The 144179-nt window shown below is 45.4% G+C and overlaps 2 protein-coding genes across 4 annotated transcripts; one reads left to right on the top strand and one right to left on the bottom strand.

The window, feature by feature from the left end:
- Nucleotides 1-25615: 25615 nt before the first annotated feature.
- Nucleotides 25616-29433, bottom strand: LIPT2 (lipoyl(octanoyl) transferase 2). Its single transcript, XM_050923155.1, has 2 exons — nucleotides 28869-29433; nucleotides 25616-26057 (listed from the first exon to the last, which is right to left on the bottom strand). The coding sequence occupies exons 1-2, from the start codon at nucleotides 29338-29340 to the stop codon at nucleotides 25825-25827; spliced, it is 705 nt and encodes a 234-aa protein (XP_050779112.1). The 5' UTR covers nucleotides 29341-29433; the 3' UTR covers nucleotides 25616-25824.
- A 30031-nt stretch (nucleotides 29434-59464) lies between these two features.
- On the top strand, nucleotides 59465-118281 carry POLD3 (DNA polymerase delta 3, accessory subunit). Of its 3 annotated transcripts, none has more exons than XM_050937642.1 (12): nucleotides 59465-59472; nucleotides 76542-76597; nucleotides 80033-80135; nucleotides 84113-84152; nucleotides 85816-85948; nucleotides 88665-88929; nucleotides 93725-93797; nucleotides 96598-96760; nucleotides 98095-98204; nucleotides 107233-107327; nucleotides 107561-107639; nucleotides 116579-118281. In XM_050937642.1, exons 3-12 carry the CDS (start codon nucleotides 80034-80036, stop codon nucleotides 116782-116784), a joined length of 1266 nt encoding a protein of 421 aa, XP_050793599.1. In that variant the 5' UTR covers nucleotides 59465-59472; nucleotides 76542-76597; nucleotide 80033; the 3' UTR covers nucleotides 116785-118281. The 3 variants fall into 3 exon arrangements, with proteins under 3 accessions (XP_050793599.1, XP_050793458.1, XP_050793541.1); XM_050937501.1 differs by lacking the exon at nucleotides 59465-59472 and adding an exon at nucleotides 73490-73671; XM_050937584.1 differs by lacking the exon at nucleotides 59465-59472 and adding an exon at nucleotides 73491-73671 and having other exon boundaries at nucleotides 98098-98204.
- Nucleotides 118282-144179: the final 25898 nt, after the last annotated feature.

Here is a 144179-nt window from a genome sequence, read left to right as displayed (position 1 = left end):
TGCGTGGGGCTGTCTATCCCTGCCCCTTGCTCTCAGGAGTAGCAGGGGTTGCAAAGGGGTCCCCTTCCCCCATTCCCAGAGAGGCAAGGACACCCCCCCCCAGTACCTAGCTTAGCAGATGGGGTGTATCCAGGGGCGGCTCTAGGCATTTTGCTGCCCCAAGCATGGCAGGCAGGCTGGACTCTCCGCAGGCATGCCGCCGAAGGCAGCCTGCCTGCCGCCCTCACGGCAACCGACAGAACACCCCTGCGGCTTGCCGCCCCAAGCACACACTTGGGATGCTGGTGCCTGGAGCCGCTCCTGGGTGTATCAGCTTTGGTGGGTGGGCTGGGCCTGCCACCCTGTTCAGCTACGCACAGGGTATGTCCACCAGCAAACAAACCTCTGTGGGTGCGAGTCTCAGAGCCCAGTTCAAGGGACTCACGCTTACGCTGCGGGGACACAAATAGCAGTGTAGACACTTGACAGGGGCGGCTCTAGACATTTTGCTGCCCCAAGCTCTGCCGGTCGCTGGTCCCATGGCTCCGGTAGACCTCCCGCAGGCATGCCTGCGGAGGGTCCGCTGGTCCTGCGGCTCCGGTGGACCTCCCGCAGGCGTGCCTGCAAAGGGTCCGCTGGTCCCACGGCTCCACCGAAGCCACAGGACCAGCGGACCCTCCGCAGGCACGCCTGCAGGAGGTCCACCAGAGCTGCGGGACCAACAGACCCTCTGCAGGCATGTCACTGAAGGCTGGCTGCCTGCTGCCCTCCTGGCAACTGGCAGAGTGCCCCCCGTGGCATGCCACCCCAAGCATGCGCTTGGCGTGCTGGGGCCTAGAGCCTCCCCTGACCCTCAAGCCTGGGCTGGAGCCCAGGCTGGGGAACCTGGCAAGGGAGGAGGGGCTCAGAGCACGATTCTGAACATCTACACGGCTGCCTTTAGCCCCATAGCGTGAGCCGTCAGAGTCAGTTGACCTGGGCTCTGAGACTCACTGTTGCGGGTCTTTTTCGGCAATGTGAACATACCCTGGAGTCCTCTGTTGGAGGTTGAGGGGAGTGGCAGAACCTTCACCCCTCCCTTCTGGATGTCGTTAACAGCGATTCCAAAGGCTGGAAGCTGACAGGAGACAAATGCAGACTGGAAATAGTGTGCACACTTTTTAACAGAGAGGGTCATTAATTAATCCCTGGAGGAGCAGACCTAGGGAGGTGGGGGTTCCCCATCACTTGGAATCTTTACATAGGGAGCGGATGTGTTTTGAATAGACATGCTGGCCTGTGTTAGGCAGGAGATCAAACTAGATGGTCCCTTCTGGCTTTATCCGCTTTGAATCTCTGAACACCCCACTGTAATATGTTGGGCAATTCATTTCTCCGAGCTGTTGGTTCAGGCTGGCTGGAGGCTCAGGCAGACGTCACTGCACTGGCTACAGTCAGGTCATGTTTTCAAGTTTGCATTTGAAACCATGCACTAGACTTGAACGCAATCGTCCTTAGCGCCTTGTCTGCACACAGATCTGGCACAGGTTTAACTAAAATCGGTTTTAAAATTAAACTGCAGCAAACCCCTATGTGGACACACTTAAATCGGCTTACAACTGATGTATCTCAATCTAACTTAAGTCAATTCCTTACCAAATTAAGGTAAATTGATATAAATCATTTATAAACTGATTGGAATGTACCACACAGGGATTTGCGCAAGTTAAAATAAATCCATTACAAAACAATGACACGGCTCCCCACGGGTTAAATGTGCTCATTTGCCTTTCTTTTCCTTACCTTAGACTGTGTGTCCTGGCTCTGCTAGTGCAAGGACTATCTCAAGCCTATCAAGATGCAAGAGGCAATTGCAGCAACTCTGAACCAAATGCACGACTGGCAAAGAGGCCATAGGCTGCAGGATGTAGAGGAGCCTGGTGTGCTTGTCAGAAAGTGTGATTTAGCTGCCTCTCAGCTGATATGGAGAGAATCAAAATAGGAGGAATTGGTTTGCTAGCTGAAATGCTGGCACTTCCAAAGGTTACTTAGTCCTTTGTGATTTACCCATTTAACCACTGAGTCTTAGTTGCAGGCTGGATGATTTAATGATCATTTAAAAGGGGTGACCCTTCTCTAGAATTATTAATAGACTGTTTCTAAATTGCACCTAATACAGGAAGGGAGGGAGGCGTTTCATGGCTCACCGTGAGATACTTGTTTCTTCTAAGACGTCCAGAGTTTTCCATGGTGTTGCTCACAACTCACCAATTGTTCTTTTGGTGGAATGGGAAGAACATCAGGAGATGTGAGTTCCAGTCCCGGCTCTGCCGTCATTTTACCGTGTGCCCTATGGCATGACTTCTCAGTGCCTGCATTTACACATGTGTAAAATGGGTGTAAGGACCAATGAGGGATTATTTCCATTGCTTTATCCTGTAGATTTGTGACTCAAGCAATATGGCTTCCACCACTTCCTTTGAGAGACTCAGTCTACAGTCAAGAGAAGTATGGGCTAGCGGTCTGAGCATAGGACCGAGAGCCAGAAACACCTGCCACTAGGTGATGCTTTCAGAAGAGCCCAAGGTTAAGGCTGTGTTGTTTGACATTAAAGAAGCCATGGCACTTCCGGTATGAGAAGTAGTTTGTCCTCGTATAACTGGCCGAAACTACATCCTTGTTTCACTTCCCCACCCTATAGTACTGTTGTACAATATGCTGCATGCCCGTTATTCAGTGAAGAATTGCACACATCCTGTTGTTTTTGTCACTCTGTTTTTCCCAGCATACCACTGAACCCCATTTTTGCCTCGTGCACCTGACAGTACTGTACCTTGTTTGTTAGACTGTGAGCTCTTTGGGGCAGGGACTCTCCTTTTCTCTGTATAGTGCCTATACTATAGGACCCAGCCTGCATCGTGGCCTCTAAGCACTAAATAACACCTGTTGATCCTGCACCTCAGAGATGGCTGCATTCAGCGCTGCCAGCTGCATAGCAACGCCTTTGGGATCGATCAGGGTGAAAAACTTCCTGTAAACTTCAGTTGTTGATTGTTACCTGGGGTTCTTTCAACCCAAAGCTCTTGGTAACTTTCACTCTGTGCGAGGTGGTGGTAGGAAATAAATCAGGGGAGACACAGCTGTCCGACCGATAGATGGCTGGCACAAACAGGACAACACAAGAGTGCTTTCACTTAAAGCTAAACTTTACTTAGTGTCAAGCACTTACACACATCCGCAACAGGACAGTAAAATACCTCCAACTCTCAATAGTTACTGAAACTGAGTGTGGCTCTCAAGTGGCACAACAGCAGCCCGTTTGCTGGTAGGGACTGTAAGATGTATCCAGAGGGAGAGTCCAGAAGAGTCCAACTGCCTCAAACTTTCCCCCTTATTTATACATTAGTAATAGAATGACATGTCCCTTAAAGAAAACTTGTTAAGCAAGTAGTTCCAACAGTCAAGCAAGAGGCTTCCTTGATTATTGATTAACCAGGTGTGGGTTTTTCCCAGAGTTTGCAGCCCCGAGGGCACATCCTGCTCTTCTCACATGCATGTATCAGCAACTTCAACACAGTTCTTATCAGGAAGGACATGGGATCAAGCTGCCCTTTCTGTGGCCCCCCAAAACCCCCTCCCCTCCTGCCTTGGTCAAGCTGAGACTGCTGAATGGCCAATTTACTGCCAATTTACTGCCTGCTGACTTGGCTGCTTTTAGCACTAAGCCATAGTGGTTTTGGGCACTTTACTGGTTTGTTGACATCTCCCCGTACAATTGTGTCTTTCTGCAAGTCATGCAAAAAAAAATTTTTTTTTTAATTCCAAGCAAAATATAGAATAAAACCTGGATTTTAAATTTGATTGCTCAGTGCAACTCTGTCTCTCTGTGATAGAAAATACCCCTGTGTCTACACCCTATACACTATCATCATAATCTTTGTTCAAAATATGCCCTGTAACGTATCATTTGAAAACTAAAAATTTGCTGGTCAGTATTGTCCTGGTACAATATGTGTGGTGACTTTGTATGTGAAGTTATAAGATTCCCCTGTGTGATGTTATTAACACATGTTCCAAACCCCACATCTACTTCCTGAGCAAATGCATTAAACAAAACATCATCCCCTGAAGTCTCACCATCTGTAATGCACTGACCAGCTAACCAGTCTGTTACACCTCGCATTTTGCTGTGATGCTGGGAGTTCTTTTCCCAGACCTGAAGAAGAGCTCTGTGTAGAGTGAACAGATGTCCCGATTTTATAGGGACAGTCACGATATTTGGAGCTTTGTCTTATATAGGCACCTATTACCCGCCCACCCACGCCCTGATTTTTCACACTTGCTTTCCAGTCACCCTAGCTCTCTGTGGCTCAAAAGCTTGTCTCCCTCACAAACATAAGTTAGTCAAATAAAAAATATTACTCATCCACTGTGTCTCTCTAAACAAAGGAAGGAATGTGTGTGCCTTAATTTGCATTTTAGCAGTAAATAGAGTTTTCAAGCAGAGAGAGAAAACAAAGGAAGCTCAAACAGGTGAAAAAACAGCAGGGAACATCCTTCCACATAGACTCTTTTTCTCCTGGGGCTCAGCTGGAAATGTGTTTCAAGAGGGGGATTGAAACTACAAAAAGGAGGGACAAAACCAACCACCTCCAATCTCTCCCTGCTCATCTCATTCTCTGCACCTGAGAAGACAAGAGGAAACAGCCTTTGGGCTCTGGGGGAGGGGTCCTGGTCTATAGTAACCTTGCTGGAAACATGGTGAGAAAGTTTCCTTTGAAACTGTTAGTTTCTTAAATAGATACTGGTAAGCATTTTATCTTTATTTTTCTTGTAACCATCTCTGACTTGTCTGCCTTATTACTTGTACTCAAAATCCTCTCTCTTTGTAGGTAATAAACCTCTTTTACCTAATCCAGTGTGTTTAATTTGGAGTGTCTGGATACTCTATTTAAAATAATAAAGTGGCATATTATTCCCTTACAGGAATAAGGGACTTAATATATTTTTACAGTCCAGGAGAGAGCTGGGCAGTACAGGACATACATTTCTGGAGGGCGATCCAGGACTGGGGGCATGGGGGGGGTGTAGTATAACCGAGGGTGGTGAGAGAGGGTGTAGCTGGCAGGCTGCAGTTACACACAGACACTCAGGGTGTGACATGCATGCTGGAAGGCTGTTTGTGAGCAGCCCAGGTGGGAGCTACCATAGCAAGGCATTGTAAGGCAGCCAAGGTTGCAGGGCAGCAGTGACACAGCCCTCCACTAGTCTGGATTGTACCCCTGGAATGTCACACCCTCACTCTGTTATCTACAGTACTGACCTGGATGAGAGGCACGGCACTGACCTCGGAGCCAGGAGACTTTCATTCTGTTGTGGCTCTGGCACTGATCCCCTGGGTTACTTTGGGCAAGTCAGTTCAGCTCTGCATGCCTCAGTTTCTCCTCCTGTCCTTTACCTATTTGCATTGTAAGGTCTTTGGGGCAGAGACTGGCTCTCACTGTGCACAGTACCCAGTACAACAGGGTCTCAGTCACGGTTGGGACCCAGGGGTGGGAAAGCAGAGCAGCTGTTGGGATTGCTGTGCCACTTGGGGATTTATCCCCCTCTCTACTGAGTGACCAGCAGGGTGCCAAAAATGTTTGCTGCCCTGGCCAGCAGAACAGCTAGGACTGCCCTTGTTGGGACTGGTAGATGCTATTATAATATCTGTAATAATAAAGTTGAACAGGGGCATGTTCTCATGCTGCCTTTCCAAACAAACCACGAGAAGCAATGCAGCAGAGGTGCATATTTTATATGGAGACTCCGGATTGTTCACCCTGGGCTAGATCCTTAGTTAGTGCAAATCCAGCATGGCTCTGCTGAAGTCAGTGGAACTGTGGGATTTACACCTGTTGAGAAGCTGCTGAAATCTGAATATGAACACACAGCTGATGTTGAAGGGCCAAGGTTTTCCTTCCCTGTAACAACAAGGTGGCCACTAGAAAGTGGATTGTCCTGGGTAAGGAAGATACAGTGGGTTGTCAAACAATCAATTCCAGATCTCAAAATCTTGGGGTTTGGGTCTCAGGGTTTGGTTTGATTTTATGGGGAGAGTGTGGGGTGGGGTTTGCTAGCTAGGAACAATATGCTCTTGTGTTTTAAAAGAAAGAGGACACCCTCCAGCCACTGGTTATGGAGCGACGCTACAGTATTTGAGTGCATTTTCTGAACAACCAAGTTCAGAAATCATGGCTGTTGCTATGAAGGAGATTGAATGCCCCAGCTCTTTGTTAATCGGAGATCAGGTTGCCCTGTGGTATCTCATGTCCTTCCAAAATGTGGAGTGGCTAAACGTAAACTTCTGAAAGCCAGGAAGTACGAAGGAAAGGTGCATTCCACCTCCACAATGCAGCCTTAACTCAGACTTCTTTGAGCAATGCCCCAGCACTCCAATAACACACACACTGGAGTCTCTACTTCCAGACGCTATAGAATACTTGGGCATTCAGCACCATGAGCACTGTAGGACAAAGTCTAACACCTTCTCTTTGCTAAGGCGAGCTCGGGCTTAGGTCAGGTGTCACACACAGGAGCTCCCTACACTCAACCCCAAGCCTACTCCACACAAACACCCCAGCCTTGCTAAATGCCACCACCTTGTGATGTGGTCATACAAAACCTGCAGTAGCATGGAAGGGGTTAAGGAGCTGATTTGGGCTGGAGTGCCCCGACATACCGGCAAATCATGCCAGGACTGGAGGAGTTAAAAGGAGGGAACTCTGCTGGGATGGGGGTAACATTGTGGAGCTTCTCCAGTGCTAGAGAGAATACCGACAGCCTGCAGCCCCCCTGCCCTGGCAGAAGGTGGGTGCAGAACCCCTGAGCTGAAAGGAGAAAAGGACTGAGATGTGCACGGGAACTCCAGTGGACTTTGAAGTGGGCAGTGGCACTCAAATGGCCCCCTCTGAAGTAAGAGAGGCCCATAGCCTGGAGGGAGCTGTTTGCAGATTTTTCCTTACCTTTCTTTTGCTTAACCCCGCTTGCTGACTGTGGGCTGTTCTGTGATTTCAGCTGAGACCCTGAGAGGGGATGAGAAAATTGAGAGGCCTCAGCTGGAGAATTAAGCACCAACCTGATAGAAAGACACCCTGCGACACCTGCAAGATGAGAGACTCATTGGACTTATGTGCACGCTTCCCATGTGGCCCAAAGGGGGCTCTCTACCACAAATGATTCATGACACACCTCTTCACCCTTGCCCTGGGGATTCCTTCTGAAGCATTGCCTTCACCTGCCCCTCATTGAGTCCCGGAGACCACAGTCATGTCTGCCACCAGGCTGCTGACAATCCCCATGGCAAGAAGACACCCTGGTAGATCGCTACATACACAACCTACAGAACGAGGCATACTTAATCTCTCAAGGTACACGTGCACCTCTCAGTCGCAGTCACCTCTGTGCCAGCTGCTCCAAGCAATCCCTCCACCATTCAGCAGAGCTACTCTTCACACAGCCTACATAGCCGGAGTGCATGCAAACAAATGCTAGAATTCAAATCTGTAGAACACCACAAACCACGGCATGTTCTCTTAGGCCTTCCTCATATCTACATGTAGTAGAATCATAGATTTTATGTCAGGGATCTTCTGTATATCAAAGGCCAAAAAATTTCACCCAGGTGCTCCCATATTGAGCCTAATAACTTATTATGATTAAAACATCTTCCAGAAAGGCATCTGGTCTTGATTTGATGACATCAAGAGAAAAGAATCCATCACTTCCCTTGGTAGTTTAAGTTTTGAATCTCTCTTACTGAACCAGTGGTTATTACCAGCTCCCGGGTGGGCGGGGGCAGAGTTAAGGTGGGGGCGAGGGTGGCCTATACCTTAATTTTGTATTTCCTTGTTTTCAAACATTTTTAAGTTTAGTCACCCTCCACTTTTTGGAAGGGCACAAGGCACCACCATGCAACCTGAGCTCTGCACAAACAAAGTTTGAGGGCATTTTCCATGGGTGCAGCTGGGGTTGAATGGCTACAGAATGTCCCCTTGAGTTGCCCAGTTACTATAACAACAGAGTGCCTGGAAACTCTCTTGCTGCACATGTACATTTGACTCCATTTGGTTCACACCGATCGGGAGTGACAAACTTTTCCCTTAATAGCTTTTTCACTATAGCTTCTCCAAGGGAACGGTGGGGGGCCGTGCAGTAGTAGAAGTATACCCTGAATGATTGAGATCAATGTGGGAAGGATCAAAGCCATAGCTAGAGCCTCGGGTGTGTGCAAAACACAAAACTAAATTTTTAAGAATGAGATGATTTTGTAAAAGGCTGTTTTCTTGTGAGGGCTGCACCTCAAGAACCACTTGCTCAAATGACCCTAAATTTGGATCACTAACCCGAGCCAGTGCCCCCATGAGACGTGGCAAATTTCACGACAGTCCACTTCAACATGTGGCTTAGAGAGTACTTAGAAGAGTCCACCTTTAAAGAGACAGCAACACTCAACCTTAACTGCAACAGAGCTGGTACTCTGCTATAATATGGCTAGGGATGGGGAGGATTGGAATGAAGGTGTGAATCATAGAATATCAGGGTTGGAAGAGACCTGCTCAAAATAGGACCAACACCAACTAAATCATCCCAGCCAGGACTTTGTCAAGCTGGGCCTTAAAAACCTCTAAGGATGGTGTCATAGTATAATTCCCAACTCTGGACCTTAGCGTCCAGGATATGGGTACTAGCCTAAAGTCCTCTAAGCTTAATTACCAGCTTAGATTCTGTAGCGCTGCCACCAATCAGGAATTCCAGGGCTTGATACCCTCTGGTCCCCCCAAACCCTTCCCTGGGGACCCCCAAGACCCAGATTCCTTGAGTCTCACAACAAAGGGGAATAAACCATTTCCCTTCCCCCTCCTTTCTTCCTCCCAGCTCTTTCCCACCCTGGGTACACTAGGAGACCACCGTGATTCAACTCCTTGAATCACCCCTTCCCCCCTCCCTTCTTCCCCGGAGAGAGATACAGAGATAAACGCAGAGAGCAGGTTTTTCTTCCCTCCTTCCTTTCCTTTCTCCCACCAATTCCCTGGTGAGTGCAGTCTCCCTTCCCTGGAGTCTTACAAAAGATAACCAAAAAAATCAATTAGATATTAAAAAAAAAGAGGAAAACTTTAATAAAGAAGGAAAAACATAAAAATTGTCTCTGTAATCAAGATGGTAAATATACAGGATTTTTATAGCTTATAGGCAATAGAAAGAAGCTTTCTCCAGCAGAAACACAATTTAAGCTACTTCCAGCAAGTACACATCTGCAAATAAAGAAAAACAGTTAAAAGACTATAGCCGCCTTTTTACTTACTCACTATTCTGAATAGATAAGAGACTGTAGCAGGGAGATTGGCAGAAACCTGGTTGCACCTCTAGTCCCGTCCAGGACCCAGAGAGAACAACACACTAACCCAAAACCCACAAACAAAGGCTTCCCTCCACCTAGATTTGAAAGTATCTTGTTTCCTGATTGGTCCTCTGGTCAGGTGTTTGGGTCCCTGTTTGTTAACCCTTTACAGGTAAAAGAGACATTAACCCTTAACTATCTGTTTATGACAGATGGAGATTCCACCACCTCCCTAGGTAACCCATCCAGTGCTTCACCCCCCTCCTAGTGAAATAGTGTTTCCTAATATCCAAACTAATCCTCCCTCATTGCAACTTGAGACCACTGCTCCTTGTTTTGTCATCTGCAACCACCGAGAACAGCCTTGCTCCTCCTCTTTGGAACCCCATTTCAGGTAGTTGAAGGCTGCTATCAAATCCCCCCCTCACTCTTCTCATCTGCAGACTAAATAAGCTCAGTTCCCTCAGCCTCTCCTCGTAAGTCATGTGCCCCAGCCTCCTCATCATTTTCGTTGCCCTCCGCTGGAATCTCTCCAATTTGTACAAATCCTTTCTGTAGCAGGGGCCCAAAACTGGGCACAATACTCCAGATGTGGCATCACCAGTGCCAAATAGAGGGAATAATCACTTCCCTTGATCTGCTGGCAAGGCTCCTACAAATGCAGCCCAATATGCCATTAGCCTTCTTGGCAACAAGGGCACACTATTGATTCATATCCAGCTTCTCATCCACTGTAATCCCCAGGTCCTTTTCTGCAGAACTGCCACTTAGCTAGTCGATCTGCAGCCTATAGCAGTGCATGGGATTCTTCTGTTCTAAGTGCAGGACTCTGCACTTGTCCTTGTTGAACCTCATCAGATGTCTTATGACCCAATCCTCCAACTTGTCTAAGTCACTCTGGACTCTATCCCGACCCTTCAGTGTATCTACCTCCCCCAGATTAGTGTCATTCACAAACTTGTTGAGGGTGCAATCCATCCCATCATCCAGATCAGTAATGAAGATGTTCAACAAAACCAGCCCCAGAACTGACCCATGGGGCACTCTGCTTGATACCAGCTGCCAGCTAGACATCGAGCCATTGATCACCACCCATTGAGCCTGACAATCTAGCCAGCTTTCTATCCACTTTATAGTCCATTCATCCAATACATACTTCTTTAACTTGCTGTCAAGAACACTGTGAGAAACCGTATCAAAAGCTTTGCTAAAGTCAAGAGATCATGTCCACTGGGCTGGTTAGTTTTATTCTGTCCTCTCGACAATAAGTCAGGAGTACTGGTGGAAAATAACCCACACTTGTGTAGTTTGTGGTCCTCCACCTCACAGAGGGGAATTCACCTCATGCCAGCTATATAGTCTTGAAAGTCTCAAAATCCTTTAAGCCTCCCAATGTCCCATGATCCAGAAGCAGAGGGCCAAAGTGTAACTGACATAGCCAAGGTCATGGAGCAAATCGCTCCTCCCTTTGCACTGAAGAGTAGGTTAAAACACCATGAAAACCCAGAGAAAACAAAGGCCAAGAGAATCAGAGCCACCTGAGATGCCCAAATTCCATTGAAGTCAATGGGAGCTGAGCATCCCCCAGGCAGTTTTGAAAATCTCAGTCCCCTCCCCCTCAAAGTTACACACATTAAGTGATTATCGCCTGGAATGGGATCAAAGCTTGAAGAGGGTTTTAATGCTGGGGCTCCACTCGCTTCAGAAATGAATTCAGCCTCCACTTAGAGGGTATGTCTACATCTACAATTTTGCAGCGCTGGTTGTTACAGCTGTATTAGTGCAGCTGTATAGGGCCAGCGCTGCAGAGTGGCCACACTTACAGCAACCAGCGCTGCAAGTGGTGTTAGATGTGGCCACACTGCAGCGCTGTTGGGCGGCTTCAAGGGGGGTTCGGGGAACGCGAGAGCAAACCACAGGGAAGGAGACCTGCTTGCACGGGGGTTCGGGGAACGCGAGAGCAAACCGGGGAAGGAGACCTGCTTGCACGGGGGTTCGGAGAACGCGAGAGCAAACCGGGGAAGGAGACCTGCTTCCCCGCGGTTTGCTCTCGCGTTCCCCGAACCCCCCTGCAAACCGCAGGGAAGGAGACCTGCTTGCACGGGGGTTCGGGGAACGCGAGAGCAAACCGGGGAAGGAGACCTGCTTCCCCGCGGTTTGCTCTCGCGTTCCCCGAACCCCCCTGCAAACCGCAGGGAAGGAGACCTGCTTGCACGGGGGTTCGGGGAACGCGAGAGCAAACCGGGGAAGGAGACCTGCTTGATTACCAGAGAGGCTTCCTCAGGTATGCTGCGATACCTGCTTATTCCACGGAGGTCAAGAAAAGCGCTGGTAAGTGTCTACACTTGATTACCAGCGCTGGATCACCAGCGCTGGATCCTCTACACCCGAGACAAAACGGGAGTACGGCCAGCGCTGCAAACAGGGAGTTGCAGCGCTGGTGATGCCCTGTAGATGTGTACACCTCCTAAGTTGCAGCGCTGTAACCCCCTCACCAGCGCTGCAACTTTGTGATGTAGACAAGCCCAGAGAGAGAATTTTCTCCCCTGAATTCATTCCAGTGGTAACGTCCTCTTTGTTTAAATCTCTCCCTTCCAATAAATCAAAATGTTGGTAGTTGGTTACCGAAGGCATGAACCCTGAGAGACTGAATTCCTCAACTGAATCACACCTAACAATGGGAGAGGAAAACAGATTAACAATAAAGCTTTTAACTTGTTTTCAAACCAAATATTGACCTTGGACCGTGTCAGTTGAAACCATTTTCTGCTCACTATGCTTTTCTGCCACTCTGCCATTTTTCCTTTTACTTAACTTTCCCATCATTTAGCCCTGCTAGTGGAATTTTTTAAATCACCTTTTCCAGATTTTTATCTGCCTTTGGCACCATTTTTCAGCCCATTCTGACAACATAATATGGATCCTTTGCTTTTCAAAGAAACCATAGGAGTTTCTCTGGATGTACAATAAAAACAAGCTATTATTCATTGAACACATTCTCAAGGGCTTGGCTGATGGCCTAAAGGTAAATACACAACGTATTACGCAAACCTGCAATTCTAGACTTTGTGTCACTAGACAAGCCAAATAGCACCAACTTGTTTACTTGTTTTATTATATTTAATCTTATTTTATTACTGTTTTATCTATTTTTACAAGCAGGTGAAGTGAAGAGGCTTTAAAAATACGTGGCATTTTTCTTCTAAAGTTCCCCACGTGCTGAATGGATGCATGCTGTCCCCTGCATTTCTGAATAAGACCTTCAACATTATTATTATAATTAATTACTTGTATTACTATAGGAACCCTCGTAATAAACCAGGACAGCATTATGCTGGGTGCTATACAAACACAGAACTAGAAGATGGCCCCTGCCCCTAGGAGCTTACAGTCTAGGGATATAGCTACACTTAAAACACTGTTGCAGCTGCACTGCTTCCGTGTAGACACTATCTACACTGACAGGAGGGGTTCTCCATCAGCATAATCCACCTCCACCTAGCACAGTCTACACCAGGGGTTAGGTTGGCATAGCTATGTCTCTTGGGGTGTGGATGTAGCTGTACCGATGAAAGTTTCTTGTGTAGATCAGGCCTATGTGTAGGCTAAGAGACAAAGATGGATAGGGATGGGGGAGTACAGGGTAACAATGAGACACCACTGGTCAGCATGACAGGCAGTGGTCTCAGCATACCAGCAGCCTAACTGTTGACAAGTGTTTAATAGACATTATGGAAAAGGAGAATTTGAAGACAAGCTGTATGGTAGGACAGTAAGTTAGTTTTGCAGATGTTTAGAGGGAGATCCTCCCAAGTTTAAGCGCACCATGGGAGAAAGCACAAAGGTGCTTGTTTAAAAACTTAACAAGTAGGCAATTGTGACAGTCTGTACCCTTACGTTTTACCAGCCTATGATCAACTTTGTACAAAGTATGCCTTGTAAGGCATCACTTGAAACCTCATAATCTGCTGAACATTATTGTCCCGATAAATATGTGTGGAAGGTACTGGGTAGGCAGTACAAGAAGCACATTTCTGGGGACAAATTTGGGACTGGAAATTGTCTGGTGTCACTCTGAAATATAATTCAGGAGTGGCTGGCTAAGAGCAATCATATAACTCAGCTAGAATAATTTACATGCTAGAGGCTGGCTGTGAGAAGGCCAGGAGTGGTTGTTCTCACAGCAAAGCAGTGTAAAAGGCACCTCAGGTTGTAGAATTGAGGGGACACAGCTGTCCATCAGTCCAGATTGTACCCTGGGGAACGTCACCGCCATGAACATCATAAGCTGAATGAAGGTAGGAGTTGACATCTCTGGTGAATGAGAGATGTTAGGTAGGGTGAAGATAGGCCTTGAAAGTGAAGACAAGTAGATTATGTTTGATAGACAAGGGGGAGCTAGTTGAGGGTCACCGGCCACTTCATTAAGAGTCTTCTACAGACAATCCCAAAGAAAACTATAGCAGCTTTAACCTGCATGCACTAGATTCAAGCTAAAAATACATATGCTGATGTTAAAGATGACTGCAAAGGAGGCGGGAGGGGGGCCATGCTTTTTTTTTTAATGCAGTTGGCAGGGGATGGAACTGCTTTTTTCTTGTTACTTTAGGAATATCAGATCATGTCCTGCACATGCCCTTGCAGGGCCATAAGAACTGGGATGTCAGCTCTTGCAGTCACTAATCGATTTACATGGGTGTTGAAAAGACCTTTCCTTCCAGCTGTGTGTCAGGTTGAGTTAAACAGTCTGAATAACAATCACTCCCCCTCTTTGTTAACCAGGTTTTATTTGTATGGCAGCCAATATCTATCTAGCCACTTAGGTGTCACTTATCACTGTAGTACATGAGTGTAGAGTCCTGCAAATTTGCCATGGATTGGATGCGGATACAAATTTTGTATCCGTGCAGAGCTTTACCTGAGCGCCTCACAGTCATCAATAGATTTTATCCTCACAACATCCCTGTGAGGTAGGAAAGTATTATCCTCAGATAATAATGCACAAATGGGAAATGGAGACACCAAGGGGGGATATTTTCAAAGGCCTGAATCAGAGTTATGTACCCAACTCCCAGTGACTTTCGATGGGCACTGGGTGCCTAACTATGCTCTGTGCCTTTAGAAATCTCTCCCAAGTAAGCACAAGGAAAGTCTGTGGCTGAGCCAAACCCACACGTCCTGAGTCACAGTCCTGTGCCCTGTTCACTAGACAACCCTCCCTCTCGTTTTATGACTTTGATAATCTTGTCATCTTCCCAGTTGCCCTGGTCCTGCAAGGGTGAATTACATGGGCAGAGCGCTGTGACTGTATGGAGACCCAGTAAAGTCATGGGAGCTCTGCACTGGGATAAATCATTGTAAGATGAGGACCCAGGTACTGTAAATGCCAGCAGATCATTCACTAAAAGAAATAATTTAATCAGATTGTTAATAAATATCTGGTTCAATTCCATTATACACTCCTGGTATCATTCTTCTTGGGGAACAAGATGACCCAGGGAACTATAGACCAGTCAGCCTAACTTCAATACCTGGAAAGATACTCCAACCATCAATATTAAATGGCCAATTTGTAAGCGCCTAATGATCATAGGGTTCTAAAGAATAGCCAGCATGGATTTTTTAAGAACCATGCCAACCAACCTAATTTCCTTCTTTTGACAGGGTTACAAGCCTGAAAGGATGGGGGTGGCTTTACCAAGTGTGAGGTCAGTCTAATGAGATAAATCAATTAACAGCAGGATACCAAGGGAGGAAAAATAACTTTTGAAGTGGTAAGAGATCCCCATCCTTTCATGTATTTATATCTGCTCCTGTATTTTTCACTTCACGCATCTGATGAAGTGGGCTCTAGCCCACGAAAGTTTATGCCCAAATAAATGTGTTAGTCTCTAAGGTGCCACAAGGACTCCTCGTTGTTTTTGCTGATACAGACTAACATGGCTACCACTCTGACACCTGAACTCAGACAGGGCCGTCCTCAGCCATAGGCAGAACAGGTAGCCACCTAGGGCACCACTAGGTCTGGGGGCACCACTCTGCCGGGAGCCAGGACAGACAGGAAGCAGTGGAGAATGTAAGAGCAGGGCTGCTGGGTCCTAGAGAGAGCCAAATGCAGCACAGTTTGAGGGAGGGGATTGGCTGCTGAGAAGTCTCTGGGAAGGGGTGGGGGAAGGAACTCACCTGTGAGTGTGACTCTTTCCACCGGCGTGAGGGCTGTCAGGGCTGTGTTGGGTGAGGTGCTGGGGAGGAGGTGAGGCTGGCTGCCTACCTGCTGAGGAATGACAGTGAAAGTAACTCACTTCCTCGCAGGCAGCCAGGATTGGAATGGTCACACAGGGCTGGGCTGGGGATAGCCAGATAGCATGTGTGAAAAATCAGGACAGAGGGTTGGAGTAGGGTGAGCAGATGTCCCACTTTTACAGGGACAGTCCCAATTTTTGGGTCTTTTTCTTATACAGGCTCCTATTGCCCCCCACCTCCCATCCTGATTTTTCACACTTGCTGTCTGGTCACCCTAGGTGGAGGTAATTGGTTCCTATATAAGACAAAGCCCCAAATATCGGGACTGGCCCTATAAAATGAGGACATCTGGATCTGGTCACTCTAGCTGCGGAGTGCGTCCCTCCCCCAGACTGGTAGTGATCCATCTCATCCAGGGGGAGCTGCACAGGGCAGGATGAGCTGCTGTGGCTCCATGAGTGCCCTGTCCCTGAGATCAGATGCTGTGCTAACTTCACCATGGTCCATTGGGCTGGCGGCGGTGCCCATTGGCGTGTGATCGGACCTGAGGGTTTGCTGCTGCTGTTGCCACTCTGCACCCCAAGAGGTGGATTTTGGGGTCCTGCAGTTTTCCACCTATCTCCTCTTCTACTGCAGCTGTTGAACCAGCAGGCTGGGGGGGTGAGCCAAGCATGAAAGCAGTACTATGTTGCCATTTTGATTGTCACTGAGAAAATTTGTTTGCCAAAAATGCTTGCTAACAATCCTGAATTCAATTTCAATATTTTTTTTTTAAAAAATCAATATCTTAGCCAAAAACAGAAAATTAAGTTGTTGACAATTATTTGTGACAAGTTTGGTATGGGGAAGGGGTGGGCCAGTTTTCATCAGAGAAACAAAAAATGTTGACTGACTTTCCTATAGCCCTGTTACTGCTAAATAGAGCCCTCCAACAACTGTAATATGCTCATCTCCTTACTAGTGTATAAAGCAGGGGTCAGCAACCTGTGGCACATGTGCAAACGGTGGCACGCGAGATGATTTTTGATGACAAGCAGCGGCGGGCTGAGCGGCTCAGCCCACCGCTGCTCTGGGGTTCCGGCTGCTGCCCCTTTGCCACTCGGGGTCCAGGCAACTAATGACAAAGTGCAAGAACCTAGAACAGTGGTCCCCTACCTTTTTCGTCTGTCGGGTACCAGAGGAAGGACTGTGGTGGCAGATGAGCATCCGCCGAAATGCTGTCGATATTCAGCGGCAAGCAGTGTCATCCAGAGGCGTCGGCGCCAAAATGCCGCAGAATTTCGGCGACATTTCAGCAGATGCTCGTCCTCCGATCAGTACGCAGGTGCACTGAGAGGCCCCTGTGGGCACCATGGCGCCCGCGGGCACCACGTTGGGGACCCCTGACCTAGAGAGCCTCCTGAAGCACGGTGATCATTTTGATTTAAATGGACTTGAACTATACAAAGAATTGAGTTGTTACCACATGCAAAATCGATGATGGACATTGTACAGTTTATTCATACCAGCAAACTTGCCACTCATAGTCTACTGACAATTCCTGTAACAGTAGCATCAAGAGAATGGAGTTTCTCAAAACTAAAGCTCATTAAAAACGATCTCTGCTCTACAATGAGTCAGGAACACTTGACTGGTCTTGCTATTCTTGCAATCGAACAAGACATCACTTTGTCTTTGTCATACGATGACATTATTACTGATTTTGCAGCCAAAAAAGCCAGAAAGATTGCTTTTAATTAAAAACTAATCCTTGTTTCAATACCTCTTCATATAAATTTCCAATAAAATGTTAACAAATTTAAAAAATTATATTATTTGCATCATTCTGTCAAATCAGAATTTTTTCTATAGTGCTACTTTTTAGTGCTCGTTCATCAGCATTACAATGTGCTTAATTAAGTTAAACTGGTTTTAGTAACATGCATGTGGCAAGTTTTCCAATACTGTAAGCTTATGTTCATGTTGCTAAGAGCAAGACAGGCACAGGGGCACCAGTTTAATAATCCCGCCTAGGGCACCATAAATCCTAAGGACGGCCCTGAACTCTGAGAGCAGTTCTCAAGGGTTCACTGTGAAACCAGGAGACCATATCTAGTGGGATCTCACAGAGATCACTCCTGGGTCCAGTATTAGTCAATATTTTCATTACTGACTTGAATAATGCAGTGGAAAGCATGCTTATAAAATCTGAGAATGACACCAAGCTGAAAGAGACGGAAGCACTTTGGAAGACAGGATTAGAATTCAAAGTGACCCTGACAAATTAAAGAATTAGTCTCACCAGTCAGACCAATCATCTTAATTTTGTTACCTGGAAAGATAATGGAGCAAATAATCAAAAAATCAATTTGTAAGCAGCTAGAAGATAAGGTGATAAGTAACAGTCAACATAGATTAGTCAAAGACCAAATCATGTTAAACCAACTTAATATCCTTCTTTGACAGGGTAACAAGCCGTGTAATATATCTTGACTTTAGCCTGAGGCTTTTGATACCATCTCACATGACCTGTTCATATACAAACTAGGGAAATATAGCTTAGATTAACCTAGTATAAGGTGGGTGCATAAATGGCTGGAAAAGCATACTCAAAGAGCCATTATCAATGGTTCACAGTCAAGCTGGAAGGGGATATTAAGTGGAGTCCCACAGGAATCTGTCCACGGTCCAATTCAACTCAATATCTCCATAAATGATCTGTATAATGGCATGAACAATACATTTAAAAGTCTGCAGATGATACCAAGCTGGGAGGGGTTGCAAGCACTTTAGAAGACAGGATTAGAATTCAAAATGATTTTGACAAACTGGTAAAATGGTCTGAAATAAATGCGATGATGTTCAGTAAGGATAAATGCAAAATACTACACTTAGGAAGGAATAATCAATTGCACAAATACATAGTGGAAAATAACTGCCTAGGCAGGAGTACTGCAGAAAAGGATCTGGCTGTTAGCATGAGTCACACAGCCCTTCCTGTTTTAATTTCAAATTTACCTTTCCGGGGAAGCTCAGCTCAAACACAGCATCTAGTTCATCAGTTAAATTCCTGGGCTTTATCCCATTTATGCTATGACTCCTTTACACTGCTGTTATAAACAGATAGTTAAGGGTTAATGTCTCTTTTACCTGTAAAGGGTTAAGAAGCTCAGTGAACCTGGCTGACACCTGACCAGAGGACCAAAGGGGGGACAAGATACTTTCAAATCTTGGTGGAGGGAAGTCTTTGTTTGTTTTGTTCGTTGTTCACTCTTGGGACAAAGAAGGACCAGACGTATAACCAGACTCTCCAAATCTTTCTGAATCAGTCTTTCATATTTCAAAATTGTAAGTATAGCCAGGCAAGGTGGATTAGTCTTATGTTTGTTTTCTTTCAACTTCTGAATGCTTTTCCTTTTGCTGGAAGGATTTTTACCTCTGTTTGCTGTAACTTTGAATCTAAGGCTGGGGGACAGAGGGAGGTCCCTCTAGTCTATATGAACCTGAACACCCTGTAAAGCATTTTCCATCCTGATTTTACAGAGATAATTTTTACTTTTTTTCTTTCTTTAATTAAAAGCTTTCTTTTTTAAGAACGTGATTGATTTTTTCCTTGTTTTAAAATCCAAAGGCTTGAGTCTAAACTCACCAGGGATTGGTGGGGGGAAAGGAAGGGAGAGAGTTAATTCCTCTCTGTTTTAAGATCCAAGGAGTTTGGATCAGTATAGCCTCTCAGGGTAACCCAGGGAGGGGAGAGTCTGGGGGGGAAAGAGGGGGATGGTTAATTTCTCCTTGTTTTAAGACCCAAGGGGTTTGGGTCTTGGGTTCCCCAGGGAAGGTTTTGGGGGAACAGAAGTGTGCCAAACACTATATTTTTGGCTGGTGGCAGCATTACCAGATCTAAGCTAGGAATTAAGCTTAGAAGGGTCCATGCAGGTTCCCCACATTTGTACTCTAAAGTTCAAAGTGGAGAAAAAAACCTTGACATGGTGAGCAGCGTTGGGATTACGTTTAAGAGCCAAAAGCCAGTGAGTTTTTTTTCTCTCTCCTTTCTAGCTGCTTGGAAAGCAGCCTGAGGGCGGAGGTGTTAAGTTTTTTAACAAGGGTCTTTGTAAGAGGAGGCTTCAAGCTGTGAGCCAGCAGACAGCCAGCAAAAGGCATTTACAAGCTGAATTGTTTTTTTTTTCTTTCTACCACTCAGGTACAGCTAATTAGAAAATCTCTGTTAACCAAGCAGCCTGAGCTGAAACAGCCCAGTCAGTAAGCTGCAGAGGTAGTGTGGCCAGCATAAGAAAGCAGAAAAAATGAGCACCAAGGAAGCAATTAAACAGGAACTGGCTAGACTGGACACAGAAGAAAAAGCCAAAGAAGCTGACCACAGGAGACAGCTAGAGATAAGAGAAAAAAAGATGGAGATAAAAGAGAGAAAGAGGCTGACCACCGGAGGGCTTTGGAGCTCCAGAGGGAGGCCCACCAGCAGGCCCTGGAATTAGCAAAGGTTAAGCTGGATGTACCAGCCAACCCTAACAACCCTTCTCCAGGTACTGTTTCCCATCCCAGAAAATTCCCCACCTACAAGGCAGGTGATGACACTGAGGTCTTCTTAGAAAATTTTGAAAGGACCTGCCATGTGTACAGCATCTCTACAGACCAGTACATGATAGAGCTGAGGCCACAGCTCAGTGGACCCTTAGCAGAGGTGGTGGCTGAAATGCCTAAGGAAACCATGAACGATTATAAACTTTTTCAAACCAAGGCCAGAATCAGAATGGGGTTAACACCTGACCATGCCCGTCGGTGGTTCAGAGCCCTAAGGTGGAAACCAGATGTGTCACTTACCTGACAGGCCTACCACATTGGAAAGAATTGGAATGCCTGGATATCAGGAGCAAATGTTAACTCTTTGGAAGAGCTGTCCCTCCTAATGCAGCTGGAGCAGTTCTTAGAGGGTGTTCCTGAGGAAATAGAAAGATACATCCTAGATGGGAAACCCAAAACTGAAACCGAGACAGGGGAGATTGGAGCCAGATGGGTGGAAGTGGCAGAAAAGAAAAAAGCTACTAACAAGGGGAGCGAATATCACAGGGGGCAAACAGAAAATAAACCCTATCACCGAGGGCAACCCAAGACCCCACCTACAACCCAAGGAAAGCTCCAGACACCCTATTGTCCCACTTCACCAGTCTCCAGGAACCCACCTCGGCCCAGTGACCAGTCAGCTGGGCCATGTTTTAAATGTAATGAACTGGGACATACAAAGGCCAACTGCCCAAAGACCCCCAACCGAGTGCAGTTCATTACACCACCATCACACCAAAGATCCCCAGGCCCAGATGCCTCTCAAATACCCTCGGAGCGAAGGGAAAGTTTGAGAGTGGGAGGAAAAAAGGTTATTGTGTGAAGAGACACGGGGGCACAAGTGTCAGCTATCCATCAATCCTTAGTGGACCCCAAATTCATCAACCCAGAAGCCCAAGTGACAATTTACCCATTCATGTCAAAATCTGTAAACTTGCCTACAGCTGAACTGCCTGTCCAGTACAAGGGCTGGTCAGGAATGTGGACTTTTGCAGTCTATGACAATTATCCCATCCCCATGCTACTGGGGGAAGACTTGGCTAACCAGGTGAAGCGGGCCAAGAGGGTGGGAATGGTTACACGCAGCCAAGCCAGGCAAGCTTCCAAACCCATCCCTGTTCCTGAGCCATCCACAAGGGCCCCGTCTGTGTTACCAGAGACCCAGACAGAGGTGGTGGACCCGGATCCCCTGCCAACGACTGCAACAGCCACAGTGCATCCAGTCCCAGAACCGGAACTGAAAAAGCAACCAGCACCAGAACCGTTGCCAGCACTGACGCCCGCGCTTGCAAACCCATCTCCAACCTCAACGCCAGAGGGCGCCAGTGGGCCTGAACTGGCAGAAGCAGCAGACAACCATACCCAAGAGGCTCAGCCAGAGCCTGAAATATCCCATAGTGCACCAGCGGAGAGCGGTTCACAATCAGTGAAAACAACCCCATCACCTACATCGCTTCCAGAGGGACCAAGCCCAAGTCCACAGTCTAAGGAGGAACTGGTGTCTCCAGCCTCAAGGGAACAGTTCCAGACTGAGCAGAAAGCAGATGACAGCCTTCAGAAAGCTTGGGCGGCGGCACGGAGCACCCCACCGCCTCTCAGCTCTTCTAACTGATCCCGGTTTATTGTAGAACATGGACTTTCATACAAGGAGACTCTTTCTGGTGGACACCGGGAAGACTGGCATCCACAAAAACAGTTGGTGGTTCCAACTAAGTACCGGGAAAAGCTCTTAAGCTTAGCCCATGATCATCCCAGTGACCATTCTGGGGTGAACAAAACCAAAGACAGGTTGGGGAAGTCCTTCCACTGGGAGGGAATGGGCAAGGACATTGCTAATTATGTCCGGTCTTGTGAGGTGTGCCAAAGAGTAGGAAAGCCCCAAGAACAGGTCAAGGCCCCTCTCCAGCCACTCCCCATAATTGAAGTCCCATTTCAGCGAGTAGCTGTGGATATTCTGGGTCCTTTCCCAAAAAAGACGCCCAGAGGAAAGCAGTACGTACTGACTTTCGTGGACTTTGCTACCCGATGGCCAGAAACAGTAGCTCTAAGCAACACCAGGGCTAAAACTGTGTGCCAGGCCCTAACAGACATTTTTGCCAGGGTAGGTTGGCCCTCCGACATCCTTACAGATTCAGGATCTAATTTCCTGGCAGGGACCATGAAAGATCTGTGAGAAGCTCATGGGGTGAATCAGTTGGTTGCCACCCCTTACCTCCATCAAACCAATGGCCTGGTGGAGATGTTTAATGGAACTTTGGGGGCCATGATACGTAAATTTGTAAATGAACACTCCAATGATTGGGACCTAGTGTTGCAGACATTGCTTTTTGCCTACAGGGCTGTACCACATCCCAGTTTAGGGTTTTCACCATTTGAACTTGTGTATGGCCACGAGGTTAAGGGGCCATTACAGTTGGTGAAGCAGCAATGGGAGGGATTTACACCTTCTCCAGGAACTCATATTCTAGACTTTGTAAGCAACCTACAAAGCACCCTCCGACACTCTTTAGCCCTTACTAAAGAAAACGTAAAGGATGCTTAGGAAGAGCAAAAGGCCTGGTATGATAAACATACCAGAGAGCGTTCCTTCAAAGTAGGAAACCAGGTTATGGCCTTGAAGGCGCAACAGGCCCATAAGATGGAAGCCTCATGGGAAGGCCATTCACGGTCCAAGAGCACCTGGGAGCTGTTAACTATCTCATAGCATTCCCCACCTTCACCCTAAAGCCTAAAGTGTACCATGTTAATTCTCTCAAGCCCTTTTATTCCAGAGACTTAAAGTTTTGTCAGTTTAAAGCCCAGGGAGAAGATGACACTAAGTGGCCTGAAGGTGTCTACTACGAAGGAAAAAGTGATGGTGGCATGGAAGAGGTGACCCTCTCCACAACCTTGGAATGTCTGCAGCAGCAACAGATCAAGAAGCTTCGCCCCATTGTTCTCAGCCACCCCAGGACGGACTGAACGGGCATACCACTCCATTGACACAGGTTATGCTCACCCAATTAGAACCCCACCCTACCAGGTGTCTCCTCATGCCCAAGCTGCTATAGAACGGGAGAACCAAAACATGCTACAGATGGGTATAATCCACCCCTCTACCAGTGCATAGGCATCTTCAGTTGTTCTAGTACCCAAACCAGATGGGGAAATACCCTTTTGCGTGGACTACCGTAAGCTAAATGCTGTAACTCGTCCCGACAATTATCCAATGCCACACACCGATGAGCTATTGGAGAAATTGGGACATGCCCAGTTCATTTTTACAATAGACTTAACCAAGGGGTACTGGCAAGTACCGCTAGATGAACCCGCCAAGGAAAGGTCAGCCTTCATCACCCATGCAGGGGTGTATGAATTTAATGTGCTTCCTTTCGGGCTGCGAAATGCACCCGCCACCTTCCAAAGACTTGTAGATGGTCTCCTAGCAGGACTGGGAGAATATGCAGTTGCCTACCTCGATGATGTGGCCATTTTTTCTGATTCATGGGCAGAACACCTAGAACACCTGGAAAAAATCTTTGAGCGCATCAGGCAGGCAGGACTAACTGTTAAGGCTAAAAAGTGTCAAATAGGCCAAAACAGAGTGACTTACCTTGGACACCATGTGGGTCAAGGAACAATAAATCCCCTACAGGCCAAGGTGGATGCTATCCAAAAGTGGCCTGTCTCAAAGTCAAAGAAACAGGTCCAATCCTTCTTAGGCTTGGCCGGGTATTACAGGCGATTTGTACCACACTACAGCCAAATCGCTGTCCTACTAACAGAACTAACCAAAAAGACCCAGCCAAATGCAGTTAAGTGGACTGATGAGTGTCAAAAGGCCTTTACCCGGCTTAAGGAAACACACGTCTGACCCTGTGCTAAGGGCCCCAGACTTTGATAGACCATTCCTAGTAACCACAGATGCATCTGAGCGTGGTGTAGGAGCAGTTTTAATGCAGGAAGGACCGGATCAAAACTTCCATCCTGTCGTGTTTCTCAGCAAGAAACTGTCTGAGAGGGAAAGCCACTGGTCAACCAGTGAAAAAGAATGCTACGCCATTGTGTATGCCCTGGAAAAGCTACACCCATACGTTTGGGGACGGCGTTTCCAGCTACAAACTGACTATGCTGCACTGAAGTGGCTTCATACTGCCAAGGGAAACAACAAAAAACTGCTTCGATGGAGTTTAGCTCTCCAAGATTTTGATTTTGAAATTCAACACATTTCAGGAGCTTCTAACAAAGTAGCTAATGCGCTCTCCCATGAAAGTTTCCCAGAATCAACTGGTTAAAAATTGTCCTTGAAATGGGGAAAATCTTGTAGTTTTACATAATTAGTAGTATATGTAAAGGTGCATGTGTTTTATTAATCTGTTTATTCTAAAGTTCTAGAAAGAAATCACAGCCAGTGTGGTTCCACATTGTCTGAGATTTGGGGGGCATGTCATAAACAGATAGTTAAGGGTTAATGTCTCTTTTACCTGTAAGGGGTTAAGAAGCTCAGTGAACCTGACTGACACCTGACCAGAGGACCAATGGGGGGACAAGATACTTTCAAATCTAGGTGGAAGGAAGTCTTTGTTTGTTTTGTTCGTTGTTCACTCTTGGGACAAAGAGGGACCAGACGTATAACCAGACTCTCCAAATCTTTCTGAATCAGTCTTTCATATTTCAAAATTGTAAGTATAGCCAGGCAAGGCGGATTAGTCTTATGTTTGTTTTCTTTCAACTTCTGAATGCTTTTCCTTTTGCTGGAAGGATTTTTACCTCTGTTTGCTGTAACTTTGAATCTAAGGCTGGGGGGCGGAGGGAGGTCCCTCTAGTCTATATGAATCTGAATACCCTGTAAAGCATTTTCCATCCTGATTTTACAGAGATAATTTTTACTTTTTTCTTTCTTTAATTAAAAGCTTTCTTTTTAAGAACGTGATTGATTTTTTCCTTGTTTTAAAATCCAAGGGCTTGAGTCTAAACTCACCAGGGATTGGTGAGGGGGAAAGGTGGGAGAAGGTTAATTCCTCTTTGTTTTAAGATCCAAGGAGTTTGGATCAGTATAGCCTCTCAGGGTAACCCAGGGAGGGGAGAGTCTGGGGGGAAAAAGAGGGGGATGGTTAATTTCTCCTTGTTTTAAGACCCAAGGGGTTTGGGTCTTGGGTTCCCCAGGGAAGGTTTTGGGGGAACAGAAGTGTGCCAAACACTATATTTTTGGCTGGTGGCAGCATTACCAGATCTAAGCTAGGAATTAAGCTTAGAAGGGTCCATGCAGGTTCCCCACATTTGTACTCTAATGTTCAAAGTGGAGAAAAACTGCTCTAGCAGTATACTGGGGACTTTAAGTGGGAATAAATTACACCTGCACCCATTTTAAAGCATTGTAACACCACCAGAATGGTGTAAAGGGGGTTAGTGTAAAGGAAAACTAAATCCCTTTTGGTTTTTTTGCCCTGTTTTGTATGTCATTTGATCATTAAGACAAAGAAATCAAGAAGGCCAAGATCAGTGTCAGAATGCAATGTATACTTAAAGACACAGCAGCTCATTTTTAGAAAAGCATGAAATATATTTCAAATGCCAGGAGTACAGTTTGTTACACGTATTTAATTGCTGAAAGGAAGATGGAACAAACAAGTTGGATTTCTAATAACACCATGAAAGCACTGAAGAATATTCACATTTCCACAGGTAAGTGAGGCACTGGGAGCCCTTTATCCCATAGATTCCTCATAGGAAGTTAGGATGCACTGAAACACTTCTTCAAAAGCGTCCAGAAAAGGCTCAGTGATTTCATCAACTGTGACATGTCTCTGGAGTTCTTCACTCAGGGACGTGACACCCATCCCTTCGAGTCCACAAGGAACAATGTGATCAAACCACGTGAGGTCTGTGCAGCAGTTCAGCGCCAGACCATGAGAGGTTATATGCCTTCCACAATGGACACCTGAAAAGCAAAACATACATGTTGCCTAGTTCAGTGCTATGTACCACCCACCACCCCTCCCCCAAAGTCATCTTAAATGTCAGATTCCAAGGTCAGAAAGGACTATCGTGACCATCTAGCCTGACCTGTATAACAGGAGTTATAGAACTTCCCCCAAATAACCTCCAGATCAGATCTTTCAGAAAAACATCCAATCCTGATTTAAAAATTACCAGCGATGGACAATCCACTACAGCCCTTGGCAAGTTGTTCCAATGGTTAAATGTCCCTTCATACTAAGAATCCTATCCACCTTACCACATGGTGATGAAGCAACAGTGCTCTGGTGCTTATCAGCAGCAAGGATGCTGAGACCACACCAATCACGTTCACCAATACGGTCTCAATGTTTCCTTGTACTCCCCCACCATCTGTTATCTCGTCTTATCACCTGCCTGTCTGTACTGTATTTGTGACTGGGGTTCCCAGACCCTATAATAATACAAATAGTAAAGAACTATAAGTAAGCTAGCCCAGGGTTCACTGTTATTGCAGAGACATGCATGCATGATGTGCAGTCCCTCATGAGGAAGCGAAATTCTTGTAAATATCTGCTTGTTAAAGGAGCAAATCCTGCCTATTAGCAGGATTGGCTCTGGTAGCGAATGAAGACAAAGGACAGCATGATGTACATGTTCACAGTCATACATAGTAGATCCCTGATTTTCCTGCTTTGCACTGCACAACAGGAGAGCTGGGACTCTACACTACTGTGACCATTGTTTTTAGAGAATCACAGACTTTTCAGTAGCAAAAAATGTCCAGGAATTAAAGCCCACATCCTTAAAAGACTTACACATGTGCACAATTTTAGTCAGAGAAGTAATCCAATGAGATTATACATGAGTGGTACATACGAGCACAAATCTTTCCAGGACTGAGGCACAGAAATGTAGTTCCTAGTGATTTACAAGTAACCCCTAAAATTATCAGAATTGAGATTAGCGTGCTGGGGGGAGCAGTGGAGGAATCACTATTATTTCAGTATGTGGACTGCCTTTAGCCACACTTCCTGTATAATCAGTTCACTCTACCTGCTATATTCCATGAATCTCTCACACAGCAGCATATGAAAGGAGAAGCAGTTTAATAAAGGCTACACTACGGCCTTGTCTCTGCTAGAGAAGGATCTGCCGATGTAACTATACCAGCAAACCATCTTAGAGGAGGTGTCGTTTATACAAAGAAGAGTGCACTTGCTGGTATAACTTATACCAGTTCCCTAAATTAAATAAACTATATCAGCAAAAGCATAGTTTTGCTTCTATAAATGCAACTTCACTTGTGCTTTTGCCACCACCACAAGGTCAGTTACGGGGTGTGATTTTTTCCATGCTTGATGACATAGCTAGATTGACAAACACTGAGTAGACCAGGCCTATGCTAGGAACTATACTGTCAAAAACCTCTAGTGTGGACATATTTATATTGGTATAAAAGTGCTTATTGGATTTCCCTGACTGGGATCAACCATACCAGTACAAACACAGTTATAACTGTGTCTACACTACCGCATATCTACGTTAGTAAAAATCACACTCCAAACCAACACAGCAATGCCAGTATGACTCATTAGAGCAGACCAGGGGAGGAAGAAAAGCATGGCCCTGATCCTGCTCTGAAAACCACACAGGTGGATCCCTGCATCCATGCTGAACCCCACTAGAGTCTGTGGGGTTACTGCAGCATCAGGGCTTGTGATCATAAAATCACAAACACTGGTGGGGCATTTGGGCAGGTGCAAAACCTAAAACTACTCTTACCTCACTCAAGGCCGCTCAGCCCCATCTCCTGCCAACTTCCCAGGAGCTCCCCAAGTCTCCACTTGTCCCCTGATCCTCTACCTCTCTGCTGCCCCCAATGACCTCCTCACCCCTCCTGCCTTCTCCTCAGGGACCCCCTGAGCCCCCACATCCCCCAACTGCTACCCTCATTTCCCCTGCACCCCTCTTCCTGCCTCATCCCCAGGGACCCTGAGTCCCCCACATACCCCAACCCCCACCTCACCCCATTCCTCTTCCTGCCTCCTCCCCAGGGACCCTGAGTCCCCCACATACCCCAACCCCCACCTCACCCCCATTCCTCTTCCTGCCTCCTCCCCAGGGACCCTGAGTCCCCCACATACCCCAACCCCCACCTCACCCCATTCCTCTTCCTGCCTCCTCCCCAGGGACCCCAAGCCCCCCACATCCCCCAACCCCCACCTCTCTCCTGCCCCCTATTTCACCCCACCCCTCTTCCTACCTCCTCCCCAGGGACTCTGAGCCCCCTACATCCCCACCTCTCTCCTGTCCCCCTTTTTGCCCCCACTCCTCTTCCTGCCTCCTCGCCAGGGAACCCCAAGCCCCCCAAACTCTGTCCTGCCCCCCATTTCGCCCCCACCCCTCTTCCTGTCTCCTCCCCAGGGACCCCGAGCCCCCCATTTCGCCCCCACCCCTCTTCCTGTCTCCTCCCCAGGGACCCCGAGCCCCCCTTCACCCCAATTCTCTCCTGCCCCCCATTTCGCCCCCACCCCTCTTCCTGTCTCCTCCCCAGGGACCCCGAGCCCCCCATTTCGCCCCCACCCCTCTTCCTGTCTCCTCCCCAGGGACCCAGAGCCCCCCTCACCCCAACTCTCCTGCCCCCCAATTTCGCCCCCACCCCTCTTCCTGTCTCCTCCCCAGGGACCCCGAGCCCCCCTTCACCCCAACTCTCCTGCCCCCCATTTCGCCCTCACCCCCTTCCCGCCCGGAGGCCCCTCACTCCCCACCGCGCTGTGCCCCCCGCACTCACCCACGGCGCAGAGCTTGCGGCCCCGCAGCCACACGCCGGTGTAGGGCGGCGGCAGGGCGCGCGCGGCGGGCAGGCCCAGGCGGCGGCAGAGGCCCAGCGCCGCGGCCTCCAGCGCCCCCACGTAGGCGCGCAGCGAGAGGCCGAGGCGCCGCAGGTCCAGCACCGGGTAGGCCAGCAGCTGGCCCGGGCCGTGGAAGGTGAGCAGCCCGCCGCGCGCCGCCCGCCGGAACTCGGCGCCCAGCGCCCGCAGCCGCCGCTCCTCGGCCGCCGGGTCGGGGCCGGCCCGCAGCCCGCGCGTGTACACGGGCCCCGCCGGCTCGGAGAGCAGCAGCCAGCCCGCCGCGCCCGGCCCCGGCCCCGGCCCCGGCCCAGCCGCCCGCTGCCGCCCCACGCAGCGCTCCTGCGCCGCCAGCGACTCCGCGTAGGGCAGCCGGCCCAGCCGCAGCAGCTGCACCGCCGGCCGGGCCCGCATCGCCCCGCCGCTGCCCGCCGGCTGGGGGAGCGCGGGGAGGGGTCCCGGCGGGGGCGACTCGAGGCGGGGCAGGGGGCAGAGGTGGCACTGGGGTGAAGGCAGGGTGGGGTAGGGGAGGCAGGGTGGGGTAGGGCTCTGAGGCAAGGGGGTCAGAGGCAGGGTGGGGTGGGGTGGGGTGGGGGTCAGAGGCAGGGTGGGGTAGGGCCCTGAGGCGAGGGGGTCAGAGGCAGGGTGGGGTGGGGGTCAGAAGCAGGGTGGGGTAGGGCTCTGAGGCGAGGGGGGAAAGGCAGGATGGGGTAGGGGAAGGCAGGGTCAGGTAGGGCTCAGTGTGGGGTAGGGCTCTGAGGCGAGGGGGTCAGAGGCAGGGTGGGGTGGGGGTCAGAAGCAGGGTGGGGTAGGGGAGGCAATGTGGGGTAGGGCTCTGAGGCGAGGGGGGAAAGGCAGGGTGGGGTAGGGCTCAGTGTGGGGTAGGGGTCAGGGGAATGTAGGGTGAGATAGACTAGATATAACTTTGGCAAGTGACCCTCATTCCATGCTGCAGAGGAAGGTAAAAAAACACCCCAAGTTCATTGCGAGACTGATCTGTGGAAAAATTCCTTCCCTATCCTATGTATGGCAATCAGTCCCTGAGCATGTGAGCAAGAATAGCACCTGAGAGAGCCTGCTTGGTGCTGCCCTCCTTATCGAGTGCCCATTTCTAGCCCAGGCCATCTCCCATGCTTCAGAGTGTCAGGGACTTTAACCCCGATGGCAAAGTTTGTTGTTTGACCGGGAGAGAAACAGGCAACACCAGCAAGGTTTGATTAAAAGCTTTTTATTGACAAGTGCACGCATCAATAGAGAGCCGCTTGTTTTCAGAGAGAACCAGCCTGCCCTTTACATTTTAGTATAAGCCTATATAGACAGTTTTGTTGCGTCATAAATTATTTACTAGATCAACCCACCCCTTTCTTCTAACAACTAGAAACTAGACACCTTTAGTATACATGCATGCCTAAAGTTAGAAATGTAGAGGAGTTAAAAACAAACAAAGAACAAAACCAGGGAGTGAAGACAAGGAGGCTGGGAAACTAGGGCTTTTATCAGTTCTTCAAACGAGCTACCCTAACACAGCACATCTGGTACTATGCCAGGAATGCAGCTTCTCTCTTATTTCACTTTTTCCCAGCGCTTGTGAGACATGCTGCTGCTTCTTAATGTCTTTTACTTAGGGATTACCCACCAACCTCTGTTAGCCTGACTTTGGTCAGGTTGGCATACCTGGTTTTGTCTGCTATATCTTTATTCAGGCCTAACAAGAGGAAGGAGACAAAAACAAATAAACAAAACAATAAAAAAAAAACCCATACAGAATACATTGGGTGGGTTGAAAAATAATCCCTTTTTGATCCCTGCAGGTGGCTGACTGAAACCCTGATGAAGGAAACATAAACTGGAAGTGAGCCCCAGGGCTGCTGGGCCCTGCCCCTTACCATCAGAAGCAACTCTGTCATACAAATGCATTCATAAATTTGTCCAGCCCTCTCTTAAAACTCACGAAGTTCTTTGCCTCCACAACTCCTACTGGGAGCGAACTGCCCTGGAAATTCTTATACAGTGCACAGCCCCTGTTCTGTGCTCCATTGCACATTAGAACAGTACAGAGAATGGCCAGCAAATCCTAAGAGCAACCCCAACAGGCAAAACTTGTGGGTGCATGGCACATGTGTCAAGTTATCACCATGCTAGCAGCACAGACTGCTGTTGGCACAGTGCAGGGCCTGTGACTTGTGCAATTGTATGCCCTGTGAAATGTAGGTTTCATTTCAGGCAGAAGTAAGGAAAGGAGCTTCCCACCCTGAGAAGGGGATATTCCCCACATGGCATTTCATATAATTAGTTAATCTGTTTTTTTAGAAGGCAGCAAAATATATTGTTTGAGTTTTTTCTGAAACAAAAACAAAACTGCAAGCAGCTCCTCTCACAGCAACAACTGTACAGCAACACTCCAATGTTCCCCTTACCCAGCATTCACAAGCATGGTCCGGGAACGTACCAACCTGTGATGAGTAGCCCTACCATAATAAAACCAGAGCAAAACTCCCCAGCTCTCATGAGCAGCCGTATAATAACAAACCCATTTGTACAAAATGGACCTAAAGAATTTGAGTAACAAAACCAAGTCTAGAATTATGTTGTAGTTAAACTTACATGATTATTGTGAATCATAGAATGTTAGGGTTGGAAGGGACCTCAGGAGGCCATTTAGTCCTCAAAGCAGGACCAACACCAACTAAATCATTCCAGCCTCCTTTGTCAAGCCGGGCCTTAGAAACCTTTAAGGATGGAGATTCTACCACCCCCCTAGGTAACCCATTCCAGTGCTTCACCACCCTCCTAGTGAAATAGTGTTTCCTAATATCCAAACTAATCCTCCCCAATGCAACTTGAGACCATTGCTTCTTGTTCTGTCATCTGCCACCACTGAGAACAATCGAGCTCCATCCTCTTTGTAATCCCCCTTCAGGTAGTTGAAGCTTATCATATCCCTCCTCACTCTTCTCCTCTGCCCACTATCAAGCCCAGTTCCCTCAGCCTCTCCTCATAAGTCATGTGCCCCATCCCCCTGATCATTTTCATTGCCCTCCACTGGACTCTCTCCAATTTGTCCACATCCTTTCTGTAGTAGGGGCCCCAAAACTGGACACAATACTCCAGATGTGGCCTCACCAGTGCCAAATAGAGGAGAATATTCACTTCCCTTGATCTTTTGGCAATGCTACTATTAATGTAGCCCAATAGGCTGTTAGCCTTCTTGGCACCAAGGGCACACTGCTGACTCATATCCAGCTTCTCATCCACTGTAATCCCTAGGTCCTTTTCTGCAGACTTGCTGCTTAGACAGTCAGTCCCCAGCCTGTAGCAGTGCATGAGATTCTTCCATACTAAGTGCAGGACTCTACACTTGTCCTTGTTGAACCTCATCAGATTTCTTTTGTCCCAGCCTCCAATTTGTCTAGGTCACTCTGGACCCTATCCCTATCCTCCAGCATATCTACGTCTCCCCCCAGTTTAGTGTCATCTACGAACTTCCTGAGGGTGCAATCCATCCCATCATCCAGATCATTAATAAAGATGTTGAACAAAACCAGCCTGGGGCACTCTGCTTGAGACTGGCTGCCAACTAGACATGGAGCCGTAGATCACTACCTATTGAGCCCGACAATCTAGCTAGCTTTCTATCCTTCTTATAGTCCATTCATCCAATTCATACTTTTTTAACTTGCTGGCAAGAACACTATGGGAGACAGTATCAGAAGCTTTGCTAAAGTCGTGATATATCACGTCCAACATTTTCCCCATATCCACAGAGCCAGTTATCTTATCATAGAAGGTAATCAGGTTGGTCAGGCATGACTTCCCTTTGGTGTATCCATGTTGTCTGTTCCTGATCACCTTCCTCTCCTCCAAGTGCTTCAAAATGGTTTCCTTGAGGACCTGCTTCATGATTTTTCCAGTGACTGAGGTGAGGCTGATCGGTCTGTAGTTCCCTGGGTTCTCCTTCTTCCCTTTTAAAAGATGGATACTATATTTGCTTTTTTCCAGTAAGAGTAAATAAGAGTTTTAATTATAGTTTGTTGTAAAAATCAGGACTAAGACCCTGAGTGGGTTGAAATTAACCATGTTGGGCCTTTAGAGAATAATCAGATGATCCAGTCTTAGCTTTTAAGTACTATTCTATAAAATATTCAAACTTCACCGAACTGCTAAATGAGTCAATCATTAAAAACAAAATAAAAAGGACCCAATGAGCTCTTGTAAAGCTATTGTTTCAAGTTATCAATTAGATTAATCATATAAAAGTTACAATTCATGCATTTAGTGTTTATAGAGCTATCAACTGCATTAGTAAACTCTTTATCACAAATCTTATTTTCTGGATATCTACTCTTTGTCATTCTAAACAAATTAGCTCTCACCTCAGCCAACAGCCTTTTTGCAAGTACTACAGAGTGGTTACTGTTGTCCTGGAGAAATAGCAAGAAAGGCAGAAGTGAATGATAAGAGGCACTTTCTTCTGTTTACCTTTGTTGAAAAGGAGTAAAGGTAACAAAGGTCTATAAGATTAGTGTAGCCTGGGAAAAAGCACCATCAAATAAACACAGTTGTAGTGTGCCAGGTCACGCTCCACAGTTAGCCAGTTTCCTTAAACAAATGCACTGGCTTGCCTCCATTCAGTTCAGGATCCAGTTTAGTTCAGCGCTGCTCTCTTTATCGCCAGTTCCTGATCTCACTAATTGACTTCAGTGGAGTTACTCTGGATTTACGCTACTGCTATTGAGGTTATAGCGCTTCAGTGTAGATGCTATCTCCGTAAATGGGAAAAACTCTTCCCATCAGTGTAGGTAATTCACCTCCCTCAGAGGCGGTAGATAGATCAACAGAAGAATTCTTCCATCGACGTAGCACTGTCTACACGGTGACTTAGGTCAGCTTAACAGTGCTGCTCAGGGTTGTGGATTTTTCACACTCCAAACCCATGTAGTTAAACTAAATTAATGTTTTAGTTTGGACCAGGCCTGAGATCAGAATCTGGCTTGCTGTGTCTGCCCTTAGCAGAAGAGATTTGCATATTGTGCCAAGATTGTGTGTGTGTCCGTATGTGTATCAAGTTATTTCCTTTTTTGTGATTAATCATCACATTTTTGCTGGACATCAAAGCCAAATGCTCTTCCTTTTTGGCTTGCTGTGGTGGTGCATGCGTAAGATCAGGAAAATGATATGTAATAGGTCTGGTATCCTTTGTAAATAAGAAGCCAAGAATTAGCTTGGTCGTATACTTACAATATTTACTGTCAATATCCGGCTTTTGAAGCCGAGAGGATATGGAGTATTTGCTTGGAACACAGCAATAGATGGCTTAATGTTTCTCCAGATAGAAGGGCATACTAATTTTTGTAAAGAGTGCATACAATGTTACATTTTTCCAGAACATGACTCACCACTTAGGGTAGCTGCACCTGTATTTCTCCCCCTCCCCTGAGGTCCAGCAAGGGCACTCACTCTTGGCTTCCCCAGCTGTTGTCTGTGTCTCACTCCCATCTGAGAAGGGTATGGCTCTGCTGCACAGTCCTCTGCCTTCACTGCAGAGACTAAATCCACTTGCCTGTTTCTCTTCAGATATAGACAACAGAGAGTTGTTGCAGATATAAGGTAAAAAGCACAACAGTGAAAACATTAAAAATGAGAACAGAATCTATACACATGCTAACATGCATTCTGGCAGGCCCTATCCTTCCAACCCTACACTGAGGATTGAGGCCTTCTGTGGAACAAAGGTCATATCTGATTGCTGGATCAGGAAGAACGCTCTGAGTCCATTTAAACCCAGGTTATTTATCCAAAAGATTTCTCCTTGTCTTTTGGTCCCCGGAGAATTTATCTCTGCAGGGGGGTGGCTTCAAAGGGTTGGTAAGGAGGAGGTTCATTAGTATCCTCCTCCCACTAGAGAAGATACATACAATGCCACAATAACACATGCACAATTGCATTTTGAATACAATGTACAAAGGTATTGACCCAAATCATGTAACGTTTATCTTAATTCCATAAAGTTTGTTCAGGATATTACAGGATCTTGTCAGTCTGCCACAACAGAAGCACACAATGTTGTTACCGTAGTGCCTTCATCTGAGTGGCAAAAAGCATTTTACAAACAACCGTGCCTCTTGAAACCGCTATAATTGTTTTTTTATTAAAGTAGCGGAGTCCCATTGTGCTAGGCACTTTACAGGAAGTAGAAGTCCTTGCCCTGAGGAGTTTGCAATCAAATTCAAGACATGGATCCACACAGTATATAACGAAGTAGGAAGGTATAACAAGTAGGAAGGAGCAGGAGAGGGAGGACAAGGCTCACAGCAATGAGAAAAAACATTAATATAGGCCAGCTTTGTAAAGCAGGTATTATCATTTTATGTAGCTACTAAATGAGATATAAAGGGTGAAATCTTGGCTCCACTGGGGTCAATGACAGAACTCTCACTGACTTAAATGGGGCCAGAATTTCTCCCAAAAGAAGCTGAGAGACTTATTCCTAAATCACAAGTTATCGGCTGAGCCACAAATCAGATCCAGCAGCCATGTTCTCAGCTGCACAGATTTACACCAGCTGAGGGTGTGGCCCCAGGGGTCCTCATCCCCAGTCCCATGCTCTAACCACTAGGCTACACTCTCTGTTTTGCAGTGTAGCTTTGATCTCTGTTTTGTGGATTATAATCCAGACCTAAACTGAGCTTCTTAAGAAGAATCAAAATCTCCTTTTAAGAACATCACATCTGAGAAGGGTTGTGACTTCTTGACTCCCTGCACTCAAAGGGCCCCTTTTGTGCCACATTCCAAGTCTGGCAGAGATTCCAATTGCTACATCCGTCTCTTTGTTGCTGTTTTTATTGTTTGTATTGTGGTAGCCCCAGACCTGGACTGTGCCCCATTGTGCTAGTTGTACAAACACAGAACAGGAAAAGGATCCCTGTCTGAACGAGTTATAGTTGACGTTTATTTCCCCAACCAGAGCATCTTCATCTTTTTTCCCTAGCATGTTGGTAGCATGAAAGGTTTTGTATTAATAACCTTGGACTGTGAGATTCCTTTAACACACCTTACAACTCTGACCGTGTCCAGCTTCTCTCATGATTTCATACACTGTGGTGCACTTGCTGTCTCCAAACACAGGAACTGGTTACAGTGTGATGGCCTGTAAAGTCTCAGCTGAATGGCGCTTCTCTGTGAAGGACCCCATCTCCATTCATGGAGATACTGAAGATGCTGACAGCTAGTTCCAAACGTTGCTTTGAAAATTCATATTTTTCTCTATAGATTTATGCCCAGCTCCACAAAGGTAATTTAACCTTTGTGGATTAGTGCTAAGCAAATATTTAACTACCTACGGCAATTAGAAATAACCATCCGGACTGAAAGCATAAACCACCTTAAGGATCCTGGTGAGTTGTGATTAGAGCTAAAAACATTCTGGCTTCCCTTGTACAGCATATTCATTGACCCAAAAATACATTCCTGAGGCTGTGACGGAAGCAGAGAAACACAAGGATATCCACATTTAAGGCTGACCTCCAGTCCACACCCACAGCAGGGTGTATTAAGGAAGTAGTTAAGGAAATTCCCTGCTGTGGCTGGGGATTGGAGGTCAGCCTGTGGAGTGAATTTCCTTGTTTTTCTTTCCTGCCATCACTACCACAGCAGATTTTTGATTCAATTAGGGCCTAATCCAGCAAGCTGCTGAGCTGCCTTAAATCACATTAAAGTCAATGGGCTCTGAGGACATTTAGCATCTCACAGAATCAGGCTTTTTGTGAATTTCATTCCATGCGGGCATAAGGTTCACTGCCTTGGAGATTGAAGTCATCTCTTTATTCGCCAAATAGATGGATAAACTTCAAAGAGCAAGCCACCCCACCCCCTGCCCACAATCCTCTCAATGTGCCTCGACAGTGACCTGCTGTGGAATCAGAGGGGAATTCACTTTCCATATCTAAAAGCCATCCAGGGTACTGATTAATGCTAACTGTGGTGGTGTTTTTGTGCTAGGTGCACCTGTCTGCATGGAACTAGAGTGAGACCTACTAAACTAATTTCCCATATGCCCACACTGCAGACCAGAGTGAGGTTCAGAACCAACACCTGCAGGTGAAGGGCTCTGTATCCCATTACCAATTCCCGAGCCTCGCCTTCCCACACACATTTGCACTGATGGCATGTAGCATATCTTTTAAAAACGACTTTTCCCAATGTAATTAACAAGGTCTATTCCAATCTTTGGGCTGGGGGTTGTTATTATTACTTAATATTTTTATATAGCACCATAAGTGGGGATAGTGCTTTATAAAGAGAATAAATATAACCCCCATATTTCTGTGCACTTACTATCTCAGCTCCTGATGCTCCCAAAGTAATACACATTGGAAAACATAATCCAACTATATGTACAACATGCTGGGGTCTAAATTAGCTTTTACCATTCAAGAAAGAGCTCTTGGAGTCATTGTGGATAGTTCTCTGAAAACATCCTCTCAATGTGCAGCGGCAGTGAAAAAAGCGAACAGAATGTTAGGAACCATTAGGAAAGGGACAGATAATAAGACAGAAAATATTATAATATGACTGTATAAATCCCTGGTATGCCCACACCTTGAATCCTGCATGCGGTTCTGGCTGCCACTTCCCCAAAATGATATATTAGAATTGGAAAAGGTGCAGAGAAGGAAAATAAAAACGATAAGGGATATGGAACAGTTTCCACATGAAGAGACTGGGACTGTTCATCTTAGAACAGAGATGACTCGGGGATATGACAGAGGTCTATAAAATCATGACTGTTGTGAAGAAAGCGAATAGGGAAGTGTTATTTACCCCTCCACATAACACATGAACTAGGGGTCACCCAATGAAATTAATCGGCAACAGATTTAAAACAGACAAAAGGAAGTACTTCTTGACACAGCGCACAGCCCAGTTGTGGAAGTTGTTGCCAGGGGATGTTGTGAAGCCCAAAAGTATAACTGGGTTCAAAAAAGAATTAGATAAGTTCCTGGAGGACAGATCCATCAATGGCTATTAGCCAGGATGGTCAGGGATGCAACCTCATCTGGGTTCCCTAAACCTCTGACTGCCAGAGTCTGCGACTGCATGACAGAGAGTGGATCATTCAATAAATTGCCCTGTTTTGTTCATTCTTTCTGAAGCATCTGGCACCATCCATTGTCAGAAGACAGGATGATGGGCTAGATGAACCATAGGTCTGACCCAGTATGACCATTCTTATGTTTCCCCCCATTGACTGTAATGCAGTCCAGTTGCAAGATCAGGTCTCAAAAGTGCAAGCATCTTCTCTGCCCTGCAAATGCTCTGCACTGTGGAGGCTGTTAAGTCCGGAGCTGGTGGTCTCCCTCTAAGGACAGACTCCTGTGTAAGTATTTCCGATGTTCCCCTTCTCTCAGAGCTCATGAAGTGGAATTCAGATAGTGAGCAGTTCAAAGTAGGCAGGTGTTCACTCACCTCTGTTTTAGATGCAGAATGTCTGATCTGACTACAGTGTATCAGCTCTAGCAGCCAGATATCATTGTGGGCCTGGTCCAAAGCCCACTGAAGTCACGGATGCATCGAGTTTAAGGCCACAAGGGACATTGTCAATGGGAGTCTCAATGGACTGTAGATCAGTCCTTACTTTACCCTCTAGTAGTGGTAACCTTTCTCTGTCACAGCAAGTAACTTGTCTCTTGGCCCCCGACTCAACTATCTCAATATCATCAGACTTCTCTCAGCCAAGCTGCAACACAATCGACTTTATAATATCTGTTTTATAAAATCGGTTTAAGCTAATTCGAATTTATCCTGTAGTGTTGACGTAGCCTCCAATGTACTTTTCCCATGACCGCAGTCTCAAGAGAGACAAGCACAGAAAGCTTTGAGGCAAGTTATTCAGCTAAGTGCTTACGTAACTCTAACACTCTGAATTAAGACTTACCCACAACTAAGGAGGGTTCCTTACAGACTCCTCTTTTGTTGGCAACTGCCCCAAAGTTTTGGTGACTTTTTTCTCTGCCTTTCACATCCCAGGGGAGTTGGCAGTTTGATCTGAAGCTTAGACTCTGTACTGTTGGGAATAAAACTGTGGAAAGAGCACATGTCCCATACTAATAATACTTAGGATTTTCACCAGCAGCTCTCGAAGCGCTTTACAAAGGAGGTGTGTGTCATTAACCCCATTTTCAGATGGAGAAACTGAGGCAAGGAGAGGGAAGTGCCTTGTCCAAAGTCACCCAGCAGCCTATGGGTAGAACCAGGAACAGAACTCTGCTCTCTTGTCTAGTGCTCCATCCACTAGACCACACTGCTCTACTGAACATGATGCAGAGTCTCACATTTTTATTAGGGTGTCAGTAGGATTATTGGCACGAGTAAGGTTTGGAAGGCTGGGTGCTACCAGCATGGTCATGTAAACGTGCATGTAAGTAACTTTACTTACACGAGTAGTGTCATGATAATCAGTGAGATGACTTCCACGAGTAAAGCGACGCACGTGTGCATGTGCAGGACCCAGGTAGCTGTTATTTACATATCTATTTTCTATCCATTATTATTCGTTCTTATTATTTTATTTCTCACTTGTATTACAGTAGGTCCAAGGAACCCCAGTCATGGATCAGGACTCCGCTGCTCTAAGTGGTGTATAAACACACAACACAAAGACAGTCCCTGCCCCAAGGAGCTGAAAATTTAAGTATAAGACAAACCACCAGATGGATACAGACAGGTGGGAGAGAACAAGGAAACAAGGGGACAATATTGATTGGCATGATAGGCGGTGGTATCTAATCCATATTACTCATCTAAATATGTGTCTGAAGTGTCTGTCACTACATTGTGTAAGGCCTTGATCCTATACTGAGATCCATGTGAGAGCACCCAGCCCTTGCAAACCTTACTCGTGCCAATAATTCTACTGACACCCTAATAAAAATGTAAGCCTCTGCATCATGATCAGTAGAGCAGTGTGACCTAGTGGATGGAGCACTAGACAAGAAAGCAGAGTTTTATTCCTGGTTCTGCCTATGGGCTGCTGGGTGACTTTGGACAAGGCACTTCTCTCCCCTTGCCTCAGTTTCCCCATCTGAAAATGGGGATAATGACACACACCTCTTGTGCTTTCATGAAGTCAGTCCCATTTAGGGTGACTAGACAGCAAGTGAGAAAAATCAGGTTGGGGGTAGGGGGTAATAGGAGCCTATATGAGAAAAATCCCCAAATATCAGGACTGTCCCTATAAAATCGGGACATCTGGTCACCCTAGTCCCATTGACTGTATCCCAATGCAGGACTGGAGTGTATCCCAATGCAGGACTGGAGCCCAAGCAGTAGCATGCACCAAGCTGGTTACTGTGTGCTCAGAGGGTGAAATGTCCCCAGCCCTATCTTTGAAGTAAGTTAACAGGGTGTATAACCTTTGTGCTGGCCTGCTGCGTGAGGGTTAATGTCCCCCCCCCGCTTTGCAGTTCATGTGCACAGCTGCCTGTTGTTCGACATGAAGCTGTATGCTTGAATGTGTGAATCTAAAAATTGTAAAGTCCATGTCATTGATCCCAGCACTCCTCTTTCATGAGGATTTCCACTTGCACATCACCGTTACGGGTGTGGATGGGGCCAGTGACCCAAACATGACTGACGGGCAGACTGTTATCCATGGGGCAGCAAAGCAAGCAATGGGGTCCCGTTGGAGGCACTGCTGTAAATTTCTTAATTTCAGGATGATCACACAATCTGGTGATCCTCACTCCATGGACTGTATCACTTCTAATCATCCTGTCAAAGCACAAGCCGAGGTAGATTAGAGCTGTGAAAATTTTGGACCTAGTCCTGCAATGTGCTGGGAACTGCTGGGCTATGAGTCAGGGAACCGGGGATTTAGTTTTGGGTCTGCCACTGACTCATTGTGTGACTTTAGCAAGTTATTTAACTTTCTGTGCTGCAGTTTCCCTGTCTGTGAAGTGGGGATAATTCTACCTGACTTCTTTTGTAAAGTACTTTGAGATTCTTGGATGAAAAGTGCCTCAGAAATGCTAATTGTGGGGCACTCAGTACCTTGTAAGATCAGGTCCTTGTCCTAAATCCACTTCAGGAATCCCTCCCACCCCATTTTTTTTAACCCCACTAGAGACTTGATTCTTCTTTCATTTATACTGGTGCAAATCAGAAGTAACTTCCCTGGAGTCACTGGAGCTACCCCAATGCAAAACTGGTGTAATCGGGCCCTGTTCCTGCATCTACTTCTTTGCTGATCATTTTGTAAAAGAAGTTGTCATAAACAGATAGCTTAGGGTTAATATCTCTTTCACCTGGAAAGGAGTAACCTGAAACACCTGACCAGAGGACCAATCAGGAAACAAGACTTTTTCAAATCTGGGTGGAGGGAAGTTTTGGGTGTTAGTTCTTTGTTCTTTGTCTTGTGTCTGTCCCTCTCGGCTATGGGAAGGATTTTTTTCTGTCTCCTGCTTTCTAATCTTCTGTTTCCAAGTTGTGAGTACAAAGATCATAAAACATTATTTTAAAGTTCTAAGAGGAAATCGCCGCCAGTGAGCTTCCCCACTGTCTGCAATTTGGGGGCATGTCATAAACAGATAGCTAAGGGTTAATGTCTCTTTCACCTGGAAAGGAGTAACCTGAAACGCCTGACCAGAGGACCAATGAGGAAACAAGACTTTTTCAAATCTGGGTGGAGGGAAGTTTTGGGTGTGAGTTCTTTGTTCTTTGTCTTGTGTCTGTCCCTCTTGGCTATGGGAAGGATTTTTTTCTGTCTCTTGCTTTCTAATCTTCTGTTTCCAAGTTGTGAGTACAAAGATCATAAAACAATAGGGGTTATTGTTTTTTTTCTTTTGTATTTACATGTGTGTAGTTGCTGAAGTGTTTGAATTGTATTCTTTTTGAATAAGGCTGTTTATTCATATTTCTTTTAAGCAATTGACCCTGTATTTGTCACCTTAATACAGAGAGACCATTTTTATGTATTTTTTTCTTTCTTTTTATATAAAGCTTTCTTTTTAAGACCTGTTGGAGTTTTTCTTTAGTGGGAATTCCAGGGAATTAAGTCTGCAACTCACCAGGAAATTGGTGGGAGGAAGAAGTCAGGGAGGAAAATCTCTTTGTTAGATTTACTAAGCCTGACTTTGCAAACCCTCTGGGTGAAGAGGGAAGTACTTGTGTTTCCAGGACTGGAAATAGGGAGGGTGAAGCCCCTCTGTTTAGATTCACGGAGCTTGCTTCTGTGTACCTCTCCAGGAACCCAGGGAGGGAACATCTGGAAAGGAGGAGGGGGAAGGGAAATGGTTTATTCCCCTTTTTGTTGTGAGACTCAAGGAATTTGGGTCTTGGGGTCCCCAGGGAAGGTTTTTAGGGGGACCAGAGTGCCCCAAAACACTCTAATTTTTTGGGTGGTGGCAGCTTTACCAGGTCCAAGCTGGTAACTAAGCTTGGAGGTTTTCATGCTAACACCCATATTTTGGACGCTAAGGTCCAAATCTGGGAATATGTTATGACAGAAGTGTTCACCAAAACGACTTTAAACAAGTTCATGCCTGCCTTGAAAATCATTTGCAAAACCAAGAAAAACACTGCACAATGCGTTAGGTGTAGAAGCAGCTTTGCACCTACCAGGCATGTTTCCCAAGGTCAGGAAATCATCCACGAGGCCCAGAACAGGACATTTTAAGGAGGAAAAAACAAAAAATGAAAAGAGACCTTAAAAAAACCCATGAGCAACACATTAAGATCCAAGGATTCCTTCTGTAAACCAAGCTCCCACATCAAGCTAAGAGCAACATTTCTTGATGCAAGAATAACTCCAATATGGTAAAAAAAAAGAGCAATAGAAAGAGAAAAGCAGGGTAGGAAGAGGATGTATACAATTTTATTACCAGCAAAACAAACATGATGCCAGCTGAGTAATGCAATTGTTGTGAGCACCAGGAGGAAGAAGAATCATTCTCCAGCATGCTGTGGGGTCATGTGCGTCATGTGAGTTTATTTTTAAGTCCGGCCAAACTTCTGTAATTTCCTTCCCAGCCTCGCTAAGTGAAAAAATGACGCATTCATGCTAGAGATCCGCATCCTTTTTGAGTTCTCATGGAGTGACATTCACCCCTGTGCAGAGGGCATCACATCTGAATCTGGCCTGGTCACAGGTCAGGCTTCCTTTATGAGGCCTCTCCTGACATTTTTAGTTCTTTTAAGCTCTGCTTGTTTTAGAGTTATGAAAAATAATCAGTGAAGCGTGGGGGCACCTGGGGTACATCATGTAAACAGACAAGTTGCTCTAAGAGTAACACCCAGGATCTGCATCACGGATTTCTTCTCCAATGGGAAGCAGACCTCTAAAATCCGACATCTGCTGTCACTTGGCAGAGGGGCAACTTTATTATTAGAATTTCAAAGGAATTGCTATCTTCTTCCAAAGGAGCATCGAGTCTGGGATTGAGTGCCTAACTCCCTTAGGTCATGGATTCACAGGATTCCGTCTAGGTCCCAGCCTGCCTGGAAATGTCTCCTTAGTGCACCAGGCCCCAAGAGTCCACAGTTCCACTAGGGCAGGCCCGCAGGCTCCATGACTCCGAACCTGGGCCTTTTGATGCCAGTTATCCCTGTCTCCCTGGGTCCCTGCAACGAATCCAACCTGAGTCAGACTCCTCTTGGAGGCTCCCAATAACCATTTGCAGTGAGACTATGCAGTCTTTTCAAGACACGGTAACAATTTATTAGTCACCTGGCCTGCAGAAGCTGCAAGGCTTTCGGTTAACGCAGAAAGCAAAGGTTAATACAGGTTCAGACTGGCCAGAGCCATGGCTGTCTTGAGCCATGAGACAGAAGAAACCGCCTTTGCTTCCTTTCTGCCTCTGCCCCTTTTAGACAGACAAGGTGGGGGAGATAATATCTTTTATAGACCAACTTCCATTGGTGAGAGAGTCAAGCTCCACAGAGCTCTTCTTCAGGGCTGGGAAAGGTCCTCAGAGTGTCACAGATTGTGATAGTTTCGGGGAGAGGGATAGCTCAGTGGTTTGAGCATTAGCTTGTTAAACCTAGGCTTGTGAGTTCAATCCTTGAGGGGGTCACTTAGGGATCTGGGGCAAAAATCAGTACTGGGTCCTGGCAGCAGGTTGGACTCAAGGTCCTTTCCAGATCTATAAGATAAGTATATCTCCTATTATTAGAATAGTTTAGCATAAGTACCTACCACATATTCTGAAGGGACCATTATAGCAGAAGTGGCCCATTAACACTCCCGCAGTCATAGGTTAGTGGGTTATAAATTGTTCTAATAAGCCATACATCCAGTGTCCTTATTAAGACCATGATTGTAAGTGTCTAGCAGACTTATGAATTTAAGCTCCCAGGCTTGTCTTGGTGTTGTGCAGGTTTTCTTCAAGGACGAGGACTGAGAGGTCAGCTATGGAGTGATCATTCTGTGAAAAGTGTTCTGTCCTTTTTGTATGCCAGTTCCAGTGAGAGCCCTGTGTCTCTGAGCTCTTAACACAGCCCACCTCTTAACATAACCACCTGACACCACTTGTCTGTTCTCCTGCCATAGAGGGGCTAAGTTTGGACACCACTGCTGTAGTGTCTTCCATTCCAATGTGCTGTTTCCATTCCAGCCCTCCTCGCATATGTCTGCACTACAATTAGACACCCTCTCCTGGCCCATGCCAGCTGACTCGGGCTTGTGGGGCTTGGGCTAAGGGACTGTTTAACTGCAGTGTAGACAGTTTGGGCTCAGGCTGCATCCTGAACTCTGGGATGCCCTCACCTCACAGGGTTCTGGATCCCGGGCTCCAGCCTGAGCCTGAATCGCTACATCATGGTTAAACAGCCCCTTAGCCTGAGCCCCATGATCCTGATTCATCTGGCACAGGTCAGCTGTGGGTCTTTAATTTCAGTGTAGACAGACTCCAATGGCTCTGTGCCTCAATACTTCCTAGCCTGATTTCCTATGTACAAGAGAGAAAATGAATTCCCCCCTCTTCCCAAGTGGGTAACCATGCCACAGTGATAGGTGCAGTCATACAGATAGCTCGTAAAAACATTATAGAAAATTCCCACATTCGTCTTACCTGAGGCCCCTTTGTCTACAGCCAACGCATTTGCTCCAGTCCCTCAGACAGAGACAAGCACCTACAAGATCTCTATCAAGCATTCTTAAAACTACAGTACCCACCTGCTGAAGTGAAAAAACTGATTGACAGAGCCAGACGAGTACTCAGAAGTCACCTCCTACAAGACAGGCCCAACAAAGAAAATAACAGAACGCCACTAATCATCACCTACAGCCCCCAACTAAAACCTCTCCAGCGCATCATCAAAGATCTACAACCTATCCTGAAAGATGATCCCTCACTCTCACAGATCTTGGGGGACAGACTTGTCCTCGCTTACAGATAACCCCCCAACCTGAAGCAAATACTCACCAGCAACCACACATCACTGAACAAAAACACTAACCCAGGAACCTACTCTTGCAACAAAGCCCAATGCCAGCTCCGTCCACATATCTATTCAAGTGACATCATCTTAGGACCTAATCACATCAGCCATAAAATCAGGGGCTCATTCACCTGCACATCTACCAATGTGATATATGCCACCATGTGCCAGCAATGCCCCTCTCCCATGTACATTGGCCAAACCAGACAGTCTCTACGCAGAAGAATGAATGGACACAAGTCTGACATCAGGAATCATAACATTCAAAAACCAGTAGGAGAACACGTTAACCTTTCTGGTCATTCAATGACTGACCTGCGGGTGGCAATTTTGCAACAGAAAAGCTTCAAAAACAGACTCCAACAAGAAGCTAAGCTGGAATTGATATGCAAACTAGATACAATCACCTTCAGTTTAAATAGAGACTGGGAATGGCTGAGCCATTACAAACATTGAATCTATCTATCTCCCCTTGTAAGTATTCTCACACCTCTTATCAAACTGTCTGTACTGGGCTATCTTGATTATCATTTCAAGAGTTTTTTTTTTCCTTACTTAATTGGCCTCTCAGAGTTGGTAAGACAACTCCCACCTTTTCATGCTCTCTATATGTGTATATGTATATCTCCTCAATACATGTTCCATTCCATGCATCCAAAGAAGTGGGCTGTAGCCCACAAAAGCTTATGCTCAAATAAATTTGTTAGTCTCTAAGGTGCCACAAGTACTCCTCATTCTTTCTGAGGCCTCTTTGAAATCCCAGCCCTGCACAGGACTGGCTAAACATATTTATATAACGCCTTTCTACTTGGAAGATCTCAGAGGAGAGGCAAGCCGCCTACTACTGAAATGCAGCCACTTCTGTGGAGGAACAAAGCGGTCATTTAACAGCCTGCAGCATGCGAGTTTCAAGTTAAGCGGACAACAATTAACTCCCCTGCTATTACAAAAAGGGTGGCAGCATTTTAACCATGGGTATAACTAGCCCACGGGCAGCTCAGTATTATATACTACCACCTGCTGCTAGAAAGGTATTACATTAGAGCCTAATATTTTGGTGGGGAGTTGCCCAGAATGGAATGCAATGCAATATTCCAGCTCTGATCACACTGTAATTCGACAGAGGAGGCCTGTTACCTCCCCAGGTGGGACACAATGTCTGTGTGACCCAAAATTGCACTGGTCTTTGTTGCTGTCATATCATATTACAAATTCAAGTCTAATTCTCTGACCTCGGTCACCTCTCCAGTGGGTCTCCATCAGCATTACTGTTTCTTGTTGCCATTGGCCATGGGTGATTGGGTTCTTTCCCCCCAGAGCTATTAGCTTGCCCTTTCCCAAGTTGGATCTCAGTAGGAGCTAAATTTTGGCAGCTTGTAATGCCTGTCCACACAAGGTGTTAGCAAAAGTAAGAGCCACTGCTTGGACTACCCAGACCTAGGGTCTAGGTGCACTGGAGAGAGTATATATCATTTGCCCACTACTCCGTCCCCCAGCCAGAGCAGGGTGTAGCTGGAGCCTTGCTTCTGTCCCCCTGCACACACAATTAAGCTGATGGGGAGGAAGTTGGAATTTGCTGCTGATACAGTATAAGCCAGTGGCAAACTGCTATTCCCCCAGAACAAGGAGGAAACAGGGAGCGAATTGTGCTTCTCTGAGGTGTGACTCCTTCCCTGCATTGCTCCTGGGGGTTTGGCTACACTTGCAGGTGTGCAGCGCTGGGAGTTAAAGCTGTCTTCGTACAGCTGTGTAGGGAAAGCGCTGGAGTGTGGCTACACTGACAGCTACCAGCACTGCAGTGTGGCCATGTCTGCAGCATTTGCAGCAGTGTTGGGAGTGGTGCCTTATGAGCAGCTATCCCACAGAGCACCTCGTCCCATTTTGGTGCTGCGGGTTGTGAGAAGGGGGTGGAGGGGGCGGGTCATTCTGCTTCCTGTCCCAACGCCCTGTAATGCATTGCTTCACATCCCAGCTGTCATAAACAGATAGTTAAGGGTTAATGTCTCTTTTACCTGTAAAGGGTTAACAAGCTCAGTGAACCTGGCTGACACCTGACCAAAGGACCAATCGGGGGACAAGATACTTTCAAATCTTGGTGGAGGGAAGTCTTTGTTTTTGCTGTTTGTTGTGTTCTTTGTTCGCTCTTGGGGGTAAGAGGGACCAGATGTGCAACCAGATCTGTCTCCATTCTTTCTAAAACACTCTCTCATGTTCATAATAGTAAGTACTAGCTAGAAAAGGCAGATTAGTTTTATGTTTGTTTTCTTAATTTGCAAATGTGTATTTTGCTGGATGGATATTTTACCTCTGTTTGCTGTAACTTGTATCTTAGGCTGGGGGGAGAGAGTCCCTCTAGTCTATATAAGCTGAAGACCCTGTAAACATTTTCCATCTTGATTTTTCTTTCTTTAATTGCAGCAAAGAGTCCTGTGGCACCTTATAGACTAACAGACGTTTTGGAGCATGAGCTTTCGTGGATGAATACCCACTTCTTCAGATGCATCTGAAGAAGTGGGTATTCACCCACGAAAGCTCATGCTCCAAAACATCTGTTAGTCTATAAGGTGCCACAGGATTCTTTGCTGCTTTTACAGATCCAGACTAACACGGCTACCCCTCTGATACTTTCTTTAATTAAAAGCTTTCCTTTTTAAGAACCTGATTGATTTTTTTCCTTGTGTAAGACCAAGGGGATTGGGTCTGAACTCACCAGGGAGTGCGGGGGGGGGGGGGGAAGAAGGAGAGGGAAAGGTTAATTCCTCTCTGTTTTAAGATTCAAGGAGTTTGGATCACAGTGATCTCTCAGGGTAACCCAGGGAGGGGAAAATCTGGGAGGGTGTGACGTTATTGATATAAACTGGGACCATATAGAACATGGTTTGCAACCAAGGTCCTGTAGTGGCACCAAATCCGATGTAAAGGGGGTCATATAAGGTATCTAAGACCAGGTTATGGGTTACTGGTTATGATTATGCTGTCTGTATGTCTGTATCATTATGTAGTTGAAGTTATAAGTATTGGCTGTATACTGTCTGTATTTCAAATTGGTACTGCAGTTCTGGGAAACACCCCAAACAAGTTGGTGTTAGCTCTGCTTAGCCTGCTTGATGGCCCATTAAGGACCATCATCTACACAATTGACCCATTGAGAGGAGGCAGATAAGCCTTGTAACTCAGCAGGGTGTGCAGGGACTTGCCCATGTGACTCCAAACTCTATTTTGCTGTAATTTTCCACAGTAAGAACAAAGAAGTGTTCTTACACCTGGAAGTGCCTATATAAAGCTGATGCCTCATCTCCATCTTGTCCTCAATCCTGCTTCCTACCTCTGGAGGGACTTTGCTACAAGCTGAAGCTCTACACAAGGGACTGATGACCCATCCCAGCGGGGGATGTTCTCCAGAGATTTGATTTGAACCTGCTGTTTACTCCATCACTGCTACAAGCCTAAACTAAGATCTTTGCCGTTACTGTATGTAATTGATTCCATTTAACCAATTCTAGCACTCATTTCTGCTTTTTCCCTTTATGAATAAACCTTTAGATTTTAGATTCTAAAGGATTGGCAACAGCATGATTTGTGGGTAAGATCTGATGTGTATATTGACCTGGATCTGGGGCTTGGTCCTTTGGGATCGAGAGAACCTTTTTCTTTTACTGGGGTGTTGGTTTTCATAACCATTCATCCCCAGGACGGGTGGCACTGGTGGTAATGCTGGGAGACTGGAGTGTCTAAGAAAATTGCTTGTGTGACTTGTGGTTAGCCAGTGGGGTGAAACCGAAGTCATTTTTGTCTGGCTGGTTTGGTTTGCCTTAGAGGAGGAAAAACCCCAGCCTTGGGCTGTGACTGCCCTGTTTGAGTAATTGGTCCTAAATTGGCATTCTCAGTTGGGTCCCGCCAGAACTGCATCGTCACAGAGGGGGAAAGGAGGGGGAATGGTTTATTTCTCTTTGTTTTAAGACCCAAGGGGTTTGGGTCTTGGGTCCCCCAGGGAAGGTTTTTGGGGAACAGGAAGTGTACCAAAACACTATATTTTTGGTTGGTGGCAACACTATCAAATCTAAGCTAGGAATTAAGCTTAGAAGGGTACATGCAGGTCCCCACTTTTTGGACGCTAAAGTTCAAAGTGGGAATAATACCTTGACACCAGCAATCCCTGTTTTTCTGTCCACGTTTGGCACCATCTTGACTCTCTCAACGGTTTCTGTGCAGCATGATTTCTGTGGGAAATGGAGCCCAAACTGCTGAGGAGTATGCTGACGAGTCTCGCCAGCACATCACGTTTGGCAGTTGAGCTATTCCTTAAGATCCAAAGTGATGAGGAGTCTGACGATGATAGTGAGTCACCTGATGCGTATGGCACTAAATTGCTTCTGGCATTCACGGAAATGCTCAGCACCGTGGAACGCCACTTTTGGGCTCAGGAAACAAGCACTGAGTGGTGGGATCACATCGTCATGGAAGTCTGGGATGAGGAGCAGTGGCTGCAGAACTTTCAGATGAGAAAAGCCACTTTCATGGGACTGTGTGCTGAGCTCGCGCCCACCCTGCGGCGCAAGGACACGAGATTGAGAGCTGCCCTGACGGTGGAGAAGCGGGTGGCTATTGCAATCTGGAAGCTGGCAACTCCAGACAGCTACCGATCGGTCGGGAACCAGTCTGAAGTGGGAAAGTCGACTGTTGGAATTATGTTGATGCAAGTTTGCAGGGCCATTAATCACATCCTGCTAAGAAGATCCCGTGACTCTGGGGAACGTGCAGGACATTGTGGATGGCTTTGCACAAATGGATTTCCCTAACTGTGGAGGGGCGATAGATGGGACGCATATTCCTATTCTAGCACCACCCCACCTAGCATCCGAGTACATTAATCGCAAGGAGTATTTCTCTATGGTTCTCCAGGCGCTTGTGGATCACCATGGGCGATTCATTGACATTAACACCGGCTGGCCTGGAAAGGTGCATGATACACGCATCTTTCAGAACACTGCAGGCAGCGACTTTTTTCCCAGACCGGAAGATCACAGTAGGGGACATTAAAATGCCCATTGTGATCCTTGGAGACCCCACTTACCCGTTAATACCTTGGCTCATGAAACTGTATACAGGGAAGCTTGACAGGAGCAAGACCAGTTCAACTACAGGCTGAGCCGGTGCCAAACGACTGTGGAGTGTGCTTTTGGCCGTTTAAAGGGGCCCTGGTGATCTCTGTATGGGAAGCTAGACTTGGGGGAAAGCAGCATCCCTGCGGTTATATCCACGTGCTGTACCCTCCATAATATTTGTGAAGGGAAGGATAAAAGATTCAGTCAGGCATGGGACTCCGAGGTTCAATGCCTGGAGGCTGAATTTGCACAGCCAGAGAGCAGGGCTACTAGAGAGGCCCAGCACAGGACCTCAAGGATTAGGGATGCCTTGAGGGAGGAATTTGAGACTGAAAACCAACAGTAATGTTTGGTGCCTTGCATGGGAGTGAAGTGCAGTGGTTACAATGTTAATAGGAATCTATTTTTCCTAAGCTGATTAGCAGTGCCTGTTTCTTTCGTGGGCTAAGGTATCTTTGACTTTCTGCAATAATAAAGACTGTTTTCAAAGCCAAGAATTCATTTATTGAAAAGAAAATAACTTTATTGACAGACACACAACATTTTGGGAATCTAAAAGGACAGGGGGGTGCGGTGGGGAACTGTACAGTCACAGGTTTGAATATGTCCTGTCTGGAGTGCTGTGCAATGACTGCTGCACTTCAGGATGAAAATACTGCATGGTGATGGGGGTTGTGTGCAGAGGGTAAGGGTCGTAGTTCTCAGGGCTGGTTGGTGAACGTACAGGTGTTGGGGGCAGCTGGTGGTGATAAGAACCTGGATGCTGGGGAAGGGTGTTTTGAGCTGACATTGGGGCACAAGGGAAAGAGCTTTGGGACGGGGGGTGGGGCCATGCGGTAGTGCTCTGCCTGCATGGCTACGAGTGCCTGGATAGAGTCCTCTTGGTGTGCGAGGATGCTTATCAGCTGCTTTGTGCTTTTCTTCCTGGCCGCTGCATTTTTCTGGCAGATCCTGCTTTCCCTTTCCCTCCAGTCCTGCACTTTTTGATTCTCTCTGGCAGAGTGATCCATAACTGCTTGCAGCAGGTCTTCTTTGCTTTCTCGCGGCTTCTTCCAGAGGTTTTGGAGTCTTTGAGCTGTTGATAACATGGGCAGCCGAGAACTCAAGTTTGCTTATGGAAAGGCAAAAAAGGCAACAGTTAACAGAGGCAGCATTGTTTATATCTCACAGACAGTTATTCCTACACAGTGAAGGAGTAACATTCTTCACAATAGCATAATTTTCCCATACCAAAGAGAACGCACATAACCCACAGGAGCCCCGAAATGGTGAGTAAGGGGGACTGATTGTCCTCGGGCTTTCTATGCGCTGAGGAAAGCAAACAGCTGCAGGGGGCACCTACACTGAACACTCTCCCAACATTTTCCACAGGAGTTGATCCTGGAAGATATCTCGCTGCTGCGGGTCACCTGGGAAGAGCAGGAGGGCCTTCTACAGCAATGCGGATTCCGCCCTGGACCCTATGCAGCTTTCCTGTGTGCAGCAATGGTCCCTCCACCCCTTGTGGCACAGTGGCTCGGATGCGTTAGCCTGACTGGGACAGGGACCACGGTGGCTCTCCCAACAAACTTGCGCAAGGGCATTGCCCACGCTCTGGCTGAAACTTTTGAAGAGATTACTGAGGCCAATTACTGCGACGTGATAGACCACATCAATGCGCTATTCCACATCTAGGCATGCATGCATGCAGAACCCTCCCTCCTCTCCTGAAAAATTCCCATCCTGAAAATAAAAGCCATGTACTGGGAACCCACTCCTCTGTTTGTCCTCCACCAAGTACTGGCTGCTGTGACTGGCTACCTTCCTCCTGGCTTGAGAAGAGCTCCTGGCTGCATGCCTCCAGGGACTCCGGGGTGTCTCCCCCCACCCCAGTACCCTCACTCTCGGTTTCCTCCTCCCCCTCCTCCTTCTCCCCGCCTCACTCTGAAGTGTCCATCGTGGTCCTCGGATTGGCCGTGGGGTCACCTCCAAATATCACGTCCAGCTCTTAGTAAAAACGGCAGTTCGTGAGAGCAGCACTGGAGCGGCGGTTTCCCTCACGGGCTTTGCAATAGGCACTCCGCAGCTCCTTCACTTTAACCCTGCACTGCAGCGTGTCCTGGTCATGGCCCCTTTCCAGCATGGCCTTTGATATCTGCCCAAAAGTATCGTAATTCCTCCAGCTGGAGCGCAGCTGAGACTGCACAGCTTCCTCCCCCCAAACACTAATGAGGTCCAGCAACTCGCCATTGCTCCATGCTGGGGCTCGTTTGGCATGTGGAGGCATGGTCACCTCGAAAGATTCACTGATTGCACTCCACACCTGGTTGAGCAAACAGGAAGGGGATTTTTAAAATTCCCAGGGCATTTAAAGGGCGGGTCACCTGACGCCAGGGCAGTAGAGTGCAAACTGATGAGCAGAGTGGCTGAACAGGCATTCTGGGATACCTCCGAATACCTCTGGAGGCCAATAACAGTGCTTTTGGTGGCCCCTGTATCCAGGGAGATACAGCGCTAGATGTGTCTTGCAAGTGTGGACGGTGAGTGAGTTGCAGCGCTGTAAAGCCGCCACCAGCGCTGCAACTCTCCAGTGTAGCCAAGGCCTGGGATAGCATAGCTGTAGCCGCCCCGATTCTGCTTTCCCAAGGATTTCCTTCCCTTTATCACTAGTTATTTTTATGAGATTTTCATTAATTCCTACTTGTTGGAACGTCTTTTCTTTATTTTTCTCATTGGAGCCAGATTTTAGAATGAAGTTCAGGATCTTTGACTTAGTGTCGATTCCACCGTCTACTAGCCTTGCTCCTGGTGTGTGATTCCAACAGGACTCCTTGTGGAGTAAGGCACTGCTCCCATTTGGTGCTTTGCCTCTTCCAGCTCTTGTTTAAAAGCTTGTCTCCCCAGGGAAATTAACCAGAATAACAATTGTGAAACAAGCCATTTCTACCTTTTTATAAGCTATTCATTAATTATAATAATGCAGTTATAATGATATCATAATTGCAAGTAGAATCATAAAAATGTAGGAGTGGAAGTGACCCCAATAGGTCATCTAATCCAGTCCCCTGCACTCAGGCAGGACTAAATATTACCTAGACCCTCCCTGACAGGTGTTTGTCTAACCTGCTGTTCAAAATCTCCAATGATGGAGATTCTGCAAGCTCCCTAGGAAATTTAGTCCAGTGCTTAACCACCCTGACCATTAGGATTTTTTCCTAATGTCCAACCTAAACCCTCCCTTGCTGCAATTTCAGCCCATTGCTTCTTGTCCTGTCCTCAGAGGATAATGAGAACAATTTATCACCTGCTTTATAACAACCTTTTACGTACTTGAAAACTGTTATAATGTCGCACCCCCTCAGTTGTCTCTTCTCCAGACTAAACAAACCTAATTTTTTCAATCTTCCCTCAGAGATCATGTTTTCTAGACCTTTAATCATTTTTGTTGCTCTTCTTTAGACTTTCTCCAATTTGTCCCCATCTTTCCTGACAAGTGGTGCCCAGAACTGGACACAATAATCCAGCTGAGGCCTTATCAGTGCTGAGTAGAGTGGAAGAATTACTTCTAATGTCTTGCTTGCAACAGTCCTGCTAATACATCCCAGAATGTAACCCCCAGATCCTCTTCTGCTGCAGTCCTTCCTAGGCAGTTATTTCCCATTTGTATTTGTGCAAATATTATTTCTTCCTAAGTGGAGTACTTTGCATTTGTCCATATTGAATTTCTTCCTATTTCCTTCAGACCATTTCTCCAGTTTGTCAAGTTCATTTGGAATTTGAACCCTGTCCTCTAATGCACTTGCAACCCCTCCCAGTGTAGCATCATCTGCAGACTTCATAAGTGTATCTCTATGCCACTATACAGATCATTTATGAAGACATTGAATAGAATTATTGAAGTAATATAAATGATACTTATATACGGTAATAATGATGCTTATTTATAATTAGCATATACTTAATCCTCCCTCAGAGCGGAGAGGTGGACTAGATGACCTCTTGAGGTCCCTTCCAGCCCTAGCCATTTTTAATCTGGAACAGAGTGATTTTTATACTGGAATAGAGGGTCTGCATGGGGAGTTATTGCCAAATAGCTCATTCATAGAATCATAGAATATCAGGGTTGGAAGGGACCTTAGTAGGTCATCTAGTCCAGCCCCCTGCTCAAAGCAGGACCAATTCCCAACTAGATCATCTACAGCAGTTATTCTGTTCAGTTTCCCCATGAAGACAAGCCCTAAGGTCATGTTCAAAATGTAACAGACATCTGTTCTGTTTCTGTCTATTGCAAACCAGGAGGCACATCAATTTCTGCGGCGTAAGTGAAAGTGACTGATGGTAACTCTTCCAGCTTGTTTGTGGCTCATTTTGTGCATTCAGGAGGAAGGAGGCTAAGGACCTGATTCTTATTTCACTTACTCCAAACCAGCGTTAAACCAGTATGAAACCAGCCCTGGAAGGACTCCATTTACCTCCATAGAATTTCTCCTGATTTACACCGGTGGGAGGAGAATCTGGGCCTGTGCCTCTATTTGTGCACTGATCCTGTGAGTTTCATTTGGTAATTGAAATCCCTGCCCGTTAGTCAGGTGGAACATATTTCCCCCAGAACGTTGGATCGCTTCAGCAGACTCTAGTCTAATAGATGTCTCCTGATAAGGTCCAAGATGACGCGTTTCTTCAGTATCAATAATTAGATCAGCTCTGGGCAGATTTAATTAGCTGGGCTTTGAAACTGGGGTGTCTTCTCCCATGCCCTTCCTTCCTTCTGCTCAGGCACTGCTAGATGTCTTAGGAAATCTCACAATGGAATATTAATTAGAACATTATCAGAACCCAGCTAAATAGACTTCTCCCCAAGGTGCTTCTGTATATAACAAGGCTCCAGGGACATTAGCCACTTTGCTAATCTTCAGGGAGGTGTCCACCACATGGCTGTCACCATGATGAGTCCTCTGGTTTTGCTTCTGCTGGTGGCTCTGGCTCTGAGCATCTGTAAGTACAGTGTTACCATGAGTTTATAGGTGATGATTGGAAGAAAATTGTCCAGTGATTAGAGCATAGGCTGAGACTTCCTCAGTCTCTCTTGTGGAAGTTGCTCCACTCTGCATAAACATTTAAATCCTCATTGGGCACGAGAGTGAGTGAGAAGGGCTTGGTAGTCCATTGGTGAGGGCACTCACTTGGGACACCCAGGGACTGGTCCTCGTGCTTCAATTGCTCTTTCTATAGTTATCCAGAGGGACACAACTTCACCAGGCGAGACTGAGAGCACCCAATAGCCATAGGTCAGCAGTTAGCACCTGCTCCGGGAGGTGGGAAACCCCTGTTCCATTCCCTTGTCCCCTTCCAGCAGAGGGGGGACTGAACCTCGGTGTCCCATATCCCAGGTGAGTGCGCTAATCACAGGGCTAAAAGTTACAACCTGAGCGGCAGCACCTCTGCCTCTGGTTGCTTTTCTGTGGAGCGAGACAGATGCCTAACTCACTCCTGCAAGAGGCGGTGTAGGTGCCTAAGCCCCCTGGCTGCAGGAGATGGCTTCCCCTTCCTGTATCGCAGGGTGTGTGTCTCTGCTTGTGAGCTGCAAATGGGAACCCATCCCCTGGAGTCAGGCGACTTCAATGTCTATTGGCTAGCTTAGGTGATCCCCCGCTGAGCACGCTGGCTTTTTGTGGATTACACTGTGAGGTGTCTATCACTCCCCATTGGTTGTGTAGGAGCCGAGGTGCCTAACTCAGGCTTTGTGGATCACAGGGTGTTCTGGTGATTTTTCTAGGTGCCTAAAAGTTAGGGGCTGTGATGTTGAGCATTGCACTGTCTAAGGGCTTTTCTACATAAACATTTAGTTGGCAGGAAGCTGGCGTCTGAGTCTACCTTGCGCTAGCCTGCTGCCAACTAATGGCCCATGTGGACTCTGCTGATGCACATTAACAGTTTGTTAATGTGGTTTGATCTAGTCCTCTTGGAAATAGGACTGTTAACTTGCATCAGCAAGGTCCATGTGGACAGTTCAGCCTGGTCTACACTAGGATATTAGGTCAGTTATAACTATGTTGCTCAGGGGTGTGAAAAGCCGACCTAACTCCCAGTGTAGACAGCACAAGGTTGACAGGAGAATTTTCCTGTTAACCTAGGTACTGCTTCTTGGGGAGGTGGATTACCTACACCCTTTGGAGAAACTCTCCCTTCGGCATAGGTAGCATCCTCACTGATGTGCTGCAGCATTTTAAGTGTAGACAAGCCCTTAGTCCATAGCAGGCTAATGCAGCATCGACTCATGCCTCAGCTTGCTGCAAGCTAAATGTTCATGTAGCGAAGGCCTAAGTCCCTATGCCGGGCCTTTGTGCCTCAGTTTCCTCATCCATAAAATAGGGAGAATATTCATGCGTTTCTCAGGGCTTTTGTGTCAAGTGGTTAGCTAACGTCTGTAAAGCGTTCTCCCGTCCTTAGAGTATCACAGCAAAACCTGCACAAGAGACCACCCTGCTGGGCAGCTGAAGAAAATGCCGCCCCCCCCCCAACTATTCCCAAACGTATACTCAGCATTCACCGGGAAACAACTCTGTTATACCACCAACTGTTGTCAGTCCCCTGAGTGGTCTCTTAAGACTGGTTTTACTGTATCCATGTGAGCTCATGACTTTTCTTCTCACTGGATGTGGCTTACCTCTGAGAAAGATTTTTAACAGTTGGAGTTCTCATTCAGAGAAAATATTGGGGATTATTGTGGGAGTCTGTCGGGGATACACTCACTGCTAGGGTGCCTCCTCCAGGCTGCTCTGAGAATTAGCTCTATCCAGGAACAACGCCCCTTTCTGTCACTCACTCGTTCGCCCTGGTGCTTCTCACTGAGACTCAGGGTGCTCTCTCTTCATGGCTTGGACCTCTGGCCATGTCGCTATAGTCCTCCCCTTCCAAGGTAGCAAAATCCTATCAGAGTCAGACAACAGTCCCAGGCAGCCTTCTGCTCCACTGCCCACTTCCCCAGTGGCTGGTGGGGAACCTGGGCCCACTCTCTACTCCACGTTCCAGTCCGGGGATCCTAGGTCTGCTTTCTCCCAGACCCTCTTGTTCTTTCCCCAGACTCCTTCCTAGTCTTCTGGCTCCCCCTGGGTTTACCAGCCCCAACTCCCTGACTACTTAACTCCATAGCCCCAAACATACCTCCCTTCTCCCAGGGAGTGACTGCAGATTACCTCCCAGCAGTCCCTTTCTGCTGCTGACTTCCTGCCTTTATACCAGCCCCACTCATTCCTTCTCTGCTGGTCTTCAATCAGCCTTTCAATCTCTGGCTGTCCTCCAGGTGCAGCCTATCAGGATAATTAACCTAATTTAACCTGCTTTGCCCTGTGTGGGGTGAACACCCCATCACAGAGCCATATAAGAAACGTGATTTTTTCCGTTGTCAATCACATCAGGTCTAGATAGAATCTCATTTCAAACGATTCTGGGAAGGTACAGTCACTATGTGGGGATATGTAATCTAGTAGTTAGCACAGAGGTCTAGGAGCTAGGACTCCTGGGTTCTGTTCCTGGTTCTGCTACTGACGTTCTTCTGTGAGCTTTGGCAAGTCATTTAACCTCACTTTGCCCCAATTTCCCTATATGAAAAGTGGGGACAAAAGCACTGACTGCACAGGGATGTTGTCATACTTAAGTAGTACGGGGTTCAAAATAGGATTAGATAGTTCCTGGAGGAGAGGTCCATCAATGGCTATTAGCCAAGATGGTCAAGGACATGACCCCATGCTCTGGGTGTCCCTAGCCTTCGATTGCCAGAAGCTGGGAGTGGACGATGGGATGCATCACTTGCTTATTACCTGTTCTGTTCATTCCCTCCGAAGCACCTGGCATTGGCCACTGTAGGAAGACAGGATATTGGGCTAGATAGACCATTGGTCTGACCCTGTATGGCCATTCTTATGTTTATGGTCTTAATTGATATTTGTGGAGTTGCCTTTGTGACATTATTGATATAATCTGGGACCATACAGAACATAGTTGCAACCAAGGTCCTGTAGGGGCACCAAATCTTATGTAAAGGGGTCATATAAGGTGTCTAAGACCAGGTTATGGGTTGCTGATTATGATTATGCTGTCTGTATGCATGTGTCATTTTGTAGTTGAATTTATGAATATTGGCTCTATGCTGTCTGTACTTCAGACTTATGCTATGCTTCTGGGAAACATCTCAGATAAGTTGGTGTTAGCTCTGCCTAGCCTGCTTGATGGCCCATTAAGGATCATCAGCTATTCAACTGACCCATTGAGAGAAGGCAGATATGCCTTGTAACTCAGCAAAGTATGCAGGGGCATGCCCATGTGACTCTAGACTCCATTTTGCTGTAATTTTCCACAGTAAGGACAAAGAGGTTCTTACACCTGGAAAAAATATAAAAGGCTGATACCTCATCTCCATCTTGTCTTCAATCCTGCTTCTTACCTCTGGAGGGACTTTGCTACAAACAGAAGCTCTGAACAAAGGACTGATGACCCACCCCAGCGGGGGATATACTCCAGAGACTTGAGTTGAGCTTGCAGTTTACTCCATCACTGCTACAAGCCTAAACTAAGAACTTTGCCATTACTGTACGTAATTGATTCCATTTAACCAATTCTAACTCTCATCTATATCTTTTTCCTTTTATGAATAAACCTTTAGATTTTAGATTCTAAAGGATTGGCAACAGCATGATTTGTGGGTAAGATCTGATTTGTATATTGACCTGGGTCTGGGGCTTGATTATTTGGGATTGAGAGAACCTTTTTCTTTTATTAAAGTGTTGGTTTTCATGACCATTCATCCCCAGGACAAGTGGCACTGGTGGTGATACTGGGAAACTGGAGTGTCTAAGGGAATTGCTTGTAACTTGTGGTTAGCCAGTGAAGTAAGACCAAAGTCCTCTTTGTTTGGCTGGTTTGGTTTGCCTTAGAGGTGGAAAAAACCCAGCTTTCGGCTGTAATTGCCCTGTTTTAAGCAATTTGTCCTGAATTGGCACTCTCAGTTGAGTCCTACCAGAACCGCATCGTGACAGCCTTATACAGTGGTGTGACGTTCCCCTGGTGTTATCTGGACCAGTGATCTGCTAGGTCACTCCAATCCTTGACACTGGGAACCAGCCTTACCCTGCTAAGCAGTGAGAACCCCAACTCCTGGGCTGTTCACAGACAGCCTCTGCATGTAAGCTGCTTAGATTGTGCAACCGAATGACACTAGCCAATATCTCTGGTCCCAGACGCAACCCTAGGACCATCGCCTTGCAATGTCCAGTTATGCCCGCTGGACGCTGCAAGCTTATATGAGTTTGTCAATTTAACAAAGAAATTGATATGTACCAGGCTTGTTATCCCAAGGGGAGTCTCTGACACTCTTCAAACCAAACGCATTGCTTCAGGAAGAATAGACAAACAAATTTATTAACTACAAAAGATAGATTTTAAGTGATTATAAGTCAAAACACAAGTCAGATTTGGTCAAATGAAATAAAAGCAAAACGCATTCTAAACTGATCTTACAAATGGATCTTTAAATGCCCATACAAACTTAGATGCTTCTCACCACAGGCTGGCTGGTTGCCCATCAGCCAGGCTCACCCCTTTGATCAGCAAGCTTCCGTCGCTTGGTGGTGGTGTGTGTAGATGTAAAAGGAAGAGAGGGGAGCATGGCAAACGTCTCTCCCTTTTATCATGTTCTTTCTTCCCTCTTGGCGTTGCACCTCTCCCCTTCAGAGTCAGGTGAGAATTACTTTGTCGTAGTCCCAAACTGTCCAAAAGCTCCTTTGTTGCTGCCTAGGCCAGTGTCCTTTGTTCCTGTGAGGCTGGGCTGGGTTTGTCCCATACATGCCCTGATGAGGTGTGAACTGCCCCTCTGCTCTTGGAGAGGTTTGCCTGGGTTTAAGCCATAAGGACACATTTTCAGCCTCATAACTATATACATGAAGTTACAACCTATAACATTACAATAACAACAATGCTCAGTGCATCATGAACCTTCCAAAGATACCCAACATGACAAACTTTGCATTGGATACCACACAATCCTCTTGTAAGGATGAACATGGGGGTTGAGGGGGTTCCCCTGATGTATACAGTGTCACAAGTGGAGATAATCAAAATGTGCATTCCCCATAGAGTGTTTTGGGGACCAGAGCTGCCAACTCCTCAGTCCAGTGCTAAATTTACTGTGGGACAGATGATGAAATGTAACAAATCCTCCTCCCCCTACTCCCTCCCCCACCATCAGTGTTAACTTCTGCTCTTGCTTCATCCTGCATGGTGATTGATTCTGTGCTATAAGACTCTGGCCCCATGCATGTGACATTTTTATGCAAGAGTAGAATGTAGGCATAGTGATAGGATAGTGGAGTGGTATTTTTTGCATGCAACCCCACAATGTGATCTCCTCAGTCCATCTCTAATAGATCCTGTATTGTCTCTTTAAGGACCAGACCTGCCATTGAAGTCAATGCCCAAACTCCCCTCCATTTCAGTGGCAGCAGAAGCGGGTCAATTAAACTATGCTGATTTACACTAGCATATAAAAGATTTTCCCCCCACAGGTCCAATCTTGCACTATTTACTCCCACGAATAACCTCACTGAAATTAATGCACCCATCACACCAGGCCCAGTGGGACTACGGGTTAGCACCTCAGGCCCTAAAATAGCAAGTAGATTTATGAGGGGACGGTTTGTATTTTTGTGTCAGTTGCAAGGAAACGCTTACATGCCAGTTTTTTATTTTTCCAGGTCTGGGGGTCGGCACTGGAAACGGGCTGTGCCAATTACAGGGGTTACTGCCGGGCTGCCTGCTTTCCCCAGGAGATTTCTCTGGGCCCCAAGGACTGTGCTGAAGGGCACTGGCACTGCGCTGAGTGCCTGAGGCTATATCTGATTATGATCAAATGCAGCAGATTGCTGCTAACCTCAATTTTAACCTGGAGGTGCAGCCTGGGGAGCCTGTAGGTCCCAGTCTGTATGTCAGGGTTGCCACCTTTCTAATGGTTGGTAACTGGACCCCTGAAGCCCCGCCCCCTGCTCCACCTCTTCCCCCAAGGCTCTGCTCCTGCTCCACATCTTCTCTTGAGGCCCCATCCCTCTCCACCTCTTCCCAGAAGCCATGCCCCTTCTCTGCCTCTTCCCCTAAGGCCTCTCCCCCATTGCTCGCTCCTCCACTCCCCTCCCGCCATCACTCACTGGATTGTCTCCACTTCCCTCTTCCCCCAAGCGGGGCTCCCTCTGCTCCGGGGCTGGGACGGGAGCTGCTGCAGCCTGACAAGATGCCTGCCTGCATGTAGGAGGTGGCCCCAGCTGAGCAGGGGCTGGCGTGGGTTAATGACCGAGCGCCTCCTTCCACCCACAGTAACAGGACTTTTGGTGTCAGTACATCTGACCAGACACTGCTAGGTCCCTTTTTTGACCAGACTTTCTGGTGAAAAACTGGGCATCTGGGAACCCTCAGTGGCACCCGGATACAGTAGCCAAAACCCGGAGGGGAGGCAATCCTAATGTATGTTGTTGTCTGTGATAGTTTTAGGGCCAGCCACTTATGGGAAACATGAGACACAGTAATCCAGTGCATTATATACTCCTCTGTTAGAAAAGCTTATTGTGAGGCTATCTCTACACTCCGACAGCACAACTGTGGCGACATAGCTATGTCTCTGTAGTGTAGACACTTCCTACACCATTGGAATGGGTTTTTCTGTCACTGCAGGAACACCACCTCCCCGAGCAATGGTAGCTAGGTCAACAGAAGCATTCTTCCACTGATCTAGCTGCATCTACAGAGATCATCATAATTATGAATTTTTCACATCCCTGAGTGCCATAGCTATATACACCTAACTTTTATGTTTAAGTATCTAAGGGCCTGTCTAGGCTACCTGCCAGATCAGCAGGCAACGATCGATCCAGCGGGGGTTGATTTATTGCATCTAGTCTAGATGCAATAAATCGACTCCTGAGCGCTCTCCTGTTGACTCTGGTACTCCACTGGAGCGAGAGGCACAGTTGGAGTCAATGGGGGAGTGTCAGCAGTCGACTCACTGCAGTGAAGACACAGCGGTGAGTAGATCTAAGTTTGTCAACTTCAGCTATGTTATTCACATAACTGAAGTTGCGTAACTTAGATCAATTTCCACCCCTCCCCCTCCCCCAGTGTAGACCAGGCCTTAGATCCACAGGTGTTGAAGTCCCACTTAGGATGCCATTTTTAACAAACTCTGCTGATGACAATACTATTTGTGTGGGAGTCAGTGGCCTGGAGACTAGCGCTCAGGGCTGGGCACCAAGAAACCTTGCTTCTAGTACTGACTTTGCTACTGACCTTGGGTAACTCACTTAAACTACTGGTGCCTCATTTTCCCCACCTCTAGACATAGACATAGACTTAAGGTCAGAAGGGACCATTATGATCTAGCCTGACCTCCTGCACAATGCAGGCCACAGAACCTCACCCACCCACTCCTGTAACAAACTCCTAACCTATGTCTGAATTATTGAAGTCCTCAAATCATGGTTTAAAGACCTCAAGGTGCAGAGAATTCTCCAGCAAGTAACCCATGCCCCACACTGCAGAGGAAGGCGAACCCCGCCCCCCCCAGGGCCTCTGCCAATCTTCCCTGGAGGAAAATTCCTTCCCAACCCCAAATATGGTGATCAGCTAAATCCTGAGCATATGGGCAAGACTCATCAGCCAGACACCCAGGAAAGAATTCTCTGTAGTAACTCAGATCCCATCCCATCACACACCATTGGGCATATTTACCTGCTAATAATCAAAGATCAATTAATTGCCAAAATTAGGCTATCCCATCATACCATCCCCGCCATAAACTTATCAAGCTTAGTCTAGAAGCCAGATATGTCTTTTGCTCCTACTACTCCCCTTGGAAGGCTGTTCCAGAACTTCATTCCTCTCGAACACTGCTATACCAGAGGCCTCACTTGTGCTACCAGTAACTTGCTTTCACCATGTGTCTTGATTTTAGTCAGGCCGTTGACACAATCCCCCAGGATATTCTCATACGCACACTAGGGAAATGTAATTTGGATGGAATTACTATATGATGGGTGCACAACTGGTTGAAAGACCATATTCAGAAAGAAATTATCAATGGTTTGCTGTCAAACTGGGAGGCCATATCTAGTGGGGTCCCACAGGATTCAGTCCTGGATCCAGTATTATTCAATATTTTCATTAATGACTTGTATAGTGGAGTGGAGAGTATGTTTATAAAATGTGCAGATGACACCAAGAAGGGAGGGGTTGCAAGCACTTTGGAGGACAGGATTAGAATCCTAAATGACCTTGACAAACTGGAGAATTGGTCTGAAATCAACAGATAAAATTCAGTGAAGATAAGTGTGAAGTATTTTGCTTAGGAAAGAAAAAGCAAACGAACAACTACAAAATAGAGACTAACTGGCTAGGTGGTAGTCCTGAAATGGATCTGGGAGTTATAGCAGATCACAAATTGAATATGAATCAACAATGTGATGCAGCTGCGAGAAAGGCTAATATCTTTCTGGAGTGTATTAACAGGACAAAGGAGGTAACCGTCCCACTCTACTCAGCACTGGTGAGGCCTTAGTGCAAGTACTATGTCCAGCTCTAGGCACCACACTTTAGGAAAGACGTGGATAAACTGGAGAGGGTCCAGAGTAGAGCAACAAAAACGATCAAAGGTTCAGAAAACCTGACCTATGAGGAAAGGTTAAAAAAAATGGGCACGTTTAGGGCTGAGAAAAGACGACTGAGGAGGGGCTTCAAATATGTTAAAGGCTGTTATCAAGAGGACTTGGATCAATTGTTCTCCATATCCATTGAAAGTAGGACAAGAAGTAATGGGCTTAATTTGCAGCAAGGGAGATTTAGGTTAGATACTAGGAAACACTTGCTAACTATGGACCAAGCATCCCAGGGAAGTTGTGGAATTCCTGCCAATGGAGATTTTTGGGGAACAAGTTAGATAAACACCTCTCAGGGATGGCCCAGGTTTACTTGACCCTGCCTCAGCACAGGGCGCTGGACTAGGTGAGCTCTCCATGTCCCTTCCAGCTCTACATGTCTATGATTCTACGATCAGCATTTCATTTTACTATATCTGTTAAAAGATTTCAGTGGGGAAAATTAGTAGCAAATCATTTCTTGTTCTTCTGGTTGCACATTGTAATTTTTATTTTTTTTTTAATCAGCTGCTGTGTGTCAAGTGCTTCTGGATAAGAGTGCCTTAGCCCAAGGAGTCAATGGTACATGAGATGAAGCCCCACAGGAACTTTACCAGCAGTGGGAAGAACATAAGGTGCCAATGTCAACACGCAATAATTATCAGCAAGTCCTGGAACCTGCACAAAACCTTCACTGTTTCATTACAATGAATAGCATGAGAATAATTTTGGTCTTGATCCTTCCCGTTGAAATCAGTGGGAAAATCCCTATTGACTTCAATGGGAGAAGGATGGGGCTGTTTCTCTGCCTTCTGTAATAACATTTATCCAGTGCAGCAGCATAAGTACCAGCTTTATGATTTTGGGAACCTTCAGTCAGATTATAACCTGCAGGGGGCACACCCATCTCTGTTCTCTCGTTTCATCCCCCACCCACAATCTCTCTCTCCTTCTTTTTCTCTACCAAATGGCCACATAATGTATAGAGTAGCCATCAATGTGCTCAAAGATGAAGTGGACTCAAAGTCCCCAAGTTCATGGTGAGACTGGCCTGCCAACTGGGTGGGTCTGGCACACTGGGATGGCCCACAGGTTTCACATATTCCTAAAAAGAACAGGAATACTTGTGGCACCTTAGAGACTAACACGTTTATTTGAGCATAAGCTTTTGTGGCCTACAGCCCACTTCTTCAGATACATAGAATGGAACATATAGTGAGGAGATATATATACACACATAGAGAGAACTTGAAAAGGTGAGAGTTGTCTTACTAACTCTGAGAGGCCAATTAAGTAGGAGAAAAAAACTTTAGAAGGGATCATCAAGATAGCCCAGTACAGACAGTTTGATAAGAAGTGTGAGAATTGAATCTATCTCCCCTTGTAAGTATTCTCACACTTCTTATCAAACTGTCTGTACTGGGCTATCTCCCCTTGTAAGTATTCTCACATTTCTCTTCAAACTGTCTGTACTGGGTTATCTTGATAATCCCTTCAAAAGTTTTTTTCTCTTACTTAATTGGCCTCTCAGAGTTGGTAAGACAACTCCCACCTTTTCATGCTCTCTGTATGTGTATATATATCTCCTCACTATGTGTTCCATTCTATGCATCCGAAGAAGTGGGCTGTAGGCCACAAAAGCTTATGCTCAAATAAATTTGTTAGTCTCTAATGTGCCACAAGTACTCCTGTTCTTTTTGTGGATACAGACTAACACAGCTGCTACTCTGAAACATATTCCTAAAACCAAACCAGATGTTCTGTGACAGGCTCTGTTTCTTTAGTTTAGGGATCAATCCACTACAATGCTTGACTGATATTTCAGTGATTGCTACAGACCCTGCAACAGAGAGGCTCATTTCTAGAAAATGAGGTTTATGATTGTGCTTTAGATTTCTAACAAATCTTGTCAGTGTGGGCCAAGGGCTCATATACTGTGGTGATGGGCGCTCCGTAAGAACACAGATAGCTAGATTAGCTAGAGAAAGGTGTCTGCAAGGGATTAACTAAAAGATTAGCACATATCTGATTTCAGGACATAATGCAAGAAAATGTTATCCTGCCTTTAACAATGCACTGCATACAAATTATCATCATATGAGTTCAATACCATAGACTCACAGTGACTGGCAGACTATATGGCATGATAATGGGATACAATCTTTCACCAGTTCAGATCCAACCCCTGACCAATATAACCATATAAGGACTCTTCAGTACCTGATGTGAAATGCATTGGTGGGTCTCAGTACAGATCTTATTGGAAAGTTAGCCAGATCACAAATGCTACCCAAACTGGCACAAATTTATTCCCTTCTCCGCAAAAAGACCAAGGTTTGGACATTAGTGATACCAGGTGGGTGAGGTAATATATTTTATTGGACCAAATTCTGAAAGCTTGTCTCTCTCTCTCTCACCAACAAATAAATGATGTTACCCCACTCAACTTGTCTCCTTAATATTCTGGGACCAACATGGCTACAAGTGCACAGCATATGAGGTTTGGATAGACATGGAGACTGAACTCGTCCCTTGAAGTGGTCTTTCTGAATTCCCTTCTGACTTTTAGAAGTGTCTTCTCCAGCTCATGGATGAAACATATCTGAAGAGGAAACTCACACGATTAGCAGCAGATACCACAGAGATAAGCGCTGTATAAAAACGTGAATAGAACAGATTAGTTCTGTGGACTAACAGAAGTGTTCAGGCTCCAGGAACTCATTTCTCCTACCACTGCCTACAAGTAACTCCCAGTGAAGTCAAGTCGTTATTTGTATCCGGTGGCAAAAGAATTGGGCTCCAACATTGTCAGTTTGTGGGCCCTTCATCTGAACTACATTTTCTTAGAGAAGAGCAGTCTATTCACTCATGTCCATCTCTCTGGCTGATGCAGGACTATTCTCCACAGTACTGTATATACTTGGGCACACAATAAATGAATGACCCAACTTGTAGGTGACACCTTTCCATCGGATTAACTGGAAGGCAAAAAGAAGTCAAGTGTGTGATTCTTGACAACTGCTAGTTTATTATTTCTAGTTAGGACCGTAACTGGATATTAAATTGGTTACAATAATGGGTTGGCGAGAGGGCAGAGCCGGCTTTAGGCCTATTCCACCAATTCCCCTGAATCAGGCCTTGCGCCTAAGAGGGCCCCGCACCCAGTGAGAATCCCTTCCCTGGCTAGAAGCACCTTTTTAATTTTTACTCACCTGGCGGCGCGCCGGGTCTTCAGCGGCACTTCGGTGGCGGGTCCTTCACTTGCTCTGGATCTTTGGCGGCACTTCGGCGGTGGGTCCTTCAGTGCTGCTGAAGACCTGGAGTGAGTGAAGGACCCGCCGCTGAAGTGCTGCCAAAGACTTGGAGCACCACCCAGTGAGTACAAGCCCCACGTTTTTTTACGTGTTTTTTTTTTTTTTAGTCATCCCTGCCGGGGCCCCATCGAAACTGTTTGAATTGGGCCCCGCACCTCCTAAAGCCGGCCCTGGGAGAGGGAGTTATTTTTTGACAGTGTAATCAATTGTATTCCTTACAGAGCAGTGAAAACCTTGCTTGAGACTCTCTCTGGAATGTTTCTAGTGGGTGCAGGTTAAAAATATCTGAAATAACATCTCTGTTCTCTTCTCTGATTAATTGAATTGCATTTTATTGTTCAGGACAAATAAAAGTTGTTTAACTGGAAACTGGCACCATATATCACTGAAGTGTTTGTGTAAGAGCAGTTCATCACTGAGATGCAGTGTAGGCTGGAGACATAACTCCTATAATTAATATGCAATTTAGGGTTAATCATGTGTTAAAAATTGTTCAGCCCAAAACTGTAATTGTTATGGGTGTACTGGGAACATGATGCTGTATCCTATGCTGTAATGAACTGATGTACGTGTCAGAATCAGACCTGTGTAACTGGGTGATGGGTCTTTCTGCTTTAGCTCAAGTAGCAAGGATGTGGGCTTTTGGAGCAGGACGATCTGAGTTCTCTCTCAGCTGTTGCTGTGTAGTTCCTAGGTGCAGGATCCCAACAACCGTGAAGTCCTAGGTGGCCACAGTTTTGCTATGAATCCTTTCCTGCCATGCCAACCCATCATCCTTCTTAAATCTCTTCACTAGCTTCCTATCTCCTCCTGCATTAAATTCAAAAGCCTTGTTTTCACTTTCAAGGATAGTCTTTGACCTTGCCTAAATCGTTGGTCTCATGCTCTGTCCCCTCCAGCTAAGGCCAACTACACACAACAAAGAAGTGCTTATTCCACACAGTTACCTATACACACTAGCCAGTTCATTACAGTACTAATAAAGTGCCCCCAGTCCTATTGTGATGACAGGAATGTTCTGAATGCATATTCACCTCCAAATCTTTGCTTTCTACTCTGCAACTTTGCATCTACATAGGAAAATTATGAATTACAATGGACCATCTGTCACTACTGATGAGAGTGAAAGGTATGGTTGTATTTATTTTAGATAAAATGTGGTTTACAGGGTGCTTATGCATAGGGAAGCATGCTGTGGCTCACCGGCCTAGGAACATGCTTGAGAAGGCCACGGGGAGGGACTCTGCTTGATTCTTTGTACCAGGGGCTCTCTTTGTGCACATGTTGAATAAAGCTTTATTGAATTGAATCGCATTGGATCGAAGTTCCATGATTTCTACCCAGCATCAGATTCACTGGGAACCACCCAATCCCAACAAGAGTTAGAAATGCCAGTGCAGTTTAGTTCTAGAACTAAATAGATGGCGCTATGAACAGTATCCGACTACATTAAGCACACCAAAAATCAGAAAACACCAACAGTAAACACTTCAGAATTAATATTGTGTTGTAATTATTCATATGGCACCTTTAAGCATGTTCGGTGCTTTAAAGACATGTTATCCCCTTTCTTAATCTTATTCTCTCAGTCTTATTGAGATTGCAGGAGCAGCTAAAGTCTCCAATCAGGGTCCCACTGTCCAATGCTCTGTAAAATGAGTAAAATAAAGACAGTCTCAGATTTGGGGCTTGTAGGCCATTTTAGTCCATTGTAGTCAACAGGAGTTTTGCTCTTGATTTCAACAAGAACAGGGGCAGGATCCAGAGAATTTACATTCTAGGATTATGAAAGCCACAACAGGGTGATAGGCAAACAGAGGTGGGCTGGAGGACAGGTAACGGTGCAGCTGGGTATGTGAGTATACATTAATAGACTGAGTGCTCAAAATAGTTACAGGTAGCCACCAGCCTAACCTTGTTTAATCCTTATCTGATTTCTCTTCTGTTACTAACCTTTTCCTGTTATCTAATGTTTCTGATCTTTTGTTATGTTTCTAACACCTTCCTATTTTCTTTAAATTTGTTTGTGAATTTGAATTATTCAGACAGAATTAGTGTTCTGTGTTCACAGTCATATTTGTTTTTGTGGTTTTCAAATTTGCATGTTTTGTACTTTTGCACCTCCATAGCTCGCCATTCATAATGTCAACAAACCCATATAGTGTTGTTTTGAATATTTTAACACTTCCTAGGGTTTCTATGTTGTATGCATATCAGTCATTTAATAAACTAATATTTTGTTGTCTAAGGAAAGACTTGTAGTTGTTAATTAGAGTAAACTGTATGCTTCTTAGGGAAGAAAAGATTTCAATACTCTTAAGGTTAGTAAAAAAAAAAAAAAAAAAAAAAACACAACAACACACACTGCAAAAATCCATAGGCCTCAGCTTCTGAAAGAGCTTAAGTATGAAGTGATGGATGGCTAACAGAAGTATAAAATCTCTCATTAAAAACATCAACCATTCCAGAGGATTGGAGGGTAGCAAGTGTATCTATATTTAAACAATGCTCTAGCACTGGTCTGGAAAATTAGAAAGCAGTAATCTTTACACCTGTACCTGGTAAACTGGCTGAAATGATAAACAGCATAGCCAAAAACCTGGAAGCTCAGACCTAACCAGCAAAGGTTGTTTTCCTCTTATGTCAAAATTCTTTCCTCCTCTTATGTCTTAGAATTCTTTGACTGTGTCAATAACCTAAGGAATGAAGAACCAGTTGATATATTTAGATTTCGAAAAGAGCTTTGACAAAGTCCTGCACAAGTAGTTAAGCTAAGTAGCTCATGGCATGAAAGGAAAGTATTGTCTTGGATCAAAATTGGCAAGGAGAGAGAAAGTAAAGGGTAGGATTAAATGGTCAATTTTCCTTAAAGCAAAATGTTAGCAGCAGGCATCTCAAGGTTCTGTACTAAATCCCACGTTGTTTAATAGATTTATTAATCATCTGGAAGGCGAGTAGTGATGGAGCAAAATTTGCAGAGGATACAGTTATTTGTATCAGTCAGGACCACATTAGTCTTCAAGGAACCTAAACAAGCTAGGTGACTAGGCAACACAATGGCAAATTAAATCAGCGTAATCTACATTAGAGAGGAAAAAAATAAACTACTTATATATTTTACAGGGTTCTAAATTAACTGAATCAGATAACAAAAGAGATGTAGGTATCACTGTGGACAGCTCAATAGGATCATTGGCTCCCTGTGCAGATGTGGTCAACAAAGCAAACAATATTATTATAATACATGGATGGTGAGTAATACAGAGACTATTCTAATACCTTTATTTAAATCAATAGTGCAGCTTCATTTGGATACTGCTTGCCGTACTGGTGACCCCTTCTCAGAAAGGATATTGCAGCGTTAGACGGGGTTCAGAGAAAGGCAGTGAGAGCCATCAAAGGCCTGGAAACACTCTCCTATGAAGAGAAGTTGGAAACATTAGGATTGATACTTTAGAAAGGAGATGAATATAGGGGTCATGATACAAATATATACAATAATAAATGGTTTGGCGAAGGGAGATGGGGAACTTCTGCTCTGTCTCATAGCACCTGTGTTCAAAGACATTAAACCATGGGAAATTCAAAACTGCCAAAAGGGAAGACTTTTTCACACATCTAATTAGACTGTGGAACCAATTGCCACAGGAAGGTTAACAAGATTTAAAATAGGACTGGACATTTATATAGATACCCAGTTATCATAACTAACAATAACAAAATGTTGGGAAGGGCTAATTAAACCTCATGCCTCCTGGTGGGTGGAAAGAGGTTAGGCAAGGAGAAGAGTGGCTGGGATCATGGCTGGGTTAGGTAGGTGGATTTGGGACAGGCTAAGGGATTTGGGACTGGGATCACTAGGGAAACTGCTGTGGTGGTCTACAGGCCCTGCAAGAGGCTGGGTTGGGGGGGTGCCTGAAGCAGGGGTTGGGGGGCTGTTCAGAGCTGGGATAACTGTAGGTAGTGTGACAAAGTTCCTCCTCTACCTTGGTGGGTCCTGCACTTATTGGCAGATTTGCTCACCTCAGTGAACTTTCCCACAGTTTGGGTCAACTCCTCCCATGTCTAAGCAGGAGTTGGGAGGTTTGGGGGGGAACCCAGGCCCACTCTCTACTCCAGGTTCCAGCCCTGGACCCTGTGGATTGCAACTATCTATAGTGCCTCCTGTAACAGCTGCAGACAGGCACTCAGCCCCACAGCGCCTTTCATTGGGGGCGCCACTGCTTGTAACTTGCTGGCAGGATTAGGAGGTGGGTGAGGCTGGTGTCTGGGTGAAGCGGCTGCTGTTTACCCCCCAAGGACGATCAGACCAACTTGCATCTGAAGTTGGGAGGGAACTGCCTTTCCTTTTAAATCGAAGTATTTGCGGTGGAGCTTGATGCAACAGGGCTGGCCTCTGTGAAACTGAGCTTGAATTTGCTCCTGTCTCTGGATCCTTAAAAACAACAGCTACACCTCTCTGGGCTACTTCCCCATGGCCTCCTCCAAACACCTTCTTTATCCTCACCACAGGATCTTCTTCCCAGTGTCTGATAACACTTGTACTCCTTAGTCCTCCAGCAGCATACCCTCTCACCTGACTGGAGTGAGCTCCTTTTTAAACCCAGGTGCCCTGATTAGCCTGCCTTGATTGGCTGCAGGTGTTCTAATCAGCTTGTCTGCCTGAATCAGTTCTAGCAGGTTCCTAATTACTCTAGTGCAGCCCCTGCTCTGGTCACTCGAGGAACAGAAAACTACTCAGCCAGTGACAGGTATATTTGCCCTTGACCAGACTCCTGTACCCCACTGGTTTGAGTCTGTCACAGTAGGTAGGGGGATGTTTGGGGCTACTGGGGTATTGCCATGGTGGCTTGGGGCCCCACAAGATGCCATGGGTGGGGGTCTTTGGGGGGGGCAAGGCTCAGGAAGGGGGTGCTGGGATCATTGGGGATAGGAAGGTGGGAGGACTGGGATCGTTGGGGGTGGGTGTGCTGGGGGCTCTGGGCAGGGGGCATATGAATCACTGGGGGAGGCAGGCAGTGGGGCTCAGGGCAGAAATCACTGTGGGAAGGCGGGTGGGGGCTCTGGTCGCTGGGGGCAGGTTACAGGGGGCTTAGGGCAGGGGTCACTGGGGAGCTTGGAGCGGGAGGCTCAGGGCTGGGGTTACTGGGAGGCTCAGGCAGGAGGCTAGAGCCGGGGGTGACTTGGGGGTTTGGGTCAAGGATCACTGGGAGACTCAGGATGGGGGGCTTGGGGTGGGGATCACTGTGGGGCTCGAGGCAGGGGTCACTGTGGGGCTTGGGGCGGGGGTCACTGGGGGGCTCGAGGAGGGATGCTCAGGGCGGGGGCCACTGGGAGGGTCCGGAGGGGGTCAGTGGGGGGCTCGGGGCAGGGATCACTGGGGCACTCAGGGTGGGGGGCTCGAGGTGGGAGTCACTGGGGCGCTCGGACCGGGACGCTCAGGGCGGGGGTCACTAGGAGGGTCCGGGGGGGATCAGTGGGGGGCTCGGGGCAGGGATCACTGGGGCACTCAGGGTGGGGGGCTCGAGGCGGGGGTCACTGGGGGGCTCGAGGAGGGACGCTCAGGGCGGGGGTCACTAGGAGGGTCCGGGGGGGTCAGTGGGGGGCTCGGGGCAGGGATCACTGGGGCACTCAGGGTGGGGGGCTCGAGGCGGGGGTCACTGGGGGGCTCGAGGAGGGATGCTCAGGGCGGGGGTCACTAGGAGGGTCCAGGGTGGGTCAGTGGGGGGCTCGGGGCAGGGATCACTGGGGCACTCAGGGTGGGGGGCTCGAGGTGGGAGTCACTGGGGCGCTCGGACCGGGACGCTCAGGGCGGGGGTCACTAGGAGGGTCCGGGGGGGATCAGTGGGGGGCTCGGGGGGGGGGGAACCCTGGAACTCGCCTACAGGGGGGTGCCCAGCCCGGCGTCCAAGCAGACACCAGACCAGAAAGCGCAGCGCGGGCGGGCGCAGAAAACAGGCGCGCAGCAGATGGGTCAAGAGGAAGGGGGCGGAGCCAGCTACCGCCGAGCGGGGCGAGGACGGAGGCGGAGCGTGCGGCGTGGTCCCGCGAAGCTTGCGGGGAGCGTGCGGCGGCTTGTGTCCCTGCGCGGCCGCCGTAGCACGCTCCGGGGGTTGCTATGGAGGCGGCGGGGCCCTGCTTTCCCTGGCGCTGATCCGCGCGGGAAGCGGCCTGGCGGGTGCTATGGAGGACGAGCTCTACCTGGAGAACATCGACGAGTTCGTCACCGACCAGAACCGCATCGTGAGAGGCGGGGCTGCAGGAAGAGAGATTGCAGGGGGGGGGGGCGCTCGGGGGCTGGGGCTGGGATTCCAGAAGTTGGGGTGGGAGGTGGAACTGGGAGGCGTTGAGGGGACGAGCACCGGGAGGGGTGGTGGCTGAGGGCAGTTGGGGGATGAGGGCACTGGGATTGGTGCCTGGTGGCGATGGGCAGCATGGGGGGGGTGCAGGGGGTTTCGGGGAGGGGGATATGGGGTGGTGGTGGTGATGGGCAGGATGGGGGAGGGGGATATGGGGTGGTGGTGATGGGCAGGATGGGGGAGGGGGATATGGGGTGGTGGTGATGGGCAGGATGGGGGAGGGGGATATGGGGTGGTGGTGATGGGCAGGATGGGGGAGGGGGATATGGGGTGGTGGTGGTGATGGGCAGGATGGGGGGTTGGGGGAGGGGGATATGGGGTGGTGGTGGTGGTGGTGGTGGGCAGGATGGGGGTTGGGGGAGGGGGATATGGGGTGGTGGTGGTGGTGGGCAGGATGGGGGTTGGGGAGGGGGATATGGGGTGGTGGTGGTGGTGGGCAGGATGGGGGTTGGGGGAGGGGGATATGGGGTGGTGGTGGTGATGGGCAGGATGGGGGGTTGGGGGAGGGGGATATGGGGTGGTGGTGGTGATGGGCAGGATGGGGGGTTGGGGGAGGGGGATATGGGGTGGTGGTGGTGATGGGCAGGATGGGGGGTTGGGGGAGGGGGATATGGGGTGGTGGTGGTGATGGGCAGGATGGGGGGTTGGGGGAGGGGGATATGGGGTGGTGGTGGTGGTGGGCAGGATGGGGGGTTGGGGGAGGGGGATATGGGGTGGTGGTGGGCAGGATGGGGGTTGGGGGAGGGGGATATGGGGTGGTGGTGGTGATGGGCAGGATGGGGGGTTGGGGAGGGGGATATGGGGTGGTGGTGGTGGGCAGGATGGAGGGTACAGGGGGTTTTGGGGGAGGGGATATGGGTTGATGGTGGTGACGGGCAGGATGGGGAGATGCAGGGGGTCAAGAAGGAGAGTTGAGGGGTGGGAGACACTGAAGGGTAGCGGGGGTATCCGGCAGTTGGCAGGGAGGAAGTTGCAATGCAGGTGGAGGGATTCCATGACTCCTAACTCACCCCCACTAGAAGCAGCAGCACTGGGCTCACAAAACACCATTAGAATGAACTCATAGGAGCAAGGCCCTACCCCTTGCCACCTCCCATGTGTTAAACCAGCCTTGTGGCACATTCTGTCTCCTATCATATTTAGGAAGGAACAGCACAACTGCAACCTAGTGGTATGGGAATGTAGGTGGGGCAGGACTCTGACCTTGCATCGCTTATGAACATGGGGAACATTTTACCTGCTGAATAGCATTTCTAGCAGTGCTGCATGTCCACCACATAATGCAGAACACATGGATAGAGCAGGGCATTCCTTAGAGCTACAAGCTTGGTGTCATCTTAAATAAAAATGTACTGCCACGTGTGCCGTACTTAACTTTCAAAGGCACACAACTCAGTCAAATCAATATCAGCTTTATTGGAATAATTTAAAGAGGGCACTTTTTAGGGAGAACTACTGTCCTGCAGTTTTCTAGTCAACTATTTTGACTGTAGAGAACCTCCATAACATTAATTTTGTTATAACGTATTTTTTCCAATTTTTCTTGTCCTCCCCAGTACATGAACTATTTTTGCTAAAATCATTGTTCCTAAAATCACTATAGGTCAGAGACAAGTGAGGAAAAACTTCAACCCAAAAGGTGAAAGTTACAAGTGACTGAAATCAGATTTAGAATGGAAACAGCTATACAACTTTAACTAGGTTTCCTTGTAGTACAAAAATACTTAAGCCCTGTTATGGTTGGCACTGTACAGAAACATAGAAGGACTTGTCTACGCACAGTTTTTGTACCAGTTTAACTATATTGTTTTAGAAATATATATACCCACATAATGTGGACACAGTTAAACCATTATGAACGTGCGTATATAATTTACAAATTATTTCAGTAAACTTAAGCATCTAAACTGATATTTAAATTAAACCTGCATAAAAACAGATGTAAACAACCTCTAATGACAGGCCCTGCCCTTAGCATGTTAGTCTGAATAGACAGGAGGGAGGGAAAACAGACACAAGGAGATAATTTACCTCAGGTCACATAACAGTACAGAGGTAGAGCCAGGAATAGAAGCCAAGAAATTGCCATGCTATGCTGCAGCACCTGTAACCTAACTGAAGTTTGCCACGTGCCCTGTGTGTGAGACCCAAAGAGAACCATGACAATCTTTGACATGGATTCCAAGGCCAGAAGGAACCACTGTGATCATCCAGTCTGACTTGTATAACACAGGCCCTAGAAACCCTCCCCCCCCCCAATAATTGCTGCTTGGACTAGATCTTACGTTTTGTTTTGTTTTTTAACTCCCAGTCTTGATTTAAAGTGCCAGTTATGGTGAATCCACCACACCCTTGACAAGTCCTTGATAGCAATGTTGTGTGAACAGCAGCCACTCTTCACAATTATATATTGGGGCTTGTTTTATTTTCTTCTCTGCTTTGGAAACCTCAACTCAGCAATGTCCATGTGTTGCTTTCTGAATGTTATTGGCTATATCACTGCCATTCAGACTGTTTCAAAACAACATTCACAAATATGCACCATTTAGGTAGAGGTAGCTTGTTAAATATTTTTTAAGCACAAGTAGTGTGCTCAGCATGGTATCACACACTGAGGCAAATTGCTTCCTCTCTCCATTTCTTAATCTCCTCAAAGGCTGGTGGGATTTAGTGAGTCACTGAATGGAGTTTTGTGTGTGTCGTGAACTCAGATTGAGAGCCACTGACCTGTGCAATTTTTTTTTTCTGTTGCAGGTGACGTACAAATGGCTGAGCTTCACCCTTGGGGTTCATGTCAACCAGGCTAAGCAGTGAGTGTTTGTGTATACCACAAGCCTTTTATTCAGTGGCAATGCCTAATTAGTTGGTGGTTTTGATTAAAAAAAATTAAATCCAATCTTTTCCAGAAAGATGTAAAGTCTTATTTAGGATTGTATTTAGCATGCCTTATTCATGCCTTACTTAAGCGAGTATTGCTTTAGAAAGAGATGTTTAATTAGGATCCCTGGAGTTGCAGCTAGCAAGAGATGTTAAGAGAAACAAGAAGGGTTTCTTCAGGTATGTTAGCAACATGAAGAAAGCCAAGGAAAATGTGGGCCCCTTACTGAATGAGGGAGGCAACCTAGTGACAGAAGATGTGGAAAAAGCTAATGTACTCAATGCTTTTTTTGCCTGCGTCTTCACGAACAAGACTACTGCCAGCTCCCAGACTGCTGCACTAGGCAGCACAGCATGGGAAGGAGGGGACCAACCTCCTGTGGAGAAAGAAGTGGTTCAGGAATATTTAGAAAAGCTGGATGAGCACAAGTCCATGGGGCCAGATGCACTGCATCTGAGGGTGCTAAAGGAGTTGGCGGATGTGATTGCAGAGCCATTGGCCATTATCTTTGAAAACTCATGGCGATTGGCGGAGGTCCATGATGACTGGAAAAAGGCTCATGTAGTGCCCATCGTTAAAAAAGGGAAGAAGGAGGATCTGGGGAACTACAGGCCAGTCTGCTTCTCCTCAGTCCCTGGAAAAATCATGGAGCAGGTCCACAAGGAATCAGTTCTGAAGCACTTAGAGGAGAGGAAAGTGATCAGGAACAGTCAGCATGGATTCACCAAGGGCAAATCAGGCCTGACTAACCTAATTGCCTTCTGTGAGGAGATAACTGGCTCTATGGATGAGGGGAAAGCAGTGGATGTGTTGTTCCTTGACTTTAGCAAAGCTTTTGATGTGGTCTCCCACAGTATTCTTGCCAGCAAGTTAAAGAAGTATGGGCTGGATGAATGGACTATAAGGTGGATAGAAAGCTGGCTAGATCGTTGGGCTTAACAGGTAGTGATCAATGGCTCCATGTCTAGTTGGAAGCTGGTATCAAGCGGAGTGCCCTAAGGATTGGTCCTGGGGCCAGTTTTGTTCAGTATCTTCATTAATGATCTGGAGGATGGCGTGGACTGCACCCTCAGCAAGTTTGCAGATGACACTAAACTGGGAGGAGCGGTAGATACGCTGGAGGGTACAGATAGAATACAGAGGGACCTACACAAATTGGAGGATTGGGCCAAAAGAAACCTGATGAGGTTCAACAAGGACAAGTGCAGAGTCCTGCACTTAGGATGGAAGAATCCCATGCACGCTGCTACAGACTAGGGACCAAATGGTTAGGCATTAGTTCTGTGGAAAAGGATCTAGGGGTTACAGTGGACGAGAAGTTGGATATGAGTCAGCAGTGTGCCCTTGTATCCAAGAAGGCTATCGGAATTTTGGACTGTATAAGTAGGAGCATTGCCAGCAGATCAAGGGACGTGATCATTCCCCTCTGTTTGACATTGGTGAGGCCTCATCTGGAGTACTGTGTCCAGTTTTGGGCCCCACACTACAAGAAGAATGTGGAAAAATTGGAAAGAGTCCAGCAGAGGGCAACGAAAATGATCAGGGGGCTGGAGTACCTGACTTATGAGGAGAGGCTGAGGGAACTGGGATTGTTTAGTCTGCAGAAGAGAAGAATGAGGGCGGGGGATTTGCTAGCTGCTTTCAACTACCGGAAAGGGGGTTCCAAAGAGGATTAATCTCAGTGGTTCCAGATGACAGAACAAGGAGTAATGGTCTCAAGTTGCAGTGGAGGAGGTTTAGGTTGGATATTAGGAACAACTTTTTCACTAGGAGGGTGGTGAAGCACTGGAATGGGTTACCTAGGGAGGTAGTGGAATCTCCTTCCTTAGAGGTTTTTAAAGTCAGGCTTGACAAAGCCCTGACTGGGATGATGTAGTTGGGGATTGGTCCTGCTTTGAGCAGGGGTTGGACTAGATGACCTGAGGTCCCTTCCAACCCTGATATTCTATGGTTCTATAGTTTCATATAATAGGTGTGAATATTATGTACAGAAATAGTTATTATCTTAGAATTGTATTTGTGTAAGAATTGTATTTGTGTAGGAATGTATATAGGTCCTCTCTTGCTGAAAGGTCTAAAAGCATTTTACAAGCTATGGCCCAGTCCTGCAGTTGGATGCTTGCAGATGTAAGAGGCTGCCTCTGCATATCTGATCTCAGGATTGTGATCCCCTGTATTATGCAACATCAAGGTAGAAATATAAAAATACAGTCAGGAAATACAAAAAGCCACTCACAGCAACAATACCCATACTACAAATAAATATTTGCAGTCACTGTCCAGGGGATTAAATGCACACTTCACAGTATACTTACACTTAACAGCCTAGATAATAACCAAAGCTAAATATTTGCAATATGGACAAGTTAACTTTACTCTCAGAACCTTTTGGCATTTCCAGACTTCAGTGTATATTTGCAATCTTAATATCGTAGTAACATAGCTCTTTGTACTTCATTTGCTAGGACCGTGAAAAGATGAAAGTAATTTACATTCCTTGAAGTACATAATTGTCCATTGAAGTCATTGGTGTGGTACTTACAGGAGCCATATGATTCCTCTAGGAAGTTTTTTGGGAAGTGGTGTACATCAGCTTCTCAGGGCAGACTATACGGGGCCAGTGAGAGTCCTAGGTTCCTGTTTCCCACCATGGAGAGATAGGGCCAAGGAATAGCCCAGAGACCCATTCCTAATATTGGATTAATAGGTTCTTGAGGATGGACAGCAGACCCCATTTGTGTATTTAGATGTTCTGAGTTCTGGGGGCTGGACTGTGTTCTAGGATGAATGAAAAAAGTTCTCCTTGGGATGAGGCAGGAAGATTTAGGTGAAGAGGAGCTAGTTAGATAAAACAAAAATGGGAGATGTTTCAATTCTATCTTATGGATACCAAAGTGATGGAATCCATATAAGTATCCCAATAAATGCAATGAATTGCTGTATGTATGTGTGTGTGTACACACACACAAATTTGTCTAAACCCAGTTTTGAGACGTGAGTGAGGGCAAAACAGGAACTGGTGGTTCAGTATGTTTATTATGGGAACAGAGCCTTTAATATCCTAATGATAGGCATGGTATAAATGTCTAGATAAAACTATGGAGTGTTGTAGCTGTGTCAGTCCCAGGATATTAGAGAGATGAGTGGATGAGGTAATGTCCTATTGGACCAACTTCTGTTGGTGAGAGAGACAAGGTTTTGAGCTACACAGACCTCTTCAGAAGAAATAAACACATTTAGTGAGTTCAGAACATTTTACTTTTATTGATCCTATGAATGTCACATAAATCACCGGGAATTGCTAGATGATGGGGTGAAGGGTTCTTTTCCTTGCAGGTGTTTAACATAGGTTTCTTTTATTGTACAGGATGCTGTATGACTATGTAGAAAGGAAGAGAAAGGAGAATTCAGGAGCTCAACTCCATGTCACCTATTTAGTGGCAGGAAATCTCATTCAGAATGGACACATTGTGAGTACTCAACTCCCTCAATTGTGTGTGCATTGCTTCTCTGTGTCCTGCCTTGTTCTGTCATCTTTGGCGCAAAAACTCTATTCCTGCTTTTACTATTATTTATTTCTGGTAGTGCCCACAATGTGCTAGATCTTATATCACCATAAAAGAAGGTGCATTCTCTGTCCAAAGAGCTTGCAATCTGACAGACAACACGACAGACTGGGGAAGAAGTTGTATTGACCATGATTTGATAATACTTAGTCTGATAAGAAAACAGGGTTTTATTCTGTTGATATTACGCTGTCTCCAGTTACCTCTCAAATTGGCCATTACTGGTTGGTTGGCTTTGATAGATGCTGTTATAGAATTGGCCCTTCAGGAAGGATTTGAATGCGGAGAAGGTAGCAGCCTTGTAGACCAGCTCAGGAAGGGCAAGTAAGGTGTGATGTGGAAGAAGGCATACAGGCTATTTTCAGAGAACTAGTGGGCAAATGCTGTGTTAGAGCTTGTATCTGGGCTTTTTCCCTCGCCCCTCCCTTGGTTCTTGTCACATAGACAGAAATCAGAAAACCATAGTCCAAAGTGCAGGCCATGCTATGTTGATTGAAGTTAATCAAGCAAGCATATCCATAGCTCTGTCTGACGCAGAGCTTTCCCTGTCCCTCCACCTCTTTCTTAGCAGGCATAATTATACCTGTAGTGTACACCCTGGATCCCACCCCTTACAATTTATGGTCATGTTCCGTTTTGGAGGGTCATGAATCTGGGGGCTTCGGTACCACCTCTTTTGTACCCAATGGGAGGGGTAAGGAGTGAGGTTGTGTTTCGGCAAGGGTCACCTTTTTCTCCTGCTTTTTAGTGTTTCTTATGCCTCCCCTCCCATCCCCCTCTTGCCCCTCCTGACTGGTTGTTTGACCTTGCCTTGATATAGGAGTCGAGGCAGTCTTCAAGTGTGTGCTGGTATATTAATCTCCCACCATGCCCAGCAACGCTTTTCCTCTCTTCCTTTTCTCTTCTCATTGTGCTGTAAACCCCGTCCGGTTAGGCAGAAGCAACACAGTGTCTTTGTTCTTTGTTCACACACATTAGTAAGGATATCCAAGTATCGAAAATCAAACCCAAAATTCTATCCCAGGCTAAGAGGCAGGCCTGTATACCAGCAGCTGCCATCGTTGCCGGAGCAATGTGGAACATGAGTTAAAAGGGGAGGAAGGTAGGATTGTGAAGGCTCTTGAAAGTAAGGTGAGAAGTCATGAGCTATAGAGCAGTGAGCAGGGCTGGCTCCAGGCACCAGCTTACCAAGCAGGTGCTTGGGGTGGCAACTCCGAAGCAGTGCGGCACTTTAAGGTATTTGGCGGAGGGTCCCTCACTCCCGCTCGGAGCGAAGGACCTCCCGCTGAATTGCCGCAGATCGCGATCGCAGCTTTTTTTTGGCTGCTTGGGGCAGCAAAACCCCTGGAGCCAGCCCTGGCAGTGAGAGCCGGTGAAGATATCTGGGTAGGTTGATTTAAATAATCAATTTTAATCTTGTTTTGCATTTGTACTTTACCTATTTTCCTAAAGAAGAGTTAATTCTCATTGGTTGGTAACCATTAGAAAATGCTGATTTGCGACTAAATGTAGCCCTCATGCTAAACTTGATACTTTTGATTTTTGCTAACTAGGAGGTTGCACTCTGTCTGTACACCTTTATTTAAACAATTATATAGCTCAGCATACACTTACTTAGATTCATGTTTGAAAGTGGTGAAGAACGCACATAATTTTTTAATCATGATATTTGTCATGCTGCATTTGGATGGAAATTGAAATTAAATTAAAATGCAAAAAAACAATTTTAATTTTTTTTTAACTGGTTAAATAAAATTACCTTAAATGTTCTGGATACAGAAGGGGAAAAAAGTGAGCTTAACAAGATGTTTTGCATTTAAAACTAACTAATATTTATTTTAAAAAAGAAATTATTAACTGTAGTTAGGGAATTTCAGAGTTGTGTCTGGTCACCCTGGGCCAGATTTGTAAAGGTATTTAAGCACCTAACGGTGCAGATGGTGAATCCCACTAGGCACCTAAGTAGGTTAAGTGCCTAACTCTCATTGAAACTAATGGGGGTTCGGAGCCTAAATTGCTTAGTTGCTTTTGAAAATCCCATTTTAGATGCCTAAATACATTTGAAAATCTGATACCATGTCCTTCCTGTTTTTAAAATTAGTAGATCTCATCATCACACCACGGTTTTATCCATAGATTGGAAGAGGAAAACAAGATTTACTGCTTTTTCAACTTCTAATCAGTTCCTCAACTTTGAATGAGCTAGTCCAAACGAAGAAAGTATTAATTCTGCACCTGCTAGCTAAACTGAAACCCAAAGTAATAAGGGCCAAAGCTTTTCTGTAAGCAAAAACTGAAAATACTTTCATTTGAAAAACAATATAAATACCAAGATTTGTTCAGTTTTAAAGACTAAATACTACTGATATTTACTAATGCTGTACATAACATTTTGACATTTATAAAGCTTAAGATAGGTTTTCCCGTTTCTATATGTAACTAATAAAACAGAATATGTTAATTCATAAATTTGGGGAGGGCTCATTGATGCAGCTTTTCTAAATTCATTTACATGATTTGAATAGGTTACAGTAAATTTAGGCCTTAACATAGATTGTAGGCTGTCATAATGTCAAGTATAGTTTTAAACAAGTTTAATTTTTAAAATCAAAATGTATTTAAATTAAATGTAGAACATCCATTTATAATTTAATTTTTTTAATCCATTCTGAGGGATATTAAAACATGTAATTAGAATGACACGCAAGGAAGATAAAACTTAGGAGCAGCATTTTATAAGTACTGCGCAGGGGAAAATAATAAGTTTTGAGAGGAGCCGTAAGAACTGAAAGAAAAGTCCTGGTCTTGGAAGAACTAACAGCTTTTGGAATAAATGAGGCTTTATCGGACACAAGGTCATTTAATGTGGAGGAGACTAATGAGCTTGCATCATGCATTTCAGATTAAACCTTGTTTCTTAATTTGAGAGAACTTGATGATCTTGCAGTACTGACTCCTCTCAGGAGGGGCTGCTGCAGGGCTGTAGATTTAACATTGCAAGAATTACTTGAGTGGACAGATCGAAATTGAACACCTCATAGATCTCTCTCTTCATAGTATCTCATTTTATTCACTACATGCTCACTTTACTGTTATCACACTGCTCTACTGCCTTTTCCAACCCTCAAGGGATGGCTCAGGCTGCTTCTTTTCCTATCCTTGGCTCTTAGACTATTCCCAGATTTCTCTTTCCTCCCACTTCGACTGCCTGTTTGTGGGTATTGAATAATCACACAATTGATTAATGTTGTCAGACCCATGAATTCTGATATTGTTTGCATGGATTGCAGTCTTCTTAACATGGTGATCCAGCTGTACACAATAATAATACTTAGCTCTTGCACAGAGTTTTTCATCAGTAGATCTCAAATCAGGAACGACATGCACATAGTGGAGCACATTTTCCTGGATCTGTCTTTCTGGCTGTTGGATGAATGCTCAGTTTCTCATTGTATAAAACCACGTCTGCTCATGTTAACCGTAATGTGTCAGTCATCTTAAATGCTTACAACTAAGATGGGTCAATGCATCAGATTTGTTCCTGGCACAGCCATATGTCAGCTACATTAATTAGCTTGTGCACACCTACCGTGCTGCACAATTGTTCTTGTTCTAATGCACTTGAGCAGCTGTTCCATTACTGCTTCATCTGCTGCTGCCAGAGATTGAGGATTGGGTGTTTCTCCAATGTTGTAGTGATTTGGGGGATATTGTCCCAGGAAAGTAGGCCTACAGTGCCCCAAAAGACTATTATGACAAAGCCATAATCAAGTTTTGTGCTGCTATAACGCTGCATCAAATATCCATTGACCATTTCTTTTGTTTTCTTTAAATTTCAAGACCTTGGTTCCTCATTGTGATAAATTATCATTTCTTTACAGTGCCACAAAGTTGCAGTCGTGAGAGAGGATAAACTGGAAGGTAGGTGATTTGGGGAATTATGCTTTTGTAACTTTTTTTTTTTCTCTGAAGGAACAATGTCAAAAAAGCTTAAAAACTTGCCATCTATTCACACTATCTCTGGGTATTTTAATCAAATTATTGGATTCAGGTGTATACTCTTTAATTAGCTTTTTCCTAGAACTTTCAGAATCTGAGCCTCCATCAGCATGACATCTCAGACTTGTAGCTTAGTAACTGATTTTTAGTGGCACTTCTTCTATGGAACAAGGGATCACTTCACCTATCTCTGAGGCAGCTTCCTCTAGGCTGGAAAGCAGCAGTACTGGAACTGTGCACAGCAACGCCTCTCGACATTTTAGGATGGGAAGGGAATAATACTGAATCTGACTGTGAAACTACAAGGGAAGCTTAGGCAAAATCAGAACACTGGGGTCAACAGTCCTACTCTCTGGGAAGTGCAGTGGGGATCTTCATTAGCCCTGAGTGTCTTAATATCTCATCTGAAAGACATCTCTACAGCATAGTGTCCCATAACCCTATACAGGGATGTTTGAATGGGAAGTGCTACTTACTAAACTGCTAACATTGCTTTCTGAAGCAGCTGGGGTCAGTCGCTGTTGGTTTTTCATCTAACTATGTGAGCCTAACCCTGCTTGTGAGATCTGATGAATCTCAGCCTAAACACTTATGACTACAGGCCATTAAGAATTTCCATCTGATGACTTTGGCATCAGATAATATACCAATATTTTTTGTTGTTCGGTTGAGTCTGCAAATGCCTCAGTACTAACATTCCAGCTTCGCTAGTCAGGCTCTTGTCATTTCACTGTTGAAAACCAAAACTTAATCAATCTAACATAGGATTTTTTCATTCTTGTGCTGTGCTTCTTACCATAGTATATGAACACCCTCCAGTAGTACATTAGACAGTAACTAACATTGCTACTTGTTTTGTTCTCTCATCCTCTCTCCAGGGAGAGAGTTGTTTGTATGGTGGAGCGAGTTGTTTCGATAGGGTTATTTCTGTAGTTGTCGTCTTTTATGTGCATGTTGCTATGAGTTTATATTAGACTCATAGACTTCAAAGCCAGATGGGACCATCATGATCATGTAGTCTGACCTCCTGCACATTGCAGGCCACAGAACCTCACACATTCGCTTCTGTAATAGACCTATATTAGAGGAAGCAGATCAAAAATATGCCTTGAACTTGGAATAGAAGGTGTTGAGATTTATGATGGTCCATAATTCTTATGAGAATTCATTTCACAGCCCGGGACTGGCCTCCATGACAGCTCTGTTTCCCACGCAGATAAACTTTACCCTTATAGTTCAGTTGTGCAAGAGGAGAGTTGTCAACCACAGCCTTCAGCCCAGTGCTTTAGGCAATCTCTTAGATATCCTGGATCCAGACCACAGAGCAGCTGGAAGATTAGGATTGAGACTTTGGAATTTACTCAATATTCTGTGAGAAGCCACTGTAGAGTGGAGAACAGGTTTGATGTGCTTGCGGTAGCCTGAATTCTGAGTCAGTGGGTACGTTAAAAACGGGTGGTACTAAGATCCAAGAATGCTTTCTCAGAGTTAGAACCCTGGTATCGAACATACCGCTCTCCAGCTTTTCTGCCATCTTCGACTGAGGCTGGCTGTGCTAATGAAGGGCTTTCCTGTTGATTTTCAGCAATGAAGTCTAAGCTAGCCACGATTGCTAGTGTGCATGTCTACAGCATTCAGAAAGCCATGCTGAAGGACAGTGGGCCCCTCTACAATACCGATTATGATATCGTCAAGACAAACCTACAGGACTGCAGCAAGTGAGTTAAGCAGTGCTATCATATGAACGTTCTTCTTGGATCCCCTTTTCCTTTTAACTTTGTTTGAATGTAGGGCTGATGAATCGCATTTATATAGCACTCTTCACTTGACTCCCACTCCTGTGCTCTGTCTGCTGGAGCATGCTGCCTCCTCTAAAAGGTGCCCTGGAAAATGATGTCCTTTTGTACAGAACAGATAGTCTGGGCAGAGGCAGTGGAAGCCTTCCCCACATCTGATTGGGAAAGGGATCACCTCTGAATTGAGGGGAATTCTGTCTCCATGGCTGGTTAATCCTTTTTCCTTTCTTAGATTGATAACGGGGGGCCAAGTAATGCCAGTTGTGGAGGTGATTTCTTTTGGGTCGGCATTTGTCCGCAAGGGACTGGATTAAAGCCACCAAAGTAACTTTAAATAGGCCCCCAAACAGCTATTAGATAATGACTCCATGTTTGAGTCTCTTGTGAAATTACTATCTCCATTGTATTTATGCACCTCTGTTTTACAACACCTGTTGTGTACTTTTTTCTTTGTACGCTTGGGTAAATCAGTGAATTTAGTTTCCATAGTGATAGCTGATAGTGCCATGAAATCCACTAGGGACTTTCCTATAGCCAATCTATTTTATGTGGAAGGCAGTCAGCTACCAACATTATGGACTGCAGTACAAATCCCAAAATAGATACATAGCTGCCTCGCAAATGCCTACAAGAGAATGTTTACTATCCCAGCCAATGTCCTGTAGCTCGGGGGCATGGGGGAGGGCTCAGAGAGTTGTTTTTTTCTGAGTAGATGATAGCAAGCACCATAATAAGTGATAGAATATTATGTTCCAATTAAAATGTACAAAGTCTGGCCATAGTTGCCATACTTTGATATTAATGTATCCTAGGGCACCTTCTGCAGTGAAATCTGTATCTTGGCATAAATCCATGTTTCTGACTTAAAAATTGCTAAGGTTTAGGTCATACCAAACTTTAAAATAACTCTCTCTAAAACTTGTTTTTAAATTCATGCGGCGTCTTGGTGCTGAATTTTCTAACTGAATTTAAAACACGCAGCCTGTAGTTCAGTGGTGACTTACACTGCAGGCAATGCTGGCTATTATGAGCTGAACGGGTTGGGAATGGCAGAGGAATAAGATATTCTTCTCCGTATTATCATTCTAGCTTGTGAATTTGTGACCTAATTAGAGTAAATTTAGACTGATTGTTGTATTTCCTCTTTCTGAAAATTGTATTAATGTAATAGTCAGCTACTGGGTTTTAACGCATATACAAAAAGCAGAAAATCTTACAGCTGGTTTTCAACATGAAAACAATCCTGTGGACTTTGGGCCTGATCCAAAGGCCTTTAAAGTCAGTGAGTAATGGGTTTTAATTTGGGGTAATCACACTGCTTCTCACTGAGGTGTAGTGCAGATGCAAAACCTTAACAGTGACCTCTGCAGTGTTAAGGCAGATTAACTTCCCAAATATATGGAATGTGTGACAGTCAGATATGATATAATTGATGTAAATGAATGAGAGTTCACTGTTAAAGTTTTGCATTTTGGTGTGAAATTGATGAAGTTGGGGTATGTAGTATTGGTGTCTGGAGATGGCAGTGAAAGTTTTAGGGGGTGTTGGAATGTGTTGTTGTTAGTTTTGGAGGCAAAGTGAAGGTGGAAAGGAATGCACACATCTTTTCCCTTCTTATTTTAATGCTTGTAAGGTTTTGGGTGGACTGGATAGGTCCTCTCGCAACCTTAAACTACATTAGGGACTATGTTGTTTGTTAGAACGTATTAGTTTCTACTTAATGTGAAATTAATCATGAGCTTTGCTTATATAATGCTATGGTACAGTAGTGGAATGGAATGAGATTGTTTTTGTTTTATTTCTTAACTTATAATTGTGTATTTTTATTGATGTAATTGTATCAATCAGAAAGTGCAGTTCTTACCAGCTCCCATAGTGCTTGAGTGTTTCAAAGAAAAATCAGGATGGGAATTGATCTAGTGGTTCACATAGTTGGAATAAGGATTCAGGACCTGTCAGTGAATTTCTTTGTAACCTTGAGCAAGTTATTTAACTTCTGTGCCTCAGTGTCCCCAGTCAACCACATTTCAGATTGTATAAAGATGTGTTCCTTACCCAAATGGTGCATAAAAATAACTTTTGTGTACCGAGTCTCCAAATGTTTTGGATGTCCTCTGAGCCACTTGCATAGTATGGCTCAATCTATAATACTTACCTATCTGTGAAGCTTGGCTACTACTGTGAGGTGTACATTAGAAATTCCGAAAATAAGATGGTTCATGTTGTAGACTGTCAGATGAAGTACATTTACAAAATATGATTACATTTATATGGAAAGCTTTAGCATGTGATTCACTGGTAATACAAATGTAACCAATTTAGGAAAAAAATAGAGCTATTTTCCCTCCCCTTTTCCCACTGTGTAATGACAAGTGTTTCTCCTCAATGAAATTTGATCAGCTTGTTTTGTATTTTAATGCTTCAACCCCTGCTGACATGTTTGAATGATTGTTTCAGTGTGACGTCTCTCCCACTCTGTGTGCTAGCTTTTCTTTGTAGTCCATGCGTGAATTAAATTGCTCTTTTTCCCCATAACAGTATATTATAGAACCAGGAAAGTAAGACACTACTAGAGAGGAAGCTGGGGTGGAAAATAAGACGTTAAAGTGCTAATTAAATTTTTCACTCCATCACCCAGGTTTAGTGCCATTCAGTGTGCTGCTGCAGTCACCAGGATATCAGCTGAAGTTTCTCAAGTTCAGACGTCTGCACAGGCTGATTCCCAGACACCAAATGACACACATGCTGTCAATGTGCCTACAATCAATGGTCATGTCTCATCAACTGCCAAACAGCCCTCCCCTCAGCCCAAAGGCATCATGGGATTGTTTGCTACAAAATCAGCTTCCAAATCCCAAGACACAAATAAAGAAACTAAACCAGAGTCCAAAGAGACAACAATTGTAAGTTACCTCAACATCCTTTGGCAATCTGTTGGATAATAGCCTTACTCACTTCACTTTTACTCTTCAATCTAAATAAATGTTGTCAGTGGCTTCGAATTCTAACCTCATTGTCGCCCGAGAATACTTAAACCCTCTCCTCATTTAAAATATCTAATGGTTTAGTATGATGATTCTGCTCAGTCATTTTTTCTGTAGCTAGTTTGTGCCTCATTCACTTGTCATTTCCTCAGAAGTTCTATTTTCCAAGCCTTTTGTGGTTTTTTTGCTCTCCTTCAGAATTTTTTGGGACAGATCCTCAGCTGGTGTAAATCAGCGTAACTCTATTGCAGTCAATGGAACTATGTCCATGTAATAAAGATAATTCAAACCTTAGTTAAACAAGCTGCTTTACTGATCACCCATATCACCTTTCTTTTTAAGAGGCTTGCATACTTGATCTCATTTTATGTCTGTGTACACTTAGAACTCAAAAGGCTGTATGAAACTTAACTGTGGTAGACGTGTACACCATTTCACAACCTTAGTTAACAACTGTAACTTGTTTAGTTTCAAAGATACTTTACAACAAAGCTGATTGGAACCTTTTATAAGACAAGGATACACACTATAACTGTGACACTCTTTAAAGCTCATACCCAAGCATGAAAACTTCCTTACTAATTTGTACCCAATTTCAGTAATCAGTCAACTAAGAAAAACTCTGAATTACTCATCAGATTTTTCCTCAGCTGTCAGCTTTCAGCTCACTGTTGGCACTGCAAATGCAAGGGGAGGGAAAAACAGACAACTCTTCCTTGGGAAAATAGAAAATGACAGGGAAAGGTGCCTATCCAAGATAGTATTTGATGTCACAAGGAGGATTCACAAGTGGGCAGCCCAGGACCCCAGTCGTCTACCTTCCAGGTGTCTTTGGCTTTCAGAAAGTGATGTAAAGAAGGAGACGGGTTGTTGTATCCCATATCTGCTGGGTGGTCCCACTTGGCTCCTGTTTTGGAGGTGCTGGTGTGGACCAATGATATGATGACCTTACTGCTGCTGAAAATTCAAAATGTCCAGTCAAAAATGAGAGTTGTTCTCTCTCACTATCCAGTCAGAAAATGAGGCATCACCTTTGAGTTTTTGCAAGTGGGGCTGGAATTTTGCAGTCTTTTAGACTATAAGGATGGCCATAGTGGGTCAGACCAAAAGTCCATCTAGCCTAGTATCCTGTCTTCTCACAGTGCCCAATGCCAAATGCCCCAGAGGGAATGAACAGAACAGGTAATCCTCAAATGATCATCTTCTCCCCCGTCTCCCATTGTCTGTTCCCAGCTTCTGGCAAACAGAGGCTAGGGACACCACTTCTACCCCTCCTGGCTAATAGCCATTGATGGACCTATCCTCCATGAATTTATCTAGTTCTTTTTTGAACCCCGTTTATAGTCTTGGTCTTCACAACATCCTCTGGCAAAGAGTTCAACAGGTTGACTGTGCATTGTGTGAAGAAATTTCTTTTGTTTATTTTAAACCTGATGCCTGTTAATTTCATTTGGTGACTCCTAGTTCTCATGTGATGAGGAGTAAATAACACTTTCTTATTTACTTTTTCCACACCAGTCATGATTTTATAGACCTCTATCATATTCCCCCTTAGTCATCTCTTTTCCAAGCTGAAAAGTCCCAATTTTATTAATCCCTCCTCATACGGAAACTGTTCCGTTCCCCTGGTCATTTTTGTTTCCCTTTCAGAACCTTTTCCAATTCCAATATATATTTTTTGAGATGGGGTGACCACATCTGCATGCAGTATTCAAGATGTGGGTGTACTATGGATTTATATAGAGGCAGTATATTTTCTGTTGTCTTATCTAGATCTTTCTTAATGGGTCTCAATATTCTGTTTGCTTTTTTAACTGCCATTGCACATCATGTGGATGTTTTCAGAGAACTATCCACAATGACTCCAAGATCTTTCTTGAGTGGTAGCAGCTAAATTTAGACCCCAGCATTTTATATGTATAGTTAGGATTATGTTTTCCAGTGTGCATTACTTTGCATTTATCAACATTGAATTTCATCTGCCATTTTGGTGCCCAGTCACCCAGTTTTGTGAGATCCTTTTGTAGCTCTTCACAGTCTGCCTGGGATTTAGCTATCTTGAGTAGTTTTGTATCATCTGCAAATTTTGCCACCTCACTGTTTACCTCTTTTTCCAAATCATTTATGAATATATTGAATAGGACTGGTCCCAGTGCAGACCCCTGGGGGACACCACTATTTACCTCTCTTCATTCTGAAAACTGAACATTTATTCCTACCCGTTGTTTCCTATCTTTTAACCGGTTACCAATCCATGAGAGAACTTTCCCTCTTATCCCATAACAGCTTACTTTGCTTAAGAGCCTTTGGGGTGGGACCTTGTCAAAGGCTTTCTGAAAAATTTAATTGCACTATATGCACTTGGTCCACGTGCTTGTTGGCCCCCTCGAAGAATTCTAGTTGATTAGTGAGGCATGATTTTCCTTTACAAAAACCACGTTGACTCTTCCAACGTTATGTACATCTATGTGTTGGACAATTTTGTTCTTTACTATAGTTTCAGCCAATTTTCCTGGTGCTGAAGTCAGGCTTAATTGGTCTGTAATTGCTGGGATCACCCTTGGAACCCTTTTAAAAAAAAAATTGCCGTCACATTAGCTATCATCCAGTCATTTGGTACAGAATGACTCTTTATGCAAAACATCTTGTCATAGGAGCCTGCGTAAGACAAGTTTATCACAGCTGTTGGTACAACCACCTTGGGACATACATCACACACTGGATGATTTGTTCTGGTCAGCAACTTACCTCCATAACTTACCTCATTTTCCCTGGGCCCCTATGTGGGACCTCACTTGGCCAGCTTTGCTGTTATGCTTGCTCAGGTTGCATTGCCTCCATCAACACTCTGCTAGCTGCTGAAATATACAGTTTTTAAGTTCATATTGCTAATACAAAGCACCTCGGCATTCTTTAAACTTGTTTTAACGGTCCATTATACAATTCAAAGTCACTTAAAGAACAGTTACTCCCCAGTAGGCTGGTACAGATGTATAAATCTTCCATTTCTTATTTTACAACAGTGATGGGACCTTTGTAAATATGGTGCAGTTGAGTATGTGCTTTATTGATCAGTACAGTTCTGATGATTCTACTTTGCGATCAAATGTCTTCATATCATACTACTTCAATCTTTATTTATTTACTACCTCTTTCAGCACAGATGTATTTCTCTAACTTGATACTATAAGCGTGTTTGATTGCAAATATTACTTTATCACTAAACTACAAGAAATCAGTATAAATGCAACCCCTTTTCCCTAACAGATTTGCCCCTGAGGTAAACCCTTTCGTTAAAGTTTACAACATTTTGTCCAAAGTTGTATCACTTATAGTTGATTTCCCTTTTACACATATAACTTCATTTAATCACAACTGTTGATGCAGGCTGGTTCTCTATTTTTCCTACTACTTCTATCTGACAACACAATATATAGTATCTTAATATTTGGTCCCATTTTTAGTTTGTTCATTCACAGACGGGGAAAAAAGTCTTTTCGGCTGCACCAACAGTACACTCTATTGAAAGGCTGCAGAAACTCAGTCTGTTTGGAAAGTTTGACAAAACCTTGCTTTTAGACTTCGAGTTTTTTTATTCTCTTGGCCTTCTGTCCTGTCTTTTCTGAAAAGTCTTGATGTCAGGGCAGTTCTTAAATAGTGATAACTTATAATTTGGTGGCCTTAGTCATTATGTCCAGTAGAATTATGCCAGCTGAAGTTCCTGCCCTCTGTGGTACTCAAAAGTGAACTGATCCTAGCAGTTATAGGCATGACATCTCCCTAGATGATAACTTATGTTAGGGTCATTAAAGTTTTGGACTCTGAGAGAGGCATTTGCAGCTTGATTTTCATGTGGGCAAAATACTGAATTCTTATCCCCTGTTTCTTCTGAGAAAGGTAGGAAACTCATAGTATTCAGACTTTTTTAAGAGAGGAATGGCAGGAAGATTAAAAAAATGGCTAGGTAGCTTCACAATATCTGTTTTCCTAATTTAACATACATTGGTTCAGAGTGAATGTAGGGATGGTGAAATATGCTAGCTTGATGGTCTTGGAGACTAAAGGCATTGGGCAGTAAACTCCCATTGAAAGTCAATGAGACTCGGGCACCTAATGCCCATTAGCACTTTTGAAACTCTTACCTTGCAGATTGGGTATGTTTATAGAACAGGTATAGTGCGCGTAGTGGAAGCGTAAGTTCCTTTACACTGTTCTGCTGTGTCATTGTAATGGGGTAGCTAAATCTCTATGGCCGGTTCCGTCTTTGGGTGGTCTTTTGTCAATCAATGCAAATTGGAGTAGCGGCGTTTTCCGGTAGGAACATTTGTTCACTGGGAATCGGTCTGAACCCCAGCAGCTTATTTAGTAAATGATGCTGAACAGCCATCAGATGGGAATGACTTTGTGATCTGGGGTGATCTTGATCTGGTGACCTAGGAGTGAAAAGTTCCATGCTCCTTTAACAATTCCCTGAAACATGAAGTCTCTGCAATGGATAAATTCAGTCTTTGTTTTCCCATAAACGTGCTGTTGACAAGAAGAAAATCAATATGTTGTATTAGTGAGTTTTATGTATCTAGAGACTGTAGTGTTGTGTATTTTGAAGGCTGCATGTGCCAGGTTTGGTGGAGGTCTTGTGTTAATTCTTGTTTTTACTAGCATTTTGATTGTGTCTGAAAAACCGTCTTACCGTTTCTCTTATCTTTACTTCCAGGCAACTACAGTAAGCAGCAAAGTTTCACCCAAAGGGAGTGCAATGAGCAACTTTTTTGGAAAAGCTGCCATGAGTAAGCATGATATAATATGCATCTGTCTTCTGAAATCATTGTGGTAATGGGTGTGCTAATTGTCATAAGGGACTACTTTGGAACATTAGGAAATCATTAAGAACATAAGAATGGCCCTACCGGGTCAGAACAAAGGTCTAGCTAACCCAGTATCTGTCTACCGACAGTGGCCAATACCAGGTGCCCCAGAGGGAGTGAACCTAACAGGCAATGATCAAGTGATCTCTCTCCTGCCATTCATCTCCATCCTCTGACAAACAGAGGCTAGGGACACCATTCCTTACCCATCCTAGCTAATAGCCATTTATGGACTTCACCACCATGAATTTATCCAGTTCTCTTTTAAACACTGTTATAGTCCCAGCCTTCACAACCTCCTCAGGTAAGGAGTTCCACAAGTTGACTGTGCGCTGCGTGAAGAAGAACTTCCTTTTATTTGTTTTAAACCTGCTGCCTATTAATTTCATTTGGTGACCCCTAGTTCTTGTATTATGGGAATAAGTAAATAACTTTTCCTTATCCACTTTCTCCACATCACTCATGATTTTATATACCTCTATCAGATCCCCCCTTAGTCTCCTCTTTTCCAAGCTGAAGAGTCCTAGCCTCTTTTAATCTTTCCTCATATGGGACCCTCTCCAGACCCCTAGTCATTTTAGTTGCCCTTTTCTGAACCTGTTCTAGTTTTAATCATTGTTTTAGTAAAGTATTGAAGCAGTGAAAATATGGATAATAACAAGTGTGTATTCTTTGCTATATAGGAGAGTTGTAAGTGGAAGATTTCATACTAGAAACTTAATAAGTGGAGATCAATTGGGCTGACGCTTGTCATACAGATTTTTAACCCAGGAAGAATTTTTTTATGGCATAAAATTTTTGATTTAAAATGAGCATTTTGGGGCAGGAGAACTGAGTTCCTGAAAACTGCTATGCACAGAGTATGTTAATGGTAGTGATTTGAGAGAAAAAGTAGAGGAGGAGGAGGTAGCTGGTCTTGGAATTTAGATCATTTGTGGGATAATAAAGAGCGGACAATTGGAATGGATGAATGAGGGAGATTTTTCTAAGTGAAGTCATGTGAAGATTCTGAAAGTAAAGGGTTTGGGGAGTGAATGTGTAAGACTTTCTTCAAATGTGCACCAGTAGCAAAAATAAAGGAAGAGGAGCCAAGGAGGTGTTTCTGCAACAAAGTTGGGGGTGGTATTGGTAGTGGTATTGGTAGTGTTGCTCTGAAAGAAATCTCTTGGATTTTGCACAGTGCAGAATCTAGCATTGAACATTTAATAAATGATATTAGAGTAGTGTCTGATCATAGTGATAGAGATCTGCTTAGGTTTCCATTGTAAGTCCTTGTTCTGTTAAGGTATGACAGTGTGAGGTGAGGAGATTCTCATCATAAACTTTAAAATTATGTGAGCAGTTATTATCATTAATCCAATTAAATACTTAATATCTACAAAGAGCCCAAGATCAAAAGAACATGTTCTAAAAAGTGGAGAAGCTGACATAAAATGGAAACATAACTAATTTGGAATAAATGACTTTCTTCCTCTACTCTGTTGCCATGTGTGGTGTGCTGTGTACTATTCTGGTACTGAGCTCCTGCGAATACACCCCTTCAATAACCTTTGTCTAGTGACTGAAAGGATGGAGCAGCATTGCCAGGAACAAGGGGGCCGAGAGAAACTTGGCTCTTGGGAACTAATATGTGTCTTCCCTAGCCTCAGAAACTTTATCTCAAGACTCTGGCAATAACAAACAATGATTGGGTTCTCTGACTTTTGCCGCTCAACATGCGGATGGTCGTTTTGTGTCATAGGTGAGATGTGTTACCTAGCTAGGATCACTGAAACTTTGCCAGATGAAGCGCTGACCCGTTTTTGGTGGATCTACGTCCAACTGACGGCTTGTTTCAGCATGAGCCAAAGGATGGGTGCCAGGAAGATGCTGATGGCAATTTTATTAGAGCTGTCTGCAGTCTCTGATCACATTGATCGGGAGGTTTTGTTGACTCAGTTTTTGAATATTTACTCTTGCTCCTTGAAGTATCTAAGATGTGGGTTTTAGCTTGTCACCTCTCCTGTTCAGTGTACATGTAAGGCTGCTGAGTGAAATAAAGGCATTGTGGTTAGGCAGCTGGTGTATAAGACCACTGCCTATCATTCTGACCAATATTGTCTCACTGGTTTTTTGTACTCCCCTGTCTGTCTGTGCCCATGTGTTGTCTCTTGTCTTGTACTTAGATTGTAATCTCTTTGGGGCAGGGACCATCTCTTTAGTCTGTGATTGTACAGTGCCTGGCACAGCTGGCTCCTAGGTTATAACTATGGCTCCTCAGTGCTGCGGTAATGCAAATAATAATCGTGGGCTACTGTGTCACAATCATAGAAGCTAAACACAGCTCCATCTGCACTTCATCAGTCCTGGATTTTGCTGTTTCTGTGCTTCTCATATCTGACTAATATTTGGACTTGGATAGGAATGAAGTGGCTGAGCTGAACCCAGAAGATGGAAATTATGTTGCGTTGAGGGCTTGATCTAGAGCGGTAGAGGGGATCATGCCTGCCCCTTCATATGGAAGTGTGGGCGTGCTCTTTTTCTGGTATGGCTTGCAGTTGTAAGGTCATATAGGATCCCTTGATGCTTCTGGATGTGGTCTGTAGAGACGGCTTCCATCTCTGGTTGACTGAGACTGCAACCTTTCCTTTTGCATGCAGATACTTTTTATTAATTCCTTTGTCATTTCCAGTTCATGCTGAATAACCAATGTGCGCTGTTACTTTGTTTGTATTATTCACAGATAGGCTTAAAGTCAGCTCTGAGTGTGAACAGCCAAAGGAAGAAAAAACAGTAGCCAAGCCCTCAGTTTCGGTAATGGAACCAAAATCACCCCCCAGTGCAGCAGTGGAGAAACCTGGGAAGAAAATGGTGCCTGTGAAAATTCAGCAAAAGGACAGAAGAAGGTAGAGCTGTGGTTTTCAAACACTGATCCATAGGACTGCTTGCTGATGCAATGCAGAGAGCTGCCTGGGCATGTGGTGCTGGCTCAAATCCTTGTTTCCAGCAACATAAATTGCATTAAAGACAGCTAAAAATATATTAAAAAGCTTTCCTAGTATTTCTTTTCCATGTAAGCAATAGCTGTAGCTACAGTAGGGACATTATGCAATTGCAAATGGTAGGGGGGTGGTCCAGGTAATCACCAGTGGGCGGGGAGGTGTTCTACAAGACAATATCTGAGTTGTGACCCACACTGAACAAACTTGGTAACCTCTGAGAGCAATATGGGGAGCTGGCAAGAGCACCTGTATTGCAGGCTGGATTTATATTCCCAAACTTATGTGTACAGACAGCTTTCAACATGTGAAGTTCTGCTTGATGGTTGGAGTAACTGATGGACTGCTGCTTTTTAAGACACTGAATTACGTTGGATGATGTTCCAAGTAAAATTAAGCACAGTCCTGTGTTTTTAATCCAACCCAGGCTGACAGACCAAAAATCATTACAGCCTCATGGCTGTTCGGTGGCCTGGGTATAATTAATTGGTGGTCTCATTCCATTTCCTGCTGCATAGGTATACACATCACCCAGCTCACTGTCACAGCTGCTGCTCATTGGCCTTCTTGTAGATCATCTCATTTGAGAAGCCAAGGGCCTGGAAACTGCACGTTGGCAGTGCAGCGTAGGGAAGACTACTTGGGTTTACCTGTTCTATGAATATGCAGAGGCCTTCAGCCTCCAGGGCTTTTAGTCTGGCATGTCGCGCCAGCTCTGAAAGAAGAAGGAAGCTGTTTTTACTTTTCCAGTAGCAAAATGCGATTACATTTAAAAAGTCTTTAAAAAATGGCTCCAGAAATCTGAGACACTACCTCATAGTCAGTAGCAAGGAGTCTATCAAAATAACTTCTGAGTGGGTCTGTTAGGACACTAGTTCTTAGAAGGCTGAGCTGTGGTGACGAGGTCAGTAATGCACTCCTGCCAGGCTACCTTGGTCAAGCGAAGTGAGGTTCTAGACAAACCTCTCTGCATGTTGCACTGGAGGGGTGCTCGAGAAATGTTCACCATAGGAAGAGCTGGGAATGGGTGAGAAGGGTGATCTTAAAAAGGGGGGAAAAAAAAAAAAAAGTCCATACCTGTGTTTGTAGCCACTTGAGTACTTAGTTGTGCGTTTTGGAGATGTCTGTGAGGTATTTGGTTTCCTTGTAATCTGAAGACTGTAGTTGCCTAAATCTATGTGTCATTTTTTATAAGCACACTTAGAGGTGTGAAGCATGTTCAATTTGTTCCTTTGTGCCAGTAGAGCAAAGAGGATGGCTGTGTCAGATAATGATGAGAAAGAGGATGAAAATCTGAAGAAAAAGAGAAGGCGAATCAAACGACCTCAGTCTGACAGCAGTGAAGACGAAGGTAAAAAGATGTGATTTACAAGAAACTAACCAAGGAAACCTGGAACAGGTGTTCTTGTTTTGACCATATTATTAAGTGATGACTTTAACAGCGTTGGGTGGTGGTAACAGTTGAGGGAAAAATTTGGAAGACCCGAGAAGTATTTGTGGGCACAGTATCCATGCAAGTGGCTGCAGTTTGAGTTTCTCTCAATATTTTGGCCACAAGCCACCTCAGTGTGCCTTCTGGAGGCGCCAAGTAATTTGATCTTATTGTAGCTTAGCTCAGACCTGGTTCTGTCGTCAGCGAGTATGCTGCCAGTTGCACTAACTTGTACATTGTGGTTTCTTTGATATCCTGTGAGAGGTATAGCACTCTCCTCAGTGTCATAACCAGTAGGGTCCCCCAGGAGTTAGTTTTTAGGATCTTGAGTATTCATAATGTCTATAGAAATGGTTTGGATGACAATACTAAAAATGAGACTTTCAAGAATGCAGTATGATAGACCCAGGCCAGTTGGGAACAGCAGAGTAGTAGAAGGGAGATATACTGGCCACTGGATAAGCAGTTTTCTGTTCCCTGAGTGACCAGAGCAGGGGCTGCTCCAAGCTAATGAGAACACCTGACTCCAATTAACCTGCTAAGAGTCAGGTGAGGCTGTTAAGCACCTGACTCTAATTAAGGCCCCTCTGATGCTATAAAAGGGCTCACTCCAGTCAGGCAAGAGGGAACCAGAGGAGAGGAAGTGCGTGCGAGGAACTGGGAGCAAGAGGCATGCAAGAAGCTGAGAGTGAGTAAGCATACTGCTGGAGGACTGAGAAGTACAAGCATTATCAGACATCAGAAGGAAGATCCAGTGGTGAGAACAAAGAAGATGTTGGGAGGAGGCTATGGGGAAGTAGGCTGGGGAGTTCTAGCTGTCATGCTACTGTACCAGAAGGCACTCTAGAAAGCTGCAGTCCACAGGGCCCTGGGCTGGAACCCGGAGCAGAGAGTGGGCCCGGGTTTCCCCCAAACCTCCCAACTGCTGATCAAACACAGGAGGAATTGACCTGGACTGTGGCTTATACCGAAGGGGAAGGTCTCTGGGCTGTTTCCCGACCCACAGGGTGTATCTGTAAGGCGAGCAAATCCGCCAATAAGCACAGGACCCACCAAGGTAGAGGAGGAACTTTGTCGCAACAGATAATAGAGAAACAGGAGGCAGAACAATACAGCCTGACCCAGCAACGTGCTGAGTGTTCTTGGCTCTCATTGACTTTGATAGAAGCTGAATGCACAGAACCTTGGGGCCTGTAATGAGGAACAGCACAGCCAGATTCCAAAGGATTTGGGTATTTGAGGTGACAGATGCTGTTCAATATAGATAATTGGGAACCAAACTGGGGAATGCATGTTAAATGAAATAGTCGTTCATTGAGCTGATCAGGAATAGAATTCGGAAGTTGTTGAAAAATGAATGAAACCATCATTCACTGCACAACAACAAGAAACGGTACAAAATATACTAGATTGTACTGGAAAAGGGTTGAAATACATAATGAGAATTGATACTCTTGCTTTATGAGAAATACTGTGCAGTATTTGAGAAACATTCCTAAAACGAATAGAGGTTGTCACAGAAGTTAGAGGTGGGAAAGACCTCTTAGATTATCGTGTCAATCTTCCTGCTAATTCAGAATTGCTTTCTTTGTTCACGTTTTGTCCAATCTAGTTTTAGATGTCCCACATGATTGATTTCTACCACTTCTCTTGTGAAACTGTTCTTCAGGCTGATTAAATCTCTCAGGGACTTTTTCCTGATGTTCCATCTTAATTTTTCCTTTGTTAATTTAGTCACATTATTCCGAAGTACAACTCCTTGTACCACTGTTTTAAAAAACAAAACAAAACCCTGCTCACCCTCCTTGGTATTTACATCTTCGTGTTATCTGGCCTTTCCCTTTAGTTCCCAAGCTGCTTTACATAGCTCTGAAGAGGGCAGATTAAAATCAGCCTGTCTAGCCACCTGATCATTTTCGTTGCTCTTCTACGATTTTCTTCCAATTTGTCAATATTGTTCTGGTAAGAAAGTGACCAGAACTGAATGCATCATTTCAAGTTTCTTTCTAGTAGAGCCAAAGAAAAGGACTATTCCATTGCTGTGCATATGTAACCCAAAGTTCCATTGGCCTCTTTTTTTGTTGCTATATTGCATTGCCAGTGCATCATATTTGCTGTACACCAACACTTCTGTGTCTCTTCTACATTAGAGTTCTTCTGGTCTCTCCCATTCAATACCTGCTCTGGATTATTATATGTTGGGAGGTTAGGTCTTCTGGGTACACTACCCTGTCACTTCCCTTAAAATTTGATCCAGGGAGATGTGTCTTCTCTTCTTCCTGTCTTGGTGTCTCTCAGAAAATGCCCTCAGCTGTTCTTCCTTTGTTTTCAGTTTTCTGTTCATTGTCTCTTTGTTCTAAGAATGGCACCACCAGACTCTTAATTAAATTAGAAATATAGGAACTGCCACACAGGATCAGACCAGTGGTTCATCTGGCCCGGTATTCTGTCTCTGAATATGTAACTTATAGGTGTTGTAAATAGTCCTGGCATAGTGCTACGCCTCTTCCCCTTTTGCCCAAGTTCACTTAAATTGTTTGTAGCCAACCCCAGTCAGTTTTGAATCCAGAAGACTGGTGCCTTTATTGCTTAAGCAGAGACCTTCTCAATCAAATCTGATTTAAAAACAAGGAGGGGTTAGAATTCATTGGAATACTGAGACAAGAGCAGTGTGTCATCAGCAGTAATGCATAACATTCTGTATGTATATAAGAACAAGAATATAATTGATTCCAGTGCTTCGTGAATCCAAGCTCCTTCCTTGTTCGAATCCTGTTTGGCTTAGAAGATTTTCACTTGAGCAATGCAGTTATAATCAGTTTGTCAGATTAGGCTTTGTCTAGGCTAGAAAATGTTGCTGCTTTGATTTTATCAGTATAGTTAATATCAAAACCCTCGCTAGGGTGGATGCATTTATACTTGTATAGTTTATTGCAGTTCAGGAAGTGCATTACCCTGTATTGGTATAAGGCACCTTTATATTGGTATAACTATCAGTAAACAGATCACACTCCTACCCAAATTTAGGCTTCTAGGTAAGAGATTGAAGTCCAGGACCTTCATGGTAGCATTCTCTGCAATGCTTCAAGTTCTATGCGCAGGGCCAGTTAGACAAGCAAAACTGCAGGGTCTCAATGTGTGGATGAGAAAATGGTGTAGGGAGGAGAGGTTTAGATTTATTAGGAACTGGGGAAACTTTTGGGAAAGGGGAAGCCTACATAGGAAGGATGAGCTCCACCTAAACCAGAATGGAACCAGATTGCTGGCACTAAAAATTGAAAAGGTCATAGAGCAGTTTTTAAACTAATAGCTAGAGGAAGCCGACAGGTGTGGAGGAGCACATGGTTCGGACAGAGATATCCCTTAGGGGGAAGATCTATTAATGGAGATTCTCTGTCCTAGTAAGGAGTACAGGATGGAAGATCATAAAATACAGGTAGGATCTCATGAGAAACAGTCAAATGAAAAAGAATCCCATTCAATGACATCATTAATGGCAGACAGATAAAAAGTGACCATTTTTTTTAAGTGCTTATATACAAATGCTAGAAGTCTAAATGATAAGATGGGTGAACTAGAGTATCTTGTATATGAGGATATTGATATAACAGGCATCACAGAAACTTGGTGGAATGAGGATAATCAATGGGACACAGTAATATCTGGATACAAAATTTATTGGAAGGACAGAACAGGTCATGCTGGTGGGGGAGTGGCACTACATGTGAAAGAAAGCGTAGAATCAAATGAAGTAAAAATCTTAAATGAACCAAACTGTACAGCTGAATCTTGATGAATAGCAATTCCATGCTTGAATAAGAAGAATTTAGCAGTATGGCTATACTACCGACCGCCTGACCAGGATGGTGATAATGACTGCAAAATACTCCGGGAGATTAGAGAGGTTATACAGATAAAAAACACAATAAAAATGAGGGATTTCAGCTCTCTCATATTGATTGGGTACATGTCACCTTAGGATGGGATGCTGAGATAAAGTTTCTTCACATCTTAAATGACTGCTTCTTGGAGCAGCTAGTCCTGACACCCAGAAGAGGAGAGGCAATTCTTCATTTAGTCCTAAGTGGAGCACAGGATCTGGTCCAAGAGGTGACTATAGCTTGACTGCTTGGTAATAGTGACCATAATATAATTGAATTAAACCTCCCTGTGGCAGGGAAAACATCAAAGCAGCCCAACAGTATCGCATTTACATTCAGAAAGGGGGACTACAGAAAAATGAGGAGTTTAGTTAAACCAAAATTAAAGGGTACAGTGCCAAAAGTGAAATCCCTGCAAACTGCATGGAAACTTTTAAAAGACACCATAATAGAGGCTCCGTTTAAATGTTTGCCCCAAATTAAAAAACATACTAAGAGAACCATAAAAAGGTGCCACCGTGGCTAAACAACAAAGTAAAAGAAGCAGTGAGAGGCAACAAGGCATCTTTTAAAAAGTGGAAGTTAAATCTTAGTGAGGAAAATAGAAAGGAGCATAAACTCTGTCAAGTGAAGTGTAAAAATATAATTAGGAAGGCCAAAAAAGAATGTGAAGAACAGCTCACCACAGGCTCAAAAAGTAATAGCAAAACATTTAAGTATATCAGAAGTAGGAAGCCTGCTAAACAACCAATGGGACCACTGGACGATTGAGATGCTAAAGGAGTACTCAAGGATGATAAGGCCATTGCGTAGAAACTAAATGAGTTCTTTGCATTGATCTTCACAGTTGAGGATGTGAAGGAGATTCCCAAACCTGAGCCATTCTTTTTAGGTGACAAATCTGAGGAACTGTCCCAGATTGAGGTGTCATTAGAGGAGGTTTTGGAACAAATTGATAAATTAAACAGTAATAAGTTACTAGAACCAGATGGTATTCACCCAAGAGTTCTGAAGGAACTCAAATGTGAAACTGCAGAACTGCTAACTGTGGTTTGTAACCTATCATTTAAATCAGCTTCTGTACAGAGGAGTGGAGGATAGCTAATATGTGAAGCCATTTTTAAGAAGGGCTCCAGAGGTAATCCCAGCAATTAGAGGCTTGCAAACCTGCCTTAAGTACCGACCAAACTGGTTGAAACTACAGTAAAGAACAGAATTGTTTAGGCCTATATTGAACATAATTTGTCAGGGAAGAGTCAACATGGTTTTTGTAAAGGGAAATCATGCCTCACCAGTCTACTAGAATTGTTTGAAGGGGTCAACAAGCATGTGGACAAGGGGGATCCAGTGAATATAGTGTACTTGTATTTTCAGAAAGCCTTTGACAAGGTTCCTCACCAAAGGCTCTTAAGCAAAGTAAGCTGTTATGAGATAAGAGGGAAGTTCCTCTCATGGTTTAGTAACTGATTAAAAGTTAGGAAACAGAGGGTAAGAATAAATGGTCAGTTTTCAGAATGGAGAGAAGTAAATAGTGGTGTCCCCCACGGATCTGTTCTGGGACCAGTCCAATTCAACATATTCATAAATGATCTGGAAGAAGGGGTAAACAGTGACCTGGCAAATTTTGCCAATGATACAAAACTACTCAAGATAGTAAAATCCAAAGCATACTGGGAAGAGCTACAAAGGAATCTCTCAAAACTGGGCGACTGGGCAACAAATGGCAGATAAAAGTCAATGTTGATAAATGCAAAGTAATGCACACTGGAAAACATAATCCCAACTGTACATATAAAATTCGGAGGTCAAAGTTAGCTGTGACCACTCAAGAGAGAGATCTTGGACTCATTGTGGATAGTTCTCTGAAAACATCCACTTTATGTGTAACGGCAGTCAAAAAAGTGAACAGAATGTTGGGAATTATTAAGAAAGGGATAGATAAGACGACAGAAAATATCTTATTGTCTCTATATAAATCCATGGTACGCCCACATCTTGAATACTGCATGCAGATGTGGTTGCCCTGTCTCAAAAAAGATATATTGGAATTAGAAAAGGTTCAGAAAAGGGCAACAAAAATGATTAGGGGTATGGAACGGCTGCCATATGAGGAGAGATTAATAAGACTGGGACTTTTCAGCTTGGAAAAGGGATGACTAAGTGGGAATATGACAGAGGTCTATAAAATCATGACTGGTGTGGGGAAAGTAAATATGGAAGTGTTTTTTACTCCTCCTCATAACAGAAGAACTAGGGGTCACCAAATACAATTAATAGGCAGCAGTTTTAAAATAAACCAGAGGAAGTATTTCTTCACGCAATGCGCAGTCAGTCTGTGGAACTCCTTGCCAGAGGATGTTGTGAAGGGCAAGACTGTAACAGGGTTCAAAAAAGAACTTGATAATTTCATAGAGGACAGATCCATCAATGGCTATTAGCCAGGAGGGGCAGGGATGGTGTCCCTAGCCTCTGTTTGACAGAAGCTGGGAATGGGTGACGGGATGGATCACTTGATGATTCCCTGTTCTGTTCATTCCCTCTGGGATACCTGACATTGGCTACTGTCAGAAGACAGAACATTGGACTAGATGGACCTTTGGTCTGACCCAGTATGGCTGTTCTTACGCTAGTAGGTTTAGGTCTCTGGCTAGTCTTCGGTGAATGTTTCAAGCCTTGCAAAGGAGTTTTCCAGACTGTAGTTACTTTCAGAATAATCGCAAATGAGGAGAATTTGAAGCTGCTGCAGCTTCTCACCTGGGAAAGACCAGTACTGAGCTTTGTTTATCTCAGCAGGTAGCACCTGCAGAAAAGATCCGTGATTAGGTGTCATGGGTGAAGAGGCTTGGTGCTCTGGAACCGCTCAGAATGAAGCTCAGATAGGACCCTCCTGTAGGGTGGTACCCCGCAGGGCGCACGCTCACTAGCGCGAGCCTCTTTGGCCTCATTGCCTCAGAGTGTTCAGCATGCGTTTTAAGTTCCCTTCAACGAGCCCACCTGAATAGGGCACCTGGGGAAGCCTTACGTGCCCCTTTAAGGGCCATGCACCCCCAGCTCCCCAGTCAGCAGTGACTCTCTGCCAGCGTTGTAAAACAGAAGGGTTTATTAGTCATCTGGAATACAGCATATAACTATTTTTGTTAGCAGAGAAAGTAAGAAGGTTCAGCAAAGTCCATCTTGGAGGTAGGGGGTGGAGAGCAAGGCTCTGGATCCCCCCCTAAGTCCCAAACCAGGTGACTGCCCAGTTTCCAGCAGCCCTCCCTTAGTCACGTCCAGTTGCCCATCCTCCATCCTTTGTCTCTTTCCCGGGCATCTCTCTTTGGTCTCCAACTCCTTCGGCTGGCTCCTTGCAGAGCATGGACCCTGGCCATCGGTTGCCAGGATACAGAGTGTCCAGCTATTGACTGAGCCCAGGGAGCTATATAGCAGTCAGTCCTGCCCTCGAGGGGTCTCTGCTACGATCACACGCCCTTGTCCCACCACCTAGATACTTGTGCAACACATAGGGGGCAGCTGGGTCACACACAGTATTCATGCAAAACATTAAGAAAGTTCCCACTTTGTCACATTAGGTTCTGGTGTTTGCACGACACCTGCCACATATCGACTGTTTGCAGCAAAGTGAAATACCGAGTCATGTGATCATGCTCGCTGTTTGTGTTTCTGTGTCTCGGTCGCTGGAGTAGTTATGAGATTGAGTCCTGGTCTGAAGAATGTAATTTATTATTTAGCATTGGCTGCCAACTGTTTTCACTGGAGCCCTGCTTCACCTATGAAGGTCAGTTGACCACACGCCTGGCACAGTCAGAACTCTTAACACTTAGTTAATCGGCTGGGATAGTTACAGATCCAACTACAGTATGCATGCTGCTGTACAGCCAGCAGAGGCAAGGAGGAGGTGGAGTCCACCAGGAACTGTGCCCCTCCCCAATCCAATGCTTCCATTGATTTTATTAAGCAATAGGTTGGAGGAGGAGGTTTACCCCCAGTACTAGCTCTCCCCAGGTTTGAAGCCTCACATAGCAGCAACTTTCACCTGGGCTGAAGAGGACTCTTCTTACAGCCACGTAAGCTAGTCAGAATGGTGCCTCTTGAGTGATACAAGGCACTTCTCCCCACTGCCCTGCGCTGAACACACGACCCCCTCACACCTCTCTCCCTCTGCCAAACCCAGGGGAGACTGAACCCAGATATCTTACATGACTACAAACCTTGTTAGCTTCTGTCTGGCAAAGTTATGAGAAGCGCCAGTGCTGCTGCTGCTTTCCACAGACTCCAGAAGGTAGCACAGCATCAGGTTTTGTTCCGTTTGCATTTGAAGCTTGCGCCACTGCTAGGTCCTCCCCACCCATCTACTGCATAATATAAACGCTGGAAAGATTGTACCAACAGATGAAATAATTCTTACCTAACCATTATAATGGGAGGATGGGGAGAGGGATGTCCTTTGGTGAGCTCTTCAGATCAAATGATAGTAACTTGCCCTTAATAGTTCCTTTAATCAAAGAATTTTAGCGCCTATATACATTAGTTGTTTGAGATTCATAGTACCCTTATGAGGTAAGTGTCACATCCATTTTACCCGTGGGTAGAGACAGAAATTGAGTGACTTAGTGAAGGTTGCTCACTGAGTTGGGAATTTAGAGTCTCCTAAGTCCCTCTAGCAGAAATTGCTTTGCCTCCCACTGTGAGGATCTGTCAGTGATTGAAATATATAGCTGGTAACTGATGCTAAAATATTCCAGTGGGGGGGCCTGAAGTTTGTGCCTGATTTTTTTTTTTTTTTTTTTTAAAGGTGCTGAGCATGCACCTCCCCCATTCCGGCCATTGAGAATTGGGGGTCTGCAGCACCTTTGACAATTTAGCCAGTCACTTGGGGCCTAAACATGGATTCCGATGCCTGACTTTAGGCATGCAACTTGGAACATCTTTCCTTGACTTTAATAAGACAGCAACTTTACAGGCAAGGGCTAAATGTACTTAACAAATGCCACGGGAAATGGTGCAAGCCCATACGAGGGCACTGTCCCAAATGTCATCACTATGTCCAGCTCTTTTTCTTTTGGCAGATGTCTCAGTATCTCCCACACCTCAAGAAGCTCACCCCCCCTTGCCTTCTCCAGAGCCTGCACTGAAAATTGAATTAGAACCAGCAACCACTGAGGTAAAGGCACATTATGGTGATAACTTGCATTTATATGTGGTTTTGTCTCGATCAGGTGGGGAAATCCAGGGTGTTTGCAGAAGCAGGACTGTAGGGTGTGCTGGGGGAGGGAGGATGGTTTGTCAGACCTGACTTTGATAATGAGATGGACATCTGGCTCTTGGTGATCATGCCCATAGGAGCTCTGTACACGCACCCTGCCTTAACGCTTGGTCCCTTGTGATACCCTGCAGGCTTCGACAGGAGGGAAGAAGCGGAAACGGAAGCGTGTGCTGAAATCCAAAACGTTTGTGGATGATGAAGGCTGCATGGGTAAGAATAGCGGCTCTCTCCTGCACCCACAAGTAGGGCTCACTTTACTGAAGAGTCTCTGAGTTTTTTGCAAGTTTTACAGACCAAACCTATCCAGGGAAGGGGCCCACAGTGTCCCTTTATTCTTCTTCTTGAGCTCTGAGGATTCCAACCCCGCTTTCCTGCACTCCGTCCCTCTGTCAGAGGAGGGTGGAGTGGAGTTGTCATTGACTGTCTCACTCTCAATCGAGAACTTCTTGAATATTTTATTTTGTTCCCTCTTTCCTACCATTATAGCCAGCACTGGCTCTTTCCCTTCTTTTCAAAAATGTATACTTTTTAAAAAAAAAATGCCTCAGATTAATTGGTGACACAAAGCAGATAGAATGCTCCAGAGCAGCTGGATTATACCAGTGCTTCTGGCCCTCAGTATAATGTGGAATACCCCAAATAAACTGGGTAAGAGCAACAAGCAGCTTGTTTGGGATTTAAAACTCTAAAAAGCAAATCCTTTGTTCCTAGCAGTCCTGTGTTCTCTAGCCCTTGGGAGGAGGCAGGTCTGAGCACAGATCTGGGAGCCAGGAATGTTTAAATTCTAACCCAGCTCTGATACAGATTCATTTGGTGATTTTTGAGCAAGGCACCTATTTCCCTACCTTGCAAGAGCGTTGTAAGAGTTAGGTAACGTTTATAAAGTTCTTTAAATTTGAAAAACTGGCAGAAGCATTATTTATACTAAGCACAATGTGTGCCTGATTCTATAAGTTACTGAGTGTCCTCAACCCCTGTGGATTTGAATGGAATTCAGGGAGCTCGGCTTATTCCAGGAGAGGGATCAGGTCCTGTGTTTTATATATCTCCTTCAAAGAAAGCTAAAGCCAGCTGGAAAGTAACTGATTTTAAAAGTAGCTAAAGGCTCTAGTACTAGGTTTTTGTCAGAGAGAAACATTTGTTGAGAATTGCTCGTTGCGTTTGCATGATGGGGTGTTTTGCCCTCCTGACTCCAGATAGGACAGTTAAGGCTTTTGGAAGAAAAATGAAAACCTTGCTCCAGAGCTAGTGTTTTAATAAGGTCTGCATCCAGAGCTTGCCATAATGAACATTAAAGCTTTTATTTCCAGCAAAGAATTCTGCATTCCTTTTTCTATTCAGCCTTTTCCAAATGTACCAGTACTGGGAAGCTTGCCCTTTTCCCCCACTGGACCATGGGTTTAAATGGTCTCTTGTGAAATAGGCAGACCTTTGGTTTACAAATTAATATCCACTACAGTTTTATGGAGGGGAAAATAAGGCCCTTGTGGTGCACTTGGAAAAGGCTCAGAGTAGCAAGGAGAGAGTCAGATGGGGCTGTGATGCTGAAGAATTGGATAAGAAGGAAATACTACTTTATGTACCAAAAATTTGCACCAGTCTGTGGTCCAGAACTTGCTGTGTCCCCATTTCATCCCGTCTCTCCCGTCTCCGATATAAAATATTTGTATCATTTGAATTACGGGATTTTCACCTTCTTAAAATTGGTTAAAGCTGCCTAGATCAGAGCCAAGATATTGGATCTTCCGATCTCATTGTTCTGAATATCATCCTGCTATATACTCTCCCTGGAGTGTCTCCATGATTTTAGTGCCATTTTCCCAAGATCTACTACAGCTAGAAACTGGTGATTGTAAAGCAAATCAAATACTCTAGGGCCTAGCCCTGAGAGGTGCTAAGCACCTGCTGCACCTAATTGAAGTCAATGGGAATTGTTGGATGCTCACCATCTCTTAGGATCAGGTCCTTAATCTAAAGGCCTGTCTAATGACAAATGTTGTGCAGTTTTTTAACCATGCTGACATAGCTGAAGTTCTGCAACCCCCTCCCACCACCATGACCACCCCAGTGTGGATGCAGTTATATTGTTATAAAGGTACTTCTGCTCGTATAGCTTAGGGCTTGACTGCATGGGGAATGTTTTAATAGGTGTACACTGTAGTTATACTGTTCTAATCCCCCATGGGGACACTCTTACTCCAGTATAAGAGTGGCTTTATTTTAGGTTTAGCTTAAACGCCTTTCCAAGTGACACAAGCTAAATGGAATAAAGGCACTTTTACGCTGGAATAAGAATGTCTACATGGTGGTCTATTGGTATAACTATACTGGTTTAAATTCACACCTCAAGTTATACAAAAAAAAAAACTTTTTTTTCCTGTGTATATGAAACCTGCATCCCGGAAAGGAAGGAGAGTCGCTTATACCGGTATGAGATACCTGGACACCATTATAACTGTGTCCACATGAGGGGTAACTTCTTTTGTTGATTAATAATTACGCCCCTAACCAAGAGAGTGTTATTAGTTCAAAAACTGTATGTGGACCAAGTGTTAGTTAACTCTGCTTCTTATGAGACTGGTTGCTAATGTCACAGTGGGACGCTTTCAGATTTAGTAAACTCCTCGAGGTGTTGGGCCTGGTCCTTGTTTACTATGGAAAAGCAGCATTTGAAATGTGCACTGGCTACTACAAAAATGCCAGACAGCCTAGCAAAGAAAAACATTCAGCTAAATGCTAGATTCTCTATCATACAGACAGTCTCTTACAGCTTGGGCCTAATGGAAACCCTCAATAAATGATTGCACACAGATAGGATAGTTTAACCTCCGAGGATAATTCATGCTAAGAGCAAAGGTGAGGAGTGTGTCAGCCAGGAGTAATGGCCTCTTTAGGCTGCTTGCTGAAAAGCTAATTGATTATAAAGAGAAACTGGCTTTGTGTTTAAAATCCCTGTTTGACTGACTAATCACACAGAGGAGCAGGATTTAGTACCACAGGGACTGGTGCTAAATGGTTTCTCCGAATTGTGTAGAAGACCTCATTTGATTTAGTTGGTACAACTAAAAGCCAGTTTTCCAGAAGTGAAGTTCAGACACCTGCAAAAAAAAAAAAAAGAAGAGTTGCTAAAGGAAAAAAATGGTTTACTAGAAACATACCAGAATGCTGCATTGGAAGCTGGTGGATCAGTGTTTACTTGTGGATGTTGATGGTGGTCATTAGTGGAGTTGACTGCAGATCCATTTAGCATTGTTTTAAAGAACTGAACCCTCCAGGAGAGCTGGCTGTATTTTAAAGAATCCTTATTGAGGTTGCTGGAACAAACCATCCTGATGTGTAGAAAGAATAGTAAATATGGCAGGTGACCAGGTTGGTTTAACAGTGAAATCCTTGCTGATCTTAAACACAAAAAAGAAGCTTACAGGAAGTGAAAGATGGGACAAATGACAAGAGAGGAGTATAAAAATATTGCTCAGGCATGCAGGAGTGAAATCAGGAAGGCCAAATCACACTTGGAGTTGCAGCTAGTAAGAGACGTTAAGAGAACAAGAAGGATTTCTTCAGGTATGTTAACAACAAGAAGTCAAGGAAAGTGTGGGCCCCTTACTGAATGAGGGAGACAACCTAGTGACAGAGGATGTGGAAAAAGCTAATGTACTCAATGCTTTTCTTGCCTCTGTGTTCACGAACAAGGTCAGCTCCCAGTCTACTGCACTGGGCAGCACAGTATGGGGAGGAGGTGACCAGTCCTCTGTGGAGAAGGAAGTGGTTGGACTAGCACAAGTCCATGGAGCTGAATGCGCTGCATCTGAGGGTGCTAAAGGAGTTGGCGGAAGTGATTGCGGAGCCATTGGCCATTATCTTTGAAAATTCATGGCGATCAGGGGAGGTCCATGATGACTTGGAAAAGGCTAATGTAGTGCCTATCCTTAAAAAAGTGGAGGAGGAGGATCCGGGGAACTACAAGCCAATCAGCCTCACCTCAGTCCCTGGAAAAATCATGGAGCAGGTCCTCAAGGAATCAATTCTGAAGCACTTAGAGGAGAGGAAAGTGATCAGGAACAGTCAGCATGGATTCACCAAGGGCAAATCAGGCCTGACTAACCTAATTGCCTTCTATGAGGAGATAACTGGCTCTGTGGATGAAGGGAAAGCAGTGGATATGTTATTCCTTGACTTTAGCAAAGCTTTTTATACCATCTCCCACAGTATTCTCGCCAGCAAGTTAAAGAAATATGGGCTGGATGAATGGACTATAAGGTGGATAGAAAGCTGGCTAGCTCGTCGGGCTCAATGGGTAGTGATCAATGGCTCCATGTCTAGTTGGCAGCCGGTATCAAGCAGAGTGCCCCAAGGGTCAGTCCTGGGGCCGATTTTGTCCAATATCTTCATTAATCATCTGGAGGATGGCGTGGACTGCACCCTCAGCAAGTTTGCTGATGACACTAAACTGGGAGGAGTGGTAGATACGCTGGAGGATAAGGCTAGGGTACAGAGGGACCTAGACAAATTAGAGGATTGGGCCAAAAGAAACCTGATGAAGTTCAACAAGGACAAGTGCAGAGTCCTGCACTTAGGACGGAAGAATCCCATGCACTGCTACAGACTAGGGACCGAATGGTTAGGCAGCAGTTCTGCAGAAACAGTGGGGTTACAGTGGGAAAGAATCTGGATATGAGTCAACAGTGTGCCCTTGTTGCCAAGAAGGCTAACAGCATTTTGGGCTGTATAGGTTGTGGCATTGCGAGCAGATCGAGGGACATGATCATTCCCCTCTGTTTGACATTGGTGGCCTCATCTGGAGTACTGTGTCCAGTTTTGGGCCCCACGCTACAAGAAAGATGTGGAAAAATTGGAAAGAGTCCAGCAGAGGGCAACGAAAATGATCAAGGGGCTGGAGTACCTGACTTATGAGGAGAGGCTGAGGGAACTGGGATTGTTTAGTCTGCAGAAGAGAAGAATGAGGGGGGATTTGATAGCTGCTTTCAACTACCTGAAAGGGGGTTCCAAAGAGGATGGATCTAGACTGTTCTCAGTGGTACCGGTTGACAGAACAAGAAGCAATGGTCTCAAGTTGCAGTGGAGGAGGTTTAGGTTGGATATTAGGAACAACTTTTTCACTAGGAGGGTGGTGAAGCACTGGAATGGGTTACCTAGGGAGGTGGTGGAATCTCCTTCCTTAGAGGTTTTTAAAGTCAGGCTTGACAAAGCCCTGGATGGGATGATTTAGTTGGGGATTGGTCCTGCTTTGAGCAGGGGGGTGGGACTAGATGACCTCCTGACTTCCCTTCCAACCCTGATATTCTATTATCGTTAAACACTGTGACGGCAGTGAAAGGGGGGAACTCCCAGTAAGTAAATCTCATCTGGGTTCAATGATTGGTTGGTTACTAAAGGAACCCTTACCAGTACTGCTTTGAAACATCTGCTATTACCCTCTCTATAGAAAGAAGCAACCACCTATGTTTAATTTGTGTCTCTCCCTAACTTATAATAACTTTCAGAGAGGTATTTTGTAAAAAGAGCAAGCTCTTCATCTGAATTTGAGAAGGACCAAGTTCTCTCTATCTAGGTGTACATACAGACATCATCACAACAGTCAGTGGATCTTCAGGTGCTCAGTGTGATGGGTTCTCCCCAGGGTGCCACCTGGAACTGGGGTACCACTGAGCCCCCCCCGACCCACCAGCCTGGGCTCCCTCTTACACTGCACTGCTGTGACAAGCTGCAAAGCCCCCCAGGCTTCAACCTGCACTTTCACCAGCATACATACAAGTAGGGACACACCCAGTTGTAGTTACATGCAGGCACTTTGACCAGGCCCTGCATATGAAGGCGACAGCTAGGGCAACAACCAGCTCCTCAGGCACATACCCCCTCCAGAGTATAAACCCAAAATTATACCATCTTGAGCTGCACAGAGAACTATACAGTGTAAGTTCATAAAATTTGCCCCCTTCCTCGGTGTGGAGAGGAATATGCAACAGCCTTCTGCCCCTAAGTTACGAGTCTGTAGCATCCTCAGGAAGACTTCCCAGGTGGGAGATAAGGCCTATTGTTTTTCTAATGGTCCATTACCCTGAATAGGTACTTCCCAAGCACTGTCTAGAATGAAACCATCTTGTCTAGTGGGCGTTACCCAGGTGTAACTACATTGGAAATACAGATACATAGTAAATATTCATAACTTCAGATACAAAAATGATGCATGCATGCAAATAGGATAATCATATTCAACAAACCATAACCTTTTCAATGATGCTGCACAGGACTTATTTTGTGTTATGATTATGTCCTAATCATATCATATCACTGTGAAGAATATGGGGTGCAGTGTCACACTTAGAAGCTTGGAAAATCAGACCATCTGTGTATCATGCTTTTTGTAAGCATTGGTGGAAATAGTTGCCCTAGCAATGCTGTTGTGGGAGTGGGTGGGGTTTGGATTGGGCTGTTGAACCTTTCCGTATCAGGGTAACGGTTCAGATTCAGTCCTGGTCAGCAGTTACTGAAAGCTGTTACTGTCTGATGGCTGCTGCATGTTCTGTGTGAAATGAATTGGTGTCCACAATCTAGTCCCTAGCAGACAATTGTCCTTATTGCAAAAATCATCAGTGTACTTGGCACCCTCCATGTTGTAGAGTCCATGCTGTGAGAAGATTTGGCAACTGAACTGCCCTCTCACCCAGGAAGCATAGGCGCCGACTCCGTGGGTGCTCCGGGGCCAGAGCACCCACGGAAAAAAATTGGTGGGTGCTGAGCATCCACCGGCAGCTCCCTGTGGCCCCGCCGTGCCCTGCTGCTCCAACTCGCCTCTGCCACGAGCACGCCGCCTCGTCCTGCTCCTCCCTCCCAGCCCTTGCGCCACGACACAGCTCATTTGCGGGGCAGGGAGGAAGGGGGGAGGAGGCGGGGCTGGGGCTGGGATTTGGGGAAGGGATACAATCCAAGCAGGGAGGGGGTGGAGTTAGGGCAGGGAATTTGGGGATGAGGTGGAGTTGGGGCGGGGAAAGGGGTGGGGCTGGGGGAACTCACTTGCACTGGAGAAAGTTGGCGCCGCTGCCAGGAAGGCAGTCTCACCCAACGGGGCTGAAGCACTTGGGTGGGGAGCCCCATTCTATGGCTTACTGTGCTCTCAGATACCAAGCGGATGGGCAGTGTGTAAGGCCCTGAGTAGAAGAGAGGACATAATCCTTCACGACTGTTAATCTGCCATCTTTCACTATGTAGCCTCACTCCGTTCATCTTAAATGTGAAGAGAGGCAGTCTAGCCAGTTCATAAGAGCACTGGGCGGGGCTCGGGAGACCTGGGTTTTATTCCCAGCTCTGTGATCTGCTGAGAGAACTTGGATAAGTCATTCCACCTCTGGCCTCCGTTTCCCCATCTGTAAAATGGGGACAATGATACTTGCTGCGTCTAAGTGTTTTGAGATCAGTGCGTGAAGAGTGCTGCATAAGAGCTAGGTATTGTTACTGTGTCAATGGGAGCTATCCCAGCTAGTTCTTTTGTTTTGGGCCTCTGCCTTGCTGGCATTTGACACTCACCAGACTGCTGTGAGGGGATCCAAATGTTGAATCCTACGTGCCTTTAATTCGCTGGGGCTAGGTAGAGTGTAGCTTGGCTTTGGGTCTCTAAGCACATACTTCAGGGGCAGATCTTGGGCCTGACTCCCTTTTTGGCAGTGTAGACTCCAGGACCTAGGCTACTGGACTTTTGAAACCCGAGTCATCTCCCCCAAGCCTCCCCAGCAGCTCTTGCATGTTCCCCGAAATACCACCAAACATGTGAGACTTCTAGTCAGGGCCGGCTTTAGGCCTATTCCACCAATTCCCCTGAATCAGGCCCTGTGCCTAAGAGGGCCCTGCGCCCATTGAGAATCCCTTCCCTGGCTAGAGACGCCTTTTTAATTTTTACTCACCTGGCGGCGCGCCGGGTCTTCAGCGGCATTTTGGCAGCAGGTCCTTTGCTTGCTCTGGGTCTTCTGCAGCACTTTGGCGGCGGGTCCTTCAGTGCCGCTGAAGATCTGGAGCGAGTGAAGGACCTGCTGCTGAAGTACCACGAAGATTTGGAGCACCGCCTGGTGAGTACAAGCCCCATGTGTCTTTTACATGGTTGTGGGTTGTTTTTTTTTTTAAGTCGTCTCTGCCAGGCCCCGTCGAAACTGTTCGAATTGGTCCCCGCACTTCCTAAAGCCGGCCCTGCGTCTAGTTTACCTCCTACACAGGACCTGTACAAAATAACAAATGTGCCTATATGCGTTTCCCTGCCTCAGGCTCCTCCCTACTCCAGAGAGTTCTTTTGGCTTGGGCAGAATCCTCGGGTGTCCAGGATCCTTCCTCTGCATCTTGTGACTTCTGTTCTGAATCACAGTCTTTTCAGCCCCACTGGCTTTCTCTGACCGTGGCTGGTCCCTGGTTAAAGTTGATGCTTCCAAAACCAACCTGCCTCCTCCTGCCCAGACTCTCCTGTCCTCCTGTCTCCTTTTATTTTTTTTTTTATTTTTTTTTTAACCCCTGCTTTGTCACCTGTCTCTTTGCCCTGTCTGGATATTTCTCTATTTAGACAAGTTGGAAGTAGCTTCTCCTACTTCCCATGCCCTACAGTTTGGTCCAGAGCACATGTTAATCTTAACTCCTCTCCATTGTCCCTGGTCTGGTAGGGGGGTACATATTGCCATCTGTGTCAGCAACTGGTACATTCCACATCCACACAGAGGCATTCCCTGATGCAACAATTTTATAACAGCTTTGTAGCATCAACCAGAATTCATAGAATATTAGGGTTGGAAGGGACCTCAGGAGGTCATCTAGTCCAACCCCCTGCTCAAAGCAGGACCCATCCCCAGACAGATTTTTGCCCTGATCCCTAAATGGCCCCCTCCAGGATTGAACTCACAACCCTGGGGTTAGCAGGCCAATGCTCAAACCACTGAGCTATCCCTCCCCCCACACACACTAAACCGAGGCAGATTCTCGAAATTGTCCCACTTGCGTACCTGAAAACTGCAGAGCCAGGATGCTATTAATTTTAACTGTCCTTGTTTTGTGTGCCTCTCATACATCCTCACTGATTCCCTGAATATACTACTTGGTTGGTTGCAGCTGTTATGAGCAAAGGCTTAACCACTTCTGCCACATTCTCTTTCCAGTAACTGAAAAGGTTTACGAGAGCGAATCCTGTACAGATAGTGAAGAGGAATACATCAAGTCCAGGCTGCCAGCTGCACACAATCAGTCCACGGCAGCTGTGAAGAAAGAACCCAAGGAGGATCGGAAGGGCCTGAAGAAAGGGGCAGCCACAGCCAGCAAAGCCAACAAACAAGTCTCCATCATGGGCTTCTTCCAGAAGAAATGAGATGAATCTCTCCCCACGATCACTGGGCAGCTTGGAAATGTCACTCCTCTCAGTAGCTTTTGGCTTTGGAGGAGAACAACAGATGGGCTCCCCTGGTGGGAAGTATCTACCTTACTGTGGAAGTAAGCTCTCCGCACCAGGTTTTGCATCAGAAAACTTAATTGTATCTATTATCTTGTACTTCTGTTTCTGTGCTAGGCCATATAGAAAGCCGCAGCTGGGAGGAAACGCTAGAGGAACACCTGGAGATCAGTTAACTTGTTTACATGATATTTTAAATTTTTAAGCATGGCCTTCGACCTGTCTGGTACTAAGGCCTGTTCCAGGAGTAGATGAACAAAATAAGAAGCTAATCCTTTTAGTGGAATCATTTGAATTTCTTTTTGTCTTGTTTGTTTAAACGTTCAGATTGGTTAAAACCTATACTGTAACAGGCACACATACAAATAATGAACATCTGCTGCAGCTATAATTGTATGAAACGAATTTGATTTCTCCCCCAAGACTGGTAAATAGTTTTCTCTCTGCCTTTATAATCTTTGTTGGACAAAGTACCACACATAAAATTCCCTCAACCATTTCTTCCTTAAGTACGTCCTCTGTAAAGTGCTTGGATGCCTGATTATAGACCATGACACTGCTTGTGCTCCGTCACTCTTTGCAAAAACATTAAGGCTTCCCACGTAGTTGGATATAGTGAACCTGAGGGAAGGCTCAAGGCCGACCGGCCACTGGGAAAGGAACTGTGTGCTCAGCTCTACAAGTGGGTGGGTTATTCACTCGAAGGTGGGCATGTGAGTGGGTTGTCCTGATGGAAGTGGCAGTGTACCTGCTTGCATCGTAGCCAGGGACATGAAGTATGCAACTCCTCTTTTGTTGGCTTTTATTTATTTAAAGTCTAATGGGCACGTGCCATGTACAAATGTTTTTTTTACAAAGTCTAATGTCAAAGAAGATGTGCCATAGCAAAATACTGGTCCCAAGGAACCAACAGCCTGTGAAGATGATGTGCAAAGTATTGGAGCCCAAATTGTCAGAAGTGACTAGAGATTTTGGTTGTCTGAGCTCTTGTCTACAGCTAAAATTTAGATGGACCTCGCTATGTTGCTCAGGGGATGTGAAAAAGTCACACCCCGGGGCACCATGGTTAAGATGACCTAATCCCCAGTATAAATGCAGCTGTGTTGATGGGAGAATTCTTCAGTTGACCTAACTAGCACAATTCAGGATGGTGGATTGTGCACATGGACAGAAACCCCTTTCTGTTGAGCTAGGGAGCATCTACACTATGGTGCTACAGCTGAGTAAGGTTTGGCATGTTTGGGACATGTTTTAATGGAAGTAGAGGGCCGCCAATGGAAAGCCTTGGTTTAATCTTTACAGTGAACTTTTGTATCTTTCCCAGAAAAATACCACTTCAATATTTCTATTTTTCTTGGCATAGCTGAAAGTATATTCTAAGAGTAATGTTAAATAATAAAATCCCTTAAACACTTACCTTCTTTTGTGTTATTGATTGTTCTTGGAGAGTTTTCTGATTTCCCGTAGAGCTTGTATAAATCTGAATAAAGCAGGTTCATGGTATTCAATTGCATGGCAAAACTTCCAGGTATACAAGCAGTCCAAGACTTTACAGAACAAAGGATACATATATTAAAAATACAGCTGGAACTATTAACCGGTCCGGTAACAATTTGGGAGTCCAGAAGGGGTTCTGGGACAATGCTTTAAAATCCCAGTTATATCTATTTAGTGTGGTGCTGTGTTAGGAAACAAAGGTGCTGGTTTTGCTTGTCATTTATAAAGATTAAAAGGGCAGATTCTGGCATGACTGTTATCATGATAGGTTCTGGCCCTTTGCTCTAAACATTGTTCTCAGATTACTTGGTGGTCCAGAGGTTAAGATGCTAGCCTAGGACCTAGGGGAACCAGGAGCCAGTGGGCAAGTTCCCCATCTGTAAAAACTGGAATAGCACTTCTTGCCTCCCAGGGGTGTAGAAGATAAATGCATGAAAAGATTGCAAGGGGCTCAAATACTAAAATAATGGGAACCATATAAATACCATAGGTAGTAAGATTTTCTTTGTCCTCCCATGTTCAGATTGTTTGCCCTGGATGTAGCCTGCATTAACACTCTACGTCTCTAGGTATAATAATACACAATGCTTGCATGATGCCTCTTTTCTGGGGATCTCTGAAAGCACTTCACAGATGTTGGTGTCACTGTCCCCATTTTAGAGATGAGGAAGTTGAGGCTCAGGGATTCAGTTACACATTCGAACATCTGGGAATAAAAATCAAGAAGCTCATTCTGCCAGGCTCCTGTTCTGACCACTAGATCTCGCTGCCTCAGGGTGGAAGGTAGTTTTAAAAACAACGCACACATGCTAAGTGATGGCTTGAAAAATTACAGATTGTTTGAAGGGTGGAAATATGCATCCTTTGCTTTGTAAGCTAACTCATAAAAATGCCTCTGACAACTTCCTGCATTATTAAGCAGAGCAGATTGTGTTTGGAATGAGTGTCAGCATTTTCACTACTCTGTGCTGCCTTGGACTGGTTAGAAAGGTCCTTTCCTGACTATAATAGCCATTGGAAAAAGAAAGCGATTGTGGGAGGAGCTGGGAAGCATTCTTATCAACTTGCACTGCCCTGTTCAAATAAATGTCTGCGGTGAAATCCATCAATGCTTGGCATGGAAATCAGTCATTTCTAAGCAATCCCAGTCCACGGTCAGAGTGATGGTAGCTCCCCCAAAAGAGCATGTGGAATTGTTTTGTTCTCTGTATCTTTGTTCCTGGAATGCGATGCCAGCAGAACGTTAGATATTGAACAGGAGAGTGCAGAGAACAGCAGGCCCATATAAGGAAATAAAATCACTCCACAAGGTCATGAGTGGATAACATGCATTTGCCAGCACTGTACTGTGCGTCAGTACTCTGTTTTTGTAGACTCCTCTTTTCCTCTACTGTTAGGGGATCCTACAAAGTGTAATAGCAGTTTTAGTTGGAGCTCCTCTTAGTGTTCGTGTGCAATAGATTATGGGAGCTGTGGCTTGGCCTTCAGGGCATCAGCTCACTGGATTCAGTTTTGTCTCATTGTCCAATCTGGGTCACATAAGAGCTTTAAATTCCACGACTCTGCAGCTCCACTGTCCTTGTTCCTTCATTTGATAGCCTAGTCTCTTTAGTAGCCCTGTCCATTTGAAAGCAAGCAGTATGTGCCACTTTGATTCTGCCAGAACCGATAACTGTATCCCAAATAGTATAAATCCAGTTGCATCAAAGAAATGAATGTTCCCTCCCCATCCTGAAGCATATCCAACTGAAGTTCTATAGTCCATTGATTTCCTGGTGACGGCACATCAGGCCCCCAATGCTTAGCTGTTACAGTGATGAGCACTATACATAGCAAAGGTACATTACCTCAGGGAGATTTTGCTATGTACATCTTGTCCTATTGCTTTTCCTTCCAGAGTCCTCAAAGTGTTTTACCTAATGCATCTTCTCGCCCTTCTGATAGACCAAACCGAACAAGTGCTTCTCCAGACTATTAGGCTGCTTTGTTCCAGCTATTGGTGAATTTCCTAGACCCACCCTTCCCTCAGTGCTGAAGACTATCCAGGACTTTCAAAGATTATGACTACTGTGGAATGGGTATTTGTTCCTAGCCTTCACATCCTTCTTAACTAGCAAACCAGTGTATGGGCTGGAACCTCAGCTGATGTCAATCAGTGTAGCTCCATGGAAGTCAATGGCCTCCTAACACTAACTAGCATAGTATTTTCTCTCAACCCCATTCTGACTCCTTTCATGGCTGTTCTTGCTTTTATCCTTTTCTTGGAAATTTTTGTAAAGCTCAGACCAAGAAATTTCACTAACCACCATTTGCCCCAGGCGTGCTCAACAACACATGCTCTTGAATATCTTTCTGTGCGTTTAGAATGAAGTAGGCTTGCAATGTTTTGGGGTTTTTTATGCCACTGACATTTCAAATTGGATCTTTAAGTAAGTATTAATACTTATAAGGTGGAAAACCTCCGCTGATGTCTATTATTATTATTTATTATTATGAATATGTAAAGCTGGAGAGAGAACTTCTGACCACATGGAATGAGGGTGGAATTTGGTAGAAAGAATTTAACCTCTACTTTCGTTGCTCTGCGTGGCTTCCAGAGCCGATTCACAGCTTAGCTTAATTCTTGCTGGCTGCATGGTTTCAACTTTCCTCCTTACATCTAACAGAACAATACCTATTGAAACACGTAACCTCGTCCTATAATTGCAGGATCATCATGAAGGAGTCAATAGACGGTCTGGTGCATAAGGACCCACGTCCTAAGGAGATGGCTCATGCATATGCCACCAGTGGTCCCTTTGAGCATCAAATATCTATGAAAAATGCAGGGAACTCAGCTGGAGCATCCAAATTATTTTTGCCTAGAGCGCGATTATGTGCGCATGGTACATTAAAGACCTGACATGCTTCTGTTCTCAGGGGCTGAGAATTGAAGTTCGGCTCACAACTATAACAAGAGGTGAAGACAGACAAAGGGTAGCTGACATAAGACAAGCTCAAGTTACAACTGCTTGTATGAATAGCTTTGCTGTATGTATTTTATTGGTGCCTTTTTGTTGTGTCTGGATAGGATTAAGAGGATCTGCTGTGCTAATCTAGTTTTGCTGCGGCACAAGGAGCTTTGACCTTATTGAACTGAGGGGAAGGGGAGTCATTCTAATGGAATCCTTTCCCCATTTTCTACATGAGATGGCTGGTGTAATGGCACTGGCCCCCAAGAGATCATCACTGGACAAATTCTGTGCCTGCTGACAGAGCTATTGAGTGTTTCTGAGCAAAGTTTTTAATAGATTGAGAGTGAAGTCTAACCTGTGACACTGGTCTCAAGTTATACCCCTCGTGCTGGGATCCATTTATATCTTGTAAGCTAAGCAGGGTCACTATGTGGACAGGAGATATCCAGGAGCTTCTAGGTTCTATGGGGAGTTGTGATGGTTATGCCTTAAGTGAAATTCCTTCCCTCTGAGCCACGGTTGAACTGATGCCCACAGGGTATTGGAGGCAGGCGGGTCCACGCTGCTAGAGATGTTGTCTTTCGCAGGAGACATAAAATCAAGTTCCTGACCAGTTATGGTCATTTAAACTCAAAATTCTTTCCACAGATCATTGTAATTTAGGCCTTTAATAATACAACACTCACCATGGAACTGCGGTCTGTACCTGTTACATGTTAATATGGATCTGGTCAGTGCTGGAGAGCAGCTATTATTTACTATTGGATATTTACATGGAACCTTAAGTGTGTGTGTGTGCTGCTTTATGCAAATAAACCAGCCCCTGCCCCAGAGATCTTTCCAGCAGATTGGGGTCCCCTTTTGGTGACCCAGGGAATGTGTATGTAAAACGTGGGGAATGAAACTATCTGTCTATCCCTGTAAGGAGCTATCTGCATCATCAAGAAGCAGCAAAGCTTGTGTCTGGACAGATAGGACACTGAAGGATAGTAGGAAGAGAGCAGTGTTTCAGGGACCTGGCAGAAGCTGTTGACTCACCTTCCGTTGAAGGTATCTGACCTGCCAAGGTGGATGTGTGGCCATGGATCTGTTTGGATCCACTGCTGTTCCTGGGCAATCTTATATCAGTGACCAGAAATGGCTTTTATTTTATTAGGCTAATTAGGAGACTGCACTGTGGTCCTTCATGGTGGTCCTCACAACTTCATCTCCAGGCTTGTCTACTGCAACACATTCTGCCACTGTGGTGTCTGCAAACAGAAAACCTGGTCTTGCTAGTCTATTAGAATTCTTTGAATGTTGATAAAGTAGTGGGAAAAGGAGAACTCGCTGATTTATTTAGCACAAGGTCCCTTACAAGAGTTTGCTAAAGAAACTAAACCGTCATGGGCATATGATAAAGTATTGTTGTCATGGATCAAAAACTGGCTAGGAACAGAAAACAAGAAATAGGACTTAATGGTCCATTTTCATCATGGCAGAAGATTAACAGTGAACACCTCAAGATTCCATACTAAATCCCGGGGTGTTTAATATATTTATTTATGATCTGGGGTGGGGAGTGAATAGTGTGGTAGAAAAACTAGCAGATGATACAAGTTGGGAGCAGAGAGGATTGTGATGACCTTCAGAGAGACCTAAACAAACCAGGCAAACGGGCAACATGATGGTAAATAAAATTTGCTGTTGATAAATACACAGTAAAGCATGTTGGTGGGGTAAATCAGATTACGGATACTCCTTTCAGGGTTCTAAATTAACAGTATTAATGTGGGAAAGGGATCCGGGCATTGCTGTGGACAGCTCAATGAAGACCTTGGCTCAATGTCAAAAAAGCAAACCAGATGCTGGAATGTCTCTGGAACAGGATGGTGAATGATGCAGAGAATTACAATGCCTTTCTAGAAATCAGTGCCGTGGCCTCATCTGGATACTTTGTGCAGTCCTGTCACCCCGTCTCAAAAGGATATTGTAGAGCTAGAGAAGTTCAGAGACGGGCAACAAAGAATGAACATAGGTCTGGAAAAACTCTCCCTTGAGGAGAGGGAAAACATTGGGATTGTCTGCCTCAGAGACATGAACAAAGGGGCATTCAATTCAATTATAAGGTGACCACTACCAAACTGATAAAAGGAAATGCTTTTTCATGCAACATATAATTAGACTGGGGAATTCATTGCCACAGGATGTAATTGAAGCCAAGCATATAACAAATCTAAAAAGGGGCTGGACATTTATCTGGTAACAGGCATATCCAGAATTATTATCATCGTTAATGCTTTAAAAAAAAATTGGAAGGGATCTTAACCTTCATGCTTCAGAGTTTCAACAAATCTTTGGCTATTAGAGACTAGGATTAAATCTAATGTGGATGACAGGTTATCCCACATCCACCTGCTGTGAGGTCCATGCACCTTGTTCTAAAACAGCTGGTTCTAGTGACTGTTGGAACTAGATGTACGTTGTGTATTGCGGTATTGCTGTTCCCATATACCTGGGACTGACTGTGAGGGGCACAAGGTACCATTAGCTGGTCTACCATGCAGCACCCATTTATTCGGTCATACAGACCAAGAGTAACACATCACAGCACTGTTCTCTATACTGGTTCCCTATCCAGTGCTATCTGGTGCTAACTTTAGATAGACTAGGGCCTGGAGACTAGTACTCTCTCGGCGATGGGGGATGCAGTGGCTGACAGAGCCTGAGGTGAGACTGCCATGAGACATAACCCAAGCATGGTGGGTGGCAAGCGCTGTACTGTGGAACTCCCTGCTACTGGAAGTCAGGATGAGCCAGATCTGGCTAGTTTTAGGGTGCAATGCAAGATTTATCTATGTGCATGGCAACTACTAACATAAACTGAACTGTCATCAGTGCCTTCTTTTGAAGCAAACAAGAGCAACCCTCCTTAGCAAACGACAACACCTATGGAGAGCATGAGCATTTTGTTTACTGGTGAATTGTGTGCTTGTGGCATCTAGACAATTTCTGGGGGTATTAGATATGGCTACATACAAGTGAAGAAGCAGCACAGGGTGGGTGATGTTGCTAAAGGATCAAGGATCAAGAAAAGGCTCAAGCTTTTTCCCTTTTGGTAACCTCTGCAGCAAGCCTTTCCGTGCACACATGGCCGTGTTATGTGGCAAAGTGTTTCTGATGACTGGGTCTGAAGGCAGATCAGCAGTTCTGAACCCATTCTCACAAGGATTAGTAGAATTCCATTACTTCTGAAATTTGAGAAGCATATCTCATGCTAAGGGGGAAAGTGAGTGTAACCTGAGCAGGTTTCATTCTTTCATTGATCTGAAAAGGACTTGATTCGCTTTTGATGAGTTACAAGTATTTCTCCTTAGAGGCTGATTAATATCCTTGTGGTATTTTTGAAGTATTTTAAGAAAGGTTGTGAGCAATTCTTCCTTTGGTTGTATCACCCGGATGGAATGCGTCTAAGATACCAAATTACAGTAACACTTTTATTTGTGTTGCTTGATGCCGTTATTTGACATTTTCAAATCTTGTTATACCATAAGCAAAGCAAAAAGGATTGCAAACAACAAATGGCCATTTATGGAAGCTTATAAATCCAGATATTTTAAGGATACAATGATCAGAAGTATAACCACCCTAACTCCAGGGGGATGTTAAGGTTGAATGAGAAGATAAACTGGTTAGCTAAGATTTTATGAATAATGTTTTGTGAATAATTCATAAAATTTTATGAATAATGTTTGTTTTTTTTACATTTTGGGCATCCTGGAAAGACAGGCTTTACAGGATTAGTCTCTTAAACACAAGAGTTGAAGTTTTGTGTCAGTGTGGCTTAATGGGTAGGGCATTGGGCTAGGAGTCAGGAAAACTGGGTTCTATTCTCAATTCATGTCACTGACCTGCTGTGTGACCCTGGGGAGTCACTTGCCCTTGCTGTGCCTCTGTTTCCCCATCTTTAAATGGGGACAATGATACTGATCTCTGTTGTTAAGTGCTTTGAGATGTTGAGCTCCTTGTTAGCTGCTGTGTGTGAGGTAGCCACTAGGTAGTTTTCCTCCTCTTAAAACCCCCTTCTTCTCCGTGGCTCACAGGAAGGGAATTCATCATGTCAAAACTCAAAGTTCTCCCTGCCCCTGGGTTTCCCAGAGTGAACTGTTTACTACGGGCCAGATCCTCAATACAAGTGTCTCTTTTTTACCCACACTCGCACTCTCTCTCTCTCTCCCACTCCCTCTTTTCAAGGCCTTTGTGTCATTTCTGTTTTCTCCTTCACTGGTTGTAATAGTACCTTGGAGCTGCAGAAATAACATTTGATCTATTTGCCCATTTATTTGCCCATCCTGTCCCCTCTCATCCTGCCGCTTGTTTTCCAGAGTTGGAAATGGATGTGAAATTGGCTGAGCTGCTGCGTATTTTAACAACAACTTCCACTTAGATTGCCCTAATGCCAGAACAATCTTCATCTTTGTCCACTAGAATTGGTCAGCACAGCTTCTGTTGTTAGACTTCTCGCTGCTGCTGCTGCAGGGCCAGTAGGGGGAGCACAGAACATTTGAAACAAAGGTGTTTAATTTTTACAATTTCAGGATGAGGGTAAAGTAGCAGCAGAAATGGTCAAAGCCCAGCCAAGGGGCTTGATCCAAAGCCCATTCAAATCAACAGAAACCCTTCTGTTGACCTCAACAGGTGTTAGATCAGATCCAAAGAAAGTTCACTCAATTTGTGCACATGTGGCAACGGGTGGGAAATCAAAAGGGGCAGACTTTAAGGTACAAATTCATCCAAAGTATCTTTCTTTTATTTATTTCAACCATCCATCCATTTCACTAGGCATGTTTGCAAAAATTAAAACACACAGTACAATCATTGGAAGGGATGTAAACCCTCATGCTTCAGGACATGAGCCAATCACTAACCATGGGAGTCAGGAAGAAACTTTCCCGGTAGGTAGTTTACTCCATAACTGCTGTTGGGTTACATGTACTTTCTCTGAAGTGGCTAGTGCTGGTCACTCTTGGATACAGGATATCTGATGAGATGGACCATGGGTCTGACCTGTAACAGCAGGTTCATCTTCTAGACCTTTTACATCTCGTTTCCTTTATCCTTGTGAAAAAAAAAATCTAATGTAATTGTAAGCAGCGTCAGAATGAGCTCTTCCCTGACATCTGGTGGTGAGCTGTGGAAAAAGACTTCAGGGGCTGATCTTGTTTGCATGGGCACACCCACCCTTCCTAGCATGATGGACTGCTTGCCCAAATGGTCACTTTTGCTGCTGTGGGATCCCCAGTCTCCTTGTTATTGGGGCAGGAGGGTTGTTATCCTGGTTATGTGAATCGAGGACAGCAGAACTGTACTTGGCGTTTTATGAAGAAGGGACTCACCCTCAACTAAGCAGCCCTCATTAGGCAAGGGACATGGGTTCCAAACCCCAGTGAATTGAGAGAGGCCATAGACAAGTATTTGTGCTTGGTAGTGTGGGCTCCCTTTGAGGGCCCTAAATACCACCTTTACTCTGCTTCTCTCGTTTTGACTCAATTAGGAGTTTTGTTATATGCTACAGAGCTAAAATCACTTTAGTGTAGTCTAAGTATTAAACCTACTTTGGGCTAGTGGTGCACTAGTACTGATGCTTCTCTAATACCATGTAAAATAATTGAGAGCTGAAGTCACTAAAGAGCTGAGATTGCTGAGAGCTGTGTTAAGTGTGTGCGTGGAGGGGGGCTGAAGATAAGTTGGTGAGTGCCTAGTGGAGAGCAATGGACAGGTGTGGCGAGCGGAGTGGATAACAAGTGGCTGGTGGAGCGGAGTGGATAGCAGGATGGCTAGTAGAGCGGAGAGGCGTGGCGAGCAGAGCAGCTAGCAGGGTGTCTGGTGGAGAGGAGCGGCTAGCAGGACAGGTAGCAGAGAGGCACGGCTGGCGGTGAAGACTGCAGCAGAACCCCATGGAGAGGCGTGGCAATCAGCCATCAAACCGAGCAGCGGAGCATGTGAGATGCCCTCCCCCATTTTCCTCCTTACTTTCCCCTACTTCCTCCAGGCTGGGAGGTAAACTCTGCAAAGGAAATTCTGAACTCTGGGAACTGCACTGTGGGTGGGGTGACTGTTGAGAAAAGGACACTGCCAAACTTACTTGGGGGTGGGTCTTTTGCTCATGATTTGTGTTATGAATCCTGTTTGTGGTAAAAGCAGCAAAGAATCCTCTGGCACCTTATAGACTAACAGACGTCTTGGAGCATGAGCTTTCGTGGGTGAATACCCACTTCATCAGATGCATGTAGTGGAAATTTCCAGGGGCAGGTATATATATGCAAGCAAGCTAGAGATAACGAGGTTAGTTCAATCAGGGAGGATGAGGCCCTGTTCTAGCAGTTGAGGTGTGAAAACCAAGAGAGGAGAAACTGGTTTTGTAGTTGGCAAGGCATTCACAGTCTTTGAGGTCTGCTATAGTGTGGCCAGGGAGGTTGAAGTATTCTCCTACAGGTTTTTGTATATTGCCATTCCTAATATCTGATTTGTGTCCATTTATCCTTTTTGTAGAGACTGTCCAGTTTGGCCGATGTACATAGCAGAGGGGCATTGCTGGCATATGATGGCGTAAATTACATTGGTGGACGTGCAGGTGAATGAACCGGTGACGGTGTGGCTGATCTGGTTAGGTCCTGTGATGATGTCGCTGGTGTAGATATGTGGGCGGAGTTGGCATCAAGGTTTGTTGCATGGATTGGTTCCTGCGCTAGAGTTACTATGGTGCAGTGTGCAGTTACTGGTGAGAATATGTTTCAGATTGGCAGGTTGTCTGTGGGCGAGGACTGGCCTGCCACCCAAGGCCTGTGAAAGTGTGGGATCATTGTCCAGGATGAATTGTAGATCCCTGCTAATGTGTTGGAGAGGTTTTAGCTGGGGGCTGTATGTGATGGCGAGTGGAGTCCTGTTGGTTTCTTTCTTGGGTTTGTCTTGCAGTAGGAGGCTTCTGGGTACACGTCTGGCTCTGTTGATCTGTTTCCTTATTTCCTCGTGCGGGTATTGTAGTTTTGAGAATGCTTGGTGGAGATTTTGTAGGTGTTGGTCTCTGTCTGAGGGGTTAGAGCAGATGCGGTTGTACCTCAGTGCTTGGCTGTAGACAATGGATTGCGTGGTGTACCCGGGATGGAAGCTGGAGGCATGAAGGTAGGCATAGTGGTCGGTAGGTTTTCGGTATAGGGTGGTGTTAATGTGACCATCACTTATTTGCACCGTACTGAAGATATTAGGAATGGCAATATACAAAAATCTGTAGGAGAACACCAACCTCCCTGGCCACACTGTAGCAGACCTTAACGTACCTGCCCCTGGAAATTTCCACTACATGCATCTGACGAAAGCTCATGCTCCAAAACATCTGTTAGTCTATAAGGTGCCACAGGATTCTTTGCTGCTTTTACAGACCCAGACTAACACGGCTACCCCTCTGATACCTGTTTGTGGTGTTTCCCCAACATAATGCTGCAATGTTTCCCTCCTTTATTTAAAGGCTTTTGATACACTCAGACTCCGTGCTTCCGATAGGGGAAGTATTACTTGATAGAGTCACCCAGGGGGGTGCTATGTCACTGGATGGGGGCTCGAGCCGGTTTTGCATTGTGTTATTGAAACGGAACCCTAGATACTGAACCCAGCCCTTGTTGCTGCCAACTCTGACGAGCAGGAGGGTTACATAATGAACTAGTAGAGGGAAGAGAAACTGGGCATACATGGGTGGGAAATTCAAAAGGCTAAGTGGCTTAATTTTGATTTGACATATGCCTGATTTACACTGGGGTAACTCATTTGAGAACAGTGGATCTACTTCAGTTGACGCTGGTGAAAGTGAGATCAGAAGGAGACCTAAGGTTTCTAATTCAGTTCTTGTCCACATTGCATATGCATATCAGTTTCTGTGGAGGATCTCAATGTATATGGATGTGCAGCACAGCTGAGTTAATCTTGTGTTGGAAACCCTATGTTCTTGAATGTCCTGCCTAGCTGTGCAGTGGGGTTGAGAAATTAACATTAGATTTTGCATGTGAGGATACATTTTACTTTGCACAGAGTCTTACAAACCGAGTGCTGTTAGTGTATTGTGCTATAAAGGTCAGACTACATCATCTGATGATCCTGTCTGGCTTTAAACTCTATGCATGCATCTACACAGCACAAAGAGACCCCCATCAGTGAGACCTAGCGAGGGGGGAAGGATTGAACATCTACAGCTGCTATTTTTGGCCTCTCAGCGAGAACCCAAGGCTGGCAAACTCAATGCCGCAGGTTTGTGTTTTTTGGGGTGTGTTTTTTTGTTTTGTTTTTGCTGTGCTGTACAATGATCAGTAAAATTAAAAAGCAAAATTATAAGCAGGTATCAGTAGATCCTATGGGGACAATCAAGATTAATTGCCAAATATTCAGTGAGAGAGACAAATATTCTGCCACAAATCCAAGATCGTTATTTACTTGGAGGAACATTTTAAAAAAAGTTACAAAACAAGAAGTCAGTATTTGCATGATGTCCTTTTTTATTGTTACAGTCAGTCAAACAGCCAGACTAGAATTCCATCTAAGTACATAAACCACCAGCAGGAATTTTTCTGTAAAACTAACATGCTAAAAGGGACAGAATGTCATGCAGGTCAGTATTATTACCCCATTTTACAGATGGAGAAACTGAGGCACACAGTGATTAAGTGACTTGTCTAAACCCATACAGGAAGTTAGTGACAAAACCACACCTCTGTTGCCATAAACGTCACTTACCAAAACTAGGAGGGCAGTAGCAGTGCATTACGCTATGGACTCCTTGCACCAGCCTGGGGCATGGGGAGAAGGAGGGCAGCCTATGTGTATTACGTGCAGCATCAGAGAAAAATGCAAGAACTCCCTTTGTTGACAATAATGGAATAACATGCCAGTGGGGAAGCTTCTTCCTAACACCCAGCAGTTAGTTATAGGCTTCTGCCTTGATATATGAAGCTTCATAGTTCTTTTATGCTTTCTGTTATAACTCTGATGTTTTCATTCATACAAATGCCAGATCTTTTTCATTATTTATCCTACTAGACTCTTGCCCTCAGTATTATCATGTAGCAATGAGTTCTCCAGGTTAGCTTGTCTCCTCTCCATACTAAAAAGTCCTAGTCTTTTTGAACCACTCCTTATTAAGGAAGTCTCTCTGTGCCTCTGAATGTTTTTAATCAACCCTATCTGGTTCCCCACTCACCCTCACCCCTTACCATATCCAGTGTGAGCTGGAGTGACAAGTACTGAACACAACTTTCCAGATGAGGTTCTACCAGTAATTTCCAGAGTGAGAGTTTAATACTTTTAGTGTCTTCCATGTCGTTCTTTGGAGAGCCTAACACTTGCTTTTCTGACCACCGTGGCACACTGAGCAGAAGGTGAGCTGCTCAAAGGTCGCCCCAGCCCCTTCTCCTAGACCAGACAAACAGACACCATTCCCATCCTGAAGAGTTTTGGCCTCAGTCCATGAAGGTACATAAATGCCCAAACCCCAAACACAGGTTCCTAAAACTGAGGTTTAGGGACGTAAGTACCAGTTTTAGGCTCCGCTCCAATTCACAAAACTCCCACTGACCGCTGTGAGCACCTAAACTCGCTCTGCACCTAAGGACTTGTGTAAAAAGTTCTCTGGGCGCCTGTTTCTCTGTCTTTGGGTATGCAACCTGCTGCCTTTCTCTAGGCGTCTGGATGCCTGTCTCCCACGTAAACTCCAGAGCAAGTCATGAAGCGGGGGAAGACAGGCGGATGAAGGCCTGTCTCGTGGGTGGGGCCTGATCAGGAAGGCGTGCTCAGAGGCTGTCTACCGCACTGAGTCCCTTTCCAAATCTGGCAGGAGGAGAAGTGAGGCCATTGTGGATAAATTCTTAACTAGTCACTGGGCCAGAAGGTGTGAGACTGACGCTGTAGCCTGGTGCTTAAGTTACACCCAAGTGGGAGGTGGGAGACCCAGGGCCTGGCTCCCTGCTCCAATCCTTCTTTATCTACAGTGGAACAGCTTCAGCCACATCAGAATCTCCCATAGTTCAGGGTGAGAGCTCACTTTCTCCTAAGCGATGCCTGTTCAAATCCTTTCTCCTCTCAGGCTGAGGGGAGAATTGAACCTGGGCCCTCCAACAGGCGAGTGCTCTGAGCACTGGGCTAAGCGTTATAAGGGGGGTGGTTCCTCTCCCAGCTTTAGGTTGAGTGAAGCAGATGGCTAATTCATTCCCCCAAGAAAATATGTCGATGCCTAGTTCTGTGAGAAAGGCAGAGCTTAGGACACACCCCCGTCCTCAGCATCTCCCACCACATGGTTTAGGCGGCTCCCTCCCTAGCATGCAGGTTTTTGTGGATCGTGTTTTAAGGCACCTGTCTCTCCCCATTCACTAGGTGCCTCCTGTAGTTTTCTAGGTGCTGCAATGCCTAAATCCCTTTGTGGATCTGGGCCTTATAGTCTAAATAGACTCAACAGACAAAGCATAGGTAGGAATTGACTTGCCTAAGATCATACAGTGGCAGAACTGGATGTAGAACCCAGGTCTCAGGCTAGTGCCCTATCCACTGGACAATGCTGCCTCTAGCCTTCATTTCTAATTCATTCATTGTCTCCCACCTGGGAGCATTTCTCTGCCATACTCTCTACTGTTGAATTGCAGCTCATTGGCATTACAAATACCTTGTGCTCGACCCCTTTTTCTTACTCCTATGACCACGTTACCCATTTAGATCGATATTGCAGTGGGGGGAATCACGTCATAAGAGTCCAGTTATGCCCAGTGGATCATAATCACCATCGTTTGATTGTTCTTCTGGCTTGTTTCTCTTGTCCCTGAATTCGGGTACAGATACTTTCCATACATCTCCCTCAGTGTCTAGGGTGGGAAGCTCAGGGATTAGCACATTTCAGTCAATACCAGTATCGTCTGGATTTGAACCAGGGAAGTTGTGTTGCAGTTGTGCGTAGATATCCCAGTCAAAGACCCAGGCCCCACTGTGCTAGGCGCTGTTCAGACATAATGAAAGGACACTGGAGAGAGTCCATTCTCATTCACTAGATTACAGCGGATGTTCTCATTATCCAGGCCCGTATCAATTCCCGTTTTAGGATTCTGAGGAGCTTTTGGCCTGTGTCACTCTGCCAGCTCCCAGGCTATTCAGGAGGAGGACTCTCTCTGCTCTGGCTACCCAGCCTGCGCTGATCCTGCTGTCTGAAGCGCACACAAAGCCGCTACCTTGTCCGTTTCCATCTCCTGTCAGCTCATCAGGATGGAGCCCTGGCAGGTGGCCTGAAGAACATGGAGGTCTTGAAGCAGGTCTGCTGTCCCCACGGATCTCAGGTCCAGTTTTGCGACATGTTGAGTGCTTCCAGATCTCTCTGTGCCTTGCATGATTGGGCCTTTCGACTGAAAACTGTTAGGGGTGTATGTGTGCAGACTGAGGCCTGGTCTACAGTGGCGGTGGGGGGTATCAATCTAAGTTACGCAACTTCAGTTATGTGAATAACCTAGCTGAAGTCGACGTACTTAGATCGACCTACTGTGGTGTCTCCACTGCGATGAGTTAGCTGTTGCCACTCCCCCGTTGACTCCACCTATGCCTCTCACAGTGGTGGAGTACAGAAGTCGATGGGAGAGTGCTTGGGGGTCGATTTTATCGCATCTAGACTAGATGTGATAAATCAACCCCCACTGGATCCATCATTGCCGCCGATCCGGCAGGTAGTGTAGACAAGTCCTGAGACTGTGCGGACCAGGGATCAGGGCACTGAGCTGAGACCTTGGATACCTATTTTTTTTAAAAAAAGTTAAACAAGATAACCCAGGTAATTACAAGTCTGACAGCCCGACACTGATCCCAGTAAGAAATGTAGCGACTGATATAGGATTCAATTAATAAAACGTTAAAGAAGGAGAATGTAATTAATGCCCATTCATATGGGTTTATGAAGACTAGATCCTTTCAAACTAGTGTAGTTTTTTGTTTTTTATGAGATTACAAGTTTGGTTGAGAAAGAGAATAATGTTGATGTGATATTTGTAGATTTCTGTATGAGGTTTGATTTGGTACCACATGACATTTTGATTACAAAAACTAGAATGATGTGAAATTAACCTGGCCGCATTCAATGGGTTTAAAAATAGGAGGCTAGATCTCAAAATGCATTTGCAAACAGAGAATCGTCATCAAGCAGGTGTGTTTCCAGGGCGGTCTTGCCTTCTGCTATTCAACATTTTTATCAATGAGCTGGAAGAAAACATAAAATCATCGCTGATAAAGGCTGCAGGTGACACAACTTCAGGGAATGTAAATAATGAAGAGGACAGTCACTGAATCAGAGCGATCTGGCTCACTTGGTAAACTGGGCACAGGCAAACCATAGGTGTTTTAATATGGCTAAATGTAAATGTATACAGCTAGGAACAAAGCATGCAGGCTAAACTTACACGATGCGGGGCTCTACCCTGGGAAGCAGTGACTCTGAAAAGATTTGGGAGTCTTGGGTCATCACCTAAAGATGAGCACCCTGTGTGATGTTGCGGCCAAAACAGCTAATGTGATCGTGGGATGCATAAACAGGAATCACAAGTGGTGGAGGGGTTATTTTGCCTCTGCATTTGGCACTGGTGTGACTGCTGCTGGAAGATTGTGCCCAGGTCTGGTGCTCACAATTGAAGAAGGATGTTGATAAATTGGAGAGGATTCAGAGAAGACCATGGGCAGCGGGTCGCACAGGCTGGGGGAGGCATGGCCTGACCCCTGCTTACCACCGTTCCCTGTGTGCAGATCCAGTCCTCTAGCCCCCAGTGCTCCAGCCAGGGCTGGGGAGGCTGGGGCCACACACTGTCGCCTTCCTGGTGCTCTGGGGCTGGGGCGGGGGCTGTGGCCACCTACCCTCCTGTGCTCCAGAGCTGGGGAGGTTGGAGCCGTGCGCCGCCCGCCCTCCTGGCACTGCAGGACCGGGGGGCTAGCCTGGGGTGGTACTGGGCTGGTGGCTGTGGGAGGGGGGAGCTCTGTAGTCCAGTGGTGGTGGGGCCTCTGTGCTCCAGTGGGGTGAAGCAGGGCCTTGGGAAGAAGGGGTGGGGCTGGGGGTAGCCTCCCCCAGCTAGTCATTCATGAGCTGCCCATGGAGAAGAGCCATGAGAGCAATTAAAGGATTAGAAAACATGCTTCCAGCGATAGCCTCAAAGAGCTATTTAGCATAACAAAGAGAAGGTTGTGGGGGGACTTGATCACAGTCTACAAGTATCTATGCAAGGAACAAAGATTTAATAATGGGCTCTTCAATCTAGTAGAGAACCGTATAACATGATCCAATGGCTGAAAGCTAAAGCTAGTCAAATTCAGACAGGAACTAAGGTGTAAATTTATAACAGTGTGAGTAATTAACCATTGGAACAACTTACCAAGGGTCGTGGTGGACTCTTCATCAGTGGCCATTTTAAAAACATGATTGAATGTTTTTCTAAAAGCACTGCTCTAGGAATTATTTTGGGACAGCTCTATGGCCTGTGTGGCACAGGGGGTCAGATGTGATGATCACAATGGTCCCTTCTGGCCTTGAAATCGAGAAGTCTATTTCTGGGTTGGTCACTGATCTGCTGTAGACCTTGAGCAAGTCACTTCACCACTCTGTGCCTCCATCTCCCCTCTCTGCCTTCTCAATTTAGCTTGCAAGCTTCTGTCTCTCTCCTCTGTAAGCTCTTCAAGGAGAAGGGATGGTCTCACTGTGCGTTTGGAGGGTGCTTGGCACAACAGGGCCTTTGTCTCCTTTGTGGTGTCCAGGCCCTGCTAGGAGCAGTACAAACAATAAACAAAGCAGTGTGTAAATCTGACACTAAGTGATTTTCAGTGCTGATAATGAATGTCACCAACCTTCATCTGGTTCCAAGTCCATGTACAACCACTTCCTCTTCAAGACAGAAGGGGATATTCCATAGAGGATGCACAATCACAACAAAGAAAAACTACTATGTCTGGAAAACCTGTATTACCGTGAGAGATGTAAGCAGCTCAATCTATTTAGCTTAGCCCAGAAAAGGTTAAGAGGTGACTGGATCGCAGTCTGTAGCTACACGAGGAGAGGATTTCTGAGGTATGCAGCTCTTTAATCTAGCCGGCAAAGGCAGAATGCAGTGCAGTGGCTGGATGCTGTAGTTAGACACATTCAGACTAGAAATAGTAAAGTGCACACTTTTAACAGGGTAATTTACCATTGGAACAACATACCTAGCGATGTGCTGGACTCTCCATGAGGTTAGACTAGGTGATCACGATGGTCCCATCTGGCCTTGGAATCTATGAAAACTCCCAGTGAAGAGCTAAGGGTACTTGTATGGCTAAAGGCCTGGATTCAAGATCTACCTTATGGCCACAATACAACTATATAAAGAAGGTGGAAGGTAACGATGCTGTGTGCTGAGCAAGCTCTCTTGATGTGTTTTCACTGCTGCTCTGAGTTTCCAAATGGTTTTTGGTAGCTGACAACAGGTGTGTTCAGGGGCTAGGTGTTTCCTCTCACCCCTCTAGTCTCTGTTCTTTTTCCCATAGAAAGGAGCACTGTGCAGTTCAAAGCAAGTCTGGTTTGTCACAGCCAGAACCACAACCTGATTCTAGTGCTGAGCAGAGTGACAGAAATTTTATTTGAATCAGTTGGCAACGAGGGGTCCTCAGTGGAATGAATTTCATGATCTCATGTCAGCTCAAATTCTGGTGGGCTGCAGTCCATAGCACACATCACGCTCCCAGCTCAAAGCTGGTACATCTGGTGATGCTTCTGTGAAAGACTCTTTGGGGAAGAGGGGAAACGGCAAGCCTCCATTCCCTGCAGTAGAGGGGAGGCTCTTCAGCTGAAGGCTCAGGTAACTCGGTTGGATTGTGACTGGAAAACGTATTAGGACAGATATTACAAATACAGGGAAGCAGGGAACCCTTTTATTCCTCACTCCCTCAGAGATGTCTTCTTCACAGAATTTACATACATTTTAGTTCAGCCCTCAGATTAAAGCGTTTGATTGTTTTAGTGAACGTAATACATATATCATCCTGCTGTGCAGCTTCCATCTCTGTTTTATCATAGTATCTAAGCACTGCACAATCGTTCATGTATCTAGTAATACTAAACTGGAGAAATCCTGTTATTCATTTTGCTGGTGGAGAACAGAGATGCACAGATCCACAAAGGCTTGATTTCAGTGGCGGGCAGGAGCCTAAATACCTTTGTGGATCTGGGCCCAATGGGCTAACTGACTTGCCCATGGTCATGCAAGAAGGCTGTAGCAGTGCTGGGTAGTGAACTCTGGTCTTGAAAGTCAAGGGTTACCACCAATGTTCCCTCTAATTTTTGACGGGCTGTGTGCGCAAAGAAATGCTTCTGTGCAAATTGTTGTGCTTCTGTGCAAATTTTTGTGCGCGTAATGTTTCGCCGTGTGTGCAAGGTTTAGTATCTGTGTGTGTGTGCACATGCGCACAGCTTAGAGGGAACAGTGGTTACCACCCTAACTGTTGCACCACTCTTCCTCTTAGCACATTGCTCATTCTAATGAGTTTGGCTTCCAGACACCCTGTAAGGTACTTAAATATCATTGCCCCTGTTTACAACCAGGGAAATGGAGGTACAGAGAGGGAAGGCCCAGATCTTCGGTATTTAGGTTCCTCATATCCGTCGAACTACATACCACTGAGGATCCAGGCCCATGTGAATTTCCCAAGGTGCCTCCACAGGGCGTGGCGGGGGGAACTGAAATGAGGACTTTAACTAAAGCTAGAAGGAACCATTAGATCATCTAGTCTGACCTCCTCCTGTCTATCCCAGGCCACTGCATTTTACCCAGTTACCCTGACACTGAGCCGAATAACATGTGTTGGGCTAAAGCATTTCTTCTAAAAAGACGTCTTGATGCGAAGACATCAAGAGATGGAGGGTCCACCCCTTCCCTTTGTAGTTGGTTCCAATGGTTCATCCCCCACACTGTTTAAAAAAAAAAGTGCTTTATTTCTAATTGAAATTTGTCTGGCTTCAGCGTCCAGCCATTGGGTCTCCTTATACCTTCCTCCATTAGATTAAAGAGCCCCTTAGTACCCAGTACTGATTGCTAAAGAAAACTCCTCATCAGGGCAGAGACTCCCCCATGTAGGAAAGAAAGAGGAGGATTGGCAGGGAAGGAGAAACAAAGCAAGGAAAGATGGAAGGAAAGAGGCCCACCTTCCAGGGAGGAAATGCTGGTGAAGTATGGCCTTGAGAACAAGCCTCGTTCACAAGCTGGATACTATGTCTAAAGCTTTCTCCAGGCAGAGGACAACCAGCTAGAACCAATTCTAGTTATTCCTGTCCCGCCTCAGCTCTTTCAGCTCTTCTGGTTCCTTCACCCCTGTGAGGCAGGAGCTGCCATGCAACCCCTTGAAACATTCTGGTGACCCTATTTTGGGTCCTGTCCCATTGATTGAGAAACCTGACTAGTCTAACCCCCAAGCTTAGCATGAGGGAGGTGCAGCAAGGGCAATGTAGTGGGACGGATTGACTGCTCACAGACTCGGAGGGGGAGGATCCCCTCCTTGAACCCTGGCTGGCAGGTCCAGAAGTATACAAGGCGGGCTGGAGAACTCAGGGAGAAGGCAGCCACCAGAGGAGCCAGACGCCTCCTGTGAGCTTCCAAGTGCCCAAGGGAGCTGAGGATTGGCCAGGACCGCCAGGGCCATTTATGGACCCGAGCACAGTGGAGCTGCAAGCCCTGATAGAGGCCTTCTTCCCCAACAACCAGGACGACCCTCTACAGCAGTGGTCCCCAACCTTTTTGGTAGGCAGGCGCCAGCCGAAGGACCACTGCGGCGGTGGAGCACCCGCCGAATGCCGCCGAATTTCGGTGGCATTTCAGCGGCAAGACCTCTCGATGACGTCGCTTGCCGTCGTCAAGCGACATCATCGAGAGGCTTCCCCGCCAAAATTTGGGAGCGACGCCTCTCGATGACATCACTTGTTGACGGCAAGCGGCGTCATCGAGAGGCTTCCCCACCAAAATGCCGCTGCGGCATTTCGGTGGGTGCTCTCCCGGAGGCCAGGATGCGGGCGCATTAAGATGGCGCCCACAGGCACCACCTTGGGGACCCCTACTCTACAGAGCCAGGTACCCCCTGAGGGTGGATTGGGAAGTGGTCCAGGGTAGCCAACCCCTGTCTGGCTGCAACATTGACAGCGAGTGAGTCAGCGTGTTGTGGTCAGGATCCCCGCTGACCCAGTGGCAGACCACTCTGCCACTGCTAAGGCCCTGAGCCGGGACGCAGTGCAGTGGGTGGGCCTGCATCCCCCCCGCCACCCCAATCCGTGGGTGGCAGTATCCTCCTCTCTTAGGCAAGAAGCCTGTGCTTGTCGGCCCTCCGCCAGATCTAGGAGGCCTGACTGCTACCCAGCCTGAGCCCTCAGACTCTCTACTGCCCTGCCCCAACCAGGGTCTGGGGCTCCATAACTGTATTTATTGTTCGGTCCTGACCACAGGCCTGAGCTCATGTCTCCTGTCACCCCACTGATTCCCCACATCAGTTGACCCCGGAGATATAGTGGGGTGGATTGCTGTCCACAGACCCGGAGGGGGAGGAGCCACGGACTACAGGCAGGATAGGCAAGTGGGGCAGAGGACCCTACCTGCCCAATGGAACACCCAAGGGATGGGTGAGCTAGTGAAGGACATGGTGGTTAGGATGCTTCACTGATTTGCACAATCTGAGCTCTCCTGTGCTTTACATGATTAAATATAAAAAGCTGTTAGATGGTGCAAACTATGTGTGTTGACTGCTTCACAACCACTGCGTGCCCCCTGAAAGAGTTAAACTGTAACCAGAAGCTTCCCACCTGTTGGGTGGAGTTCTGCGCGAGGTGGGTATTTAAGTTCCGGGGAGACTGAAAGATCAGCGCTGTGCCCGCGGGGGCTAGACAGCTGGTTCCAACACTTGGAAGGATAGGGGTGCCAGGTGGAAGGTGAGTGTGTGGTGAGGCACCCTGAGACTGAAGTGGTGGCTTGATTCTGTTCAGGAACCAGGAACACCCTTGGGACCCTGAACAGAAGCTTGGATTCTTGTCACAGCAGTCTCACTGAGTGGCCAGGAAGAAGCACTCATTAGGATCTGTGACGTTGACACAGAACAAAAGCACCAGCTGAACTGAGACCAGGGAACAAAGTTTGCTCAAAAACTCCCAGACAGTTGGAACAGTTCTGAACTCACCAGAAACATCCAGATCTTACCTATGGAGTTATATCTGTCTCATAGAACTGGATAGGACCCTGAAAGGTCATTGAGTCCAGCCCTCTGCCTTCACTAGCAGGACCTAGTACTAAGTTTACCCCAGATCCCTAAATGGCCGCCTCAAGCATTGAAGTCACAACTCTGGGTTTAGCAGGCCAATGCTCAAACCACTGAGCTATCCCTCCCCAGGAGTAGATACTCCACAAGGACTTCTTTGGAGAAACTGGGTTCAGTACTTCTGACCACCACCAAGAGAGGATCTGAGACCGGCAGGTACTCTGCCAGGAAGTGAGCCCCCTCCCCAGGGAACTCCACCCACAAACTTGCCAGACATGAGAACATGGCCTGGAGGGCTGATCAGAGCCTCTCAAAGAGGCTATTTAAATGCAGTTGCTAAGGGGACGTAGTGATGTTTGTAGTTTGTTTTGAATGGTTGTGTGTTTACACTTTGGCTTATAATTTAAGATTTCATCTTTTATTGTAAAGAACGAGAGAAAACCAGGAGGTGTTGCAGGGGGAGCTTTCTAAATGTACAAAATTCCCACTCAGGGAGTTCACTACCTGCTGCTTAAGGTTCTTTGTGTGTATGTCCTCGCACCATAGGTTCCATTCCCCACTCTGCCAATGACCTGCTGTGTGACCCTCCTTGAGTAAGTGAGTTCACCTTTCTCTCTGCTCTCTCACCATAGAGTATAAGCTTCTGAAGGTGGAGATTGTCTCTGATTCATGGAGAATGAGGCCAGAAGGGACCATTAGAGCATCTTGCCTGACTTCCTGTATATTACGGGCCACTGAATTCCACTAAATTACCCCAGAATTAAGCCAAATAACTTGTGTTTGACTAAAGCGTCTCCTGCAGAAAGGCAGCCAATCCTGATCTGAAGTAATCCAAAGTGGAGAATCCACCCATTTCTTTGCTAGGTTGTTCCAGTGCTTGACCCCCCTCAGGGTTAAAAAACGTGTGCCTTATTTCCAGTTTGAATTTGTCTGGCTTCAACTTCCAGCTGTTGGTTCTTGTTCTTGACCACTGTCAGAAGACAGGATACTGGGCTAGATGGACCTTTGATCTGACCCAGTATGGCCGTTCTTATGTTCTGCCTTTCTGTGCTAGATTAAAGAGCTGTTCCTGTGACGTTATTGATATAAACTGGGACCATATGGAACATGGTTGCAACCAAGGTCCTGTAGTGGCACCAAATCTTATATAAAGGGGGTTATATAAGGTGTCTAAGACCAGGCTATGGGTTGCTGGTTATGATTATGCTGCCTGTATGCATGTGTCATTTTTGTAGTTGAAGTTATGAGTATTAGCTCTATACTGTCTGTACTTCAAACTTGTGCTCTGCTTCTGGGAGACATCCCAGACAAGTTGGTGTTAGCTCTGCCTAGCCTGCTTGATGGCCCATTAAGGACCATCAGCTATGCAACTGAACCATTGAGAGGAGGCAAATACGCCTTGTAACTCAGCAAAGTGCAGGGACTTGCCCATGTGACTCCAGATTCCATTTTGCTTTAATTTTCCACAATAAGGACAAAAAGGTTCTTACACCTGGAAAAAAACTATAAAAGGCTGATTCCTCATCTCCATCTTGTCTTCAATCCTGCTTCTTACCTCTGGAGGGACTTTGCTACAAACTGAAGCTCTGAACAAAGGACTGAATGACCCATCCCAGCGGGGGATGTTCCAGAGACTTGATTTGAACCTGCAGTTTACTCCATCACGGCTACAAGCCTGAACTAAGAACTTTGCCATTACTGTGTGTAATTGATTCCATTTAACCAATTCTAGGGCTCATCTCTATCTTTTTCCTTTTATGAATAAACCTTTAGATTTTAGATTCTAAAGGATTGGCAACAGCGTGATTTGTGGGTAAGATTTGATTTGTATATTGACCTGGGTCTGGGGCTTGATTCTTTGGAATCGAGAGAACCGTTTTCTTTTATTGGGGTGTTGGTTTTCATAGCCATTTATCCCCAGGACGAGTGGCACTGGTGGTGATACTGGGAGACTGGAGTGTCTAAGGAAATTGCTTGTGTGACTTGTGGTTAGGCAGCGGGGTGAAACTGAAGTCCTCTTTGTCTGGCTGGTTTGGTTTGCCTTAGAGTTGGAAAACCCCCAGCCTTGGGCTGTAACTACCCTGTTTAAGCGATTGGTCCTGAATTTGCACTCTCATTTGGGTCCCACCAGAACCGCATCGTCACACTTGCTACCAGATATTTTCTCCCCATGAAGGTGCTTATACACTAATCAAGTCACCTCTCACTTTTCTTCTAGATAAGTTGAACAGCTGGAGCTCTTTGAGTTTCTCCTTGTAAGGCATTTTTTCCCAGTGTTCCCATCATTTTTGTGGCTCTTTTCTGCCCCCTCTCCAGTTTCTAACAGCCTTTTGAAAACGTGGACACCACAACAGTATGTAGCATTCCCGTATTGGTCTCACCAATGCCATTTACTGAGGTGAGGCACCTCCCTGCTCCTACTCGCTACTCACGTTGCTCATCCGCTAGGATCCCTACATCCTAGTAAGAGTTACAGGCTTCCATTATACAGATCCCATTCTGTAGGTAGAGCCGGCCTTCCTCGTTCCTCCAAGTGTAACTTGGCTGTATGAAAACGCATGTTGTTTGAAGGGGCCCAGCTTACCAAGTGATCCTAACCGCACTGGCCTCAACGTTACTTACCACTCCGCCCATCTTTGTGTCATCTGCAAATTTTATTAGCAGTGGCTATACATTTACTTTCAGATAGTTGATGAAAGAGTTGAATAGCATCAGGTCTAGTATCGATCCCTGCACAACCCTCCTAGAAACACCCCTGTTCAGTGATGATTCCCCTTTGACAGTTGCTTCATGAGATCTGTCACATGGCCAGTTCTTGATCCACTATAGATACTGTATAATACTAATTTTTAATTAGAATAATGTGTCAAACATCTTACAAAAGCTTAAGTATGTTACATCGATGCAGTTACCTTTTTCAACTAAACTTGGAATCTTGAAGAATAAACTCAGGTTTGTCTGACAAGACCTATTTTCCATAAAACTATGTGGACTGGCATTAATTGTAGTCCTAGCCTTTAATTCTTTCTGTTGAATTCTGTATCAGCTTTTCCATTATTTTGCCCGAAGTTGATGTCAGGCTAACTGGCCTATAGTTACCAGGGTCATCCCACTTGTCTTTTTTGAATATTGGCACGTTAGCACTCTTCCAGTCTTCTGGAATTTCCCCAGAATTCCAAGATTTATTAAAATTTAACGTCATCGGGCCAGACGTCTCCTCATCAATACTTTTTTTAGGACTCTTGGGTACAGGTTATCTAGGCTTGCTGATTTAAAAATGTTTATTCCTTTGAAGGATGTTAGACAAAATCTTTTAAAGAACTGGAAAGTTTTTTGTCACCCTCCTATGATACAAGTACATCATCCAGCTTCTTTCCAGATATAGAACAGAAATATTTATTGAATACTTTTGCCTTTTCTGCATCCATGTTAACAATTTTGCCATCTCCACTGAGTAATGGGCCTATACCATTGCTAGGATTTAATTTGTTCCTAATACCTTTTATAAACTCCTTATTGTCCCTAGCCCTGCAATCAAGAGAGTTGTCGCTGATGTCTTTAGCTTCCCTTATTAATTTTCTGCACTTCATAACTTGTAATTTATGTTGATTGCAATTTCTCCTTTTTATGTAGTTTTTTTAATTTCAAATTGCTGCTTTCACTTTGCCACTGAATCAGGATGCAGTTTTAGCCAAAGTTGTCTTGTTTCTTGATCCCTCAATGGCTTTTTGGCCATCTAGTAAACTCTTCTTAAAGAGTTCCCAATTTTCATTGACATTTTTCTGTCTACATTTTCCCTCCCAGTCAATTTTGTTCATAGTTTTCTTCAGCTTTTGGAAGTCAGCCATTTCTAAGCACCAAATATATGTATTATTGGTTGGGACTGTTCTCTGTTTGCCCATATTGAATGCAACTGGGTCATGATCATTGATCCCAAGGCAACCTTTTGTGCCTCATAAAGAGGTCCACTACTCTTTATGCTGAATGCAACACTTTGGGTGCAACACATTGTGTTAGAAAATTGTCATGTATAATTTTTAGACACTCCAATGATGTTTTATTACCGGCAGCATGAGACCTCCAGCATGTCTCCCCCAAACTGGAGTCCCCCATAACACAAGTTTTCTTTCCATGCATTACAGACAGGAATGTAATGAGTCATTCATCCTATTCTCTGGTTTGTGTCAGTGGGCTATAACAGACCCTCATCAGTACCCGCTCCTGGGCTTTGTTATTAGCACTGATTCATAGATTCATAGATTCTAGGACTGGAAGGGACCACGAGAGGTCATTGAGTCCAGTCCCCTGCCCTCTTGGCAGGACCAAATACTGTCTAGACCATCCCTGATAGACATTTATCTAACCTACTCTTAAATATCTCCAGAGATGGAGATTCCACAACCTCCACAGGCAATTTATTCCAGTGTTTAACCACCCTGACAGTTAGGAACTTTTTCCTAATGTCCAACCTAAACCTCCCTTGCTGCAGTTTAAGCCCATTGCTTCTTGTCCTATCCTTAGAGGCTAAGATAAACAAGTTGTCTCCCTCCTCCTTTTGACACCCTTTTA

This window comes from Gopherus flavomarginatus, chromosome 1 (genome assembly GCF_025201925.1).
Source record: "Gopherus flavomarginatus isolate rGopFla2 chromosome 1, rGopFla2.mat.asm, whole genome shotgun sequence".
Taxonomy (NCBI): Eukaryota; Metazoa; Chordata; order Testudines; family Testudinidae; genus Gopherus; species Gopherus flavomarginatus.
This window is presented reverse-complemented; position numbering and strand designations above follow the sequence as displayed.

Excerpts from the sequence above, each read along its gene's own strand:
- LIPT2 (XM_050923155.1), bottom strand. The coding sequence starts at position 29,340 with ATGCGGGCCCGGCCGGCGGTGCAGCTGCTGCGGCTGGGCCGGCTGCCC. Across the intron at positions 26,058-28,868 it reads CCGCAAGCTCTGCGCCGTGG|GTGTCCATTGTGGAAGGCAT; the intron begins GTGAGTGCGGGG and ends TTTGCTTTTCAG.
- POLD3 (XM_050937501.1), top strand. The coding sequence starts at position 73,612 with ATGGAGGACGAGCTCTACCTGGAGAACATCGACGAGTTCGTCACCGAC. Across the intron at positions 80,136-84,112 it reads TCATTCAGAATGGACACATT|TGCCACAAAGTTGCAGTCGT; the intron begins GTGAGTACTCAA and ends ATTTCTTTACAG. Across the intron at positions 107,640-116,578 it reads GGATGATGAAGGCTGCATGG|TAACTGAAAAGGTTTACGAG; the intron begins GTAAGAATAGCG and ends TTCTCTTTCCAG.